This window comes from Pseudorasbora parva, chromosome 11 (assembly GCF_024679245.1).
Source record: "Pseudorasbora parva isolate DD20220531a chromosome 11, ASM2467924v1, whole genome shotgun sequence".
Classification (NCBI taxonomy): Eukaryota; Metazoa; Chordata; class Actinopteri; order Cypriniformes; family Gobionidae; genus Pseudorasbora; species Pseudorasbora parva.
The window spans coordinates 23240285-23360273 of record NC_090182.1 but is presented as its reverse complement, the minus strand read 5'-3'; the positions used below and the strand labels follow the sequence as shown (position 1 = coordinate 23360273).

The 119989-nt window shown below is 37.6% G+C and overlaps 4 protein-coding genes across 6 annotated transcripts in view; 2 read left to right on the top strand and 2 right to left on the bottom strand.

The window, feature by feature from the left end:
* The window catches only part of si:dkey-237h12.3 (teneurin-3), a 174619-nt gene extending 152678 nt beyond the window's left edge, over positions 1-21941 (top strand). For both annotated transcript variants that reach the window (XM_067457431.1, XM_067457432.1), the window contains exons 21-31: positions 1-159; positions 6260-6280; positions 7261-7493; positions 8567-8721; positions 9636-10516; positions 11673-11848; positions 11932-12167; positions 12554-12850; positions 17411-19022; positions 19166-19296; positions 20321-21941. The exon at positions 1-159 is cut by the window's left edge and continues 91 nt beyond it. In XM_067457431.1, coding sequence (XP_067313532.1) covers positions 1-159; positions 6260-6280; positions 7261-7493; positions 8567-8721; positions 9636-10516; positions 11673-11848; positions 11932-12167; positions 12554-12850; positions 17411-19022; positions 19166-19296; positions 20321-21073 — 4654 coding nt within the window. In that variant the 3' untranslated portion in view covers positions 21074-21941. The remainder of the gene's footprint in view (positions 160-6259; positions 6281-7260; positions 7494-8566; positions 8722-9635; positions 10517-11672; positions 11849-11931; positions 12168-12553; positions 12851-17410; positions 19023-19165; positions 19297-20320) is intronic.
* A 6658-nt stretch (positions 21942-28599) lies between these two features.
* tdo2a (tryptophan 2,3-dioxygenase a) lies at positions 28600-35645 on the top strand. Its single transcript, XM_067457429.1, has 12 exons — positions 28600-28731; positions 28879-28981; positions 29286-29376; positions 29783-29853; positions 31912-32039; positions 32346-32532; positions 32770-32877; positions 32958-33069; positions 33148-33205; positions 34637-34716; positions 34888-34978; positions 35203-35645. The coding sequence occupies exons 1-12, from the start codon at positions 28697-28699 to the stop codon at positions 35360-35362; spliced, it is 1224 nt and encodes a 407-aa protein (XP_067313530.1). The 5' UTR covers positions 28600-28696; the 3' UTR covers positions 35363-35645.
* Positions 35646-36124: 479 nt separating this feature from the next.
* ctso (cathepsin O) lies at positions 36125-46877 on the bottom strand. The gene is made up of 8 exons (XM_067457430.1): positions 46613-46877; positions 45853-45961; positions 45633-45772; positions 45000-45167; positions 41812-41933; positions 41073-41236; positions 38526-38618; positions 36125-36868 (listed from the first exon to the last, which is right to left on the bottom strand). The coding sequence occupies exons 1-8, from the start codon at positions 46790-46792 to the stop codon at positions 36834-36836; spliced, it is 1011 nt and encodes a 336-aa protein (XP_067313531.1). The 5' UTR covers positions 46793-46877; the 3' UTR covers positions 36125-36833.
* Positions 46878-48417: 1540 nt separating this feature from the next.
* Positions 48418-113284, bottom strand: rnf130 (ring finger protein 130). Of its 2 annotated transcripts, XM_067457428.1 has the most exons (10): positions 113128-113284; positions 112385-112802; positions 84719-84913; positions 71203-71453; positions 67471-67542; positions 63401-63483; positions 57961-58057; positions 56579-56783; positions 53268-53361; positions 51763-53042 (listed from the first exon to the last, which is right to left on the bottom strand). In XM_067457428.1, exons 2-10 carry the CDS (start codon positions 112656-112658, stop codon positions 53027-53029), a joined length of 1287 nt encoding a protein of 428 aa, XP_067313529.1. In that variant the 5' UTR covers positions 112659-112802; positions 113128-113284; the 3' UTR covers positions 51763-53026. The 2 variants fall into 2 exon arrangements, with proteins under 2 accessions (XP_067313528.1, XP_067313529.1); XM_067457427.1 differs by lacking the exons at positions 51763-53042; positions 53268-53361 and adding an exon at positions 48418-49279.
* Positions 113285-119989: the final 6705 nt, after the last annotated feature.

The window sequence follows — 119989 nt, the reverse complement described above, 5'->3', positions numbered from 1 at the left end:
CATCTCCTGTCCGAGCTGTAATGGGCAGGCGGAGGGAAACAAACTGCTGGCTCCTGTTGCTCTTGCATGGGGCATCGATGGTAGCCTGTACGTTGGTGACTTCAATTACATCAGACGCATCTATCCGTCAGGCAATGTCACCAGTGTCATGGAGCTCAGGTGAGTAAGCCCAACTGGATGTGTGATTAAGCAGAACGCAGCATGGAAAGCTTGCAGAAAACTTGAGATATTTTGTGACAAATCACAGTATCCTGAGAGGAAGCGTCTAGAGATCATCCCTCTACAAAACATTTAATAGCATAACTATTTTTAATTCACAAACTCCATAGTCCTCACAAAAAGGAGACCTTGCATAATAGTGGCAACAATTCTCACAGCAGGCGATTTGAAGCCCGACAGTAATTGTCATGAACGTTATTGGTGAATGCTGTGAATTTGTAAGCAGCGCTTTGATAGCTGTAGCGGCACTGGTTGAAAGGGGTTGAATTTAGTGATGTTTAGACTTTAGAGTGTTGTGCTTTACACTGTTAGAAAGTTGTCTTAAAGCAATTCACTTCCACTATAACATTCAAGCTAATGCACAAATTTAAAGTCCAACTACAAGACTAATTGGCTAGTGAAGTTGGTTCCTTGTTAGAAACATCAACCACAGATTCTCAGTTTGAGGGTGATTTGAATTACCTAGGATCTGAATCCATTTCTGATTTTATTTCAAATCAATATATTCTATAATATTCAAATCTATATATTCTTTGAAATACTCAGTATTTTGGACTAGACAAGTATATTTATTTTAACACATTGTCACACACAGTATGAGGGAATAGTGTAATCAAATGCTTGGCAGCTAACTAAAATACATTAAGTTAAAATACAAAAATCACTCAAACTAAAACGGGAAGAAAAAAAATCAAGGCTAAACACAAATATATTAAAAATAAACAGGGTACCTTTTGTTTTTACAGTGTCCTTGTTACACGTACCATGCAATTACTAAGAAAATGCACAATTACATGCAATTAACCCGAAACCACACCTTAAATGTAATACACTGCAACACGGACAACAAAACATTAACACAATAAGGTCTCATTAGTTAACATTAGTTAATTCATTATCTAACATTAACTTTATTAAAATCAGCAATACATTATGTTGTGGTATTAATTCATCTTTGAATACACCGCTCCCGGCAAGAAACAACCAATCGGAGGCAGGATGAGTGTCTTAGCAGTGTAAATCAAGCTTGTGTGTGCACTGATCACAACTCCCTCTCATGCACAGCCCATACACGTAGACGTGCTTGCTCTAGTAGTGACAACAATGAGGACAAAATCATATGTGGATACCGGAAGCTGTATGATACATCTTCATACTTCATAGTGTGTCGGCTGCGTGATTTGACAGAAGGTACAGCGTACCATAGGCATAGATACGGCGTACCTTTCACCGTACACTGACGCGCGCGGTATGATTGGTCTGCCAGAACTCCTCCCTCAGGTCTATAAATAAATAAATCTGCGATAGGAGTGCGTGCCCAGAAATTATAGTTTCATCCTACAGTGGGGATCGAAAGTTTGGGCACCCCAAGTAAAAATTTGTATTAATGTGCATAAAGAAGCCAAGAAAAAATGGAACAATCTCCAAAAGGCATAAAATGACAGATTAGACATTCTTATAATATGTATAAAAAAAGTTAGATTTTATTTCCATCATTTACACTTTCAAAATAAGAGAAAACAAAAAAATGGTCTCTGCAAAAGTTTGGGCACCCTGCAGAGTTAATACTTTGTACTGCCCCCTTTGGCAAGTATCACAGCTTGTAAACGCTTTTTGTAGCTAGCCAAGAGTCTTTCAATTCTTGTTTGAGGTATCTTTGCCCATTCTTCCTTACAAAAGTCTTCCAGTTCTTTGAGATTTCTGGGCTGTCTGACACGCACTGCTCTATTGAGGTCTATCCGTTGTTTTTCAGAATTCAGATTTTCATAGATTTCATAGATTGCCATTTGTGAAGGCCATGGCAAAACCTTTAGTTTATGCCTCTTGATGTAATCCAGCGTGGATTTTGAGGTGTGTTTGGGATCATTATCCATTTGTAGAAGCCATCCTCTCTTTAACTTCAGCTTTTTCACAGATGGCATCAAATTAGCATCCAAAATTTGCTGAAATTTTATTGAATCCATTTTTCCTTCTACTCGTGAAATGTTCCCTGTGCCACTGGCTGCAATACAACCCCAAAGCATGATCAATCCACCCCCATGCTTAACAGCTGGACAGAGGTTCTTTTCATTAAATTCAGTGGCCTTTCTTCTCCAAACATACCTTTGCTCATTCCGGCCAACAAGTTAAATTTTAACCTCATCGGTCCACAGAACTTGTTTCCAAAATGCAGACTTGTCTATATGTTCATTTGCAAACTTCAAACGTTGATTTTTGTGTTGAGGACGTAGAAGAGGTTTTCTTCTGATGACTCTTCCATGAAGAACATATTTGTACAAGTATCTCTTTATAGTGGAATAGTGTACCACAACTCCAGTGTCTGCCAGATCTTTCTGGAGGGATCGTGCAGTCAAACGTGGGTTTTGACTTGCTTTTCTCACAATCCTGTGAGCCGTTCTGTCTGATATTTTTCTTGGTCTTTAAATTTCCACTGTTCCTGATGACTGCCATTTCTTAATTACATTCCGAACAGAGGATATTGGCATCTGAATACGCTTTGGTATATTTGTATAGCCTTCTCCTGCTTTATGAGCGTCAACTATTTTCAGTTTCAGTTTTCTAGATAACTGCTTAGAAGAACCCACGGTGCTGATTGTTGGGGCAGGGTCAGATAAGTCTGGGCATTTAAAACCTTTGAGTTTGACATCACCTGGCCTATCCAGACGATGATTGAGATCAATCCTTGACACTGTCAGGTCTCTGCTTGCCAAAGGGGGCAGTACAAGGTATTAACTCCGCAGGGTGCCCAAACTTTTGCAGACACCATTTTTTTTTGTTTTTTGTTTTCGGTTATTTTGAAAGTGTAAATGATGGAAACAAAATCTAACTTTTTTATATATTATAATAATGTCTACTCTGTCATTTGATGCCTTTTGGAGATTTTTCCATCTTTTCTTGGCTTCTTTATGCACATTAATACAAATTTTTACTTAGGGTGCCCAGACTTTCGATCCCCACTGTATATCTGCTATATAACACAATATTTTGTAGTGCAGACATTCTTTGTTAGTGAATAAATACATAGATCTGCTGTGTATAGTTTATTTATTTTCTCATTGAAACCAAAGATGTTAATCAATGATTGTATATCAAGAACAGGGACACATCACAATGAGTGCATTTCGTTTTGTGATTTCAACGGAATGAATCACCGCAACTGCATGAGCCCCCTGAAAACAGCGGCCACAAGCTCTGCATGATTTCACTAACGCATTCAGTGCCAGATCGCCTCTTATGTTACTCTACTAATCAACTAGAGATGCTTAAAGGGTTAGTTCACCCAAAAATGAAAATTATTTTATTAATTACTCACCCTCATGTCGTTGGACATCCATAAGACCTTCGTTCATCTTTGGAACACAAATGAAGATATTTTTGTTGAAAGCTGATGGCTGAGAAATGCTTCAGATAGGCCTCCATTGGCATTCAGTACATTCCCACTCACAAGACCCATAAAGGCACTAAAGACGTCGTTACAATGTCCATCTCACTACAGTGGCTGTACAATAATTTTACAGTGCGACGAAAATAGTTTTTGTGCGCAAAAAAAATCTAAATAATGACTTTATCCGCCAAGTTATTGTCTTCCATGAAGGTCTCGGACGTGAACTCATGCAATAGCGGCACTCCTCCTTGCTTCCGGGTCATGTATTCGAACGGCGAATCTGCGTCATATTCTCCCACATGCGTCGAGTTCACGTCAATAACTTGATGGATAAAGTCATTTAGATTTTTGTGTGCAAATTGTGTACTGAATGCCAATGGAGGCCTATCTGAAGCCTTTCTCAGCAACAAAAATATCTTCATTTGTGTTCCGAAGATGAATGAAGCTATTACAGGTGTCCAACGACATGAGGGTGAGTAATTAATGAAATCATTTTTGGGTGAACTAACCCTTTAAAGAGGTACTTCAGCGCTGGGAAGATGAATCCGTATTTAAACTGGGTTATTAATGTAGTAGAAATGTGAAATTATTTTTGAATTTGGTGAGAAAAGACAGAATGTTTTCTCACCATGGGGATGAAAGACAACAATTCCCAGGATGCTTCGCTACCCTGTGAGGCCACTCCCAAAGCCACCACTACTGGATTAACTGTGACTGAGTTGGAGAAATGACACTACAATTAAATACTGAACGTGTCTGTTCAATATAACATGATCATTCGAATATACGCCAGGGTTTCTACTTATACAAAGCCATATGCTAATTGCTGAAGTAACCCTTTAATTTGTATTACATACAACAACTCAAGGTGCAAGAAAAGCCGCTGTCTGCCACCCATCACTGCTTCGGGTGCATCTCAAACACATGCAATGACATTTCTTTGGCTTTTGCCTTGTTTTGATGGGGTTACTTGTGTTGATGGAAACATTGTGTTACAGCTTGTGGAAATTGTTAAAACCAATTATATAAACATTATGCTCAACGTTCAGAATAACAGAGACAAAACAGTGCATTTAATTAGACTGACCATGAGAACGTAATGCTAGCACCACAAATGACACAAATTTTATTCAGGTTTTTAAGCTTATACAAATTTATCAACTGTTAAAACAAAACATCACAACTAGTGGAACCTACACACACACACACACGCGCACACACACACACACACACACACACACACACACACACACACACATATATACAAACACAAACTATAAAAGGTTAAAATCTGGTAACCTAACAAGGTACAATTTTTATTGAATTACTTATAAAATAAATAAATGGAAAATAAAAACCACAGATGTCCACAGAGGTTTTTATGTAGTCTAGATAATTAACATATAGCAAAATGAAAATAAATAATAATAAAGAACATTAAATGTACTTAGCAAATGAATTAAATAATGAATCACTTGGCCTAACCTACTGTGGGGGAAAATAATGTTACTGATTGGCTGCAATGAACTTATTTTCTTGTTTGTTTTCACACTGTATTTTTTGACTGCCCACGCAGCAAAGGTAAAACCGCCCGCTGCATACCTTTATGTAGTACTAATGTTAAGATATGGAACCTTGTTGTTAAGGTTTTTTGGTTGGTTTATTGCAATTAGGACAGGTGAGAAATCTTTTCAGCGAAAAGCTGCAAAAATATACATCGCACATAGAATAAACACAGTTGCTAGATATAAAGTAAGAATTATAGGAAAGTATTTTTCCCTTCAGGATTGGACTTTATAACTTGCAAATGTGAGAGGAAAAATTCAGAATTGCGAGTTCATCAATTCAGAAGAGATCTAAACTCACAACTGTGAGATAAAAAGTTACAGTTATCTTTTAAAATTATGCATTCTTTGGTGGAAACAAGCTTCCATAAATACATAGCTACAAGGATACTTCTAACCCTAGAAAAATTAATAAATGTAAATATTTGTACAGCTCTGGTTTGGTTTAAACCAGCGCTTAACCAGCATTGTAAAAAATTTTTATGTCGTACTATTTTGATTTCAATTGTCAGTATGCTCCAGAACATGAACCAGTGGTGCCTCACTATGCAAACATTTAAAATAATTGTGTATATATAACATTTATACAATTTGTAAAAACTAAAAAAACAATTTATATGACAGTAGTGCCAACGAATTTTACCTTTAAAAAAAAATAAAATATCTATAATTTTTTAGAGCCTGATCATACAACACCTTATTTTTCTAATAAAAATGACAAAAGCACAATACAAAATTACAAAATCTTAAAATTAAAATAAACTGACTCTCTTTTAAAAAAGCTCAAAATATTACACAAAAATGAATTATTCAAAAGCCATAAACATAACACATAATATTAATTAAATAAATATTACTAAATACTGTAATTGTATATAAATAATACTATAATTGCACTGTTAAGGATTCAATTTAATGGTATCCTCAACTGGATTGAGGAGAATAAATACAGTGGTCACCAGTGGGGTCCTGAACTAGATAGGCAAGGGGGTGATGTGAAGTAAATAGAATGTGTCAACTATTTAACTTAAACTTGTCTCACTATATTTTCTTTCTATATGTTTTCCTTATTTTTGCAAACTAACCAAAGAAATAAGGATTTCAGGCACAGGTAAGTTACATTACAGCAATGCTACAGAATACATGCACGTCTCTTAAAACACAATAGTATTATGTACACATTTTTGATCGGCATACATCACTAGTTTTCCAAAAGGGTGTATGTAGAAGACTAACCCGATTTAGTTACTAATTCCAAAAGATGTCAATGCACATTTTATGAAAGAAGAGATGTACATGCAAGAGGACTTTGGGTTATGATGGGCCCGACGCTCTGAGCCTTTAGCTGAAAGAAGTACCGCCATTTCATATTTTCACACTTGGATTTTACACAAGCCAGTGCCTTTGAGTGTGAATTGGTTTCCAAACAGTCCAAGACATTGATCAAATAGGGCGCACTCAGTGTGCAAGAATAGCCTTTAAATGGCTTTTGATAAAATGTGAAAAGATTTGTCTGATCCCAGAGGAGAATGTCACTGAGCTCCACACCATCTACGGAGTCTCAACTCGACTGGTCATTTAACCACTAATGGCATGTCTGGAGGGGCCACACTACCTCATTCAGAAAGGTGCTGACTGATTGGAAGGCAGATTTAATGAATGCAAATAAGCGTTGTTTTCTGAAAAGCCATCAGTTGTTGACAGTCATTAAGATATGCATATCATCACCGCATCACAGGAGAACCTTTCCCCGCAAGGGAACGGAAATGATTGAAATGATCTGGCAGTCTTGAAGTCGTCATCACAGCCTCCGCAAATGTGTTCCAGTCACATCACATTTACTCCGCTTTCACACATTCTTTTTTATTCTTCCCATCTGTCAGGAGCTCACACCATTTTGATAGATGGAAAAAAACATGCTGCGATTCTTTCAACGTCTTTAATGTTATTAATATTCTAATCAGTCTCTCATTTCATCTGCCATCTCCAATTGCAATGTCAGAACAATAATTTATGAGTCGCACTCTTTCAGCTTGACAGCAGACTAATTTCTTCACTCATAATCCTTCTGTTTATACGCCTCTCCCCAAGTAATAATCCCGCCCACCGCTACTACCTGACTACGGATCCTGTGACGGGCCGGCTATATGTGTCCGACACCAACTCCAGGCGCATCTACAGCCCGCAGACCCTCCTGGCCAGCTCAGAGCCCCAGCAGAACGTGGAGGTGGTGGCAGGAACGGGAGATCACTGTCTGCCTTTTGACGAAGCTCATTGTGGAGATGGAGGTCCAGCCACTGAAGCTCTCCTCACGGGACCCAAAGGTATTGTTAAAGGATCATTCAAACTGATCATCAGAAGGCTCATGCATTCTTTTCACGTCAAATGATCAAATGATATGGGTTCTTCAAATTGCTAAAATGGTTTAGATGAATCTTCTGAGGCATACAACACACTTTGATTGACATGAAAGATCATCCCAAAGCTCTGTGAGCTTTTAACACTGTATTATGTACTGAGGTTTTTGATTGGCGCCTCAGCAAGGGAAATGGGAACTGACAGCCTCGAGATAGGCACTAAATTATTTGACTCAGCCAGACACAACAGATTGATGAAGCTGCTTTGAACGTTTTGTGACTTCACCGACATAAATTATAAAGCGTCACACTTGTCTGGAGAATATAGACAACCTATTTCATATAATCTCATCATGCAGAAAAATAGATGTTTTCATTGTTTTTCAATAAGCTGTCATTCACACATGAATGCACCTACGGAAGGATGGATACATTAGGTTTCATACTTTCTGTGTAGATGTAATGTATTGAATTGATGGGATATGTGCAGAGATCTACATTCAGGATGTTATAACTATAACAAAAAAAAAGTCAGAAGCATTGATGCATACATGCATTTTACTCGGTTGGGACCGAGATTTCTGCCATAACGTCAGCTCACTTCACTGTGTTTTCGTCAGGCACACAAACTCTCCTTGCTATCACTCAGCTAGGCACACATTTACCAAGCGGCAGTTACTATAGCAACCCACGCTTTTATAATTTGGGCTCAAAAGTGGGTTTGATGCTTTCCCATGCCATGCTTTTGTCAAATACCTTGAGCTGACTTACAGACCGACTGAGATGGAGTGAGGGAGAGAGAGCACAGGCAGAAATGCTAGAGGGAGGGAGGGATGTTCTAATACATCCTATTTCACTTTCTCCTTAAGAAATAATTCAGCAGTGGGAGGCAAGATGTGAATAATTGAGGGCGATGCTTTCTGCAGTGACCTGAATAATGGGAAGCCAAACACGACACATGTACCCGCTGCCTGGATCAGGCAAGCAAAGAGCACAGCTGTGTGACCTGCACATTTCGTTCCTTCCTCTCTTCTCTTCAGGGATTGCCGTCGACAAGAACGGACTGATCTACTTCGTTGATGGGACCGTGATCCGGAAGGTGGATCCAAACGGCATCATCTCCACCCTGCTGGGGTCCAATGACCTTGCCTCTGCTCGACCTCTGAGCTGTGACTCAGTAATGGACACCCATCAGGTGAAAAGTGTACAATGCTTAAATCAACACTTTAAAGCCATTTCACCGACCCCAGTGAGTGACCATAATGAGTTTTGGTCTTGGTTAATGTTGCTTGTTTGTTTTTATATACAGTGCGATTTAAGGAAACAATTAAGTGATCAGCTGTTATGGTTGATATGCTTGCATACACATAATACTATGGCAAAGATATACACAAAATTGGTTAAAATGAAATATGTTTTAAAGGTGCCTAGAATAAGTTGAAACAATATGTTAAATTGTTCTCTGATATCTACATAGAGGGTATGTGGCTTATTTAAGGCCAAAAATTGTCCAGATACAGTTTTACAGGTCCATTTACAACCCTATAAATTGTCCCTAGGATGTAAGGCTCTGTTTTTGCCTTATTTGGAAGAGTCATTAATATTAATGTTGAGCTCTGCTTTGATTGGCTTATTTCCGCAGCTCACAGCAAACAGCAGTTCAGTTGTTCAGCAAAGCAGCTCATAAGTCCTGACCGTCCTGACAGAACACAGACCATCTGAATGACACTTTAAGCAGAACATGTCAAATGGAGATTGATAAAATGCAGCCTATTTGTTTATTGGTGTTTTCAGATCATCCCCGCACGCACGAGAGAGCTCACGTGCATATGGTTGCCAGATTTTACGTTTAGGTAAAACACAGGATAGTATACGTGTTTCTTTTCACAGAAAAGCTCTGTTTGGGAGCTTGTACTTACTATGTAACTTACTAAAAATTGGTAACAAATTATCTATCGACAGTTCTGTCATTAGATGTGGCTTTGAAATGGAAAATACCATATTTGTTAATCAGCCAATCATAAAATGGAAGGAAATTTTTATATAAAGACTAACTACTTATCTACTCTTGAACAATGTTTTTTTTCTTTTTCGTTCATCTGCCTTTAGGTGTCTTTAGAATGGCCGACAGATCTGGCTGTTAGTCCGATGGATAACTCATTGTTTGTGCTGGATGGCAGCGTGGTTTTGCGGATCACTGAGGAGGGGCAGGTCAGCGTGGCAGCAGGCAGACCCCTTCACTGCCCCATGCCTTCTACAGACATCTTGGTGACAGAAACACAGCGAGCCACGCATACCCATCTGGAATCCCCGAGCGCCATTGCTGTCTCCTTCAATGGAGTGCTGCACATCGCAGAGACAGACGAGAGGAAGATGAGCCGCATACGCAGTGTTGCAGCAGATGGCGAGATCACTCACCTGGCGGGTGCGCCTTCAGACTGCGACTGCAAGACCGAAGTCAACTGTGATTGTTACCTAACAGGAGACGGCTTTGCTAAAGACGCTCGGCTGAATGGGCCGTCTTCGCTTGTGGCGGCTCCTGATGGAACCCTATACGTAGCCGACCTGGGAAACATCCGAATTCGTGTGATTGCAAAAAACAAACCTGCACTTAACAGCATGGGCCTGTACGAAGTGGCATCGTCTGCGGAGCAGGAAGTGTACATGTTTGACAGTAATGGCACGCACCAGCACACGGCCAACCTGATCACTGGAGACTTCAAATATAACTTTAGCTATAGCAATGAGGGAGATCTGACCTCAGTGGCCGACAGTCATGGGAACACGCTACGGATTCGCAGGGATAGCAGCCGCCTTCCTGTCCGCATCGTTGCACCTGACAACCAGGTTATTTGGCTAACTGTAGGCTCAAGTGGTGGGCTAAAGACCCTTGGCACACAGGGGCGTGAACAGGTGCTGCTAACTTACCATGGAAACAGTGGTCTCCTGGCAACCAAGAGCACTGCCAATGGATGGACAACATTCTATGAGTAAGAATGTTTAAGCGTTTCTGCTTGATGCTCTTAATTGCCAGGGCAAATATCTTTATAATTATTGCTTGCATGTATGTCAGCGAGTATTAAACATTGGCCTGTAGTTCAACCAACAACCTTAGAATTGACTTTTATAACAATTGAATTGACTTTTATTAGAATTTACTTTTATAATTAACCAGACTTTTGCCTGGTGAATAATAAAATGGGAAAATGATTGACAAAGCTCTGCTTGAAAGTAAGAAGAAGAAGAAAAAAACACTCTTGGAAGTATAAAGGGTCATGAAACCACGTTTCAACAGCAGTCAGTTCTCACCACAGGTTTGAAAAAATGACAAGGGCAGACTGACAACACCGCAACGGCTTCTGATTCAGAGTTTTATTTCACTGTCAGTCATTAAAAGCATCAAAGCTTCCCACAAATGCACGCTGCAAATTACCATTACATGCAAAACAATATACACATGGTTTTGTAAGCTCACAGTGAATTACACAAATACGTACACATCCTCTGACAACTATAATTTAATGCACTACTAAATGTACAGCCATTCATATTAGCTATCTGTATGAATACGCGGTTACATCTTTGAACAAGACTTATTTTGCTACATTTTTTAAGCTGTGTGATTGGTTAAAGGGTCGTACAGACCCTGGATGAATCCTGTTTGTGTCAACGACTCAAAATCTATTGAAGAGAACTTAAAAAGCAAAAACAAACACTTGGTTTTGATCTGTTAATGCATTTCTCGCTGTATGCAATCTCACTGTTTGAAGCACCTGTCATAGGAATTCAGCGTGCTGTCATGAATAATTAAGCAAGCCGTCTTCTCATAGGATAAGGACACGGAGTCTCATGAATAATTATGAGACGATGAGTCATCAATGTATTATAGTTCAAGAAAACACAAGTTGAAAATGAAGCAATTTTTTTTAAAGTTAACTAGTTTTATCCTACTATCAAAATTAACGGATGGTAACATTGACTTCTATGATGTTTAACACAATGGTTTCATGAACCTTTAAAGTTTATCTTGGCATTACGACAGTACAAACAAACGAAAGGGTTTTCTAAAACCCTTTTCAAATAAGCCATTGCTTATTCATATGGATTACATTAAATGCAGCACATTAATATAATTCTCTCCTTCAGCTATGACACAGAAGGACGACTGACTAATGTAACCTTTCCTACTGGAGTGGTGACCAGTCTGGCCTATGACATGGATACTGTTTCTACAGTAGAGAGAGAAAGTTTTGATCGGGATGAAGCTGCAACAATAACGGCAAACCAGTCAGCAATTCAGAATGTCCTCACATTACACCAAGGTAACTCTTTTGTAAACAGTACTTATTGGATTTCAAGATAATCTAGCCTTTTGGCTAATTTATGTGGGCAATTTTTTTTGCAGATCAGCTGAAGAACAACTATGTGATTGGTTACGACCACTCCTTGTGGATTCTGTATGCCAATGGAATGAACACTCACTACCAGACCGAGCCACATATTCTAGCTGGTGCATCGTCCCCTATGCTGGCACGGAGAAATATGACCCTACCTGATGACAGCGGGCAAAACTTGGTGGAGTGGCGCTTTCGTAAAGAGCAGACGAGGACAAAGATCACAGTGTTTGGCCGCAAGTTACGAGTATGTACCGAAGTTCAATCTCATTCATAATAGGCAATTTGAAAATCGTGCAACATTTCTTAATATTTTTGCAAATTAAATCAATGAAAAGAATATGGCATAAAGATGGCACCCGGCTGATCTAAGAGCTGAACACAAAATGTACAGTTTTACAGTGGTTAAATAAATCTATTCTAAAACTGATGGTGACTACATTGGGAAATGAGTTGCTTATTTTTTTTAAGTTAAATGATTATTTGTGTGACGATGGGTTATGATTAATAAAGTCAAACTTTTTGTAGGAAACCAAGGCAAAAAAAAAAATATCGGCCGATTTTCTAGTTAATTTTCTGCTATTTTACTGTTGCTATACCAATTTTGTGTCTCTTTTCCATCTGCACTTCAAGGTAAATGGACGGAACATTTTATCTGTTGATTATGACCGAGCGCTGAGGATTGAAAAGATCTATGATGATCACCGTAAATTCCTTCTGAAGATTGGTTATGACACAGCTGGCCAGCCCACTCTCTGGATGCCAAGTAGCAAACTGCTTCCTGTCAACCTCACTCGCAATAGCAATGGGCAGTTGAGTGCCATACACTGGGGTTCTGTCTCAGAGAGAGTAGAGTATGATGGACAAGGCCGTCTGCTTTCCAGGACATTCCCTGATGGGAAGACCTGGAGCTACACTTATCTGGAGAAGGTAAAAGCTAGCGGAAATTGCTTTTAGTGACATACAGTACACACATACTGCTCTTCAAAAGTTTTGGGACAGTAAGATTTTTAAAAATGTTTTTGAAAGAGTCTCTTTTGTTTACAGAAACTACATTTATTTGATCAAACACACAGTAAAAATGGTAATATTTTGTAATATTACTACAGTTTACAGAAAATTACATATTTCTTTTTTTCCCCCTGTATGCATACCTTATATACCCGAATATATTGTGTCCTAAAAAATAGGTTGAAAAATGGGGGGGTCGTCTTATATTCACGATATAGACAAAATCACATATCTATTAAACTGATGATAACAAGGTCACACTGTGGACGCTCACGCAGCCTCTCGTGATAAATCACAACACATGAACGCCGCTCACACAGAGAAACAGCGTTAAACATTCAAAAGGTTGTTTTTATGTTTATAACACATGATACAATTAAACAACATCACTCAACCAAGAGTGTGCTTTCCTGAATAGGCCTACCATCACGACTGAAAATGAGACTGATTTCATATGACAGTTCCATAAACAAATTAACATTGTCACTTACATTTTAGATGCAGTATAGAGTGTTTTTGCTTTATTTCAGCAGTGAAAATAGTGAAACAAAGATTCTAAGTAACAAAGTTCCAAACCGCAGAACCATAATGAATCTCACATCAACAGTGTGCGTTACTGAATGATTCAGTGTTTGAATGAATCGGTTGGATCAAAGATTCAATAACCTGTTCGTAAATGACTGCCTCAATCTTAGCCCTATAGCCTAATGTCTTATTTTAATTTAATGTTGCCTATAGATCAAATTTAAGAATATAAAGTAAGATTAGGCTTAAAAAAAAGGCCCTTTAAAAAAGGTAAACATATCACAAATATGCAGATTTCCATATGCCAAAGCTGATTGAACACTGTTGAGAATATTGCTTCAGAATAAATTATATTTACAACACAAAAAAATAAAAAATAAAACTTTTTTCCAGTCAAGCACATTTTTTACTCGGACAAGTGAATGAACGATTTACTTATCCGAAGGACAAGCACATGAACATGCCTAATGTCGAGGCCTGTAATGAATGGTGTTCAAAAAAAATCCAATGAATTATCAGTAGAATTTTCAAATAAAAACTTTGGGGGGGTCGTTTTAAATTCAGGGTCGTCTTATATTTGGGTATATAGGTAATTATCATTGTCTTGTTTTATAACGTCACATCAAAAAAGCATACAATAACAATATAAACTTTTGGAAGCAGACATATCCCGACATAACCATACCCCATACAATATCAATATTCATGCAAAAGACCATTGTTTACAATTTCTTTTCAAGTAAAGACTACATTTCTCTCATCATGATGTTCATATATGGTACCCATATGTATGGTTTTTCCACTTGCCCATAGCAATACAAGTTCTAGTTGTTTTATTTATAAAGCACATTTAAAAACAGTCTGAAGACTGAGCTGTACAAGTGCTGTACAAGTCAGATACACATAATTCAGTACAAGTCAATAATACAAGTTCATCTTTCCAGCCCGATATCTCCCTCATCCACATTTTTAAAAATGGAACATCCATACTCTTCCAATGCTGTGGATTCACACTTATTACACTTATAATCAGTGTTTGTGTGCTTAAATGGCTGTGCTGCTTTTTTGTGGCAACTGTGATAATTTTTTTCCATGATGCTTTGAAGAATAGAAAGTTCAAAAGAACAGCTTTTATTTTAAATAGAAATATTTTGTAACATTATAAACATACCAACTAACAACCTCGCTGCTCTGGGAAAGGTGATAGCCTTGCACTTATTTATCGTGACAGCTATAAAGTCTGCCCGATTTCTGTATCTGAGCCAACTTCTTTTGAAATCTTGGCTATACAACTTAAATGTTCAACCCCCACTGTTGTCGTAATGGTATATAGACCACAAAAGGCATCTGCTTTGAATACAAATTTTTCTGAATGTTCCATTATTTTATAATATCTGTGTACCTTGTCTCCGAATATCATGTTGATGGAAGATTTTAAGATTCTCTTTGACAATACTACCAACACTGAATAAAATGAATTTAAATCCGTTCTGGATAGTGCTGACCTTGTACAATGCGTTAACTTTCCAATACATAACAAGGGACATATCTTAGATCTTGTATGTTGTTCTGGTGTCATGCCTTTTAATTTTATTTCTACTGAATTGCCTATTTCAGATCACAAGCCTATATTTTTTAATATTTCTATCACTTTGGCAAAAGTTAAACCACAACACTCTGTCTTATTTCGTTATATTAAAAAAAATGTAGACCATAATGCTTTAGATGAAATGATTAATTGTTCAGTAAACCAATGCTGTTCTAATTCCTCTACATTCCTCTACAAACCATCATTTTTATAACAACAGTTTTTCTCAAATATTTGATGTTGGCCAATGGACAAGGGAACACAAGGACTTTATTCAGCACTGTTAACAAACTGTTGAAACCTTATGATACTGCTTCACTTTCTCCCCATCATTGTGTATCCTATTCTAATTTTATTAAATCTAAGATTGACAGTATATATCGAGAGTTACTCAGATCAGACTTAATGTTTAGTGATTATCAAAATAAATATAATCATATCTGCCAGTCTACAAGCATTTTATCTGATATTGAGTTGCCTTCAGTTGACTCGATTACTGAGCTGATCATAAAGTCTAAGTCTTCTGCTTGCTCACTGGATCCTTTACCTACTATTTTAGTTAAGTCTTGTGTCCATTCAATCTCTCCTGTTATTACAGCTATAGTATGTTCTTCATTAACTACTGCTACTGTTCCTTCATCATTAAAAACTACCTCAATCACTACAGTTCTTAAAACATCTGGTGCTGATTCTAATGATTTAAACATTTTCGGCTCATATCCAGTCTTCCATTTATTTCTAAAATAATGGAAAGAATAGTAGCAACTCAATTTGAATCACATCTGCAAAGTAATGACCTCTTTGAGCACTTTCAGTCCGGCTTTAGATTCAAACACAGCACAGAAACAGCTCTTGTTAAGGTAACAAACGATTTTCTCTTGGCTGCTGAATCTGGTTTTCTGTCTATTCTTATTTGTTTAGATATTAGTGCTGCCTTTGATTCAATTAATCACTCAGTATTACTGGAACCATTGGCTAGCATTGGTATAGCTGACAATGTGCTACTCTAGTTTATATCTTATTTAAGTGACAGAAACGGTTTGTGCTTATTCAAGCCTGTCTCAGTCATTCATGTTGTTCCTCAGGGGTTAGTGTTGGGTCCGTTTTTATTTATTATATATAATCTACCTCTTGGTCACATTTTTCGTTCCAATGGAATTCATTTCCATGTTTATGTTGATGACAAACAAGTTTATGTCTCTACAAGGCCTAACGATTCCCATCCCTTATCTAATTTTACTAAATGCTTGCAGGATGTGAACATCTGGATGACTAACATTTTTTAAAAGTTAAATACCAACAAAACCGAGGCCCTTCTTGTTGGTTCTAAATCTGTTCTATCCAAAGCCCAATCCCTCAGTCTGGCTATTGATAACTGTCCGGTTAACTTCTCCTCCCAAGTGGAAAGCCTGGGGGTTATACTTGATGGTTTGCTTTCTTTTGGTTCACATATTAATAATATTTCGCGCGTTGCAGTTTTTCATATACGTAACATTGCTAGACTCCGTTCTACACTTTCTCAACACAACACAGAAGTATTTATTCATGCCTTGATTACATCCCGGATGATTATTGTAATTCACTTTTATTTGGTATTCCTGAAAAACATTTTCATAGACTGCAGTTAATTCAGAATTCAGCAGCCAGGATTGTTACCCACTCACATATCTCTGATCATATCACTCCTATTTTTTTTCAATTGCACTGGCTTCCTGTCCGTTTCCGTGTACATTACAAAATTGTACTCCTTACATATCATATAAAGCACTAAATAATTTGGCACCTGATTATCTTTCGGACCTGCTTCATCCGTATACTCCTGTTCGCTCTCCTTGAGTGTCCTGAAAGGCGCCTTTAAACAAAAGGTATTATTATTATTACTTAATGTCACTTTTTATTATTTTTTTAATGCTTACTTGCTAAATAAATGTATTCATCTTTGAAAAAATAAATAAATCTTATGAAGTCAAAACTTTTGAATTGCATATACACAGCTGGAAGGTTTGTTTGAGCTGCATCCTCTACTGTACAAATGTGAATTTGCATTTCCTTCAGCCTGAGGCTTATTATTCCAATTTTGGTGTGAAAGGGTCTTTACAGTTGCCCCAAAATAGAAAAATTATGTTATAAAAAATAAATTAAAAAAACAAGCTCAGCCCAGGAGAAAAAGTAACCTAACACATTACTTTTCTTAAAAAAGTAACTAAGTAACTATGAGTTACTTTTTAAGGGAGTATTGTAATCCTTTTTATATCGCATAAACAATTGCGCCCTTGTAAGATCCAACTTTTGTGAAGATTTACCTAAGAATTAGCTGTTTTTAATTAATCTTGATTTATGCAAGGTATGTTTTCTTTTTGTTCTAGTCCACGGTCCTGATACTGGCAAGTCAGCGACAGTACGTCTTTGAATACGACCCACAGGGAGGCCTTTCTGCAGTCACTATGCCCAGTGTGGCACGCTACGCTATGGAGACCATACGCTCTGTGTCTTACTACCGCAACCTTTACCATATGCCTGAGAGTAATGCCTCTGTTGCCGTGGACTACAGTGAGGACGGAAGGCTCCTGAGAGTGGTGCAACTGGGTACGGGGCGAAGAGTCCTTTACCGGTATCGCTGGCACAACAAACTCTCTGAAGTTCTGTACGACAGCACTCGTGTCAGCTTTACCTTTGATGAGACGGCAGGTGTGCTGAAGACGGTCAATCTGCAGCGTGAGGGTTTTATATGCACCATTAGATACAGGCAGCTTGGCCCACTGGTAGACCGGCAGATCTATCGCTTCAGCGAGGACGGGATGGTAAACGCTCGCTTCGACTATGCTTACGACAGTAGTCTGCGTGTGACGAGTGTTCAGGGAGTTATCAATGAGACCCCGCTGCCCATTGACCTCTATCAGTATGATGACATCTCAGGGAAGGTGGAGCAGTTCGGCAAGTTTGGTGTCATCTATTATGACATCAACCAGATCATCTCTACCTCTGTCATGACTTACACCAAACACTTTGATGGGCACGGCCGGGTCCGAGAAATTCAGTATGAACTCTTCCGTTCTCTGCTTTTCTGGATCACAGTCCAGTATGACGATATGGGCCGAGTCACCAAACGGGAGATTAAAATTGGCCCGTCCGCCAATGCAACCAAGTATAGCTATGAATATGATGTGGACGGGCAGCTGCAGACCGTCTACCTCAATGAGAAAATGACATGGCGTTACAGCTATGACTTAAACGGGAACATACACCTACTGAGTCCAGCGAACAGTGCGCGAATCATGCCTCTACGATATGACCTACGAGACCGTATAACTCGGCTTGGAGACCTGCAGTACGAGTTGGACGAAGATGGGTTTCTCCGCCAGAGAGGACCTGAGGTCTTCCAATACAACTCCAACGGCCACCTAGAGCGTGTCTACAGTAAATCCACCGGGTGGTCGGTCCAGTACCGTTACGATGGTTTGGGAAGAAGAGTCTCCACAAAGTCCAGCACGGGACAACATCTGCAGTTCTTCTATGCTGATCTGAGCTACCCTAGCAGGATAACACATGTCTACAACCATTCAAGCTCACAGATTACCTCTCTATACTATGACCTGCAAGGACACTTGTTTGCAATGGAGATCAGCAGTGGAGCAGAGTTCTACATAGCCTGTGATAACATAGGATCACCTCTGGCTGTCTTTGGCAGTGATGGCATCCTCCTCAAACAGGTTCATTATACGGCCTATGGTGAGGTCTACTCAGATTCCAATCCTGACTTTCAGCTGGTGATTGGGTTTCATGGAGGAATTTATGAGCCTCTAACAAAACTGCTTCATTTCGGAGTGCGGGATTATGACATCATGTCGGGTCGCTGGACTTCACCTGACTTCATGCTGTGGGAGAAAATCAGCAAGAACCCTGGACCTTTCAATCTCTACATGTTCCGAAACAACAACCCAATAAGTAAAGTGCAGAAAGTTAGAGACTACTTAACAGGTATGGCATGGATTCACTGCATTCACAGAATCCACATCTTAAAATATCTTCTGCAAGTAATATATCTGCTATATATTGGACATGTCCCCCCTATTGCAAATTATAACTAGATTTAAAATTTATTCATTGATGTTTTTCTACAGATGTAAACAGCTGGCTGGTCACATTTGGGTTCCATCTCCATAACAGTATCCCTGGTTTCCCCATCCCCATTTCTGAGATGACACAAGCCTCTTATGAGCTGGCCAAAAGTCAAATGTGGGATGACCTGACAGTAAGTTTGTTTTAGATATCTTCAAATAAGTATTATATTATATTACATTTTATATTATATATACTTGTGTATTATATATACACATTATATATCTTGAAAGCTCATTTATTTTGTTCTATTTTACACCAATCAGGCATAATATTATGACTGTGAAGGCTGGCCTGTGTGGTCTAATTAAACAGATGAGCTATTTTAGCTCAGATTGCTCAAGAAGTTAATGTAGGTTCTGATGCATGACAATTTGTTTTGCGTATGGGGCTGCATAGTCGCAGACACGTCAGGGTGCCCATGCTGACCCCTGTCCACTGCCGAAAACGGCAACAGAGAAATGAAATAAGGTCGCCTGGTCGAATGAATCATGTTTTCTTTTACATCACGTGGATGGCCAGGTGCGTGTATGTCACTTACCTGGGATACACATGGCACCAGGATGCACTATGGGAAAAAGGCAAGCAGGCAGAGGTAGTGTTCTGCTGGGAAACCTTGGGCCCTGCCATTCATGTGGATGTTACTCTGACATAACCCACCTACCTAAGCATTGTTGCAGACCATGCACACTCTTTCAAGGGAACAGTATTCCCTGGTGGCTGTGGCTCAGATAAGGTTCAGGAATGGTTTGAGGAGCACAAAAATGTGAAATTGGCCTCCAAATCTCAATATTGAGATTCTCCATATCTCAATCCAATCAAGCAACTGTTGAATGTGCTGAACAAACTAGTCCGATCCATGGAGGGGAGACCAACGCAATATTACGTAATGTTAATAATGTCATGCCTGATATGTGAACACTCAAATAATGGTGGAATTTGTATAATTATTAATAATTAATGAATATTTTATAATAATAAAACAACAACAAAAACAACATTTTGCCACTTTTTTATTTATTTTAAATGTTAAAATCTATAATTTTTAAACACCTAGTCTCCCTTTTTGATCTTATAGAGTCCCTTAAAAAAACATTTTTGGAATGCAACTAGAGCTATGCGTTTCTATAAAACTTGTTTATCATCATCTTTTCTAGGCCAGCTTTGCAGTCCAGCAACATGTCATCAGACAAGCCGAAGCATTTTTAACATTTGGGGATCTGCCACAGGTTGAGTTTGGCCATAGCCAAAGGGCTGATAAACCCTGGCTGTGGTTTGCCTCAAGCGATTCATTGATAGGTCGTGGGATCATGTTGGCCCTATACAAGGGCATTGTGATAACTCGTGCACTAAGCCTGGCTAACGAGGATTGCGTCAAGGTTGCCAACATCCTCAATGGCGCTCTTTACTTGAAAGACTTGCACTTTATTGTGGATGGCAGAGACACACACTTCTTTGTTAAGATGAATTCTCCTGAAGCAGACCTGGCAGCGCTGCGTCTTACTAGCGGACGGAAAGAACTTGAGAATGCAGTGAACGTAACGGTGTCACAGTCCACAGCTGTGCTAGGTGGGCGCACCCGGCGGTTCGCAGATGTGGAGTTTCAGCGAGGGGCTCTCACGCTGCACGTGCGCTATGGGGCATCGCTGGATGAGGAACGAGTGCGTGTTTTAGAGATGGCCCGACAGAGGGCTCTCGCCATCGCATGGGCACGTGAGCAGCAGCGGGTACGAAACGGAGAGGAAGGATCCCGGCTATGGACAGAGGGAGAGAAGAGGCAACTTCTCAGCAGCGGATTGGTGCAAGGCTATGATGGATACTATGTGCTGTCAGTAGAGCAGTATCCTGAGCTAGCCGACAGTGTGAACAACATTCAGTTCCTCAGACAAAATGAGATTGGTAAAAGGTAGTGAACAGAACCATGATTAGCCACAACCACTCTGTGCAATTTGTAATAGAAGAATAAGTTAATCGGACACATTTATTACGCTCTCAGAGTTTGTAAAAACTCTCCTACTCCTAGTCTAATATGAAGAGTAAAACCTGGGGGAAAGGAGCATTAAAACAACGCTGTGCGTTGTGAATCATTGTGTTTTCTCTAAACCTATTAAAGGCCTTAACAAGGTTACTGTTGTGGAGCACAATGAAATTATGAACTTAACAGCATCAAGAGACAGGCCGGATTCATAGAGCTGTTGATATCTTTATTTAACTATTTATTAATGATTCATTTTTACAGGCACTATTCCAATATATCCCTAAAGAGAAAAACAACATACCTTTGGAAAATGAAAATGTTTACATATGCATATCACTGTACCACTGCAAAAATACCACATTTGATGTCAGGTGGTTTATTGTAGCCAGCTATACACTGTAATATTTTTATATTTATTAAAATTTGTCCCTTTCCTGTACATTTCATAAATATCATGATAGGGGAAAAAATGCTAAAAATATGATTCTAGGTGAGTTTTGTGTTTTTATTTTATTTATTTATGTCTGGTTCTTTGTTACAAAAACATGTTTTATAAATGACGTTTGACCATTTGTTTTGCAGCCATTTCACGTCATACATTAACTGAATAAAATGTACATATAATTAATAAAATGGCAGCACAGCACAGAAAATATGTAAATGTCTGTATTTATGTAAATGAGTGTTTACCTGCATATTTTTAAAATTAAAAGCAATTATTTGCTCATTTGGTTACAGGTCCCAAGGGAAATATTTATGAAAATTCTTTGTACTTAAAAGAAAATAAATGATAAAATTACTTATTTTGACAGTTTTTATTTCTATGAGCACAGATCGAATTAAAATTAGGTTTATCAAGAACATGACAGACTTTTACCATGGACATATAAACCCATGTCTTCGCAAAATAATAACGACTAATCTTTGTAAAAAATGTATTCGCTAGTTCTAAATTGCAGTTTACTGCTGAACTAATTGCACTCTGGCACTCTGAAGTTAGATGTGAATTAATTTGACTCAAAGGCAAGACTGAATGAGTCATGAGTAAAACTCACTTTCATCTGCTTAGGAAATAGTGGGTAGATTAATGGTAATCCCTAAATATTAACTTAAATTTATAATTGCTTTCTGTGTAAAATTTGATTAATGAGTGATCAAAGGTAGAAGAGTCAGGACCACAAAGCATGGAAATGTGCTTACTGAGTCACTAAAACCTGTAAAACGTAGTGCTCATGTGATAAGTTCTACAACAAGCCCAGGCTGTTTGTGGTTGATGACCACACAGCTGCATCGTAAATCGTATCTATATATGACGTGGTAATTGCAGTATTTAACCACTGCTAAATCTGAGATCATAAAAAAAGATGCTCTCTCATTTAGATGTCTGTTAGGATGCAGGTAAACATGAAATGGGGTCCTCTCACGAATATTGTTTTTAAAGTCAGCATATTCCTTGGTCAGCTGCACATTTAGGATTTATTCAAGACTAACGTAGAAGCGTCTGATCTGATGTGCAGGTACGCAAGTGCTGTACCGATTAGGACCTATTTGTATTTGTGCTTGGTTCATAATAAACTAGTTATATTTGAGGCTTTAGGGCAATGTGAACATTTTGCAAAGTAAATATATAGTTAAAGCAAACTCAGTAATAAAAATTGAAAGGCACCTCTTAAAAGGCGCCAGCTCTAAAAAGCAAGAAAATGATCTATGACCTTTGAACTGTAAAGAGGGAAGCTCTGCTTATCTAAAGAGAGATCTAGTGTTAACCTTCATTTCTTTACACACTACAGATGGTGTTTGCTTACTTGCCTTATCACACAGATTCTAGTGCACAGAGTTACTGCTAGTAATTATGACTTTTCAACATTCTTAACTGGGAATTACTAAATAGAATGTCAAAAATAATAGTTGTGACCTGTTACGCTCACACTGAACATCCCATTACAATGTGCACTACATTACATGGATGATACACTTGTTTAACACATTTTTTTTTTTTAGATGCTGATCTATGGCAATATATCTTGTTATTGCTTTAAACCCGGTCTTGCTTTAAATATCGAAAATGAGCTCAGAGGACTTCAGTGGTAATCGATTGCTTTGTTCATGTTGTTGGTAGACGCGCAGATTATGGCGAATATTCAGAAATCTTTAGAATGAATGCCGTAAATGCAATATGAAGTTCAAGTTTTCCCAGAGGAATTTGTCATTGATGTTTTTTGTAACTAGTGGTGTAGTAACTACTATTCGTAGTACTCTTAAGTTAAATGTAGGCTATACAATGTGTACTACTTTTTTCTTGTTAAGATTTAAAATATGTAGATACGAATGAAATAATGTTATGGCCATGAAATAGTGCTTGAGTTTAAATTATTTTATTTTTATTTAGACAAGTTGTTCAATGGTCATATTACAGCAAAACAAACCACTTGACACAAAGACAATTTTAGAATAGTACAAACATGCTACTATTTCCTCCATTAAGCAGAAATAGTAAGAGACTAAGAGTAGTATTTTAAAGGCCCATTGAAATCAAAAGTGAAGGCTTTTAGTAAGACTGTTAGCCTTAAAACTGGTGTGATCCAAAACAATGAAAAAATATTGCATTAAGTAGATATAAGCATTCAAAACTTAGTCTCTCACTTTCGTTAAAACGAATTACAGATTTTGATGACATCATCGCAGACTTCAGCTTCTCATCAAATCTTCTGTCCAATCAAAATGCTCTCTAGAACTAAAGGGTGCTTTCACATCTCTAGTTCGGTTCATTTGGTCCGAACCATAGACCGTAAAAAAATATGGACGACTCGACATCATCCGTTTCCGCTTGCCATATTTGAAGCTTTCAGGCAGCCTTGCACGGCGCGGACATCTTGGGACCGAGTCTGCGCAGTAGCGATTTCGGGACCGGAGTTGCGCAGTAGAGCGCAGGAAGTAGAGCAGGGAGTACAGTCGCGATATCAAAAGCCTGCCCACACTCTCGCAGATGCAGAACAATCAATTACGTTGGTGTGAAATAAACAGTTATGGAAATGTAGAAATTAAAGCTAAAGCTCTAATCTGCTCCCAAAAATTTCGAAAAAAGTCCGTTAGTGCCTCAGTGACAACTTCACTCAGAGAAGCCGTCAGTCTCAGCTGTCAATCATGACGTCACACCCCCCGTTTTTATAGCATCAAATAACTAACTCAAACTAAACTTATTTTTAAAACGAACACCTGAAATGAAATCATCGTGATGATAACTGCCGTCAGTGACATAAACTAACTTTGGGGGAAATTTTTTGAAGTGTAATTTTATTATTTAGTTTGCCTCGCGTCCATTAGAAATCACAGAGGGGCGGCTATACTGGGACCGGTCACCGGGGGGCGATCGAGGCGCGAAAGCTTCAGTAAATGAGAGGGAAACTGCAGGCTTGGTCCGAACCAAGGGCAAACAATTATACATTGTTGCATTTTTCAGATTTTTTGGTTCCTTTTCACACCACACTGATTGCTTTGGTCTGAACCAGTTGAAACGAACCAAAACGCAGGCACGTGACAACATCCACATCACTCAATGGCCATGGCGTATTTCCTAAACTGCTTTTCGATTGGTCAGAATTTACAACATCCACATCACTCAATGGCCATGGCGTATTTCCTAAACTGCTTTTCGATTGGTCAGAATTTACATGTGGGAAAATTCCAACAGGAGAGGCAAAGCCAGCAAACTATAATAACACTATGGAGAGACGACTACGCGGGCCAGTTTTGTCCCTGGCCATAATCTACTACACGGTGTGTATTTACCACAGTATGCAAACAAAACATTTCTATAATGAAGCGCGGATGCAACATGAAAACAACGCTCTAATGCACTGCAGACGGCGAGCGCGCATCGCTCGTCACTTCAAGAGGAGGCGTGCATTAATTATTAACTCTTGACATGCTTCCATCTTCCGAAAATATTGCCAACGATCTATCAGGTAATAATATCATGCACACAATGTCAGCGCAGCTAACTATGGCAGCTGGTTCAGTCCAAAAATGATCAGTGCTTTTGCATTTGGTTCTGTTCGAGGTCGGATCACGTTCTCACCACAAACAAACCGCTCCAGAGTTCGTTTGAAATCGTACCGAGACCACCTCTTTAAGGAGGTCTCGGTACGCTTGATTGGTCCGCTTATGGTGCGCACCCGAGTGCGATTGCTGCTTTCAGACCTGACCAAACGAACCGCACCAAAGAGGGAAACGAACTCTAGTACGATTCAACCGAACTAAATGAGGCAGGTGTGAAAGCACCCTAAAGCCTACACTGCTGAAGCGGCAGCTGAAATCGGTCAGTCGTTCACACATTTACTAATTTCTACATGGTGAAAGGCACATAGCACACTATATAGGCGATAGGAAACGATTCAGTGTAAATATGCTTTAATTTGAGGCAAATTAAGTCTGTTTTCACGTTAGTTTCATGCACCGTAGCAGCGCATACACACCAACGACTCTCTAAATTTAGACTACAGACATGAGAGCGCAGCGCGGATCATATGCACGAGTCGGCACAGACAACAAACATATCAAATAATTTAGAATTCGGCACAGAATTAATGCATTTCAAAGTGATATGCGGGAGATTATGATGATAAACAGTTGAAGGAAACCAGCTTTACCAAACAGAAAGGCTCTAGTCAAACTGTATATTAACGAAATACTATTGGCTGTTTCAAAAAAGGGGAGGAGCTGCTAACAGCTGGAGCTTTTTTCGGAGGAAATTAAAACATCAACATATTGAATAATGCGGCACGTTCCAAAGCACTTCAGTGGGCCTTTAAAGGGTTAGTTCACCCAAAAATTAAAATTTCTGTCATTACTTACCCTTGTGTCGTTCGACACCCATAAGGCCTTTGTTGATGTTCAGAACATAAATTAAGATATTTTGTTGAAATTCGATGGTTCAGAAAGGCCTCCATTGACCCGAAGCAGTTTGAATCTGCGTATCGATTCATGATTTGGATTGTGTGTCAAACCCATAGGTCAAACCGCCAAAACTGCTGAAATCACATGACTTTGCGGATCCGAATCGCTGACTTGATACACGATTCATTAAAGGCCCACTGAAGTGCTTTGGAACGTGACGTAATTTCCCCTGAAGCGGCTCCAGCTGTTAGCAATAATATAAAAAACATCTATTTATGTTTTAGCATAAATGATAATGATAAAATGACATTGGTGTCAATGGAGGCCTTTCTGAGCCATCGGATTTCAACTAAAATATCTTCATTCGTGTTCTGAAGATGAACGGAGGTCTTATGGGTGTCGAACGACATTAGGGGAAAGTAATTAATGACAGATTTTTCATTTTTAGGTGAACTAACCCTTTAATATGCAATTCCTACTGAATACAAACAGTGCATTTTTTAACATAAGCATTTAAATCCCCTTCATGATTGTGTGAACAACTACGAATATAAACACAACAGAACATTATCAGTTCTATAGCAAGAGGGTAAAGTGGAACATGAGATTACATAACACAGCTGTACTTTAAAGTGAGGTATTACGTAAAGCGTCTTTTGAGCTGGCGCCTTCTGCGAGTCCCATGACAGCGAAATATATTCCACTGAAAAAGCAAGAGACGCATAACAAACCCCATTCTCAAAAGAATTAATTGAAGTTGGGATGAAAGCCCAAATGATGAAATGCATAATAGCATAAATGATTGCAAACTTATAAATAAATATTTAAAAGACACAGTGGACTTCCTTTAGGAAATTGCCATCACATTTACTAAGAGTGAGTGAGGCAATGTCTGATGATGCCACCAACACCACTGTGTTGTTTTAGTGCAGTGCATGCTAATGATATGCAAATTCACTGAGGAAAAACCTTCCCTGGATCACCCGTATTAGCCATGGTCTCTGTCTTCTAGTTTAATCCACGATGCATGCATGCTGTTCAGTCCCGGCTCTTGATTAACACTACCCTCAAACACAACGTTTATGTACAATCAAGTCCCAGCAAACATTCTTCTTAATTTATTTTACTCCATCCAAGACATTTAGCTTTTTCCATCCAGTTTTACTGAATGCCAAAAATAAAACTGGTTTATGAAGGTCACCCGATTCCATATAGTGTTGTCTCCAAGAGCCATTTTTGTTGCTCATGCCTCAAGTGGCAGATTTGATGGATTAGCCAGCTCTTCTCAAAAGGTGTGAAGACAATGACGCCCAATCCTTGTCACAGACCGCTCAATATCAGCAAACTCCGGTGCCCGAGCGAGCAGTGTGTTTACAAGGACACAAGACACTCTACAAAACAAAGACAAGCCTGCTGTCTGTCTCTGACACACACACACCGGATCCCCTGACTGTCATTCCAAACCCTCTAACCTTTCACAATCTGTTCTGGCTAGGCAGAGTTCACCTATTACCCACAATTCAGCTGAAAATGCACACACAAAACATAGATCATCAAAGATGTTATAAAACAGTTTAAATATATACCAGACTCTCTTAAATATGAGCTTTTCCAAGTATACAGCACAGCATGCACACGACTCCACTATGAAACGATTCAAGTGATAATTCACATGTCATTATTCAAAGCTTCACTTCTGCGTGTGTTACACACAGCCAATATGGGAAAACTGGGTATTGTTTTTGGCATTCATTTTGGCATGCTATTCGTCAAACTCATTTGTTATTTGAGAACAGTTTGACGAATCAACTTTCGTCATTTGCATTCCATACATTTTTGTCCATACATTTTTTTGTCCATACATTCCATACATTTTTGTCTGCATTGTCTAATGAGGGTCTTGTTTAATTTCCATGTAAATCAAACCAACGGCCTGGGAGAAGTTTGAAAAAGTAGCTTTTCCGTCAAATTCAAAATGGTGGATATTTGATGACAGAAATAGGGTGTAATTGAACATTTTTGAGCCAAGGAATCAGATGAATTTTTTTTGTTTCTATCCTTTATGGTTAAAAAGTTATTAACATTAACGTGAGTGCAACTTTGGAACCGAACTCGGAATGGCACTAGAAGGATTGAGTTAGAGACAAATCTACTATGGTTACATTACAGGCTGTCCTCTATCCATGTGTTACATTTCATAAATGAAACAAAAAACTGAAGGACAAAAACAGAAGAACTACCACTTTAAAAATGTAAATGAAAAGTGTAAATGGACTGTTCATTGGCAAACCAATATAAGATTTCACTCAGTCGTTCTTAATGGCAGTAAATATAGATTTTTTTTTTTTTAATTCTACATCTCAGGCCCATCTGAAGAAAAGCCTTTGACATGATCCCAGATTCATTCAAATTAATCCAAATGTCCCTCTCACAAAGTCAACGTTTTGTTTATATTCACCCGTTTCAGTTCGATTTCACCAAAGATAAGAAAAAGACAAAGTGCAACATGTTCCTTGGGGTGAACATGGCCTGAAGGGAGGTGGGATAGATCTAGAGGTGATTGGTCAGTCAGCATGGGGGGAAAGTTATAAAACACATGGACATCCTTAAGAGCTGATGCTCTGAAGTGTCGAGCTCGCCACATTTTATAATTTCAGCCATGAGTGGATGTCCATATTTTCAGAAGAAATTATTGTAAGTATTTTTAGCTTTCGACATTTTAAATATTTGAGATCATTTAATGCTAAACCCAAAGACACATTTCTTCATGGATCTGAATAAACCTATGTTGAATATTGTCCACAAATGTTCCTGTGTTCGATGTTTTTAATGAATATATCGATCAACTAGTAAACAGCATCTGAAAGATGAAGAGAATGACGATTCTCAATCTGGAATTAACAAAGCCAGCAAAGGAGGTCTTATCTATGGTGACTATCTGCAGGTAAACTGCATGTGAACTATTTTTATATATTTTAAATAAGCATAAGGCAGAGCTTCTCCTAAAATAGATCATGATTAATTGGTGAGCAGTCCTCGAATCTAACGTCTATTATAATGGCCTTTGATTCTTCCTAGGTTTCCAAATTAATAAACAATAGAAATGGAATGCATTTCAGACTTTAATGGCAAAAAGTGATGTAGTTAGTTTTTATGCTATCTAGTTAGATGTAGTTAGCTAACTACAAAGTATTTCAATTTAAGATTTCCTTGCTTTTGATGAAACAAAAATGTTCTCTCATCCCCAGCTGGATAAAATAGTGACATCTCAGGTGCTTCAAAGTGAGCTGAAGGGAAACAAGATCCATGACGAACATCTGTTCATCGTCACACATCAAGGTGAGTCACACAAATTCTTAACAGCCTTTTGGCAAATCAGTCTTAGCCTCTCTCCAATGACTGCTCCCAAAACACGACAGGCAAAAAAGCTAATTTCCTTGTTTATAATGCAGAATGTTGACAAGTTTCACTGCCACCAAAAATAGGTGAGACCAAATCAAAAACTCAAAGCTGAATGGAACCCTCATGTGAACAATCATCGACGATCCAGAATCCACCACGCCAGTGAATCCAGAGTTACTCGCCCACACAGAATACATAAATCCTTACTTTCAAACAGTATGCCATAAAGGTTCATTAAAGAAGCCCAGAGACCAATGACACTGCCCTTCTGTACATTTACCTCGAAGCGTAACAACTTTTCATATGCAACATGTAAATGATTAACCTGTTTCTTCTATTGCAGCATATGAACTATGGTTTAAACAAGTTCTGTGGGAGCTGGACTCAGTGAGAGAAATCTTCATCAGTGGACATGTGAGTAGCACACACACACACACACACACACACACACACACACACACACACACACACACACACACACACACACACACACACACACACAAAACAGCAACTCAACACAACAGCTAGTTAACAGCTAGTTATCAGATTTAGCTCAATTTTTCCCCAAACATGAATGGACCTGCTTTTAAATAATGTAATACGGTTAACATTTAATAAGTCACCTGTTTAAAATGTGTTTAATACCCTTTTTAATGAGAAAACTAATGAAGGTTAGGCTGACAGGGTACAAATAAAAGATTTGGAAGACATGATGAATGATTTTCATAAACATCTGCAAATAAAACACCAACTCAGTTAAATAGCTCAGACAAAATCAGGGCAATTTGTTTAATATTATTATTTGATATTTTGTGCTATACTGCATTAAAAAGTTTGGGGGTCGGTGAGATTTTGTAATGTTTTAAAGGGTCTCTTACGCTCACCAAGGCTGCATTTATTTAAACAAACAAACAAACAAACAAACAAACAAAACAGTAATATTGTGAAATATTACAATTTAAAAGAATTTAAGACAAAGCTGATTTTTCAGCATCATTTATCCGGTGTTTACGTTATCCTTCAGAAATCATTCTAATATAATGATTTACTTCTCAAAAAAAATTACCTCATTATAATTACTTCATTTTAATGTACTTTAAGTCTTTAATTCCTCACCTTCCTGTTGTTCCAAGATTTCCGTTCATCTTTGGGGAAAAAAATGAAGATTTCTTTTTATGAAAATTGAGAGATTTCTGTCCCTCTACGGAACTACTACCACTTTGACTCTTCAAAACGTCCATAAAGAGACTCTAAAACCAATCCATACAAATGGTTTACAACAAATTTTCTGAAGATACTCAATCACCAATGAGGTTCGTTCTCGTAAGTTACGCAGCACATGCAAGAACCAATGAGGTTCACTCGTGTTACCAATGTTTTCATGTTACACAACACATGCAAGAACAAATGAGGTTTATTCTTGTGAGTTACACAACACATGGAAAAGCCAATGAGGTTCGTTCTCATGTTACGCAGCACGTGCAAGAACCAATGAGGTTCATTCTTGTGTGTTATGCTACTTCTGAGCTTCTAAAAGAACCAATGAGCTTCATTCTTGTGTTACACAACGCATGAAAGAACCAATGAGGTTCGTTCTTGTGTGTTACACAGTACATCTGAGCCTCTACATGAACCAATGAGGTTCATTCCTGTGTTACTCAGCACGTGCAAGAACCAATGGGGGTTACACAACACATGCAAGAACCAATGAGGTTCGTTCCCATGTTACGCAGCACGTGCAATAACCATTAAGGTTCATTCTTGTGCATTACGCTACTTCTGAGCTTCTACAAGAACCAATGAGCTTCATTCTTTTGTTACACAACACATGAAAGAACCAATGAGGTTCATTCTCATCTGTTACACAACACGTGCAAGAACCAACGAGGTTGATTCTCGTGTTACGCAGTACATTTGAGCTTCTACAAGAACCAATGATGTTCATTCTCGTGCGTTACACAACACATGCAAGAACCAATGAGGTTAGTTCTCATGTGTTACGCAACACGTTTGAGCTTTTGCAAGAACCAGTGAGGTTCGTCCCGAGTGTTACGCAGCACGTTTGACCTTCTACAAGAATCAATGAGGTTCATTCTTCATTTGTGGTTTGGAACAACATTAGGATGAGTAATTAATGACACAATTTTCATTTTCAAGCTTTTTTTGGACGTTCCTATATGTTATGCAGGGTTTTATAAGGATTTTGGGGATACTTGTCAAAGCGGCGCATATGAATGCTTCTAAATCTAATAGAAAATTCAGTTCATTTATTTGTTTGGGGGCCTTTTGGACAATGATGAACAGCCAGAGCCTTCAGTTTTATGATATATAGTTCAGTTGTAAGAAAGAATGTGCATTGCAGCATGAGGCTGCCACCTTCAGTCTAGTTTAAGATACTTCTCTAGTTAAATGCCATGTTTCAGAGACTATAAAGACTGATGAATTCACCTAAATGCTCTGCTATTTCCTCAGGTACGTGACGAGCGAAACATGCTCAAGGTCAACAATCGGATCCACAGGGTTGTGATGATATTCAGACTGTTGCTTGACCAGTTTGCCGTTCTGGAAACCATGACTGCCTTAGATTTCTATGACTTTAGGTAAAGTATATATCATTCTCATTATTTTTATCCTAATACTAGTAATCAAATATTAGGAACAAACATGTGGTTAGAGGTTATGACAATAAAAAGACTCACTGCCAAACAATTACTGAAAACAAGTTTTACATTTCCGAGATAACAGCATCGGTTGAGCAAAATTGCCGTTGGAAATGTACTAACACTCAAGAGACCGAATATAGCTAACTCAGTAAATAAGCATTAGATGGCACTAATTTGTCAAAATCAATGGCAGTTTAGCATAATTGTATTTAGCTCGATTGATCTGAGTGTTTTTGTGCGCAGGGAATATCTCTCACCGGCTTCGGGCTTTCAGAGTCTGCAGTTTCGACTGCTGGAAAACAAGATTGGGGTCCCACACAACCAGAGGGTCCCCTACAACAGAAGGCATTATCGGGACAATTTCCGTGACCAGGAAAATGAGCTGCTCGTGCACTCAGAGAAAGAGCTCACGCTGCTTCAGTTAGTGGAGGTAAACCTAAGGGAAATGACATTATAAGATGAAAAATGCGGGGGGAAGTCATGAATACTGTATTAATCAATGTAATCGGGAAATTCAACACAAGAGCTGTAACTTACCAGACTTATTTGCAGGTTATTGGTATTCAGAGAGTAGGTTACGTGGCCAATTTATATAGAAAGTAAGGATTAATCTGGTGGACAGCAACATGCCCAATAACATTTCTCATAAGCAATCAATACTTCTCAGCAATGGCTGGAGAGAACGCCTGGCTTGGAGGAAGATGGCTTCAATTTTTGGGGGAAACTGGAAACCAATATTTTCGAGAGGCTCAGGAGAGAGAAAGAAAATATAGAGGTTTGTGGAGGATCCCTGGATAATTCTGTGCAGTTATCTAATCTAAGTTGAAAGTGACAACTCATGTTTCTTCTTAATAGCAAAAACCAGCCTCAGATATGAAAGAGGAGATGATGGCCGAGCTCATTAAGCAGAGAGACCTTTTCTTATCGCTCTTTGATGAGAAAAGGCATGATCACTTGCTAAGCACAGGTCAGCAAACCTCTCGTGTATAGTCAAGTGACAGATCCACCGACCGTTCCATCAGAATGTTTTGTTCTGTCTGTGCAGGTCAGAGGAGGCTGTCCTATAAAGCACTGCAGGGAGCCCTGATGATATACTTCTACAGGTATCTGTCTGCAAGATGACCTGCTCATTTAGTAGAAACATGCTGTTCTAGTCAAAAAGACATTCAACTTACCCCCATCTTTTACATATAAATATTATGTTGTAAACAGCATCATTCAAGATTTTGGGGGTGTATAAGATCCCTTATGTTCAGGGACTGCATTTATTTGATAAAACAAAAACAAAAAACATATTACTAATTAAATTAACAGTTTTCTACTTGAATATGTTTGAAATGTAATTCATTGCTGTGATTGCAAATTCTCTAGAAATATTTTTAATAATCTGATTTGGTGCCCAGAAAACACTTTTGTTAAAAAAATAAAAATAAAAAAGGTTTATTTTATTGTAATTGTTACAAATGTAGGCCTAGTATTTGAAACTTAGTTCACTTTAAAATGAAAATCATCCCATGATATACTCACCCTCCAGCCATTCTAGATGTACTTTATAACTTTGTTCTTTCTGATGAACACAACAAGAGTTGTTAATATTAATAATAAATATCTTGACTCTTCCACTCTTTATAATGGCAGTGCCAGGGTACATTTAAAGCTTAAGAAAGTGCATCCATTCATCAAAACCATCAATATTCCTCACACCTGCGGGGATTAACATAGGCCTTCTGAAGTGAAACGATGGGTTTTTGTAAGAAAAAATATACACATATTTAAAACTTAAGTAAAATATCTAGCATATATAGAAACCCATTTCCGCCACTAAATAAAACGAGTAAAGAGAGACATTTCCCTCCTCACAATTGTGAGATATTAACTCACAAATGTGAGATATAGTCAGAATTCTGAGTTATAAAGTTGCAATTGTGTGATACACTCAGAATTCTGACTTTTTTCTCTCACAATTGCGAGTTATAAAGTCACAATTCTGAGATACAAACTCGCAATTGCATGATATAGTCACAGTTCTGACTGAGAAGTCAGAATTGTCGACTATAACTTGCAATTGTGAGAAAAAAATGGCCTTCCATAACTTCCCCTGACCGCCTTCCGTATTCAACAAACAAAATAAAGATAACTGACGCGAGGTATGACTTACTAGGCTTTTGCTGAAGGATGGATGCACTTTTTTGAGCTTCAACCCCGTTTAGTTAAATTTGACTCTCTTGTCTAAAAGTTACTTTGAAACATTACCTTAATATTTAGAAATATTATTTTAAAACCATAAATATAACAATTATATACTTAACATGTTTTAAAAAAAATAAATGTTTACATTGTTTGCTTATTTCTTCTTTATAAAAGAATGTCATGCCAATAAAGCTTAAATGAGACTTTAATATAGAGATGTGATTCTCCATTGGCACTTATAATATAATGGCTTTTCTCCTTAAAACATATTTTTTAATAGCTTGATGAAGTACCAAAAAAAATCGAATTTATTTTTAACTCAACTTCTCACCATCTGCTCTTAGGGAGGAGCCTCGATTTCAGGTTCCATTCCAACTCCTGACATCTTTGATGGACATCGACACCCTCATGACAAAATGGAGATGTACGTAACACCACTGAAGCATAAGAACTGCAAATAAATCTGACCCAAAACACCCTGTAGGGCAAAGCCTCTTAGGAGTGTCAAAACTGAACAAAAGATTTTCTCCTGCATATCAATAATGCATTTATTTTTTTTACTTCCTGCATAATTTATACCTGAATTTCCCCCTAGACAACCATGTGTGTATGGTGCACAGGATGATTGGCAGTAAAGACGGCACAGGTGGCTCATCAGGATATCACTACCTGCGCTCCACTGTCAGGTAGGCCAAATAATCTGGGACAAATCCAGTCGTCATATAAAACATATCAAACATATAAAACATATCTACATCTCTCGGAATGATCCATGTGAAACACAATGCTAAATGAAATGTGAATTGGCAGCAATATCCGAACCATTTCCTGAACACGAACCACAAAAAAAACCCAGAAAAGAATATACCGAGATATGCCTTATACATGAACCTGAGTATGTTTTGTCCAGTGATCGCTACAAGGTGTTTGTGGATCTGTTTAACCTGGCCACCTTCCTGGTTCCGAGGGACTGGGTCCCCAAGCTGGACCCGAGTGAGCACACCTTCCTGTACATGGCCGAATGCTGCGACAGCTCCTACTGCAGCAGCAGCAGCGATGACTCAGACTAAACAGATGGGCGGATGAGGAAAGAATCAACAGCATTTAAAGAGAGTACAGAAGAAAAGCTTCAAAACTAACATGTCTACTACCACAAACATTTGTCACTAAAATCTTTTTAAATGGTAGAATGAGAGGCTACAAAGCTGTACTATTTCACAATGAATTTTTAAGACAGTGTCAAGAAACTATCAGCGACACGAAGCACTTGTGTATATACTGTCAATATAATATAATATTCTAACATGTATAGTTAACTGATTTATATTTTGTAAATAAAGAGATATGATGATACTACTTCTTTATTTGGACAAAATAGACAGTTTTCTGTGAACTTGATGATCCCGTACGAGCCCCCCGTTTATGTTAAGGCCAGCTCGTTCCTAACCATCACATAAAGAGTATTACACATGTTAAATGAATTGTTTGAATTTGTTAAGTATAAAATGATCTATTACAAAAATATAACAACATATATTGGTATTTAAACAATAAAGGGAAAAAAATAATCCAATGGGGTGATGAATTTTGATACATAAAAACAAAAAGAACAGAAAAGAGTGCAAAAGACTTCTGTGGAGAACTAGGTTCCACCAGAGGAAGTACTGATGAGCAGATTACTATGAACATTTATGCTGTCCACCCATAAATTAACAAATTGATAGTGATGCCTACAGCCAATCACAAATCAACAAATGTATTTAATATCAGTAAACATGTCAGATTATTCTTAAAATGCAAATCACAACTGCCAAAACTGATAAAACACAATAAAAAGTTTACACTTTATTGTATGGTTTCCCTGTTACATCTCGCATGTACTATATTAATAGTAAATTATACATAACTACAAGCAGCAACTAACCCTAAGTAATAGTTAATATTTCTCAGTACTTATTTGTATAATTTACAATGTAAAAAGGACACCTTAAAATAGTGTAACCACACTTTGTAATTACAAATGTGTATAAAAGCAAAACAATTCTGAATATATGGTACATAGTGTACTGTAGTAAGCATTTACAGATTGTAAAAACTCTTTTATAACTAAGGCAATAATAGTCACATAAAACAATATACATTTTCACATTTTTCTTCAGGTGAGTTCACTTGTGCGTCCTACATCAGTGCAATGTCACAATACAGTAAGCTTTCAGTTCAGTTGAGCACTTATACTTACTACCAGTGTTTTCTGAAGATTAAAATAGTATTAAAAAGACAAATCTAGCTAGTGTGTGTTTCATAACTAAAAATAAATCCGGCTCTGACTGTTTTGGGCTACAGGGGCTGGGATTAGGAAATGGTATATTAGCTCAAATAGCAGCGTACTTGCTTTGCATTCACGAGGCAACAGGATTTGTTGCGTTATCAATTTTACAGTTCTCATCAGATACACAGAAGGATATCCGTCCAGAGGGATATATTTTTTAAAATGTCAAAAATGCCACGGTCTTATCATGGAAGTAAAAAGATTTTTGACAGTTACACAAAAACAGCAGCAACATTGTCCGCAATGCCTGGGAGAAGAAAAAAGAGTGGCTGTTGATTCTTATCTGACATATACACAAGACAAACAAAATGACAATCTAAAAAAAATCTCATTACACCATTTACAAATGATCCGATATTAATTAAAACTAGGCATTTATGATTGTACTTTTACATTGCAGACAGTATTGAGTTACTGTATCAAGTACTGTACTCAGTATTGAGTACAGACAGCCAATGTCCAACACTTCAGGAATATTTATGAATGCACACAATGGCCCTCATTTATCAATCTTGCGTAGAAACGGGCGTATATGTTGCCGTAAGATTATGCTTACACTCCTCTCACCGCCTGATTTATGAAGCTGTGCGCACCTCTGCAATCCAGGTGTACGCAATAGTATACCTGCCCTTGATAAATGCGGCGGCTGAAACCGATCGTCATTAGAATAACACGCCCCTATATATTCAAGTCTCCGCCTCCCCCACGCCCTCATTTAACACCATGGACACACGAAAGACGGCAAAGAAGCGAAACTTCTCCGACGTGGAGATCGGGCGCGTCTCAATCATTTCACTAGTCCACTAGTCAGGGAACTGATTAGGACATAAGTCAATGGGCTGACTCCCTGATCAGTGCTCTGACTACTGAACTAGTGCGATGATTGAGACGCGCCCATCGTGACCATCAACAGGGAAGTGGAAAAAAGCGATTTTTTTTATTTGGGTGTTTAAAGAGTGGGATTAAAGGCACCTACAAAAACAAAATATGCACCCAAATTACGAGTACTGTTAATAGTGTGGAGGTTGAGAAGCGCACTCCAGCAGTTTAAAGCTGTTTGGATAATAAATTACCATCACAATGCATTATTTTACAGCACGTATTGAAACAATTAGCATTTAATTTCGTATCACGGCACGTATTTGGGTGTATGATATGATGATGATGTGACATGGAATAGCCTACCATTCATTCACATTAATAATTGTATGACAATTTGTAAGATTCTTCTTCTTCTTCTTCTTCTTATTATTATTATTATGATTTTTATTATTAATGACGCTTGTTATTTTGAAGAAGAATGTCGTTATTATTAATTTTATTATTATTATTTAAAAGAAGAAGAATGTCATCATTTTTATTATTTTGTCAGTCTGAATTATTCAGTCCCAGTCCGTGCGCAGCTACCGTAACCCTGAAACGTCAGGTAAAGCGCACAGGCTCACAACTGGAGGAATACATGCCTACAAATCAAATGCTATGGTAAAGTCACACAAATTAAACATTGAAGTCCATGTTGCACAAAAATACACACTGAAGTTTATAATTAATATATTGTTGTTGTTTTTTACAGTGGGTCATAATATAGCATATCTTTGTCAGTGCGTTTTGTGGTGTTAGGAATTGTTTTTCTGCGCATTTTTGCACTAACTCAAACGTGCGTACACCACCTCCTGAGCTGGCGTAGGATTTGAGCATGCCGTACGCCAACGTCCATATTGATAAATCTCAAAGTCACCGTGGGTTTGGGTGTACGCTGGAAATTTGGTGTACGTGCTTTTGATAAATGAGGCCCAATGTCTCCAGCAGCAGGATGCATTGTGCTTATCACTTGTCTGGGAAACTGTCAACAAAGTAAAAAAAACACAACAAAAAACATTAAAATTGGGTCATATGCAACTTACCACACATGTCGTCCCCTATTTTAATGTAAACATATCCATTGTCACCCCATGAGGTCCCCCATGAATTGCGTACAATCCAGTATGGCACTTCCCCTGTGACAAAATATGAAGATGTATCAGATTATAATACACATGAGATGGGAAATGATTAATAACAAGTCATATTATATAGATAGCATGCACTTATAACGGTATAAAAAAAAAAAATCATTTTTTTTAATATCCGAACAAAGCATCTCATTCTCACCGATTTGACAGAATGATTTACTGCAATAACACATTTATTGTTTGCAGTTTTAAGTTACTTTATATGAAGCATCTAGTGTGACAGAATGGGGAAAAAATACAACTTAAGTTTTATGAGTGAACACTCATGAGTAAGTTTTTTCATGCGAGCACAAAATTTTGCGAGAGAACAGAAGCTAGTAAAAGAGAGAGAGAGAGCTTTGCTAGTGAATACAAATGTTTTGCAAGTCTTTTTGAGTATAATACTACAAGCTTGGCACAGTTATTTTTGTGCAGTTTCTCCTATTCTTCTTTGCAGGACCTCCCAAGCTCCACCAGGTCATTTTCAGATCTCTCCAGAGATGTTCGGGTTGACTGGGTTCAAGTCTAGGCTCTGGCTGGGGCACTCAAGGACATTCACAGAGCTGTCCTGTAGCCACTCCTTTGATATCTTGGCTGTGTGCTTAGGGTCGTTGTCCTGTTGGAAGATGAACTTTCACCCCAGAGCGCTCTGGAACATGTTTTCAACAAGGATGTCAACAAGGATGTCTCTGTACATTTCTGCATTCATTTTTCCCTCGATCCTGACTAGTCTCCCAGGTCCTGTTGCTGAAAAACATCCCCACAGCATGATGCTGCCACCACCACGCTTCACTGTAGGGATGGTATTAGCCAGGTGATGAGCAGTGCCAGGTTTCCTTCAGACATAATGCATATCATGGTCTGAGAGTCCTACAGGTGCCCATTGGCAAACTCCAGGTGGGCTATCATGTGTCTTTTACTGAGAAGTGGCTTACGTCTGGCCACTCTACCATACAGGCCTGATTGGTGGAGTGCTGCAGAGATGGTTGTACTTCTGAAAGGTTATCCTCTCTCCAAAGAGAAATGCTTGGAGCTCTGTCAGTGACCATCAGGTTCTTGGTCTTGGTCAGGTTCTGTTTGATCGGACGACACGGGCCAGCTTTCGCTCCACACATGCATCAATGAGCCATGACCCTGTCACCAGTTCACCATTGTTCCTTTCTTGGACCACTTTTGATAGATACGGACCACTGAAGACCTGGAACACCTCACAAGAGCTGCAGTTTTGGCGATGCTCTGACCCAGTCGTCTAGCCATCACAGTTTGGCCCTTGTCTAACTCGCTCAAATCTTTACACTTGTTCATCTTTCCTGCTTCTAACACATCAACTTTGAGGACAAAATGTTCACTTGTTGCCTAATATATCCCACACACTACCAGGGGCTGTGATGAAGAGATAATCAGTGCTATTCACTTCACTTGTCAGTGCTCATAATGTTATGCATGATCGGTGTGTGTTGTTATCTGGTTTATATTTATCTGATTTATATACAGATAAAGATGCATCTGTTTATTTGAAAAATAAATAAATACGTTCAATAGTAGGGATGTGCAATATATCGAAATATCGCAACATGCATATCGCAACGGCATGCAATATTTGAATGATTTTAATAGGCTACGTCAACATTGTGAAAAGTGTCCGTTTTAGGTCGATACATAGCAGAGAATAGACTGGGCACACGACTGTTACGGGACTTGTTTGATGTTAAAAAGAGTTATTAAACGCAATAATTTGCGGGAAAAATAACTTGAAGTCTCATGCCGTCTGACACATACACACACTGAAAAGTGAACGACACTGCTGATAACTTTCAGAAGTTGTAGCGATGCTTTCTTTTCCCAGAAAGAATGTGAAACACAAATGGTTTCATTCTCAGTTTTAATTTTTTTTAAAATAGATTTTATACACTTATTGCAATATCGTATTGCATATTGAATATTGTATTATTTAACAAGATATTGCCTATCGCATTTTTCTTCAAATTGCACAGCCCTATTTAATAGGAAAATCTATTTACCATACATGTTAGATTATTATTATATCCAAACTAATCCAAAAAACATCTCACTAGTATGACAGATTTGACAAACTGATTAATTATAATAACGCTCATGTATTGTTTGCAGTTTTAAGATAATGGTGCGACACTGTGCATCAGTTTCTCTACACTGAAAGTACTTCATTCAAACTAGTAAACAAACAGGAGAAAACAAATCAAAGAAGTGGATAAACGCTGCAGACAGCTTGCTGATTATACCGCAGGCACATCAGGCAGTTTTCTGGGATGTTGGCACACAGCCAGTATTTGCCAGTGTCAGCTCAATTTTGTACCCTTGACAGGACGTAATCCGTGAAGGCCAGCGCTCTGAACCTTTATATGCTCTGAGGCACAAGTAAAGAGAGTTAAACCGCCTGTGTCTCTGTGTGTTTGTGTATGCGTGTATGTGTGTGTGTACCTGTGGTATCGTAACCGGTGATCAGTACGGCATGGTTGGCATTGTGGTTGGAGCAGTGGTGCTGAATGATGCCACCCAGGTAATCCTGCCAGCTGATGGCGTCCACAATAACAACAAGAGGCCCTGACTCCACCAGGACACTCATCATCACTTCCTCATTCCCACTAGAACAACATATCAATCCCAATGGACTCTTTATACAGTACCTAGATCTACTTAGTTCAGATGTCACATTGCAGAATATGGGTAATGATAAATCTGCCTATTGCAGATTTTGTTTTGTCTTTACTGTTACTTTTGATTAATTTAATACATTCATTAGATCTCATTACAGGCAGATATGCCAAGCACAATAATAGAAATGGAAACCACGTAACCAGTAAAACGGTTTTCTGGTTGATCCAGTTGGTTAGGACAGAAAATCCTAACCAGAGTAACATCTGACATAAATGTTCACAACAAAACACAGGTCAAAAGTGCTGCGTTTGGTTTTTGACCAGTGGTACACAAGCTTAGTGAGTGTACAGTCAGTGGCCGTTCAGCATCTGACCCCGAGTTGCAAACAGAGATGACAAGAACAGATGAGTAAACATAAAACATTGGCCCACATCCCAACGAATGCAAATAATTAAAATCATGAAGGAAATAATTGTACACAAGGTCTATACAGCACATAATGCACTGGCAAATCTGACTGTTGATGTAAAGCTCAGGGTATCTCCATTCTGGTATCTATTACCTGAAGTCATAAGCAGAGAAATTCCTCACCACCACTCCATCATAAGACTGAGGGAAGTACTGACAGATTCCAGCCACAGCTTTGAAGGGATATTCCGCCTCATTCACCAACTTCAGTTTGGTCTGAAATAAAAGACATACAAAGTAGGCTATCAGGATGTGTCAACTGAAAATTCTGGGATGATAACAAACCTCTTTAGTTAGCAGCTTGTTGTGGATGATACCGTCAACTTTACTTTTAACCCTCTCGGAACTGGTGTGGCTAGATAATTAATTCAAACCCCATTTAACAAGCTAAGAATGTGGACAACAATACCGCAATTGTACCAACTTAATTACTGCTTTTTTAATCAGCTGTAAAATTATTTTTTGATTTGTTTGCTAAATTTAGGGAATATAATCCAAACGTGACCTTGGACCACAAAACCAGTCATAAGTTGCACCGGTATATTTGTTGCAAAAGCCAACAATACATTGTATAGGTGAAAATTATAAAAAATTGTTTAATGCAAAATTCATTACATTTTGATATTAAGTAAAGATCAGGTCCCATGAAGATATTTTTTACATTTCCTACCATAAATGTATTAAAAAAACGTAAAGGCATTTTAAAGACAATTTTAAATATTTAGATTTTTACACCCTCAGATTCCAGATGTTCAAATAGTCAAATCTCGGCCAGTACTGTCATATCCTAACAAAATATACATCAATGGAAAGTTTAGTTGTTCAGCTTTATTACAAAAATTACCCTTATGACTGGTTTTGTGGTACAGGGTCACAAATGATACTATTATTATAATAACAACCAGTAAAACCTTTGAATAGCCTAGTTGGGGTGAAGACATTTTTATTTTTTTAATTATGCACCCCAAGGCTGCAAAAACATAATTATAAATATTCCTGTGATGGCAAAGCTGAATTTTTTAGCAGCCAGTCTTTAGTGCCACATGAGAAAAATCATTTTAATATATAGGACGCTTTGGTGATCGAGAAACATATTTTTTATGGAAACCGATATACATTTTTTCAGGATTCATTGATGAATAGAAAATGGAAAAGATCAATTTTGATCAATGTAATGTATCCTTGCTGATTAAAACGATTAATTTATGCATTATATTATACTAACCCCAAAGTTTTGAACAATAGTGTACATATTCTCCTCAAAAGAGGAAAACATATGCCATAATAAATTATTGGTTAAAACCAGGGGTGTCTAGTTTTGCAGTCCTGAGTGCCACTCTAACACACCTGCCTGGAAGTTTGCAGTAATTCTGAAGACCCTGATGAGCTGCTTGAGGCGTGTTTAATTAGAAATGGAGCTAAGCTCAGCAGTTTTGAAATTCAAATGAATGGTAGATGATTAAACTATTATCAATTTAGGGTGCGTTCACACTTGTCATGTTTGGTTCGATTAAAACGAACCCTGGTGCGGTTGCTCGGTTAGTGCGGTTCATTTGAACATATGTGAACGCTGCCATCCGAACCCTGGTGCGCACCAAACAAGCGGACCGAGACCGCTAAAAAGATGGGTCCCGGTCCGCTTCCAAACGAACTCTGGTGCGGTTCGATTGATATATGAACGCAATACGGACCAAAGACATGTAAACGGACCAAAAACCGGACGTATAATGTCACAAGATGCCACGCATAATGCAGCTGATTTGACGACGTGGAAAGATCGGTGTATCCAAAATGAGTAACTTTTAAATGTGGAGCAACGAGGAAGTGCCTAATTATTTGGTCAGACGAGCATGTTTTGAAAATGCTAGAAAAAACACAAAAAGCATACCTGGCTCTTCTCATCAAAGTTCCTGTGTTGCCCATTATTAGCAGGTACAGACGACAGAACGGCCGTCTCTTTTCTGCACAACGGAGGAAATCCTGCTGCTGTTTTGAATGTTTTGAACATTTAACACTCAGCGGGTAAAAATAATGCCATATGTACACGCATAAAATGATCGCGTTTAATCCAGCACACAGCGTTGTTTTGAATGTTTTGAACATTTCATGAGCTCTTCATGAGTTCTCTGGTAAAAAAATAATGCCATATGTACACGCATAAAATGCCCGCGCGTGTAATCCGCACACAGCATTGTTTTGAATGTTCGGTAAGCGAGCTCCTACGTCATATAAGCCGACCAATCAGGTTGTGAGTGTCTCCCTATGCCTTTGGTTCGGTAACTTTAGGTTCGCTGTTAAAAATGCCCGTGTGGACGCTAAGCGGACCAGGACTATTATGTTTTGTTTTTGTTTTTTGGTCCGGACCAAACGAACCATACGAACCAAACGAACCGAACTACAAGTGTGAACGCACCTTAAAGGTGGGGCAAGTGTTATTTCAAAACCGTTTCACAAAACGGACTCAGGCCGAGTCCAATAACAAACTTGTAGCCAATCAGCAGGTAAGGGGCGTGTCTACTGATGATGGTGAGAAGAGAGTGCACGTCATTATTCAAAACACACAATGTACATAATACACATTAGCCGAGAACTAATATATGCTGGCATTTGCTTGAATATGCTCGTGTGTCATGTTCACTTGTTTGTCCATTTGCGATCATATTGTCGCTCACTTCAGTGATGATAAAGACCTGTTCAGCTCCACACCGTATGGAGCATCTAAATCTCCTCACTGTCTGTTTCAAGTGTCAGCTCACAAAATGTGTCCAACAAGCAGGATACTATACTCCTAATATATGTTTGTTTCCTCTATTCATGATCTATATAATCCTAATCTGGTCATAATTGTATTATGCCGTTAGCTGGACTGTTGTGCTATCAAATTGTCATGAGAACGGTATGTATTTTTGTTATCGCTATAACTCTAATCTTGTCATAATTGTAATATGTCGTTAGTTGGACTGTTGTGCTTGTGTACTATCGAGTTGTTCATGAGAATGGTTTGTGTTTTTGTGATGGAAGGGGTGACTTTTTCATTGAATATTCGACCTGGATTAGTAACACAAAGATTCCGCCACAGTCATTGCCTAGGTTACGTATGTGTGGGGCGGAGCTATCAAAATAGGGGCGAGACCCTTTTGGGGGTAAGGGCGTGTTTGTTTTGGGGATTTGAAATACCAACAACGGTTACCAGATAGCACTTACCCCACCTTTAAATAATTACATTTTCCCAGTTACATCATCATGAGAAAAAAAGAAAATGCAGATGACAGATGACAGCACCTGCATGAGCCAGAACAGAGTTCCAACAGGCGATCCACCATTACAGCCATGGTTATCATAAGCACAGTCTATAACCTGCTGCACACTGAGCTGATGTAGTTTTCCACCAACTTTAGTTGACACAGATTCAATGGCCTCCACCACACTGAAGGCCCAGCATCCTCCACACTACAAGAAAGAAATGCATTGAAAACACATACATTACACATAGCAACAAAAAGTCATATGTTCTGAGTATATGAATAAAAAAATAAAATAAAATAAAAAGTAAAAAAATAAATAAATCTATTCTAATCTTAAAGTTGGAACAAAAAAAAAGTTGTGATTATCTTTTTTTCCCTATTGTGTCATATAACCAAGTGGAACAGCTTCTGGAAGGAAAAAAAATAAGGTGGGGCATGATTTTGTCCATGAGGATTTGATTGGATGGTCGTGGTTTGCTGACAGACAGTTGTCCCACCCTCCAGCCAGTCAACACATCATCAGAGACGAGATGACATTGCATAAGGGAGGGGAAGATTACGAGGGCACATGGATTAAAAGTTATGGGCACAGATTAATCACTTATAATAAAAACTCCAATATTCCAAAAAAAAACATTATTACATGGTGACTTTAACATCTAAGCCTTACCGCCTTCTGGTTTCTAACTGCTCCGACAACTCCATGGTCCCTCCAATCAAACCTGGGTGGAAGATTTGTCTTAACTTGAATTCCAGGCCTTTCTGGGTCAAACTTTGGAGCCTTCTCAGCCCGAGCTGTGAGATATTGCTCTGAAGATGAAACCAGGCGGGTCAGTTGCCATTTAAAAAGTGAATCCATCTGTAAGCATCCTTACTCTGCATATACTCACCTTTGAATTGTTTTGGAGAAAAGTCAGAGAACTGGTTGATGCCGTAACGTGCAGAATGATTTGAGTTCTTCCCCAATGAGTTCAGAAAGGCTTGTCTCTTGAGTGAACTCTACAATATGACAAAACAAGACATCACCAAAGGTGTCTTGGGCAACAGGTGAGATCTAAATCACATGAGGAACTGTATCACATGACAGAAACTAATGGTATTATTGGTATTTCCTATATGGTTTCAATTTAGTTTAAAGAATAATAAAATATGTACTTTAATAAAGCATATACTTCCAATATCACAGTAATATGATAAAAAGCAACTAGTTGATATTGAGAATTAGACTCTGAAGTGTTGTCAAATTAAATATGTAGGCTACTATAAAACTCATATTCTTCAATCTGTATTGACTCAAATTATACTCGCCTTATTCATTTCAATGCATTTAAAGTATCCCCCCTCTGTATGGATAGGCAACTTTTATATTACAAAATACTATCTATAACCAAAAGTTATTATGTCCTGGGAAAACAGGACGTTTGGTCATATAAATTAGAATAAGCTCAAGTTAGCTGCCTACCTAGACAGGATTTCTGGGCATTCAAGGCGCATTAAGCAGTAGTTGTGAGAGTTTACTCGTCTATGATGGATAAAATACTGTCTAGTAAGGCAGCTCACTAGGTTTTGCGACACACCCTAAACGTTAGCGATTATCGATGAACGAGTTATGATACGGATTTAATGCTAAAATCAATCCACTAAATATACCTGGAAATTAATCAGTCTCTGATAGAGTTCGTTGTTTTCTTTTACTTGCTGAAAAGTAACGTTAACGTTAATCAGTCGTTCTTCGTCCGTCATATCTTTCCTACTTAGTCCAACGCCGATGGATCCTGTGAGCAGTTCATGGTAAATGACGAGAACAACTAATGTTAAAGTAAACGCCATTTAAACGGAATCATAAGCAAACGTTTAGTAAACCCTTCCGTACTCCCTGAGCAACTTTCATTTCTGCTGTAGATTTTCCTGCAGCAGTCAGACCACATCAGAGCGCTCTATCGTCCTCTAGCGGCCGGTGAAAACATTACCTGAGAGCGCCCTATTAAATTAAAAATATAATATACCTATTATAAAGTGATTATGATCGCGGGAAACATAAATTAATTGTTCAGTTTTCATGTAATTAAAGGTCCCTTATGGTTATGGTTATTATAGGCTAACAGGTCGCTCAGTTAGCCTATTATTAAAAACAATTATGATGTAATTAGTTTCCGAGTAACTATATTATTACATTATATTTTTAATATATATTTTTTTTTTCTACCACTGCTACAAATAATAATAATATTTATAACTACTACTAATACTACTACTACTACTAATAATAATAATAATAATAATAACAATAATAATAATTAATAATAAATATTCAATATTTCATTGTAAGTATTCCTAAATAAAATTTTAAAAAATCGACCACACTCTTCTTTCTCTTTTGTTCTGGGTATAACAAATTAACTCCATTGAACTCCAAAGAGGCTGGTGTCACTTTTGTTGGCATGACAGGAAACACAATACAGATTTGAGCTCAAATAGCACCAGTTAAGATATGTATCAATCTATCCATGACATTGTTATTGTTAACTAAAAATAAAACTTGCTTTTCATTAACTGAAAAAGTTGAAATATAAAAAAAATAAATATTAATATAATATATATATATACACACACACTAATATTTATATTTTATTATATACTAATATTTATAAAAATATAATAAAGTATAAAATTAATCAAACTTTAAATGGAATGAAAGGGGTACATTTACATATTTAAAATAAAATGACAATAGCATTAAGCTAAAATTAAAACTAAAGCTGAAAATAGAAATATAAAAGCTAATTCAAAATATTCATAAATACTATAATAGTATATAAATGATACTAAAATAGCACGGATTCATGTTGCATTTATTCTAAACCTCAAGAAAGAGAGCAGTGTAGGCAATTATGACAAGTTTAATGCTGAGGCAGTATGTAACATAGTAGCCCATTACATAAAGCAGAGCCGTTACTCACTGAGTGTTTAGAGTACGGCTTCTGCCCTGTCCTGACTGCAACTACATGACATAAAACAAATCTGATTCAGAGTCAGGATGAAGATTTCTGTGAATGCAGCCCAGTATGGTCACAATGCCATCTCCCGAAACGAGAACACAAAATAGACACTCTTGTGCACGGACAAGATCCAGGAAAGACAAACTGTGCTAAGAGGCCACTTGAGAGAGATATATATATATATATTGTATTAATTATAATATGCAAATACGGTGTGTGTGTGTATGTATGTGTATGTATGTGTGTGTATGTATATATATATATATATATATATATATATATATATATATATATATATATATATACACACACATACATATATATACATATACATATATATATACACATATACATATATATATATATATATATATATATATATATATATATATATATATATATATATATATATATATATATATATATATATATATATATATATATATATATATATATATATATATATATAAGGTCCCCTTCCTTGGAACTGATTAGTATTCGCTGAAGGTATTCCATAGGATTTTCTTTAAATACATGTTTAAAACATTTTCACTCTATGTACACAGAAATACTGTATATTTCTACGAGGAAGTAACGAGGATTTGTCGAGGAGTTTCAAGTGCTAACAGGCCAGCACTAAACGTGAAGCTGCAGCATTTGAGCATATGAAGGACGAGTTTGTTTGCATCTGAGACACTGTTTAGCTACAAAAGCAGAGATGCAAAGCAGACAGCTCTTCTATAAAGGCTCAAAGCCCGTTTCCAAGCCTGCTTTTATGACCGTCCACGAGAATTTTCCCCATCTGGGACAATAGTAAGCACTGGAACGTAAAAACGGTCAGCAAATGACATACAAGAGACAACGGCCGAGATGACGTGTGGCTAACTGAGGATGCCAAAGACATGAACTAAGAGGTACTTCCCACAGCCGTCTGTGAAAAGATGTCTTTTGAAATAGTCTTTCAAAAAGTAAGAGAGAAAAATAAGTGTAAAAGTGTAAGGAGGCTGATGATGGTGCAATAGTCCAATCACATCCGCTTGAGGCGACCGATCGCTATAAGATCATTCTACAGTAGTAGAGTTTATCGCCAGAGTCAGTGTTATCACTGTCAATACTCCATTTCACACTCATAAAGGTTGATCCCCATAGTCTGGGGTCGGGGAGAGGACGATGGAGGAATGGGCTTGAGGTGGAGGAGATGCGTGTCCTCAGGATTTGTTGTCATCATACATGTCCAGTGACGCCTGGATGTCTGGAAGCTCCATCTCACAAACTACGCTGCGTGGAGACACAGAATTACGGTTGAAGAAATGACCACCTGAAAACAGACAAACGACAAAAATGAGGGGGTTAAACCGTGATGCAAGACATTTGAGATAATGTTAAGTTTTTGTGTACAACAGGGGGATAGAAATGAGCAAGATGAAAGAAGAAATGATTCTGCTGAATGTTAATAAAATATGTAGGATTCTGCTCAGACTGAAAAGACTTATTTACCTTCCAGCATAGAGATTGGGCTCAAATCTGACATTTCATCTCAGCACAAAATCAATGGCAGTCTGTTACGTGTAATCAACACTTATTATGTCCTTGACACCAGACCAAATCATTTACATCAACCTCAGTGGAAGCCAGTTCTTTATGGAAGTGTTCGTGTATGTGTTTTGTGATTATACAATTATGTGATTTAAGTGGCATGTACTGTGTGTTCCAGGTCTACATTATTTTATTTTATTGATATTGTCTAGACTGAACTGCAAGAACTGCAGACTACACTAACTCTTTATGTTCAAAACTTCCAAAAATGAAATTCAATACATCAAGCCATGTTTCAAAAACATGTGTTGGTCTTACCCTGATTCACTATTATAACAGTTTATTACTACCTGCCGAGATGGTTTTCATGGGACATTGCGTATATGTTACGTGCCTGTGAGTGTGTGTGCGTCTCCTCATATTTGTAAATAGAGAAACGTTGATCCGGCTACTTTAATGTGTGCAAGGTGTGGAAGTGGCATATGTTAGTTTTTTTTTCAAGACGCTAAATCTTGAACTCCTCTAAGAAGGCACAATAAGATTGGTACAGAGTCCTTAATTAAATGAGAATCATCATAAGCTTGGGTTTTTGGAGATGCACTGAACTGAGGGATCTGAAATGTTGTAAATGCAAAGTACACAGTAAAAACTAAAGGTGGCAAATATCTTATGGGGTACTCAAGGAACTTCAAAATGCATCTGAAGTGCCTCAAAGCTCTTTCTCCTATAGTAGGGTTACTGGTGGAACCACTGACAGTCGTTACGGTTCTTGCAGGAACTTATGGGACCATTTAAGCACTCTGTATTCAGTTCTGAGGTCCTGGAATTACCTTTTCATTACCGTGACACCTGCTTTGGAGTGCTTTGAAGGAGATCATGGTTGAGATCATGATTTATTTATTTATTTTCATTTGTTACACATACACATTTGTTTTTGTGAAATGTGGGGACATTCCATAGGCGTAATGGTTTATACTGTACAAACCATATTTTCTATCCCCTATACTGCCCCTACTCCTAAACCTACCCATCACAACCTACCCATCCGAAACATTCTGCATTTTTACTTTCTCAAAAAAATATCTTGTATGATATAAGCCTTTTGAAAAGTGGGGATATGTGTAATTATGTCCTCATATTTCACCACCCCCTTGTACCTGTGTCATACCAATGTCATTATACACATTTGTGTCCTGATAAAAGTCCCCAAAAACAAGTACATGTATAGAAATAATACAGGCCTAAATAGAAATAAACTGTGCATAATTAGAAGTGAATATTGTTTAGTACCATGAAATATATATACCGTATTGTAGGCTACATTTATTTAATAATATTAATATTAATAATAGCCTAATAAGAATAATAGAAATAACAGAAATAATAAGCCTTTGTCTTCGTCTGTTTTGACATGTTTTGATTTAATTATTGTTATGTTGTTATTGCCAAGATGAAAACTAATATTTTAAAGAGCAGAATCTTTTTTAAAAAGTGTAGCCTATTATCATCATTGTTATTATTATAATAAATTAATAATAATAATAATCTGAAGAAGACGACGACGATGGCGGCATATGAGGGCTCTCTGGCGTCCTGCTTGCGTGTCACACAAGATATTTTACTGAACATAAATTGCCATACTGTATTCATCTTTCTAACAGTTCAATCGAAAGCATTATCTATTGTGAAGGGTCATATTCATCCACAGTCACGCAGAGTTGAAGCACAACTAAAACAATATTCTTCTATAAAATGCATGCATTTTTGTTTTTTAACCACTAGAGGGACAAAAGTTATACAGTGTACCTTTAACGTCTTGTATTCAAATGACTGCAGAAAGAGGACTAATAATGTACATTATACAAAAACTCCAAGTAATCCTTCATTAGCTTATTCAAATGTTTTAAGTAACCAACTAAACTCTGACCTTGAGTTACACAATCTCTACCTGTGTGCATTAAAGGTTAGGCTTATTCAAAACAAAACGCAAAAACTGTCCTCATAGATGTGGTGCTCTTAGCTTGACTTTCTGCAAGGCACTGCTGAAATAAACTTTAGAGTTGGAATATGCTGCAGCAAATCAATACTGTATGTCTAATAAATGTGTGAGAATTTGATTCAGGAGTCTCACCATGGTAAGGGAGCGGGAGACAGAAGCATCAAAACAATATCAAGGAATAAAACTAGAACTAGTAACTACTAACTTTCAGCACAACAAAGTTTGCACAAAGCAATTTTAATACACACACAAATGCCTTTAAAAAATGTTTACATGGCAAAGATGAACCAAAGGATTTGAAAAAAAAAATATATATATATATGTACACATTTAAACACATTTAACATTTCTACTCATTTAACATTTAGCACTATATAAAATTTAAAAAAAACAACAAAAAAGGGCTTATTAAATAAAGCAATCAAGTTAACAGAAGTTAAAGGTGGGGTAAGTGTTATTTCAAAACCGTTTTAGAAAAAGGACTCGGGCGAGTGGAATAACAAACTTGTAGCCAATCAGCAGGTAAGGGCCGTGTCTAATAATGATGGTGAGAAGAGAGTGCACGTCATTATTCAAAACACACAATGTACATAACACACATTAGCCGAGAACTAATATATGCTGGCATTTGCTTGAATATGCTTCTGTGTCATGATTGGTTGTTTGTCCATTTGTGATCATATTGTTGCTCACTTCAGTGATGATAAAGACCTGTTCAGCTCCACACCGTATGGAGCATCTAAATCTCCTCACTGTCTGTTTCAAGCGTCAGCTCACAAAACGTGTCCAACAAGCAAGATACTATACTCCTAATATATGTTTGTTTCCTCTTTTCATGATCTATATAATCCTAATCTTGTCATAATTGAAATATGTCGTTAGCTGGACTGTCATGCTTGTGTACTATAGAGTTGTTCATGAGAAATGTTTGTGTTTTGTAATTGCTATAACTCTAATCTGGTCATAAATGTAATAATGTTCTTTAGTTGGACTGTCATGCCCATGTACTATCGAGTTGTTCATGAGAACGGTTTGTGTTTTTGTGATCGCTATAACTGTAATATTGTCATATTACTCTAATCTGGTCAAAATTGTAATATGTCGTCAGTTGGACTTTCATGCCCGTGTAGCTATCGAGTTGTTCATGAGAATGGTTTGTGTTTTTGTGATGGAAGGGGTGACTTTTTCATTGAATATTTGACCTGGATTAATTACACTCAGATTCCGCCACAGTCGTTGCCTGGGTTACGTATGTGTGGGGCGGAGCTATCAAAATAGGGACGAGACCCCTTTTGGGGGTAGGGGCGTGTTTGTTTTGGTGATTTGAAATACCAACAATGGTTTCCTGATAGCACTTACCCCACCTTTAATCAGCAATATAATCCAGTGAAAGTCTTATAACATCTTCACATCTACAGAGAAGAACGTTAGCTCTATTAACACTATCAATGCATGCGTATGAAGTGGACTTCAACTTTCCTTATCAGGATGCACTTCTATTTTTAGAAATCAGAACTTCAGAAATCATCTTCATTCCAACTTCAGGCTGTAAAAGATACAGATCATTATTAAAAAAAGTTACTTCGATCCAGACATGATATATCTAAATAAATAGAATATAAAATAATGATAAAACTCATATTTGTTACATTTGCATTACACTATGACACTTTGTATTTACTCTTAGAAGCGTATAGTACAACTCATTGGTAATGTATTTTGGGATGCTATGTCATCTTGCAAAAGATAATCTTGACCTATAAATACTCACTCATCGGTGGGGGAGCTGGCGGTGGCTCTGATGATCATGTAACAAAGTGTGAGAGCAGAGAGGACCCCGAAGCTGGCAACAATAAACCACTCTTCTGTTAACAGAGTAAAGGGGGAGGGGTCATTTTCTGTTGGGGGCGGGGCCATGGTATCATCTCGACAGAGAGCCGAAGAGAAGAGGAAACTGGAGACAGATGGAGGCGTGAAGAAAAGAGGAACACTTCTCTAATCCGTGGAACAGGAGAGGAAGCCATAGGCAAGCGTTGATCGCAAACACGGCAGATAAAACGAGAGAGAAACGGAACGTGGCACACAATCAGAGCACATGGCGCTTAGTGCTGGTTTAGCCAGGCATTTACATAGCAGCAAAGATCTGTTAGGAAGACCGAGTCATTAGAAGATGCAGCAGCAGTAGCAGCTTAACATTCCACATGGAAGCTTTTTTGTTTAAGGACTAACGGATATTAAGGGATTTTTTAGATGCATCTGTATAACTGTGTGAACAAATAGAATGTAGTCAAAAGCATCTGTAAAACAGAGACCACTGCAGTTTTAGAAAGAAACCAAAAACACTTTAATAAATTGCAGAGCTGTTCAAGTGTTACACCTGCTTGGGGTTCTTTAACATAATTAATCACTATAATACAAACAGAAGCCAACGGGAGGGGTTACAACTGCTGAACATAATATTTTAAAGACATAGCACCAGGACAAATGGTTGGTAAGTAATAAATTATCTCACAAACCATAATTACCTTACATCTGTTTCTGCAGCAACGGTGTGTAGTCCTGTGAGCATTTACTTATTATGCACTTTTCTGTTCTTTAGTTTAGTTTCACTGCACTTAACATGTGTGGCTCTGTATATTCTGCTTAAAAATGCTGGCACAACCTAAACACTAAGGGTGACTGACTGCTATTTAAACCCAACTTATATTTTGATTTTGATGAAGGTCTAAGGGCTATTACTAGGGGTGGATGCATAGTGCAACAATTAAGCTGTTTTTGTCAAGCAATATCAAGTTAAGCAAAAGGAACTTTCTGTTAAAACGTTTAACCATTTTACCATATAAATGTGTGTATTATGACATATAAACATCAACTAAAATGTAAAATGGGTACTTCACTGCTGGAAAAATGGGCTTTCAATAAAACTTGGCTGACTAGAAAGACTGAAATCGGTTCTACCTAACTACAGAGGAAAAAAGAGAGGAAAAAGTCTGTTGTCATCCTTTTTTGGTAGTAAAATGTCAACACCCATACAGCACGTTGTGCATGATTCATGATTCATGAACCACTCCAGTCTGCTATGGACACACTTTCCAGAATCAAGTAGGAAATACTTTGCAGCAAAGTTTTAGTCATAATGTTGTCGACTTGTATTGTTTTCGGGTTCAAGAATTCAAAGAGTAAAGGTTTATAGAGAGTGAGTTACTTTCGGTTTCCAGTGAATGATCCAGCACGCTGAGCAGTGCCTAAAGCATGGGTGGGGAACGTTGATCCTGGAGGGCCAGTGTCCTGCAGAGTTCAACTCCAACACTAATCAAACACACCTGAAGCTAATCAATGCCTTCAGGATTACTAAAGTTGCAGGCAGGTGAGTTTTCTTTTTGTGCAAGCGCGTGGCCCCCCAGGATCAACGTTCCCCGCCCCTGGCCTAAAGGCTCCATAGAATTGTAAATAGGGAGAGAACACTGCAACGGAAAGTCATTTTTGTATTCAATATTTAGTCTACAATCTAATTTGTATTCAACATTTCAAACTGGATGACCCTGATGACCCGGACCCTGCTGATCTGTCAGCTCCACCTAACCCCCGGAAGGAAAATACTGTCACCCACTGGATGAGAAAGCTTTTGCCATCGTTTTTCAACTAAACGGGCAAATGAGTAAACATTGTTCACTATAGACTACCAACATTGCAAAAATATAAAGTAGATTGAAAATTGGCATAGTTAGACTTTAAGAATATGTAATCAATAAAGTACAGCTTGTTATTAAAAAAATTCAAAACTCAACAAAGTGATCATCCTGAAGTAGATATAAAAACGTGACGATATGAATTATTGATGTGACATGATTCTTGATATAGTTTGTTTTATCCCACATGTCGTTTAGTTTAACTTTCAAACACAAATGAAGATATTTTTATGAAACCTGAGAGATTTCAGTCTCTTCATTCCTCCATTCAATTCCTGATATCAAAAGTGTCATAAAGTCATCGTAAAAATAACTAATCACGTGGTCTTCTGAAGAGACATGATGGCCTGACGGATTTACTGTAGTAAACACGGACCTTCATGTTGCGTGACACGCTAAAACAACATGAGAGTGAGTAAATGCAGAATTACATTTTTTGGATGAGCCAACTACGTATTTACAGTTTGAGTAGTCATTCTGACACGTTTTCTTGAAATTAGAACTGTGATTGATTGCATTGCTCATTTAAAGCACACACACTCCTTGGAAAGTGAAGTGAAAGAGCTAACATAATTTGAATCACCAGATCACATTTTGTGTTAGTAGTATGATTATTCAAAGTGTTTTAGATGGTTTATTCTTATATGTATAGTGCATTAATAGCGGGAGAGGTGGGACATAGCGAGCACCGGGAGAGTCAGTGCTATTGGCTTAGTTAAGAGATGTCTGCATCCAAAGCATGAGTACTGCGTGAGGGGGAAAAAATTAAGTTTATGGAGTTTCAGTGCATCACATATGACTACATAATGGTGAATATAATGTATAATGATCCAAATGGGGGAATATATGTGTGGGTCCTGAAAACATACAATAATATTAATATTTTAATATGAATTGTATTAAATCATTACACAAGTGTATTGTTACATCCCTATTTTTATTTAATGATAATGACTATATAAAAATTATGTATAATTTATAAATTGTTTTTATATGTTAAAGGAGAGACACAGAGTGCTATGACAAACACACAATGACATTTATTGCAGTAAAAGGGCAGGACACACTGTGTTTGAGCACAGACACCTGCTCACATCACTGAGCTCAGCCTCAGCAGCAGGTGGAGAGATGCAGTCAGCACACTGAAGTAAGGAAAGCTAACCTCCCGCTGGGGAGGAAATGAAGACGAACGTGGGAGGGAGGTGAGAAAATAAAGGTGACAGGGAGAAGCTTAAAGGGGAAGTGCATGATCATTTTCCCAATTTTCTAATATTCCCCAAGTCTGTTTTAAAACAACCCTTATTTTTGCAATTCAGTTTAGTGATGCAGAAATGACACACTTCACCTTTAAAAACACCCAGAAAAGACATAAGAGAATAATCCTTGCTCTTACTAGTGACAGCGATGTTGATCTCTCCAGTGCGAGGAATGAGCTCTTCGTCGGAGGTGAGCTGGGAGGAACTGGAGTGGCGCAGGGGCTCCAGACTAATGCTGGTCTCAGAGGACAGGTCCACCAGTGCTGTCCTCTGACTGGAAGTCTGACTGCGGGACATCCGGTCCATGTCAAAAGCCATGTTGTCCACGCAGGGCAGGTTGGGCTACAAGTGCATAAATGTCTAAGTCAAATTGCAATTCTAGACATTATGTGTGACCCTGGACCACAAAAACAGTGACTGGCCTGACTAAAAATCTGGAATCTGAGTGTGCAAAAAAAAGTCTAAATATTGAGAAAATTCCCTTTAAAGTTGTCTAAATAAAGTCCTTAGCAATGCATATTACTATAAATAATACATTTGTGTATAATATATATATATATATATATATATATATATATATATATATATATATATATATATATATATATATATATATATATATATATATATATATATACCCACATTTACAAAATATCTTCATGGAACATGATTTTTTACTTAATATCCTAATGATTTTGGGCATAAAATAAAAATCTATAATTTTCACCTATACAATGTATTGTTGGCTATTGCCACAAATATACAAGTGCGATTTATGACTGGTTTTGTGGTCCAAGGTCACATTTTCACAAATCACATCTCAAGATAAAAAAAGGAGAACGGTTTACAGCACTGAATTTCAGCCATGACATTAAAATTGCACAATGATTAAAGTAACCACCAGAGGGAGCTACTGAATCATAAATCCTTTACTCCTGCAGCAAAGATTATAGCCCAAATGACTTTATAACGTGTGGAGTTGTGCACTGTTGTAACCAGCAACACTTTTTTTAAACAGTAATGTCTTTACACTCTCAGTTCTGTAATAATTCAGGCAATCTATCCCAACCAAACTATGGGGCTTGATGTTATTTTCAAGAGGATAAATCATGATAAAATCATAACAAATCAAATAAGAGCCTTATGAATGTCATAACCTGCTGCCCTCTGAGATCAATGTGTCTGTTGTGTTTACACTTAGTTGTACATTTGGTCCCAGAAGATAACAATAAATTAAAAAAAAACCTTTGTATAGGCCTTAGAAATAATAATAATAATAATAATAATAAAGTAAACAAAGGTCCCCCACCCCCCCTAATTTCTAAAAATGCAGGTTTTCTTTTAGGGGTAAGGTTGAGTAGATATTTTTTTAATTGTGTATTATTTATACAATAAATGTTTATTTATTAAGATAATATAATTACCTTAATCTTTATAGTAAATATAATTATCTTATCAATACATGTCAATTACAGTTGGGTAACTGTGTGTAAGTGTGCGAGTGCGAGTGTGAGCTCACCATAACCCCCAGAGCTTTCAGGATGTTGAGTTTACACATGGGACAGGTGCAGTGCTCATTTAGCCATGGATCCACACACATTTTATGGAAGACATGCCTAAAGAGAAGATGAAAACATTATGATAGCCACACAAAGCACTTCTGCATGGTGTAATCCTCAGTTGACATTATTATACATTTGGATGTGACTGACACGACAAATATTCATGAATAAAACCTTTCTAATCTCTCTTTTGCCATTATAAAAATGCAAGACCATAAAACACAGAATCAAGCCTTTGATTTCACCATAATTATTCGCAGCTACAATAAATGTTTGAAACTGTTCTAAGAACACTGGAGCAAGAAGGACATTACATGTAAAAGCACATTACACATTTATATTACAATCAGAGAGAGGAGAGAGAGAGAGGGGCAGATTAAAAGCAAGAAGCTGGTGGACTTCAAAGGAGCAACATGAGCTTTCAAAGAGAGCTGTTGAGTGTCTTCTCCTCCTCCTAATATCCGGCTGCTGCACAATCTGAGCTGTGTTTACTCCAGGAAAGACCCTGGGCTCTCGACAGCGGAAACCCTCTTCATGAGGGAGATTGTCGGCACAAGCCAGCCATTGAATCTCATGCTAGAGACAAGGCAGTTATTGTGGCTCAAAAGATTGCAGGAATCTTTCTCACTGCATCATAGAGCTGGGCAATTTATATCTAAAATAATGCTTAAAGGTTCTTATATAATCATATTTATCATTTATGCACAGATATAACAATACATGGTAATAAACAGCACTGTTTACTTACGCATATTTTTTACATTTTAATATATGATAAATGAGTTTTGACACAAAAGACATTAAATAAATACACAACTTTTTAAAAGTTTGAGGTCAGTGCAAAAACATGCATCAGCACAACTGCATTGAACACTGATAATAGTAAGACATGTTTCTTTCTAAAGGATGTGACTGAAGACTGGAGTAATGATGCTGGAAATTTCTATTACATAAGTCCCGACAGAAATAAAGCCATATTCCTCAGCCACAAATTGTTTCAAAAAATATTTTAAATGGAATTTGAACAAACCTACTGGACAGGAGAGATAGTGAAATACAGCAGCAGCAACACATTTGAGAGGGGTTATCTAAGGATGTCAAATAATGCTAAGTGTGTCTGACATACTGTTATTAACTGGTGTTGAGAGGATGCATGCTTCTGAAATTATCCTGCAACAAAGCGCTGTGCAAACAAAGCTCCTACAAAGATTCATTTTCTTGGATGGTGAACATGCAAACAAGGGTCAAATGAATTAATAATGAGGGTGCTTACAACACAAAGTATACTAAAGAGATGCATGCCATACGACAGACCAGCTCTACATGTCTGGGCCGATCTTTATGTGCTGTATTCTTTTACAGTTACCGTCTCACATGCATATGCAGTCAGACAGATCCATGAAGGGAAGGGCACACCCCTAAGAAAGTCAGAGGAGAAACAGCGAAGCTAATGCACTAGGACGTAAATTGAATGGCCAAGGCTAGGTCAAGTGTACTGCCATTACTTCTGCTATGAGTTATTGATTGTGGCTGGAGATGCTTATGCTTAAGAGAGCAGATATACTCACGTCAAGAAGGAATAAGATAAGAAAAGATGTTAACTTGTCTCACTACCATTCAATGGTTTGGGGTCAAGTCTGTTATGCTCACCAAGGCTAAAATCCAAAATGTTTTAGTTTAGCTTATATTAATTTTTTTTTCTCAATTCTAATTGAGTTTTTCTAATATTATTTTTTCTAATATGAATCAAATTATAATGGTTAAAAATCAATTCTCAATGGATATTGTTTTATTCTGTAAATTTAAAAATAAACTATATCTTCAAAAGTATGTGGACACCCCTTTATGATTAATGGGTTTGGCTATTCCAGTAATTCCGGTTAAAATCTATAAACCAATCTTCTGGGAAGGCATTCCACAAAAGGTGTAGGAGTGTTTATGGGAATTTTTGAAAAATAATTTTTCGAGAAGCGCATTTGTGAGGTCAGGCACTGATGTTGGATGAGAAGGCCTGTCTTGCAGTCTCTGCTCTAGTTTCAAGCTCAAGTTTCTCCACACCAAACTCGCTCATCCATGTCTTTGTGGACCTTGCGTTATATCATGTTGGAACAGGAAGGGGCCATCTCCAAACTGTTCCCACAAAGTTGGAAGCACAAAATTGTCCAAAATGTCTAGACATGCTGAAGCATTAGAGGTCCTTTCACTGTAACCAAGAGGCCAAGCCCAACCCCTGAAAAACAAACCCATACCATAATCCCCCCTCCATCAAACATTAATCATGGCACAATTAGGCATGTGCCAATATCAATTTTTCATGTTGCGATTAATTGCGAAGCTTTTATCATGGTATACGATATTATCACGATGTTGAAATAAGTTGTAAAAAAAGTGTTGTCATAGCATAACAGCTTTAAGAACTATTTTTGTAATAACAAAAATAACTGAATGTTTAAATACAATAATACAATGCACCACAAATTTATACAGCTCTGGAAAAAATTAAGAGAAATTAATGTTAAGTGGTCTCAATTTTTTCCATAGCTGTAAAAGTACAATTTTAAACAGATTAAACAAATTAAAGAATTAGGCTATAAAGAACAACAGGTAACAAATTAATATAAGGTCTCATTATTTAATGCATTAACTAAGACTAATTTGTTACAGAAAGTATAATGTTTTTGGTCATGTTAGTTAGGAAATACTGATCATTGTTAGTTTTATCTTAGGTCCATTAAAAAGTTATTTTGTTATTAAACAGTAACTAAGAAATTAACATTACTTAGAATAATTCATTCTTTATAAGTATTTTTCATTGTCAGTTTGGTAATAATGAATTAACATGTTAACTAATGAAGTCTTATGTCTTTTATAATCCAAATAATCCAAAAGATTATAATCATTAGGGCATATTGTAATACAGATTAAAACAATGTTTAAATTTGAAAATAAATAGGCTATTAAGTATTTAAGTATTAAGTATTTGGAGCTGTGATGAACAACATTGAGATTACAAAAACGAATGGGTGTTTTAAAAACTCCTTCACTAGCACAGTTGCTTTTGTTTGCGGGTTTACGGGGTAACCGCTGCATTCTGCCGTTCCATCAGCACCCTCTGCCGTCACTGAGCAGCACTACATTCAGCTGTCTCCTTCACCCGTTCAGTCATGCAAACACACATTGGGCTTGTTTACATCTGAGCGCCTGTCCCTTTGATGCAGAATAGCGGTGTTGAGCATTTATACGGTTGATTAGCAAAGTATTCTTGAGTGCATTATGAAAAAATCTATAATTGTTTTTAAATTATTATTTACGATATTTTGAAGTGCCCACGATAATATAGAATATAATATAATAGTGCATATTCATTATCGTGATATATCGCATTACCGAAAATCGGCACATGCCTAGGCACAATGCAGTGAGGCAAGTACCGTTCTCCTGGCAACCGCCAAACCCATACTTGTCCATTGGATTTCCTGACAGAAAAGCGTGATTCGTCACTCCAGAGAACACGTCTCCACTGCTCTAGAGTCCAGTGGCAACCTATCACAGTACCACAATTGAATTCACTGATCTGAGAGTTTGCTTATAAAAACATTTGTGATTTCTTTCACAAATGTTTGTAGAAGCAGTCTGTAAGCCTAGGTGCTTGATGTTATACATGTGGCCGTGAAAGTGATTGAAACATCTGAATTTAATAATTTAAAATGTTTCCCAATACTTATACTTATTAATACACTTACAATATTGTGTATTGCAATCGAAGATTATAATGTTTTGCAGGGAGGCACTGGCATCTCAAAGTCCCAAGAAACGAACAATGAGTTTTTTGTGTTTTCTTTCCTATGTTGAGATATCTATTATCAAAACAGGAATTTAGGGGCAGGGCATTTTTTTTGAATAGTCAATTGGCTTTCCTTTATATATTTTGCCACCTTTTGGGAGTGTGCTAGCTAATGCATGACCTGAAAACCTAAAACGCTGATTTCTTTGGCACTTCAATGCTTGAAAGACCTGGATGGTCATTCAAACCATCCTCATTATGACTAACAGTATAAGACTGGTTTGTTGCTGGATGTCAGCAGCTGTCTGAGGCAGCACATACAGCAGCTCACAAGTGTGTTATTTGATCTGACTGGAGTGAAGCAGTGATTCAGCCGTAAGCAGAGAACAATGCAATTAACCAGGCTCTGGATTAGCGCTTCATTGCTGCTGTACAATTGTAGAGACAGAAAGAGGGAGAGAAAGAAATAGAGTGAGTGGGTGAGGAATGGATGAAAAGAGAAAACTACTAATGCTATGGTACGGTATGGTAGCTTTCACGGAGAGATGACTGATACTGTATTTGAAAAAGATAGTTCATTATAGTGGTTAAAAACCTGTATGACTTTCTAGCATCAAACAAAAAAGTTAATGAGCAGAATGTCCAAGATATTTCATAAAACGGAGAGTAGAAAGTCATATAGGTCTGGAGCAACATCAGGTTGAGTAAATGACAACAAAATCTCAATTTTGGATGAACTGAATGATCTCCTTAAAAACAAGCACCTCAATTTCTAAAACAGTAGCAACAAGGATATGTCTGCCAAAAAGAGGAAGGAATGAACATGAACAGAACAGTAATTTCTGTTCTGTAAAACTTTTCTGTAAAGTTACCGCATGTTTCAACATGCAAGCAGTTATAACATGCAAGCATGTACATTATATGTGTTTGGTGTAAGGGGAAATTTACAGCCAGACTTCCAGCTGTGTGACCTGGTCATACTCAGCAGATGGTGTCTGAAACTGTAGGAAAGGGCATGTTTGTGTATTTGTGTGTGCATACTGTATGTCGCATCCTTTAATAAACTGTGTATGAACAGCGTGCATGTGTTTGTAAGTATAAATGAGTGTCTATGTTTGTGTGTTGGCTGCCTAGAGGTCACTGGAAGCTGAGCTGCTAAAAATAAGCAGAGTGGGCCTGACAGGGGCAGTGATTCACAGCCACAGCAGTGCCATATTTCCTCAACAAAATCACATCTCACAACAGCAAGTGACCCCTGATCTCCCTTTCTCTCTCTCTCCAAATGTCATTGGACCATTATTCAAAGTCTGGGGTGAAAACTAAATTGCACTGGGCAATGCAGAGAGAATTTGCCAGCAGACAACATAAGCTAATGTGTTAAGATAGAAAAATCGTCATCTACATCATAAGGGAAATTTCAGAGCAAATTCTGAATAAAAATGAATATAAATAATTATTATTAATTACTATTACTACTACTACTACTGTCTGCTACCATATTATTATTGTTCATTAACAAACAAAAAGAAAGAAAGAAATCGTGTAACTAGACTATTGCGGAGATTATAATGCCCTTATTACACAAAATAAAACGTAAATAAACACACACTTACTTGCAAGGCAGGATGCGAACCACATCGTTCAGCTGATAACCTTCAATGCATACCGCACAATGATTGAAATCGGGCTCTGTTTCCTGAAAAACATGAACAAGCCAGAAAATAATGAGGAACCTTTTCATAAATCAAAATATAGCTAAAAATGTATTTGTCAATTAGATTTAAAAGTAACATTAGGACACTCCTGTAAGGTACATTAGGGAAGCTATAGGATAATTTGCCAGTCAAACAAGAGAGAGGGCAATCAAACTGCAGAAACTAATGAAAATTATCAGAAAATAAAAATGCAATAAATGACGACTGACAACACTGCGTAATATGACACATTATAAACGCATCATCATGTATGATGATCTTTCATTTTTAAAATACTTATGTGAGCTGCAGTTTGGACCAATGCTACTTGGCAAAACACCACAGACAGATAACCCGAGTGACCACCACAATGTCTGCTGCTCGTCACCTAGTGGATTCATTCAATATGGCTATACCAAAATAGTAATAATTTTAGAAGAATATTTTTATTGTATTATTATTAAAATGATAAAAACTAAACAAATCAATAAAGAAATATAACATACAGAAACAACTCTTAATATAACTCGCTTTAGGACTTCCGAGTCCTGGATCCTCCCTACTATTTCTACTTAAGCATCACTAGTCCATTATTATTAAATATGTATGCCGGCCTTAAGACACATATTTATGAGAAATGGGAATAAAGTAGGTGTGAAATTCTCTTTAACTCTTGGCAATATGCTTTGAGTACCTGCATTTCACTCTGTATTGATCTGATCTCTTGACCTTCTCCTTGAGCTCATCTCACCCAGCTATTCTAACTTAAGCTATTCTTAAATTTTAGATAAGACTCTCATACCGTAGAGAGTGAAACTAAACAAAAATCTCCAGACAGAGGACAGTCCAACTACAACAACCTGTACAGATAAAATAGCAACACATACATACATACATACATACATACATACATACATACATATATATAATATTACACACATTCTGAATGCAATACTGTACAACAAAGCATACTGCACATAATAATCTCTTAACTTCTGGCAATAAAGTCAAGGCATAAAAAAAGACAATTACTTTATGGGTGTCATTTGCTGAATGAATAATGAAGTGGTTGTGTGCTGCACATTTTGGCAAATGAAGTAGGTCATCTGGGTATTCCATGTACACCGTAAATTTGCATACTCTACATTGCACACATACTGCAACTGCATACTGCATATGAGGCATGATAGCATGCCATTCTGAACATTCTGACTGTATTTTATGTCAAATAATTTCCTATCACAGATCCCAAAAATACTGGAATATAAATAGAATAAAATCAGAAAGTAGTGTGGAAAACATGACATCAATGTGGTTCTAGAAATTCACGTCAGCTCTCAGAGAAAACTATGGGAAGCTGTAAGTGTATCCATCTAGTTATTGCAGGGTGGGTGAGCAGGAGAGAGCAGTAGATCGTTCAGCAGATTTAGTAGATACAATGTGTCAAAGATGTTGTATTTCTCTGGCTCTGCTTTCAGCCCATCTGTCATTTGACTGACCTGGGAGGTCAGTCTGAAGCCGATCTTGACACCACAGAGGAAAAGTTGCCTACTCGGAGGAGTGAGTGACAAGTGATCTGTAACTAATGTAGCTTCATCTTTTTACAGCCCTTTAGTATCAATTAAGAAAAGACCGATTGAGAAAAAAATATGACAAAATGATTCATTTTTAGTAATGTTTGTGTGCTGATAACTGCTTACGATTTGATTTGATTAAAATAATATATATATCAGGAGATATTCAATATTCAATGGCTTGGATCGGATCAGGGGCACAAAAACTTGATCGGCACACCCTTACTAAAATCATTAAAATTAAAACTTAAATAAAAATAAATTAAACCCAATTAGAAATAATAAATAAAATAAAAATTATAAAAATGGTCAAATTTAATTATTTAAACGTAGGTAAACTAAAAATATAAAATAAAAGCCAATTAAACATATTAATAAATACTATAAAATATATAAATAATAAAATACATATTATATATTATTATATAATCATAATTGTATAATTTAATCAGCTCATCATTTAATTAATTCAATTGTTTTTAACAGCTCATACTCTATAATCATAAATACAGCAGTAACATTTTCAAATACTATTTACATATTATCAAAGTATAAATATACCTCTAGTAGCAAGCAATGCATCACTCAGCCAGCTAACTCAACCTCCCAGGGCACGGAGTCATTTAGAAAGTGGCAAAAATCCTCCTAGGTTTTATATCGCACTCTGCCCTGTTCTTCCTGGAAGCACCTTCTCTACTCTAGATGCTATTTCCATCATCTGGCAGTGTCCTGTCTACTCTGCATGGTCAAGGTCATGTCGTGGTGAGTGGTGTTCAGTTTCTAATGGGCCCCTCTCAGTGCGAGAGTCATCGACTGTGGTCCGGCCAGTCCCTGCAGAGGGACGTGGCCGACACTCAGAGGCCGGGAGGCTTCCGCCAACGGCAGTGAAGCTGTAAAGATGCTTCATCACTGGAATATGCGTCATAACTGGTCGAAAATGTGTAAGTGATTACTTGAAAAAAAAGAAAAAAATTAGAGAGAGAGCGCGAGCGAGCGAGAGAGGGAGGAAGAAGATAGACAGATGTTCTCTCACTCAATCTACCGAGCATGACCTCTCAGATGAAAGGTTTCAATTTCTTGCAGCACTTCTCCAAGGCCACTGATGTTTTATTCATAGCTGATGTGAGCTGACCTTGACTGGGCTGTGATACACACTGACTGGCACGGCTCCACCCCTTCTCCAAACCGAACAGCTGTGAAGTCTCACGACCCTGCCTCGTTCACCTGACAGTCATTCACCTTTACACAGGTCAATGTCTTTGGACTATTGTACAATCAGCAATATTACTTGCTGAGATGAACCTAACCTGTCTGCCATCAATATTTAACGGACAATTATTGATTAAATTTAGAGCATAGATATAAAACAACCTATTACAAATTAAAGGTTTAGAACGCATTATATTATTACACAAGCAATGCTGCATCTTACCATGCTTTTAGTTTGTTATATCTAGTCACATTACAAAAAGCACAAAAAGCAGTGCAGTGGTGTAAATAGAAACATGGGTTTAAACAGTGTAACCTGTTCTGAGTTTGCCTTTTCTGAAGTAATAATAGTGATCACATGCATATCATCATCCAGCTATTTCCAAAGGCACCGTTTGTTTATACTCTTCAGACGTCTGCTTTAAACAGCATGCACTCTGGACTGTAATTTATGGGTTGTTGCTAGACTCCAAGACTGGTGGGAGAAACTTGGATTAAATGTAAATTAGTTTGTGACTACTTATATTTTTCAGGAGTTCATTTAGTTGAGTTGTTGAATGCAGCTGTAAAATAACCAAGCTGTGTGCATAGAATGACATTACGCACTCGAAAAAGTGACAACCCAATTTAGCTGCGGTGTGTACGTGTCCAGAGAGTCTTTTTTATGGAGTATGGAGATGTATTATGAAAAGAGAATTACACAAATCGTTCCATAACAGGCATGTGCAGTGGCCCAGTAGTGCACAACACAATCAAATTTAAACAACACAACGAAACAGTCACAGAGCGAAAACTGTCCTATGTGTGGAGCTCCTCTTTAATAAACACAGTACATTGTCTTTTTTAATTAACCGCTCATTCAAGTTAGAGTTGAATGAGCAAAAGAGTTTAATGCAGGGTCTACTTATCCTAACGAAATCCAAATCTTGATATTTTTTTATGAACCCTTTAAGTTTTTATGAGGCAAAAAATGATCATTCTATCAGCCCATTTCATGGTGTCGTTTCATCACCATATGTGCATTAAAGTTAGCATGCAGGCTGTGCATGTTTGTGATGATTGCGTTGTGTTGTGACTTGTTTCCGTTGTGTTGTTAACTTGTATTTGCTTTTTTTGATTTTCATTGTGTTGTGCACTACTTGGCCACCGTAGGCATGGACTCGAGCCTAAGAAAAATAAACAAGCAATGACGTCAAAAGACCTCACCTTGTCCCCTCTTTTTACCGTCCTGGTAGTCAGCTTGCTAATGGCTTTTTTGGCAGCATCTCCGAGCCGTCGCTATAGTAACAAAGGACGAGAGGAGAGAGTAAGTCACATCATTTTCGATTCGCAGCTTGATTTAATGAAACAGGAAATTAAAATGACTAAACAAAGTTGGGGAATAAAAGACTGAACAGCAGAAAAAAATTACAAGTCCATTTTGATAAAGCAGGGGTAAATAATAATGAGGAGAATGCATTAGTGATATTAACTGTGATAAAAGCAACATATTAGAGTGTCTATCAGGATTGTATTAAGCAAGACAGAGTTAGTGAAAGGCATGACAGAGATGGCCATAAATAAAAGACTAAGTGCAGCCTGTGATGGGCAGTTCATTGCCTGTGTGTGTTTATGAGTTTATGTTCAGAGATGTCCTCTGTCTTCATTCTGCTAGTTTATCGCTAAATAAACAGCTCAGTGATTTATCGCCAACACTTTACAGAAAAAGCCAAAAGGACAACCAGGGCCCAAAGGATTTGCGCTAGCTAAACTGTTTGCGCTTGTTATATTATCTGCAAAGGGCCTCAAATGTTCTTATAAATACAGACATAAACAAACCTCTTAAAATTGACTCGCAAGTCTTCACAAGCATGGTTCATAAAAATGGCCAAATTATGTTTTAAAGTCTAAAAATACCAAAGTTAGTATCAGTCTGCACTAATTAGAATTAGCTTAATTAAAGAACAATAGAATTCAATGAAAGGTACAGGATGTGTTTGCGGTTACATTTATTTAAGACTCAACATGCTGAAATGGCCTGGTAAAAACAAAATCAGGTAAAAACTACTGCTCATAAGTATGAGGTCATTAAGATTTTTATGTACATTTTTTTTTAAAGAATTTCTGAAAGTATCTGATGCTCAACAAAGCTGCTTTTATTTTATGAAACACAGTAATATTGTGAAATATTTTTACAATTCATAATACCAATTTTCTATTTGAAATATTTTAAAAAATATTATTTATTTCTGTGATAGTAAAGCTGAATTTTCAGTGTCACATGATCCTTCAGAAATGAAGGTCAGGTTTTTCTGAAACCATTTATAACTGTTCCACTATATAAAAATTGCAGTTTAAGTAAAGTAACCGTACACATTGTCAAGTTCTGGACAGTTTTTACCCTCCACAGTATAAAAAAAACACTTTATATTGTAATGTATATTGTGTAAACATCTCTTTATATGTATTGTGTATAACTGTGTCTACTATTTCAAATCTAAATCCATCTGGTGAATAAGAGATTAAGATTTTACATATTTCACCTTCAAAGAGCATATTGCAGGTTAGAGACTTCAGTGAGTCAGTGTATAGAAAAATAATGTAGATTTTCCTAGATTTTCTTTAAAATATACTTGTAAGTATGCTAATTAGGCTTTTTGAGTCGTTTTTGTGAGAAAATTTTACTTCTGCATCTAAAAATGCCCAAACCGGAAGTGACATAACGAGATGGCTAACGAACAGAGGCTGGCGAACGGCGGTCTTTCGATTCAGCTTTGACCACGACTCTGGAAGACTTGGAGTTAAGCTTTTCTCTGAGAAAAGAACAGCACTGAAGTCATTCTTAAAAAGGGAAGATGTGTTTAGAGTTTTGCCGACCGGACACAGCGAAAGTTTAATCTATCAATGAGCTCCGCTTCACGTTGCTCTGTTTGGTTGTAGCTCTATCCAATTGCGTGCAGAGGGAATTTGAAAGACAACCGTTTATCCCGCCCCTCGGATTGAGCCCTGTCAATGGTAAGTTTCCAGACCAAACATCTTGATGTGGGTCTGGCTTGTCAGGCTAATGGCAGACCACAGCCATACAATTATGACACACAATAAGGAACAGGCCAGGATTAGTCAGAACAACGATTAGAGGAGATTAATTGAGTTTTTTGTGAGGAGAAACAGTGGAAAACAGAGCAGGTGAGAGACCAGTGAACAGCTCATGACATAATGCTAGCATATGAACACTGTGCTCTGATTAGAATAATTTACAGATAATTATCATGTAACAGGCTTTTGCAAAGCTGGTATTGGTCATCTAGGAGTATTGATACCAATAACAGAAACTAATAATAAGTTTTGACCAGCTGGCATAAGTCACACTCGTTAATATCCGTCCACACTAAACGTTAAAGCCTGGCATACAAGGTGCGATTTTTGCTGTCATACGAGCTCGCAGACAAATTTTCTCGCGCGTGGACATCGTGGATGCTCGTTTGGTCGTGGCTTGTAGCATGTGAGTGGAAAAACGAGACGAGCGCGTTAAAATAAATACTAAAAATAATAAAGATAATAAAAATAAATACAAATGGTTGTCCCCTAATACCAAATCATGCACAAGCTCAACCATGTCACATAAATATATGAGTAGTATTATGCTAGTAACGGCTGCAACCATACAGTGTGCATACACACCAGATACACACACACACAGGCGCTCCAGCCCTCTCCCACTCTGGTTATTTCTGTTGAACGGAATGGCTGCTGTTTTTAACAAATCATTTGCACACAAATATTTTTTTTCTATCTGAAGCTATAGCAGCAACATTGAAAGCTCCAGTCTCTGTTTAAAGCAAAAGCTTGTTTGACTGCACAGTGTACGCCCGCCTTAGTTACGGTGCACAGTTCACGTTTTCTTCGAGCTGCATCTCTGACAGATCCCTGACGTCACATCTCATGCCAAGGCCAAACCACAGACAGTATAACATTAGTGTTATTGTGTGTTTCATGTTATCCTTTATTCATTCTGTGTTATGGGTTTATTTTGTGACGATTCACTGATAGTGGGAGGATGTATATGACGTTTTGGTATGTATTTGAGTGAACTTGAATGTACATTCAAAACGACAAAACGTCACCATGCAGGCTTTTCTAACTTTTTTTTTATTTTTTAGGAAACCTGTGGACTTGATATCCTGACATGCTGGACACAATGATAAATTGAAATAGAAAAACTACTGAAAATACACTGATTCCTACAGAATACCAACCTATTCTGCACTGAGGCAACGCAGAGCTTGGCACACGATTCCCTCTCATGACGTAGTATGACGCAATGTTAAAAAAAACAGCAGTTTTTACAAACAGCCAACGAAACAGGCCACTTTATCTACTAAATTTGTGCTCTTATGTCTTTTAAAAACATTTTAAATACTGCATTACCATTTTATATGGCATTTTCATACAAGGTTATATATTCGTCTTGAAACATTTTTTACCTGCAAAATGCTCTTTAAAAAAATGAATACCCGCAGCTGCTATTACCACCTGATTATAGCCTATTTATGTCAGTAGTAAATTCAGGTCTGGTAAAAGTGAAAGGGCAGAGTGACATCAATACTATAGTTGAGAAATGAGGTCTGAGTCTGTTTGTGTGGAATCAGACGCTGAAGAGGCAGAGTGTCACCACACACACACACACACACACACACACACACACACACTTCTGCATTAAGATTTCATGAGCTGGGAAGGCTGGGCAATTTACTACTATCTTTGAGCACACAGGAAGTTCTTGAAGGTCAAATAAGCCTGGTAAATATCAGGCGGGTCTTTGAAAGAATAATCTGGCAAGGTTGTTAGCTGCAAGAATTAAGGGTGAGACTCTGTTTGTGTGAGTTTTGTTCAAAAGAACTGCAGGACAATTCAGAAGCAAAAGTACTAGGAAGTGTGTGTGAATATGTTGTATAAGACCTGACTGCGGTCCCGTGCACTGGTGTCTCTGATCTTCTGGATGAAGTAGAATATGAGCCAAGCAGAAGAGATAATCATCAGTACAATAAAGGAGATGGAGACGAACACCAAGGAGCCGCGGTTGATGTTCTTAGGCAGCCCTCGTGACCCCACCATCACGGAGACCAACACAGTCTGGTTCTTTTCCAGGAATCCCAGAATCTCCTTTCCAAAGGGCTCTGTGATCATCACTGCCACTATGTCTCCAGTGCCTTTGGAGAGAGAAGTCATATATTATATAAAATTAGTACTACTACTACTACTAATAAATTCTAATAATGACACAAAAAATTAGGACATTTTACAAGAAAGAAGATACACAATCCATTCCAGGTTGTACCAGATTTTTTATTATCTGTTAACATTCAGGGCATATCAAATCATCTCACACAGATGCACTGATCTTGCCCAATTCAGTTTAATGCTCCTGGTCTGACCTGGTTGTGTGAACGTTCATACAAATGGCACAGTAATAACGCCAAAAGAAAATGAGGACAAACAAACACTTCGTCCCATCCCCCCACCACCACAAACACACACAATTACACCGATCTGGAGCTTAGGCCGTGCCACAGACTCTGATATAATTCAGGCCCTTAGGCTTAGCAATAATAAGGTTAGAATAGTACAGATGGAAACCTATTGCAGACCTGCCCTAGTCAGTGATCTAATCTCACCATATTCTGCACTTGAACTGCCCTATAACGCAATGACAAATAGCATCACATAATACCTATTATGATGGTCAGAATATGTTTAGGCAAACATGACTCAAAACAGCATGTTATTTTGACCATAGCAAAAATATGATCAACCCTTGAGGGCGCAAACTTAAAATACAAATCATTTTGAGATATATATATCCCAGACCGTCTCGGCTGTAACAAATGTTATCATATGTAGCCCTGACATTTTTTTTTATCCAAAGCGACTTACATGATTTATAACATATCGCATTTGTTACACCATCACATATATTTATATTTATGCATTTGGCAGACACTTTTAGCCAAAGCGACTTACATTGCATTCAAGGTACACATTTTACATTATTATCAGTTCTTGCTTTCCCTGGGAATCGAACCCATGACCTTGGCGTTGTTAGCGCCACGCTCTACTGGACATATCACTCTGTGTTTGTGGTTCATAGGATTTTAGACTGCAAGGCTTTGGAAAGACACACTGTTGCAAGATGTTTTTGATGCAAGATGAACAACTGAGATCCCATAACGTTACATTTAACTTTTTCCAATGACAAGTTTTAATTCCTTAAGGGTACACAATACACAGATTTCAAAGCTTTGTAGCAGCAAATAGAATGGTAGGGCTGTGAAAATCACAACGGACAATGGTTATACAAAATCCCATGAAAGGAGCCACATGGAGCTGTTGTTTCTTAAAGCATTACGAAGAAAGCATAGTAAAACAAATCTCATAATTCCTAAAAGCTTGGCACAGCTTGACAACTTTATTACAACTCACTATGAGAATGTGTATGAGAATATTATTCATGGTTTCTGGGTCACAAATTAAATGCAAGCAAATTTGTTGTCATTATACAAACAATATATTTGGACATTATCCTTCGCACGAAGATGCTCTCTAGATCATTCTTGATAATCATAACATTAGGTTTTACACAAAGACGCAGAGCTCATGATAAATCAAATGTTGCTGTAAAAAAAAGTTAGGCCTGTCATGTTAATTAAATAACCGTTTAGTCGCTGTTATTTGATCAAATGAAACAGCTGTGTTTTATAGTGCTATTTTACAGGTCTACAGCACTAGGGAGATTTGGACCAAAATAAATAGACAAGCACCAATTACGGTTTAGTGCAATATATTTTAAGTCATTTAGAGCCATTCCATTTCCATTGTTAAATTAAACTCGTCTCCCCTTCGCTGCGGCTGTCAATCATACTCCATTCAAACCTCATCCTGTTACTACCATGCTTGCAACAGACAGCACTGTAATGTTCTCTCTAACATTCCTGTTATAAGACTTGATCAGTAGATAAAGGGCTGTCGATTTACATAACATAACTTTATTTTGCTGAAGTTTATTGCTGTTTCTAGACAATGTCGTACTGTCTACCGAGTCTCTGTTAGATCACACTACGTAATTAATTTAAAAATGAAGAAGCAAATGATCACTAAACTGTTGGACAGATACTAACGCCCGTTTCACACATACTATTTTTTTCCGTACCCATTTTAACGGATTACAGCTTTCACGCGGATGCATTCCGGCACTCGTCCTTTCTTGGAGGTGGAAAACAGAGTTCTTTATGACCTGCTGGATTTCTTTTGAAAGGGTTTAAAAACGAAAGAAAAGATGAGAGTCGGCTGTTTTTGAATAGCCTATTGTAAGTTTCTAATTTAAAATGTTTGTGATTTTAGGCTATAACCTATGTTAAAATGTTTTGCCACTTGTGTGAGCTAAATCTAAGGTACTAGGCTATACAAATATGAATGAATTAATTGACAAAATGTTGTTTAAATGTAGTACGTTAAAACCCGACATCTATGAAAGAGTAAAAAAAAGAGAACTGCAATTCTTACGAGCCATGTTCAGTAAGAACTTTTGGATTTTAAATAAAAAAAATTATTAATAAATGCTGTGATTGTGTTATGCAACAGCGGATCAGTTGCACATTGCAAACGCAGCATATGTGAAAACACAACAGGGCATGCGGCTCCTGCACCGTATACACACCGCATACGCACTGCAGGCGGAGTATGTGTGAAGCGGCCGTAATTCATCACAATTATTTAATAAAAAAGCACACACCAAAAACAAATTATGACAATGTATGACCTAAAACACACAATTAATCGCCAAAGCCCTAAAATAGACAATTAATCGGCATAACCGCAATAATTTTTTATACAATTAATTATCAGCCAAATTTCATAATCATAACATGCCTAATTAGAGCAAAGGCAGGTTTTTTATGGGTCAAAAATGGTCTTCTGTGATGGCAAATTAACATGGTTATCCATACACAAAGTACAAAGTAAACTGCGAGCCCAGTACTGACATTAAAAAATGTAAACAAAATATTCATTAAAACTAAATTTTATCACAGTCAGGGCAGATCATAAAATAAAGTGCTTAAAACTATTTCATATTTAAAAATCTGGTTATGTATAATGTAAAAAGTAGCTGAGTGACTGATTTGAAAATGTAGTACAATGAACAACAAAGTAACATTACAAAAAGCTGTGGCAGGACTATTATTTAGCATTTAATGTCTTCGCAGTTTTTGCAATTTGGCTCTATTTATTGATTGTATGCAATTTTTTCATTGGATACCACTCATATTGAAACTAAATGAAAACATGCCAATGACTGGTGCACAAATGGCATCAGACTTGGCAGACTCACTTGCTCAACAGATATGGCTTTGTTTGTCTACAAAGCTCAACGCTGCAAAAATACACTGTAAACAGAAACTTTGGAGGTTATTTAAAGGTTTACTTCAGTTATTAGCATATGGCTTTGTATCAGTAGAAACCCTGGAGTATATTGAAATGATTGTGCCCCCCTCCCCCCTCATATCTCCCTGAGACGAGATTTATGCATTTTATTTCTGGAAAAATTCCTCCCATGACGCAAATATCGTCAATTTGCGCCATCGGAGGAATTGTTGGCGAGAGGCTAAAGACTACAGCCAGCAGAGGGAGCCATTTCCGCATGGCTCCCTCTGCTACAGCCAGCAGAGGGAGCCAACTCGCCCGTGCGGGATGGAGATTACACTCACAGCTGCAGCCTCAGGCAATCATGTTTAAATGGTGCGGCCAGCAGAGCAAAGTAAGTCTTTCAACTTCTCAAACTAATTGCTGAAAGTTAAGCTTTCAAAAGCATGAACTGAAAACGCGCCAGACTGAACATGCGCTGTGAATCTATGCCGCGGACACGTTTACCTCAGCTCTCATCACAAGCTCATCCATGACTGTCAATGTGACTCCTGCAGCGTTTTGTGCTGTGAGACTCCCTCAGCGGCTAAATCACATATTGAACAGACACGTTCAGTTCCCTTTCAGTCAGTCACGTTCGACGTACATCGGCCTTAGACTGACGAATTGGGATCTGATCTCAGAGACCTATCTTCTTCGAGTGTATAAAAATGAGCCAATCTGAGATTGGCATGTGATCCGCACATTCCACGCTCCGCCCCGCAGCGCGGGTATAAATAGGAAGTGGAATGGCAGATCAATGCATTCTACTTCGGAGCCGAGCAGTACTACTGTTTCCTATGAAGAGTGTGTAAGTCTCTTGAGAGAAGGAGAACTACCAGTGCGGGTGAAACGGCGCTTCAGCGAGTGATCGACAGTTGCAATTGTTTGCATTCACAAAAATTGCTCAAATATATTGCACACACAGGCTTGCACTGTGGACTGTGTGCTGGCTTCGGTCATCTCCCTGAGTGCTTCAGCACATCTAAAAGAGAGGTTTTCCATTCTAAAAGAGCAACACGGTTTGACCCTGCATCTTTTTCAAGATGTCATTCAAACCTTGTGTTTCTGGGTGCGGTCGCTTCTTGTCCTCGCTTGACGGTCACGTTCGTTGTCTCACGTGTTTGGGCATTCAGCACGCTGAGGCTGCATTCATGAATGAGTCATGTTCCCACTGTGGGAACATGACCATCGCAGTGATGGGTCCAGACTCCAATACCTCAAGGCAGGTGGAGCACCCTCGCGCATCCCCCAGTCTAGCGGTCCTTCTGCGCCTAAGCACTCTGGCTGATGACCTGGGTGGGGACCTGAGGGTGACGGTCAGGGCAAACGGCTCCTCGGGCCCCTCCCCCATCCACTGTGCCGGTGGAGTTTCCGGAAGGGCTTGCTGACCACTTGCGCGGAGTGCCAGTCGTCACTTTTGGGGCTCCGGCGGAAGACAGGATGTCGGTCGCAGCATCAGTGGACGAGCTAATGTGCGCTGAGTTGGACCCAGAGCTTACGGCTATGCTTTCCCGGGCCACCGCAAGCATAGGGCTCGAGTGGAACCCTCCACAGTGTACCAAACCTTCGCGGTTGGACGATTGGTTTCTCAGGAAGGCCTGTGCTGGTTCTCAAGCTCCGCCCCGGTGCCTTTCTTCCCGGAAGTGCATCAGGAGATCTCGAAGTTGTGGGCAGTGCCGTATAACGCTCGCGTGTGATCGACAGACTCCTCTGTCCTCACTGCCATCGATGGCGGTGCGGCGAAGGGCTACGTGGGAATCCGCCAGTCGAGCGCGTCTCCCCTCCTGGGCATGTAAGTTCTCGTCCGGGATAACCGGCAAGGCTTACACAGCCTGCGGAGATGCCGCATCGGCATTGCATGCCATGGCGCTCCTCCAAGGCACTCATGGAATTGCACAAGGGCAGTTCCGACCAGGGTGTTATGCAGGAACTGCGTGCGGCGACGGACCTCGCCCTACGGTCGACGAAAGTCATTGCACGCTCCCGGGGTCGGGCGATTGCCACGCTGGTAGTCGAGGAACGGCACCTGTGGCTGAACTTGGCAGATATGCGAGATGCGGACAAGGTACGATTCCTGAACACCCTGATCTGCCCGGCCGGCCTCTTCAGCGACGCCATCGAGGACATTGCCCAGCAATTCTTGGTGGCCCAGAAGCAGACGGAGGCCATTAAAAACATCCTGCTCCGGCGACCCGCTGCTGCCTCCACCTCCTCACCGCCGCCTGCTTGTCACCGAGGGCGTACCCTGGCGTCCGCCTCCACCCCTGCCAAGCCAAAGCAGCAACCTCCGGCTCAAGGCGCCTCGCTGAAAGACATTTGTAGAGCTGCGGGCTGGGCGACACCTAACACGTTCACTAGATTCTATAACCTCCGCGTAGAGCCGGTATCTTCCCGCATTCTCGCCCCTAGTGGCCAGTATCGCTAAGTGCCCGTTCTAAGTGTCGGCTTGCAAAGCCACTCTCGCCCTCTGGGACGGATGCGTGCGTCTATTGTCTCCAGTTGTGTTCCCCGGTAAAACGGTTAACCCTGTCGAGCTCCTCCATCACCCCTACGGTGTCAGACGTTGCGGACCGTCTGACGCTAGGCCTGCACCCGTATGCTTGTGGAACGTGGCTGTAGCGGTTCTCTCATGGCCACTGCATATGTGTATTCTCCACGGTACCAGCTACCCTAACGGTTAGCTCTGTGTCTTTCCCTTGACAGAGCCCGCTCTGTCGTCTCTGGGCATTTTTCCCCCCTACAATTAGGTTGGAACCACCCCAGAGACTGCCATATATTGCACTACCCTGCCAGGTTAGTCCTTATGTGTATTCCGCCACCAGGCCTTCGCTGAAGGACGTGGCTCCGCAGCGTACCTTCTCCCGAGACAGGCATGCTTCCCAGCATTCAGTAGTCACTCTGAGTGGGTCTCGCAGAAACAGCAGTGACTGACCTCCCTGCTTGGAGCCCTGACTTCCGTACCATATACCATACTAGACGGTCCAGTGCGCTCAAGCAGGATTTTCAATAGGGATCCCAATTCGTCGGTCTATGTCCGACGTACGTCAAATGTGACCGACTGAAAGGGAACGTCTCGGTTACGTATGTAACCCTCATTCCTTGAAGAAGGGAACGGAGACGTATGTCCCGTCGCCAGGTGCTGTGCTTCTGCTAGGAGCCCAGTCACTAAGTCGGCTCCTCAGCAGAAAAAAGCATTGATCTGCCATTCCACTTCCTATTTATACACGCGCTGCGTGGCGGAGCGTGGAATGTGCGGATCACATGCCAATCTCCGATTGGCTCGTTTTTATACACTCGAAGTAGATAGGTCTCTGAGATCAGATCCCAATTCGCCGGTCTAAGTCTGACGTACATCTCGGTTCCCTTCTTCAGGGAACGAGGGTTACATACTTAACAGAGACGTTTTTAATTGTAGTGTCTGTTCTCTAACTGAACTGATTTTATGAAAATGAAACAGTGGGAAAGTGATCAGTGATTCAGTAATCTAGTAGGTGGCTTTGGGAGTGGCGACGCATTCTGGGAATTGTTTTCTTTCATCCCCATGAGACAAAAATAAGTTTTCTGTCTTTTCTCAGTCTAGAAAGCACTAAATAAAAAAAATAATAATTTCACATTTCTACTACATGAATGACTCCGTTTAAATACAGATTCATCGTCCCAGCGCTGGGTACCGGTAGTGCAAAACAGCATAGGCTATATCATCAAATAAATTAACAAATAACTCTTTGGCCAGGCAAAGATTCATTTTGGCAGCCGGCAAAATATTTTCAATGTAGGAAAAAACCTGTAAAGGGGATCATTAAAGCAAATTCTAGTAAAATGATAGTATAATTTTTATATAAAAAAAACCTTGATTTTTGCCATCTTATTTGAATGCTCTGTTTTATGGGCTACAAAACTCTGGCGTGAGACTTCAGTGTAAACACCCACTGCTATGGCTTACATCTTTGTATATGAAATGGCAAAGTATTACATGGAACTCTCTCAAAACTTCACATTTTACTAGGTTAGAAAAGTGCTGATTATAGCATTGTAAAAGTCTGTTTGCATTTTTATGTGCGTTTAGTCATGATTAAACAAGAGTTTAATTGTGCAGTCTAGTCTACCTGCTGCCGTGATTTTGTATCAATTTTCATGCATTGGTGTATTTGAGTATTTATGCGTGTATGCAGGTATGAATGAGACGTGACTGTTTAGCATGCTGCCTGGCTCAGAAGGCAGTTTGTCAGTAGTAAAGATGATGTCTAAGGCAGGACAGGAACAATTTTCTCCAGCGGTGACTGATAGAAAGGCTCTGATCCACTCCAAGGCCGTTTTTCTCCATAAGAGAAATGAAAAACAAAAGATGCATGTAATGATATGTATACATCTTGGTACTAAACTCACTTCCACAGGCACAGTGTGCTAGACATGGTGCGTACAGTCCTGTCAAACTAAATATTATTAGCTAAATATTATCCCATAGGAAGATTATGATATTGCGCTATTCCTGGTTGTGGAAGAACACAGTCGCTGCATAAGCTTCCTTCTGATCCTAATATTAGGAATGAGTGGTTGAATTTTATTTTTAATAAAGTTCCAGCTCACATGGGGAAGACATATTCACTTCAGTTCACCGCGGGATTGTTTGTAAACAAATCTCCAGTCGATGCTGGATTTTGATCCGACAGCAATGGTGCAACACATAGATGTGATTAAAACGCATTTTTATATGTAATTGTACTGTCATAGATCGTTTTGCTTATGTGTATGTGTCTAACAGAACATACCTCAGCACGCTGGACTCAGACACATATGGGCCGGGGCTCGCAAAGCCCGGCAGGCTGATGAATCTTATTATATTCCGTTCTTGTTCTGCTATTCTCTCTCTCTCTCTCTCTCTCGTTGTTGACATCTGAAGGGCACATGTATGTGTGTGCGCGGGGTTCGCGCTTATATTGTCCGATCTTGCGGGTTATGTGTTATATAAAAATAATAGCCCAATCAATCGCGTGTCGTTGAGAAATAAAACATTGTGTTTGTTCGATAAAGACGTTTATGAGCCCGGTGAACGAGAAAATCATTCTAGTTGTCGATTCTCCCTCACTCTCTCCTCTCCCATGTGAACTGAACTGACAGGGGAGCTTAAGCTCATTAAATATGCAAATCTTATCCAATCCTAGCCATGGGCGTTTACTTCCAAGTCTCCAGTGCTGCACGCCCTTCAAAACCCAGCGTTTTGGAGAGAGCCTCAAAACAAGTGTAGAAAATAGCCTATAAATTATTAGTTGTGATGTTTTTGAATGTAAAAACCAACCGAACGCCATTAGTTGACCTCAAACAACAGTATAAAAAATGAAAAAAGCCAGTTCATGACACCTTTAATAACTTGTCCTTCATGCATGTAGAACCTCTGAAATAAAAATAAAAAATAAAATAAAAATTGTGTGAATGGCCTTACATTATAATGGTGTTAGAAATCTGTTTATTCATTATTGACTTGTTCCTGCTGTAAAGGTAAACGCATGCAAATATTGATCTTTGTTAAAAGGGAAACTCCCTCAAAGGTGGTCTTAAGCCCTGCACATGCTGACTAACTCTGACAGTGAAGGTGGTGTGATCCTTCAAAACACTCAAGAGAGCATAAGGCATTATGAATTTAAATGCACTCTGTAAAATATTGGTTTTAGCTCATGTCACAGTCTTTAAACCGTACTTGAAAAGATATTTAAAGGCATTTATGCTACTGTACAATCAATTCTCAGAGGAATTAATTCCTCCCCATTAAATACATTCAAAATAATTATTTACAATAATATGGAAATTGCCAGTAAATGCAGAGCTACAAAATTTGTTTGATATTAGCACAATTTGCAGCTTCACACAAAAGTTAACCTTCTGCAGAAAATCACATCAGTACATGATATAAATACATATGATAACTGCACACCCTGTTACATTCTCTTTAAAAGAGTGTCAGTTTGCTTGCATCTTTCGTGTTAAAAACCTTTCTCCACCCACACACAAGCACATGCACAAACAAAAACCCCAAACTTCCTGTAGATACACAAGATATACTCATCTAAATGCAGATATATTTATGCGACTGAAACCTACATCTAAGTCATGTCTCAAGACCATATAAGCACATTTTGCCATGTAGTGCAAGAACAATGATCTCTCTAGATGAAATTGATGAATTGTGATTCTTTTTTGAATAATGTTCTGAATCAATCCCAAAAAATACTGTACGCATAATACTGTATTATTGTATTTATTAATAATTTAAATTAGCTTATTTTTTTGTTTGTTGGTTTTATTAATTTTGTAATCTGCTTGTAATTTTTAATTCAGTTTTATTAATTATTTAGTTTTATTTTTTTGTGCTCTGATGTGGCATTTCATTCACATTATAAAAGCCACCCTATAAATTATCTTAAAGATTTGCTTCCCTACATTACAGAACTGTTGCACAATTGTCTCAGTCATGGCTTTATATGAATCAAAATTTAAATGAATAGTGAGGCACCTCAAGATTCCATCCTTTACAGCTTGTATGTAGAGGTTTGAATCCCATGTGGCAGGGGAAAAGGACCTTCTGAATAAATCATGCAGTCCTGCTATATTTAAACATCTCATCGATCCCATTCTGATAGCGCTGCCGTGACTCACCATCACCCTTTCTCATGTTCCTTCGTCGGCCCACCCCTTCATACATCCTAATAAGCTGCTGAGAAGTTTTAGGTTGAATCCTATGTGCTCTGTGCATCCAAAGCTGTCGCATATATGCCAAACTAGACATGTATGTGTGTGGGCAGAGTGCACCTGCAGAAAAGTGACTGCTCTGGCAGATAGATTCCAGTACGCACAGTCCTGCATCGTGTCCAAATGTCCTCAAAAACCAAAAAAAACAGTCTGTGTCACACTTTTACAGCATTTTTACAACCTCAAGACAAATAATGAAACACAAATTTGCTTGTGATGTACAAAAAATGATGAATTAAAGAAAATGAATAGCTTATGTACCAAGAAATTTGTGTTATGGTGACCTGACAACCATATTGGGGATATTAATTGAATATGTAAACAATATACAGTAAATGAATGCCTTATATGTAAAATTAAATGTTCCTACCATGGGAGCAAATTAAGCTTGAAATTCCACCTTTTTTTGAGTCCCTTCTGTTACTACAGGTAACACACCTCGACACACCACACTTACTCATTCTATGCTGCCTGCTGTCTGTGAGCGAACACAGGATGTGTTCTTGCACTCAAAAACAACTTAAAGGGACAACCACATGAATGGAACAGAACACGGGTTTAGCAATAAGATTTCTACACATTTTGAATAGACTAGATAACATACTAAAAGCACCACTAATGAAATTAATGTTATAAATTGCAATACTGAAAATAAACTCTAATATTAAACTACATATAATATTACAATAGCGAGATTTGATCTACTATCTATCAGGACTACAATAAATTAAAAAAATATGATTAAAGCCTCATGCAAGTATTATAAACAATTGCATAATTCATAATAAACAATCCATAATGTATTAGCTTGATATATTGTGGTGTGGTTGTATCATGCCCGGTTAGCATCTGTGTGGTCTGCTTTGTAAACACTTAATGGAATGGTGTTTGAATGTAATGGAACTGAAATTACCGTGTCAGCTATTGCTTTCACCAAAATCCTCTTTTTTAAAAGTAAATAAATAAATAAATAATTTTGCTGAGCACAGCAACATTTTCCCCCCAGACTGTCTGCTGTCCACTGCACAAAAGTTGTGTGAGTGACAGCTTCCTTACACACAAAAGTGTTTTAACAAGTTACTTTGGCAAGTTTCATTTTACAGTTATCTTTACTGTGCAAAAATTTAGATCTGCAGTCAGAATAAAACCCTGTTTCTATTGCACTGACACACACACACACACACACACACACACACACACACACACACAAACACAACACACAGAGGTTCTCTTTCACTCTCCCATTTAGTCCTCACTTAGACAATGATTTTTCCAGATAATGTATCTAACAGCATTAAAACCTGCTGCAAGCATTGCAAAGACCTTAATCTAACTAGTCAGAGGAGTCTGTAAAAGCACCAAGTCCTGTCAAAAAAATAATTACCACTTCCCCTTCCCTTACCGAGAACAAAAAATTGTAGTCCCATATAAATATCAATTTACATACATTTTAAACAACATTTCTGCATGTTAACTGGTATGTAGTCAAAATGATTGAGTTAAAGTGAGGAAAATAAGTATTTGAACACCCTGCTATTTTTCAAGTTCTCCCACTTAGAAATCATGGAGGGGTCTGAAATCGTCATCGTAGGTGCATGTCCACTGTGAGAGACATAATCTAAAAAATAAATAATAATCCAGAAATCACAATGTAGGATTTGTTAACTATTTATTTTTATGATACAACTGCAAAAAAGTATTTGAACACCTGTGAAAATCAAGGTTAATATTTGGTACAGTAGCCTTTGTTTACAATTACAGAGGTCAAACGTTTCCTGTAGTTTTTTTTCATCAGGTTTTCACACACTGCAGGAGGGATTTTGGCCCACTCCTCCACACACATCTTCTCTAGATCAGTCAGGTTTCTGGGCTGTCGCTGAGAAACACAGAGTTTGAGCTCCCCCAAAAATTCTCTATTGGGTTTAGGTCTGGAGACTGGCTAGGCCACGCCAGAACCATGATATGCTTCTTACAGAGCCACTCCTTGGTTATCCTGGCTGTGTGCTTTGGGTCATTGTCATGTTGGAAGACCCAGCCTCAACACATCTTCAATGATCTAACTGAGGGAAGGAGGTTGTTCCCCAAAATCTCAAAATACATGGCCCTGGCCATCTTCTTCTTAATACAGTGCAGTCGCCCTGTCCCATGAGCAGAAACCCATCCCCAAAGCATGATGCTACCACCCCTATGCTCCACAGTAGGGATGGTGTTCTTGGGATGGTACTCATCATTCTTCTTCCTCCAAACACATTTAGTGGAATTATGACCAAAAAGTTATATTTTGGTCTCATCTGACACCATGACTTTCTCCCATGACTTCTCTGGATCATACAAATGGTTATTGGCAAACTTAAGACGGGCCTGGAAATGTGCTGATTTAAGCAGGGGAACCTTCCCCTGCTTAATTTCATGATTTCATGAAATTAAGCATGATTGCAAACCATGACGTCTTAGTGTATTACCAACAGTAACCTTGAAAACGGTGGTCCCAGCTCTTTTCAGGTCATTGACCAGCACCTCCTGTGCAGTTCTGGGCTGAATTCTCACCTTTTTTAGGATCATTGAGACCCCACAAGGTGAGATCTTGCATGGAGACGCAGTCCGAGGGAGAATGACAGTCATGTTTAGCTTCTTCCATTTTCTAATGATTGCTCCAACAGTGAACCTTTTTTCACCAAGCTGCTTGGCAATTTCCCCGTTGCCCTTTCCAGCCTTGTTGAGGTGTACAATTTTGTCTCTAGTGTCTTTGGATAGCTCTTTGGTCTTGGTCATGTTAGTAGTGTAATCTTACTGAGAGCATGGGGTAGACGGGTGTCTTTATGCAGCTAACAACCTCAAAAAGGTGCATCTAATTTAGGATAATAAATGGAGTGGAGGTGGACATTTTAAAGGCAGACTAACAGGTCTTTGAGGGTCAGAATTCTAGCTGATAGACAGGTGTTAAAATACTTATTTGCAGCTGTATCATACAAATAAATAGTTAAAACAAATCATATATTGTGATATTGTGATTGAGATCTTTTGTAAAAAATGTTTAGATTATGTCTCTCACAGTGGATATGCACCTATGATGACAATTTCAGACCCCCTCCATGATTTCCAAGTGGGAGAACTTGCAAAATAACAGGGTGTTCAAATACTTATTTTCCTCACTGTATGTCAGAAAAAAACTTTGAGTCAGGTGACTGAAGTTGGAAGACAAATGCATGCATAACACCAAAGTGCATGGCTGTGTTACTTTTAATGAGAATACAGCAATTAAGCAGCTCACCTTCATGAGCCATCGTGACTGTGTCCTCTTTGGTGCTGTTATTGTAGATAATGACGGCCGAGGCATTGAAAGCAGCTGCCTTAAGTATCTTCTCCTTGAAGGTGCACTTTCCTCTCTGCATAATGGCCACCCAGTGTGTGGTCTTTGGAGGCACTACAAACCGGGTGTGTGGACAGCAGCCTTGCAAATCAACCGCTAAAAAGAAAGAAAGAAAGAAAGAAAGTTAGAGGGGAATGACTCCTGTCTTCATTTAACTTTGCACAGAACAAATGCTCCAACATAAGTTATTGTTTGGAGTTTGCTATTTTCTAAACTTTTTGCATCAACCTAAAATATATTAAAGTCTTTTTTACGTTTACTCATTTTTCACATCAAAAACTGGTATCAATAATCATGAATTTTCACTGGTGTTGATTTGGAATTTGGATGGCATCCCAAGAACTGTTGTACATCCTTTTGTAAAAATACACAATTTCATTTTATATACTAAACCTTAAAGTTCAGTAAGATACACAAATAACATTTAATTGTTCAAAGTGACTGTAAAGACATTTAAAATTAGGGATGCACCAATACCATTTTTTCAGAACTGATCCGATCTGATATAAAAAATTCTGAGTATCGGCCGATACCGAAACTAAACCGATACAATGCAGTTTTGTTTAAAAATTATATGTAGAATTTCTATACCTCTGTTGAAATAATAATCATTTAGTGTTACACGATATACCAGTACTAGAAAAGTATTGCGATACCCTGCTATTACAAACGGTACGATATGGACTTTTATTAGTACTGGTACTTTAAAGAGGACAGCGCCTATATGAGCTGTATTTCTTAATTTGCGTCGATACATGGCAGCAGGTGACGTATGCAGAGCTCTTCTTTCTCCATTCACTAAAGATTGTAAGTAGAAGAGTTAAATATATGCGCAGCGCATGACAGAGAAAGCAAAATAAATATGCATGCATGAGAAGAAAAAGGCAAGTGCGCGCACACTAGAGGATGGATACCCGACCCGAGCCCGACGGGTCGGGCCAGGTTCGGACAGATATTTAGAAATGACGTTCGGGTTCGGGTTGGGCTCGGCCACTTCAGCGCGATAAGGCATTGAACCTTTTAAATTTAAAACTGCTTAATATGCAAGTAGCCAATGGGCCTGTTTAACTTGATGCAATGGTTTGTTTTTGTGATTAAAATAAATGTAAAATATTACCCTAACATCCGTCTTCCTGCATGCAGAAATTTGTTTATGTCGCCGTGACAACAACGCGCAACACGTGCGTGCATATTGGCGGCATCCTTGTCAATGAGCGCAACTTCAGCACTGCTGGCAGCAGGACAGCTTTGAAGCCATCCACAGTTGATGCAATCCTTTTTTCTGCATAAAAACTCAATTAGCCTAAACTTTGGTGGAAAGATTATGTAAATAGATCCCATGTTGCAGTTTAGGAACCATACAGTTTGAGGAAATTGGTAAGATGACTTTCATTTCAATAAGCATTTCAATTGTGTTACGTTAATGTTTTGTTCTGTTAGCTTGGGCCATTTTTAGCAGACCTTTGTTCATTTAATTTCAGTTGGCTATTTGATTGGGTAACTTCAAATACACATACATATGCACACACATATATATATTATATATATATATATATATATATATATATATATATATATATATATATATATATATATATATATATATATATATATATACACACACACATATACATATATATATAACACATATTCATACATATATATATATATACATATAAATAAATAACAATCGATGACAAATATACTGCTATACACTAGATGGTGAATAAATTAGATTAGTTAATAATTTAGCAGCAAAAGTTACAAAATCACAAGTGCACAATAAAATCAAAACATTTAGTAGGGAAAAAATTAAGAAAACCATGAGATTATTAAGGTTACAGTAATATGAAGCAGAGCAGGGTGCTGTGGGAGCTGAACGAGGTAGCTGGAGCTATTTCTAATGAGAGACGAGCACGACACACAGCTTGACAGCAGCTGAACTTTCCGTTATGCCAAAATTGCCGCTGCCAATTCTTCCGGTAAAGCGTATGTGGGGTGTGTAACAGCGCTGTTTTATTATATTAGATATGAATCTTTTGAAAACAAATGTTATAATGTTACTCTGTGCGTTCGCCTGCGGCTGCTATGAGACACTTTCACAGTGAGTGCAGTAAGCTAGATCGATATTAGAATATCATATTAATGAATTCTGAATGCTTGTATTGCTAAATGGCATGCAATTAATTTGAAAATATATTGTATAATGGAGAAAATAATAAATTAATAATAATAAAGCTGCATCTGATTATGCTATGTTTGCCACTTGAAATAGTTTTTCTCAGAGGCAAAGTGAAAACATGTAGTCGTGGAAAAGTCAAGAAAACGAAGACTAAACATGTTAAGCTATATAGCAATAATTAGTTTTCTGCCTATAAATGTATCCAAACAGTTGTTCCCTTGTCTAATAAAACATATAATATATTGAAGCGTCTTTGGTCTCTTCATGGAAATAGAGGGTAAGGCAGGCATGACGCCACTGATAGGCAACGCACAGACACAGTCCGTGACCTGGTAAAAATGGCTCATTTTTCTGGATTTAAACATTCTTGGAAAAATCTGGGATAATGTACTCAAGTCAACAAAATACTTAACACTGTTCTAGTGGCTTTTGGATATTTGAATCCAAAAATCTTACATATTGTGCCTTTAAAGAAAATACTATTACTATTACTAGAAAACACTTTTAAGAAAAACATTTTTTTTTAATAATAGTTTATAATGTTTAACTGTACTTTTATAAAATAAAAGAGGCTTCTTTCAAAAACATTACAAAAATCTTACCAACCTTACATTTTTTGACAGATTTTGTAACACATAACATCGAAACAAACAAACATAGGCTATACCCTTGAACTCATTTGCAAACAAAAATATAACGCATAATATATCCCAATAATATCTGACTATAAATACTCCTAGAGGAATGTAAAATAAATCACAATTTTGAATCCTAAAGATACAAAGAATCCACAACAAATCCAACTGGATGAACTGTAATGTCAGTAGGTTATGCTTAAATACGCAAGATCCCCTTGCGCTTTTGACTTGAATTTCTAATGAAATGCATACTCACCACCATGACATCTGTGGACTGAAAGCATACCACCACTAAACTCATTAGTAATGTAATAGTGTATGTGGGGGCCACCTGCCTCCCCATTTCTTATGTGATTGCTCCATTGACACTGGAGGTTATGGAGGCGCTCTTATGAGATGGGCTATGCAAACTAATGCCCTGTCACTTCCAAACACGGACTCATATGTCGAAGCAGCTCGGCCAGCTCTCTAGGAGAGCTGGAACCCCCACAGGGAGGCAGAGCGGGTCACGATAATTGATTGTCTTTAAAAGGTAATACGAAGGCTTTTGCTTGTTTTAGCACCCACACCCCCTCCCCAGCAAAACCCACCATCCTTCCCTCAAGGCATTCCAGCAAGACTTGTGCACTAAACGAAAAAAATCCAAGAAGAGAGGCTGCAGAAAGAAATCTCTTTACCATTAGGATCCCACACACATTCACATACTGTATGCATACACGTATCTGGGCACGCTCACACAAACAGCAAAGATGAAGCAGAATCAAATATTCACCAGTTTGCAGCACCAACACTAAGATAATGTTGGTGTTTGGGAGTGTGTGTTTATTGGGGTGGAGAAGCGACCAATAAGGAGTCCAGAAGCTAATAATGTTGGTCCACAAGCTAATATTGTAGGCCCTATGATTACCATAATATTATCAGCATGAATGATTTATGCAACTGACCTGAGATACTGAGTACAGCTGAGATACAGTCGTAATATGAATCCAAACATCACCTGATATTAAACCATAAAAAAAGCTTGATGATGCATCATAGATGAACTAAGAGAAAATAAATGTTCACAGGTTAAATGAATTCACAGTGGTATATTTCTACAAAATAACTGTTAACAATACAAAAAAGTATTTGATTTTGGCATTCCATATACCAATTTCACGCTTGTATTTATCAAAATGTGTTTATTAGCTAAAAATGTTAAAATAATAATTAAGTGCAGTAATTGCAGTTAGTATTGAAAGTCTTTTAAGGTCGAGGCTGGTGTTGCATAGTGCATCTCTTTGCAGCGTTATCAGTGCTGAGAGGGCATATTTGGGTTCGTATAAAGCTGGTGAAATCTGGTTTTCTATTTGAACTTTCTCCAAATAGTTATGTAAGGTTATATAATGAACAACTCCAGGACATCCCAAAAACGTAGTGATAAAGCAAGAACGTGAAACTATCGGGACTGTTTTGTTCAACTTTGACATGGAAATATTCAAACTGTAATTGTGTGTGACCTGACTCAGTATAAGAGTTTGAGCAATGAGCATTGAGGTCCATTTCAATTATTGTGAACACCTTTCCATGGTAAATAATTAGGACACCAACTCATTTTAATACATTTAAATAGACGATGCTGATTGTCAACTGTCAAGGAGGTCAAAGGACATGCCTAACTACAATTGAAAACCCTGATTTGCATGACAATTATTTTCTAAAAATAAACATTAAATAAACATCAAAAACACCAAAATAAAATGTATACAATTGATAAAATGGACCATATGTAAAGGTTTAGCTAACTTGGAACCATACAATGGTTTATAAATACTTATAATTCCAATAAAATAATTACTTGTTTAAACATTTTATCTTTCAATAACTAATATGGTGGAAAGGTTGAGCTTGATTAAGACAGACAATCCACATGTCAAGGTAGAACAAGCCTGACAAGCCAGACCCACATCAAGATGTTTGGTCTGGAAACTCACCATAGACAGGGCTCAATCCGAGGGGCGGGATAAACGGTTGTCTTTCAAACTCCCTCTGCATGCGATAGGATAGCGCTACCACCAACCAGAGCAACAAAGGTGAAACAGAGCTTGTTGATAGATTAAACTTTCGCCGTATCCAGTCAGCAAAACTCCGAACACATCTTCCCTTTTTAAGAATGACTTCAGTGCCGTTCTTTGTTCTTTTCTCAGAGAAAACCTTAACTCCAAGTCTTCCAGAGTCGCGGTCAAAGCTGATTCGAAAGACCGCCGCCATTCGCCAGTTTCTGTGTTTACTAGAAGCACGCAAGCGCAACTCGGCCGTCGTCATTATGGCCCCGCCCACCGACCTATACACGATGTGATTGGCCCGGCAAGAGTTAGGTGAATACAGCTCAGAAGGGTATAGAGAGTTGCTATACTACACTCGCGGGCAGATTAAATTTGCTGCCGCTAGGGTGCGTCTAGATTTCTAAGCTAGTAGGAAGCATCAAAATATAAAATTTTGTGCATTACATTTTGTTAAAATTTTTTTTCTAAAAATAGAATATCAATTAGTTTATGGCAGAACTATGATATATTATTGTTGGATACAGTCAAACAGATCAAAACCTCTGATGTGAAAAAGAAAAAAAAAACATTTCAAAGAGGACTTTGACAGATGGAGAGTTTTGGCATTTTGCACAAACTTGACGATTTAAAAAGAGAACCATGTGAGAAAAAATAAGCATCAAAGCCATAAATTTGGCTGATCATCATATGGTAATTCAGTTATTCCCACAGAACACACAATCCAATCCAATATTTAGGGCCAGAGCACCGAAGGGTGTGAGGACCCTATTGGAATTGCTCAGACTATTAATATTCTTCTCCGAAACAGGCTTGAAAACTCATGAAACTTTGCACACACATCAGAAGTGGTGAAAATGTGCGTCTGAAAAAATGGCTTGATATCACCACCTACACAATTTTAATTAAGCACCCTCCGAGCTATGTATGGCACACAAAAATTCAGTAGCTACCTTTAACAGTTCATTACCTACAAAAAAACAATGGAAGTGAGATATACATTTTGAATTTTCTCTGCAAATTGTTTGCAGTTTTTGCCATTTCCAGACGTTAGCAAACTCCTCCTAGAGATTTTATCAGATCAACATTTGGTCAGTCTAACTCTAATCTAAAGGCCTTGGCAAAGTTAAATTGAGTCTTGAGATCTTGAGTTTTCCCTGGAGTGCGTCTTGTCTGTGGTGGCCTCACAAAGTCTGATGTTTCGCCATGAAACAGGAAGTTGTAACTCGGGCATAAAATGTCTAACCTGCCCCAAAATTCATGCTTGATAAGAGTCCTGGCTTGAAGACATCTACATGCCAAAATTTAGATAGTCATAGCGCCACCAGCTGGTAGCAGGAAGTGTGGAAAATACAAATGACTGATGTAATCCTCCTATTTTTATATACTTAAATGCCACGTGCTTCCTAAAGCCACCGGGTGGCAATGGCACGGGTGCAAGGGCCCTTTCGGTGCTTGCAGCTTTAATTATATTCGTATCTTTATATTAATCTCCTTTCCTATTTCTTCAAAAGTGAGTCATCTCCATAAAGGAAAATCTGATGTAATTTGTGACTTATCCTTCAGACTAATTCAAGATCTAGTTAGGGCAAAAGTGCAGGAATGTGCACACAGACGTAAATGTAATCTTAATAAGATGTCATGCTGAAGAATTTAGATGGATTAAGTTCCATGTCATATGCCATCTAAAGCAGTGAGAATTCCTTGTTAAAATGCTCTTTTCAGTAATGCTGTACTTAATACACAACCGGAAATTATTAACTTAAATGACGCAGAGCATTAGTTCTCCCTATAGGTTCAGGCTTGAAAAAGCTACCATCTTTCTTAAAAGCTGGTAAAATGTATTATCTTTTAGAAAATATGCTGTTTTCTTTTTAAATAGCATTGCATCATTTAAATTGACTAAATGCAAACACTGCAAAGACGACAAATGCAAAACAAATTTAAAAAATATTCAAATGCATGTTCTCACGTGTCCACTCTGCTCTCTCGTAAAAAGGAGAGATACAAATGGAGAACATGAGGCAAAAGTTAAAGGTGCACAATGTAACTTTTTTCAGTAAAATATCCAAAAACCAGGCTAGTGTTATATTTTGTTCAATTGATTACTTACGATATCGCAAATGTTTCCAACTATTTTGTAAATCTAAGAAAAAAAGCTATTTTAACCAAGAAACCGGGAAGTGTGAGGGAGTCGCCGGTCAATTGCGTCATATCTGCATTAGGGCTGTGTATTGGCAAGAATCTGGCGATACAATACGTATCACGATACATGGTTTACGATACGATATATTGCAATATATTGCAATATTGTAAGAGAGGCAATATATTGCGATATTTCTTCTTTGTGTGTTTTTGTTTTTTATAATTTAAAAGAATAAAGAACACAACCATAAGCCTAAAACACGAGACAAAGTATTTTATTTAATTAATACAGTATAATTTATATCAATAATCATATGCAATGTGCAATCTAAATTAAGGGAAATGTAAAGTTACTGCAGGATTCTTTATGTGTATATGTTTTAAAGGTTCACAGTATAGCAGTGGCTATTTAACAACAGAAAGTGCAGTCCATTTCATGACTGAATGACTGTTTGTTTTATATTTAACACAGTAGCCCCGATCACACTGAACGCGTTTTTGCAGCGAGAAGCCTTTTTTGAATGGATTTCGGTTGGCAGAGAGCGTTATGCGCGCTGCTTATGCGCCCTGGGCGCCTCGCATTTTTGAAGGAGCGCTCCGAGCGCATGAAGTTGAAAAAAAGTCAACTCTGAGCGGAAAAGCGTGCAACATCATCACGCTTATGTTCTGTTGTCCAATCGAATGAATGAAGAGGCGGGCCTTCCGTTGTGTTGACCGTTACATTGATTTGACTGACAGTACAGGTGATTCGGGGGTTGCCTAGAAACATTAAAGCGCACTGCTCATTTCTGAATGAAAAAACGCCGACCAAAAAAGGGAGTGCAGTGCGCCTCGCGTTTTCGAACCTGAAAAACGCGTTCTGTGTAATTGGACCCTAAAGCTGTTTTCTATAAAGCAGTCTATTGTATAAAGTGCTATTTCAAGTAACGTTACTGAGCTGCAGAGCTGGTGCATCCATATCCACATCGCAATTATCTTTCGTTCTCCTGCCACCGCTGTCAGTTTTGGAGTGTTTTTATTTTGTTACTGAGAGGAAAATGTGCAGGACATTCTATCGAAACGCTTCTCAGCAGCGCGGGTGACGTCAGGATGTTAAGCGAGCTCTCTGTTTCAATGTGTTTCCCGAGTATTAGATTATAACTTGGCCTATTTTGCAAACAAAATGATTCTTGTCGATTTCCTTAGTGGCTTCTTTATAGCTGAAGCCAACATGAGTCCACACTTCAGCTCTGTATACTGCAAGAGCGGAATAATTCTATCGTCTTGAGAGCTGGGTTTGCTAATGTAAACACTAGCACTTTCACCTTGCGCTTCTCCGGCTCCGCGTCAGTTATACGTTCTGAGATAACACTGCCATCTAGCGGTTGGGTGTTATACAGTCTGTGGTTTAAACCGAACACAAAGCCACGAATCTTGGATGTAAATAAATAAATATATAAATATCGATACAGCGTTTTTGAGAATCGATACAATATCGCCAAACATAATATCACGATATTCACGTGTATCGATATTTTCTTACACCCCTAATCTGCATTATATCATGAGGTGGTCATCTTATTAACAATCGCTCCAGCTGCTTTGCTCAGCTCCACAACACTCCTGCTCTGCTTCATACTACAGTAACGTTAATAATCACTTCCAGGAACATGATTCTACCCCAAATCCATTTTTTTAAGTTAGGCATCAACCTTATTAGTATTCCTCAATCAATCTATTATAAACAACATAAGAAAACAAATAATAAAATTATAATTGAATGCCTGTTTTTCCACTAGATTTGATAAAAATTGTATAGGGTCGCTAACGACCTGAGGTGTGTAAGATTGTATGTATATTTTTTGCATGTATATTTACAACAAAAAATAAATCTAAAATGACAAAATAAGTGCAATTCATATTTATTCCACCAGGTGAGGTTATACCATATGAGTGTCATCACTGTCATCTATCCATGTTAGATGTAGATCCGGGTCGCTAATGACCTGAATATGTAAGAATGATTGGCGAAACAGTTATGCATTTAAGGGTTAATACAGTCTAAACTGTCCAAATTGGATCCTGTTATGGAGCTTTATTGGTATACATCAGAACTCTACCATTAAGCACAACAATAAACTAATGCAGTTTATAATAAAAAAAGAAAAAGAAAAATATTATTACCAACATCAGAACACAACACACATCTAATACACATAATAATGGCCAACATTTTCAGAGCCAATAGCATTGGTTCAGAGTAGGGATGGCACAATACCAAAATTCCAGCAGCTACCAATACCATTTAAATTGTACAGTTCTCTGTACAAATTTTAAAATCACAGCAAAATCTGTTTGAACTACTTTACCTTTTTTTAGTTTTAATTAAATTCAATGAGTTTATTATTTATGATGGTAATTATTATAAGTACGTAATACATATAATACATATATTTTAGCACTTTGAGATTTTTTATATATAAAGCGCATTACAAATAAAATGTATCATTATTATTATTATTATAAACATTTAAAGGCAACATGTTTAAAAGTAAACATTGTTTATAATAAAGATCCTTGCAAAAAATAAGCAGATTACCTAATAATAATAATAATTATCATTATTATTAGTGTTAGTGTTAGTATTATTACATTTAGACACAACTAAATCCACTGACTAACCGTAGCCTAATATATTTCTTTCAGATTAAACCAAATTTTTATTTTGACGTGGGATGCTGTGAAGACCTTTGAGTTTCTGCGAGCTTGGACAAATAACTAGGCAGAGCATTATGGTTTTCGCAAATTAAATGCAGTGCTGGAGGAAATGTGCTTCCTAGAAATCCCTGTCTCTATAAATTCTAATCAGACAACGAGAGCATGAGAGTTGATCAGTGCAAGTTTTAAAATCAAATTGATCCAGTGTATCTGGGGCATGTCTGTCATCACCAAGCAGAGGAGACATATCAGTCTCAATTAATATGGGTAGATATATTTATAAAGCTTTTTAACATACAAATAAGTAAAAAAAACAACAACAACAACAACAAAAACAAACAAACACATAAAACCATAAAAAACTGAATAATTATTAAATGCTTGTTAAAAAAACAAATGCAAAGTTGCCATTTGCACTGCCTTATTTAACAATGAAATTAACATGACGTATCGTGTCGTCATCTAAGCACAGGGGTCTTCAACAAGGGGTTTGCCATTTTAAAGGGTTAATAATAGGAATTAAACAAAAATAAAATAGTATTATTTCAAAACCGTTTTACAAAACAGAATCGGGCCAAGTCCAATAACAAACGTGTAGCCAATCAGCAGGTAAGGGGCGTGTCTACTGATGACAGTGAGAAGAGCTCAGTGCACGTCATTATTCAAAACACACAACACACATAACAGACATTAGCCAACTAATATATGCTGGCATTTGCTTGAATATGCTCGTGTGTCATGTTCGCTTGTTTGTCTATATGTGATCGTATTGTGGCTCACTTCAGCGATGATAAAAAGACCCGCTCATTTCCATACCGTATGGAGCATCTAAATCTCCTCACTGTCTGCTTCAAGCGTCAGCTCACAGAATGTGTCCGACAAGTAAGATACTATACTCCTAATATATGTTTGTTTCCTCTTTTCATGATCTATAACCCTAATCTGTTCATAATTGTAAAATGTCGTAAGTTGGACTATCATGCTTGTGTACTATTGAGTTGTTCATGAGAACAGTTTGTTTTTGTGATCATTATAACTCTAATCTTGTCATAATGGCAATATGTTCATTATTTGGACTGTCATGCTTGTGTACTATCGAGTTGTTCATGAGAACGCTCTGTGTTTTTTGTGATGGAAGGGGTGACTTTTTCATTGAATATTCGACCTGGATTAGTAACACAGATTCTGCCATTGTCGTTACCTGGGTTACGCATGTGATATGTGTGGAAAATAGGGACGAGACCCTTTTGGGTGTAGGGGCGCGTTTGTTTTGGTGATTTTAAATATCAACAATGGTTACCAGAAAGCACTTACCCCACCTTTAACTTGCATCAAATTACTATTTTTATACTATTATTATTTCTGTGTTTCATCATTTCATTGCTCCACCCACAATAAATTGTATACAAGTATACATATTTGTGTCACACTAATATTAAATATATAACTATTCAATAATAATTAAACAATGATGATTAAAATAATAAATATAGCTGCATCAGTTGTAAGACAGCAACAACAGAGAAGAGGCAGAAGAGCAAAAACAGCAGAAAAAAAGGAAAAAAAGACTTCTGTTTAAAAAGTTCAGATAAGAATGAACTTAATGAAAATTAATACTACTACTACTAATAATAATAATAATAATAATAATAAACATTTTAATCCAACACTAAAAAATTCTGGGTAAAAAACGACCAAAGTTGGGTTGAAAATGGACAAACCCAGAAATTGGGTTGATTGAATGGGTCCATTTACTGGGTTCAAACAACCCAATTTCTGGGGTTGTCCATTTTCAACCCAACTTTGGTTGTTTTTAACACAGCATTTTTTAAAGTGAAGAGGACGAATGATTAGTATAATGCTTACCTAGATAATAAAGAAATAAAGTGACAAAATGTGTTGAACCAGGCAGGAAACAAAACCCACAAACTCACATGCTTGTTTGCTTATCGCTGTGTGCCACTCGGACGACCAGATGCTAGGGTTCAGTAGCTCAACTGAGTGTGAACTCAAAATGAAGATTCTGCACCACTTAAGGCCACAGTACCTATTGCAGTCAGACAGGTGCCACACATTATTCCAACTCATGATCTGAAAGGTCTGGGGTAGGTGGCTCAACAGTGCGCTCTATATAGTTGATGCGCATTCACCAGGCTGCCAAGCAGAGCCTTCAGTGTGAGAATGAGCACACAAAACCATTGATTAGCAAGTTAACCAGATTAGCATGCTAAGATAACTAAATGCTAATATAGTTTATGGTTAGTCTCAGCCTCAGGCGTCACACCCACAGACTGTTGGCTGAACATCTGATGCATATGGCACAGTTATCTGGAAACACTTCAGGAGTTTCAAAGTCATTATCTTGAATTCTACAGGATGTCCACGAGACGCGTGTTGCGTTCTTTAACGGTCCGCATGAAAACAAATGCTGTGAACTTTCTTGTTAAAGAAGAACACTGTATTGTTTACAACTGTGATAATGAGCATTCCATGGTCAGCATCATAGAGGAATTTTTCAGGAATGGTAGCGAATATAAAAAAATCTGTTAATTTCTGTGTGGCTTAATCTGTTCATTTCTGTGCATCTTGGTCAAAAGATCATCAGAGCTAATTTTCATAAGAATTGGGATTGCATAAATGAGCAAAATGCACACTACTTTAATCAAGGCTTGAAAAAATGCTAGCCCGATGTCCTGGGCTAATGTGTTTTCCGGTCAGGCAACCAAAATGTATCACTGGCCTGCCCGATGGGCTATCTTAACCCTTAAAGACGAGATAGCCGCTGGCAGCTAAAAATAACTATCGTTCTAAAATGTTTAATAACTTTTAAAGTTATTATCCAATTTAGATGTTGTAAACTGCACCGTAAAGAGGAGAATCTCAGCTTTTCGGAAGTATTAGATTTCTCTCGATTGATCATTCAGAGGCTTCATGGTCAGCGCGGATGCGTCATCAAAATATGCAGCAATGCGTCAACGAAACGCACGTGGGTTGTTCCCCTGAGCCAAACAGAAATTATTTTTTATCATTAGTTCCACCCCCCGTGCCCAGATTCGTTGAAACTGTCATCAACTCAAACAATAAACACAGTGTTTGGTCTTTTGAACCACCAATCACATGTTTCTCTGAATAATTAATGTGAAAGTGGTTGTGAATTTGAAACATGCATGAAAACAAAAAAATAAACATGTGCAGAGCACTCTCTCACAGAGCACAGCACACAAAAGTCAGCATATTTCTCTATTTGTATGTAATTGTCCGTTTTTACTCAGTATATTTTCCTCAATTTGTGTTTGAGAAGATTATTTGCACCGTTTGTTAATTTACTCAGTATATTTTATTGCGTGGTTTGTTGTCAATGTGTTGTATTGTTTGCATTTGTTTTCCCATTTTCAAATTATAATGTATTTCTCTTAAGAAAAGTGTTTTTTTGTGTTGTTATTATATAAGATTAGAGATAGCGATCAAACTGTTCTCATGAACAACTCTATAGTACACAAGCACGACAGTCCAGCCAACAACATATTACAATTATGACTGGATAAGGGTTATATAGATCATGAAAAGAGTAAGCAAACATATATTAGGAGTATAGTATCTTACTTGTCAGAGACATTGTGTGAGCTGATGCTTGAAGCACACAGTGAGGAGATTTAGATGCTCCATACGGTGAGGAAATGAGCGGGTCTTTATCATCGCAAATGGACAAACAAGTTAACATGACACACGAGCATAGTCAAGCAGCATATATTAGGCTAGTTCTCGGCTAATGTCCTTTATGTGTGACTTGTGTGTTTTGAATAATGACGTGCACAGAGAGAGAGAGAGCGCTCTTCTCACCATCAATGGTAGACACGCCCCTTACCTATTGATTGGCTACAAGTTTGTTATTCCACTCGGCCGGTGCCCTTTTTCTAAAAACGGTTTTGAAATAAGACTTACCCCACCTTTAAGGAAATGTAATTTTGCCAAAGTACTTTTACTTCACGTTTAAAAAAAAAATAATTGTTGCTGAAGGAAAGAGATTGCATGCACAGTGGGGAAAATTGTCGATGACAGTTCTACTCATTAAAAAAAAAAAAAAAACAGAAAATTAATAGAAATTTCAGTCCAGTAAGAACCAAACACGTGTGTTTTTGTTTTTGGTTGATATTTTGACTCTAGTCCAATTTCCTACATTAAAAAAAAAATGTCTGGCTAGTTAAATTCTTAGTGCCTGTGAAAAGCTACCAGGCATTTAGAAATGTTGCGAGCCGTGATAATGTCTTAATGTAATGTGATGATGTCTTGATGTTGTACATGATCAGTATGAAGTAAGAAATCTGGTGTACTGAGTGAGTATCATTTTTCTAGACCAAAGGATTCAAAAGTTATAAGTTTGAAAACTGCATTTTTTTAACTGGTGGTGGTGCTATACAGCTGGTCTGAGAGACCTCAAAGTTGGTCAGATTTCTATTCACTACACTACAAATGTGCTGATTTGAGTAATTTTCCTTTGTTCCATGCATAGGGTTGCCAATAATAAGAAATAGAATACAATAATTATTTTTATTTAAATACGATTCAATTATGTAGGGATGCACCGATACCATTTTTTCAGAACCAATCCGATATTAAAAATTCTGAGTATCTGTCGATACCGATACGAAACCTGTCCGATACCAATGCAGTTTTGTTTAAAAATTCTATGTAGAATTTCTAAACTTTAGTGTGTTTAATTGAAAATCACTCTTTTGTGAGTTAAACACAATCAACTAAATACAGACTTCATTACAAAGAAAAACAACAAATAAAAAATATATATATAAAATCACAATCTATGACAAAAATAGCCTACTTCTATAGATGGTGAATAAATTAGATTAGTGAATAATTCAGCAGCAAAGGTTACAAAATGACAAGTGCACAACAATTGTATAAAATCTAAACATTTAGTGGGGGAAAAATAAAGGAAACCACATACAGGGAGTGCAGAATTATTATGCAAGTTGTATTTTTGAGGATTAATTTTATTATTGAAAAACAACCATGTTCTCAATGTACACAAAAAACTCATTAATGTCAAAGCTGAATATTTTTGGGAGTTTTAGTTTTTAGTTTTAGCTATTTTAGGGGGATATCTGTGTGTGCAGGTGACTATTACTGTGCATAATTATTAGGCAACTTAACAAAAAACAAATTTATACCCATTTCAATTATTTATTTTTACTAGTGAAACCAATATAACATCTCAACATTCACAAATATACATTTCTGACATTCAAAAACCAAACAAAAACAAATCAGTGACCAATATAGCCACATTTCTTTGCAAGGACACTCAAAAGCCTGCCATCCATGGATTCTGTCAGTGTTTTGATCTGTTCACCATCAACATTGCGTGCAGCAGCAACCACAGCCTCCCAGACACTGTTCAGAGAGGTGTACTGTTTTCCCTCCTTGTAAATCGCACATTTGATGATGGACCACAGGTTCTCAATGGGGTTCAGATCAGGTGAACAAGGAGGCCATATCATTAGATTTTCTTCCTTTATACCCATTCTTGCCAGCCACGCTGTGGAGTACTTGGACGCGTGTGATGGAGCATTGTCCTGCATGAAAATCATGTTTTTCTTGAAGGATGCAGAATTATTCCTGTACCACTGCTTGAAGAAGGTGTCTTCCAGAAACTGGCAGAAGGACTGAGAGTTGAGCTTGACTCCATCCTCAACCCGAAAAGGCCCCACAAGCTCATCTTGGATGATACCAGCCCAAACCAGTACTCCACCTCCACCTTGCTGGCGTCTGAGTCGGACTGGAGCTCTCTGCCCTTTACCAATCCAGCCACGGGCCCATCCATCTGGCCCATCAAGACTCACTCTCATTTCATCAGTCCATAAAACCTTAGAAAAATCAGTCTTGAGATATTTCTTGGCCCAGTCTTGACGTTTCAGCTTGTGTGTCTTGTTCAGTGGTGGTCGACTTTCTGCCTTTCTTACCTTGGCCATGTCTCTGAGTATTGCACACCTTGTGCTTTTGGGCACTCCAGTGTTGTTGCAGCTCTGAAATATGGCCAAACTGGTGGCAAGTGGCATCTTGGCAGCTGCACGCTTGACTTTTCTCAGTTCACGAGCAGTTATTTTGCACCTTGGTTTTTCCACACGCTTCTTGCGACCCTGTTGACTATTTTGAATGAAACACTTGATTGTTGGATGGTCACGCTTCAGAAGCTTTGCTATTTTAAGACTGCTGCATCCCTCTGCAATATATCTCACTATTTTTGACTTTTCTGAGCCTGTCAAGTCCTTCTTTTGACCCATTTTGCCAAAGGAAAGGAAGTTCCCTTATAATTATGCACACCTGATATAGGGTGTTGATGTCATTAGACCACACCCCTTCTCATTACATAGATGCACATCACCTAATATGCTTAATTGGTAGTAGGCTTTCCAGCCTATACAGCTTGGAGTAAGACAACATGCATAACGAGGATGATGTGGTCAAAATACTCATTTGCCTAATAATTCTGCACTCCCTGTAAGTGAATAAGTGTAGCTGTAAATCTGGTAAAATGTTACACAAAATACATTCATACTAAGAAATTACATTTATTTTAAATGTATAGTGCATTTTTTAATGATACAGGAACATATAGAAAGGGCAGAACAAGAAAGGCTGTTAATAAGGCTCTCATAGCGCAAAAGTATTATAATATAGAGTGGCACAAAGCGCGTATGCGCATCCCGATGATCCGCGTGAAGCAACACGGAGTCAGATGCTCGCAGCCATAGACGCTTACAGTGCGCCGCACTCAGTCCGCATTGAGAAGTTCAAAACAAGATATATCGACGCTTAGTGTATCTATGCAGTATTCTTATAAGCCGTTTATTTTAACAGTTTAACATTTCAGTTACTGTGTGTGAAGAACAATACAATAACTAGTCCAGTGTTGTGATCTAACAGACACCTGGTAGAAAGTAAAACGATTTACAGCAATAAACGCAAGCAGGTAGTCATTTTTTTGAGAAACCAAACCATAGAGTGTTATCTACAGATCAAGCATAAAAATAGAAACAATAAATAATCTTGAAAAGAGTTTCATCGTGTTGACTGCGTAACCGAACGCGACACACAGTTTGAAAGCTCAATGGGAAGTGACTGACAGCAGCAGTGGAGGGAAGCATTGACGTGAATTTCAATTTAATGACTCAAATATTCATCTGTACTTTACATTAAACTATGGAATGGCTTCAGAACACTTATAATATAGTGCACAAATCATTGATGATGCTTTATAATGTTTCTGTGCCTTTTGTGGTGCACTGGGGCTTAATAATAACACAGAATATTATGCGCACAGTATCGAATTTGGATCGGTCCTGTCTGTCCGATACCCAATCTGGCAAATAATGGCGGATCGGAGCCGATACCGATCCTGAGTATCGGATCGGTGCATCCCTACAAATATGGTAATGATATTTTCAGTTATCATATATTATCGTGGTTTTATTGCAGTATCATGACCATAGTTAATTTCTATGTGAACTGCTTTGCTTGAAGACTTGAACTTATGTAAACCTTACAACATGTGAAATGTCAGTTTCATATTATTAATTTACTGTAATGGCAAAATAAACCAAAGAAATAAAGCCGACAGCAATTACAAAGAGTCGATATAATTTGTAAAACTAAAATACTGTACATAACATTGTTTAATTCCTGTAAAAGGTGCATACTTCACCTTTGCCTGTACTGATATTCAGAAAAAAGACTCTGAAAACTGACACCTAGCCTATAATCAAGTCTTACCCAGAAAGAAAACAGTTGCAAGCATAAAATTAAATTCAAGTATATGCAGAACACATCTGCCTTCTTACACTCATTTTTTAGCTTTGTTTTAACATTGTTGACAAAACCACGACAGGCATGTGCAAGCTTAGGAATGCTAGATACCATCAGCAGAAGCAACAAAATCCTGCCAGCAGACCACCTGAATTGCAACCACATAAACGTCACATATAACACATACCTTAATGAGGTATCTCGTATCTCTCCCTGTGGGAGCAAGAAACATACAACTTGGTTTGTGCAAACCTAAACAGCTGGCAAACTGTTCTTTTGCTTGATCTGAAGAACAATTTTCAGCTTGTTAATCTACAATGAATACTTTAAATCATCATTACATAAAACACACAGCTTTCATTCATTCACAGCAGAACTCCACAATAGAAAACTCTGTTAGACTGATATGTAGGTCAATCCTGACAGAGGTGCACATGAGAACTCTTGATGACAAAGCACATCACATCATCTAGCCTAGTGTATTTTGTTCTGGCTATGTGGGTGCAGAGAGGTCAGACATGCCAGAGATGAGAGAAAAAAAGGAAGATACCTCTTAATGTCCTTAATGTATTAAAACTCACAATTTCTATAATGAAGTCACATTAGATAGAATATAACAGTAAAGTAAACATGGTGTGAAAATTTGGCAATTAGAAAATGTTATATTATTGGGGAAAAAATATGAATTGAATATAATTTTCGACATTTTACTTGACTCATTTTGGTAAACCAATATTGATTCTTAAATCCCAAGGATCAATATTTTAGTCTAGACTGTTTAACATTTTAAACTGTACAATTTTAACATTTTAGACAGGCTTCCCTGTTTACAGCATTAGTTGAGAGAGATGTTTTTCCTTGAGAGGAATTGAAATTCTGTACCTGAAATAAATCAATATCACATCAAATTTAACTGAATCAAGCTTGTGAAATCAAAATGGAACCAAATCATGAAATGTGTCAATGTCCAGCACTATATATTATAAATAATATAATATGAATAACAATCAAATTATTTAGAATACAATTTATATTCATGTTACAAAAAACATGTTTTCTTCAGAATATTGTTTCAATTATAGTAAAGCCAGCTCCTTAATAAAAATCATCAACATAGAATGTTTCGTGGTTTTATTCAGATTTGTCTCACTTGAAGACATTGCATCTTGTTTATTAAAATTACAGAACTGTATATAATAAACATTTCAAAAGATAATTTTACAATTGTATTACAAGAAAGTAATACAATTACTTTCAAGTTAACATTACATTTTAGCACCTTATTTCCATCCTGGTCACTTGCCATTGTGTAAATGATAGCATATTTCTGAAATATCAGGATATTTTTAAAATAATACAAACTCGAATGAAAACAGGCATGTTAAAAAGTTCAAAAGGTAATTTGCCACCGTTGATGCCAAATAATTGGGCTGTTATAGTATATTTAACTGCTGCTCATCAGCAGAAATTGTGTTTGATGAGCAGTTCACTTCATAAAGTAAATCCAATGAAGACACACGTAAGTGCTGCTCAGTGCATGAGAAGCTGTGGTAATAAAACCCAAGGGACAAAAACAAGGAAGTAAAATATATGCAACGTGTGCCTTCTCCAAGAGAAGCACTTGCAAAAGAAAATGTCCTGTTACTTAGAGCTGAAAAGAGGTGAAAAGGATTCTGGTTCAGCTCAACCAATCATTGAGACTTTAATGGATGATTTAAAGTGCTTCTATAAAAACAAACAAAATCTACAGTGCTATTTCAGACAGATTCAGAAGCGGCACAAAACCCATTAAGTATCTGTGTGAATATAAACCAAGTTTAGAGTAAATCTTTACCAAATCACTACAAACTACATTCAGACACGACACTAATTTGATTCTCAGCAGCTTGTCTCCAAGCATCGTGTTCATCTCAAATGAGAAAACATTAAGAACTCGCATGGACAACACAGAGGAACATCATAGGTATTAAGAAAAACACAGGCCGGCAATTTGCATCCTCAACCATGCTGACCATCTCCAACCCCACTTCATATGGCAACACCACCACTGCAATCAATGTACCAACATTACTCCAGCTCACATTTCCTGCCTGGATCAATTAGAAGCATATGGCACGTCACATGGTTTCTGTCCGTTTCTTTTTTTTAAATTGATTTTTTTTCTTCCTTGGGTTGTAGCAAATCATTGGGCTGTTTACATGTCACATAATACTCAAGGAACCTTTCACACACTTAAAAAAGTATTCAAGTCCTTCTTAGATTTGACACATTGATATTGTATTCATTGTACACGCATACATCTAATTAGGATGAATACTAATATATATATAATAAGTCTAACATAATATAAATAAACAGCTTTATCTATGAGATTTATTTAAATATGATTAACTGAAATTAATTTGGCTTTGGAGCGCGCCATTTAAGTATGCGCAAAACAATCTCAGAGAACAGATTGTGCTCACGGTGTGGACACCATTTTCTGGTGCTGCGACGACTGTTACGGCATATTCCTTATTGGTCAGTATTAGTTTTTTTATAGTTAAGATTTACCTCACTGTCAAATAATGTGTATTTCATAATTTTGAGTGAAATATGCTACAGCTGTGAAAGTTATGCGAGGTGGATTGTTCAAAGTGTCCTTTAGAATATAAAGAGAATAAAATGTAATGGGTAGAAATGTGTTGGAAAATAACGATTTTAGTATTAATGTAGTAGCATTAAAAGGGTATTTTGAACGCCTAATCCTACACCATAACCATTTATTAAAACTGCGTACAGTTTTACGCATACAGTTTTAATAAATAAAAGCATAACGGACAGCAGTGTAATCACAATAATTTTTTTATTGCAGACATGTCAAAAGCTGTACCAAAGGTAGTTCGAATAGCGATGTGTTGCAATCTTAGTCCTCTCTGCTGGTATTTAATAGTTTTGTATGAGACACAGAGCAGAATATAAATTATTAATAATTGAAAATATTAATCCGGTTTCACTCTGTAAAGGTGCGCGTTTTTCCTTTTTTTCAAATACAAATCGACTGAAACACGCAATATCACAATCTGTGACGAAGCAGGCGAGAGCCAATGAGCGTTCAATGTTACTGCCGTAAATGTCGTGATGCTTCACCAGGGTATGATTTTGAATTTGAAATTTGAATTTATCACAATAAGCACGGGATTTGACGTTTGCAGTCGCTGCTGAGAATGGAGATGAAGATCACTGGACAAATGGCTAAATTTGTATCTGTTCCTCGCAAACTTATGGGTTATAAAGATTTGGATCACAGCGAACAAATAAAATGACTGTGTTTTGTGAATTTATGTTGTTTTGGTGTATTTTATTATTGTCTGGGACTGAATGGGAGAACGCTTTCTTTTTTCCGGGGACAGAGAACACCAAAAACTGGGACTGTCCCCGTTTTACATCTCGTTCAAAACAACCCGCAGATGAAACAACCCCTGCTGGTTATAGGAGCAACCGTGGCTATTTTCACCAGCACTCTGAGATACGCTGCTACATCTTTGATGGCCAGGTCATCACTTTCCATCCCCAGTCAAAAATCTAGGGGTTCGATTTGACCCACAGCTGACCTTCAAAGACCACATTAAGCACATTTGTAAAACTTCCTTCCACCACCTTCGAAACATCTCCAAACTCTGTCCCCTTTTAACCTTTCCAGATGCAGAGAAACTTGTCCATGCCTTTGTCTCCACCAGGCTGGACTACTGCAATGGACTTTTCAGTGGGATTTCTGGTAGAAATATCCAGATGCTTCAATACATCCAGAACAGTACTGCCAGAGTCCTTATGAGAGTCCGTAAATATGATCACATAACTCCCATCCTACACTCATTGCACTGGCTTCCATGTTCATCCCGGATCGACTACAAAATCCTCCTGCTCACACATAAATGCATCACCGAAAAATGCACCGCCATATCTACAGGAACTCATCACTCTGAAATCCTCCACCTGCACCCTCAGATCATCAGGCCACCTGCTTCTTCAAGTCCCCATCACCAGGCTTCGTACCATGGGAGATCGAGCTTTCTGCTCAGCTGCACCGCGGCTTTGGAACCACATTCCCAGTGAGTTGAGAGCTGTACAGAGCATGGACCAGTTTAAAGCTGAACTGAAGACTTTTCTGTTCAGAAAGGCTTTTGTGTGTTGATTGTTTGCATTTTTCTTTATTTTTACTTTTTATTCATTTTTGTTATTTTTTTCCATTTTTCAAAAATAAACAATTTGTCATTAATTACTTACCCTCATGTCGTTCGACACCTATAAGACCTCCGTTCATCTTCAGAACACAAATTAAGATATTTTTGTTGAAATCTGATAGCTCAGAAAGGACTCGATTGACACCAATGACATTTCCTCACTCAAGACCCATAAAAGGCACTAAAGAAATCATTACAAGTACATTCCATCTTACTACAGTGGCTCTACCATCATTTTATGAAGCGATGAGAATAGTTTTTGTGCGCAAAAATAAATAAATAACGACATATAGTGATGGGCCGATTTCAAAACACTTCTTCCTGTTGCCTCGAAGCTTAATGAATCAGCGCATCATATTCATGATTCCGATCGCGTGTCAAACTGCTGAAATCACAGGACTTTGGCGATCCGAACTGCTGATTCGAAACACTGATTCATAACGCTCCGAGGCTTTACCAAGCAATGTTTTGAAATCGCCCTTCACTATACAAGTCGTGATGCAACTTCCTATCTTTAATTGGATTTCAACATACAGTCTAGTTTTTTGATGGTTTTTGATGGACACCACATTATATTTCATTAAACGGACATCGAATCATCGAATAATGCAAGTGGAATTTTGTAATTGCAGCTATGAACGATTACGTAACCGTGGCATGGTAACCATAATCGCAATTACAAATTTGATTTATTGTGCAGACCTACTTACTAAACAATATAATTTCTATGGAATACCACTTAATCCACTAAATCTTTCTCCTATTACAGAAAAAACTTGAGAATTAAACAAGTAACAGAAAGTGACTGCTCAAGGTTATATCACTAGCTAACCCTAACCCGAGTATTTAAATTAATTCGATTAGGCTAATCGATAAAGATGGACAAATGAGTTACATGCCCATTGGCCTACTCGTCATGTACAGGACCTGGAGTGAATCTAATTAGCCCTAATGTTAGGTTCATTTACTACCATTTGGGCTTGTTCAAGCATCATAAATTGCTAGACACTGCGAATAATGCTACAGGATGCTTATCACCACAAATTATGTATCACCGCACTAGCCTTAGTCTTGGTTTAAGCTGCTATATTCTTTGGCTTGATGGTAAATTACCTCTGCATATTGGCAGGTGATTTTCTGTCTCACTACTCAATAGCTAAGTGTGGTTTGTTTTGTTGCCAGACCCCTAATGATGGCAGCAGCTGGTGGGGAAAAAGAATTGTGTAAAAAAAGAAAAGAAAATGGTGAGTCACAAGACCCTGTACACTGTCTGTTTCTCCTGTTCACTATGACCAAAAAGTGGTGTGCTCACTACCTTTTAGACTACCGTTTAGACTTGAGCCACTGGTAAGCTATCTGAGAAGCAGGAGAAGAGATAAACAGAGGTCAGACGAATACATCAAGGTCTCCTGGGGAAATATAATCTTGAAGCAGTCAAACAGGAAGCAATGAACTGCTTGTTTTGTTCTGTGTGAGACAGGCTTACTGAGGCATATGATGACTTAGTCATTTTTCAAAGACAAATATACTGCAAAATCTTATGTTCTGTTTAGTGCTGAAGCTCAAAGGTTGATGGTGATTGGTTTGACATTTATCAAGCTTCAGTAACTGCTTTCAACAGCCTGTTCTTGTATGGCTTATAATGATAGTTAATAGAGATGGATTAATCAACAATATTTGCCTTAAACCTTTGATCTGCTAAACGTTCTTAAAATCAGAGCCAGTATTGTTTTTTATTACAGCATCTAGAAATTTGCAACAATCACAATTATAGAGGTTTGTATTTAGAAATATAAAATTGTATCATGATGTGCACATGGTCATTCTGCTTAACCAATGACAAAATGGTGACAAAAGAAAGAAAAAAGGCAAATAAAAGTTAAAATTACTTTTAAAAAGCAAAAACAACACTAAACTGAAGCCTCCATTAGACTGTCAAACCCATCTTAAGATAATAGCAGTTTATGCTGCAACAACGGCACTGAGACGTCTTCTCACGAATGCTTAGTTATTGATTTGGGACTCTTTACAAAATGCATACAGGCAATTTTAATGTCAGCATAAATTAGAAAATGTGACTTTTCTTCCATATTTTGATCAGAGTGAAACTGCTTCTAGAACAAGTAAAAGTAGGACAGGCCTTTATTCTGACCAGCGGGAATTAACTGGATTAATTGTTTGCTAATTGTTGTGAATGTTTTTTTGTTAATGATTACAAGGGCACATGAATACAAAAAAATAATAATCCGTAAAAAAAAAAAAATACTACAATTTTCTACTACATTTTCTATTATCACTGTACAGCTGCTTTGAAACAATCTGTAAAAAGCACTATATAAAGGTCACTTACTATTATCACAGTGCCCACAGTAGAGAATCAAGATCAGTTTAATCAGTGTTAACATTGCCGTCACTCCAAAAGACGATATGACAAGACAAGACAGACAAACCACCCCCTTCATCTTTGAATGTATGCAGCTGAGAGCAGTAACATCCCAAACATGACTGCCTTTGAAAAAATATTCTTGGTCAGCTAATGTAGTGAATCACTCAGGAATGATTAATTACTAACCCTCATGCCATTCCAAACCTGTAAGAACTCTGTTCATATTCAGAACACAAACAAATATATTTTTTATGAAATCCAAGATCTCTCTGACCCCTCCATAGACAGCAATGGAATAAACACTTTCAAGGTCCAGAAAGACATTGTTAAAATACCATAACTTTACTCAACAATTTCTTCTAGCCTGTGTCAGACTCTTACGCTGTTGATATAATGTAAACAGTACAGCACTTCCAGAACGCCGGCTTGACTGAGGCGGTTTACTTGAGCACCACAACACATGCACACAAGTCGTTCTGTTGTTCTGTTGATTTGATCACTCAGATCGACAGGTCTCGATTTATCATGCACCATAGAATAGGAATGCACAGCTAAAACAGTGCTGAAAGATCATCACTCATCATTTAGGATCTTATTACTTGTTTGTACATTTTTTGTGGTGTTTACTACATGATAGAATATGAAACTATAGCATGCTCGCTTCATTTTTTACATCTGTCTCTGCTGCACTTTTTGCACGAGCCGCACACACCTCTAAACTAAGCACTAGTCTAACGATGACCTTGCTTAATGGACCATTGTTAAGATTTATCAATTAGTTTATCGTCAATTAATCATTCTACGGTTAATCATTCGAATCCCTAATCCTGACAGTGAAGAGAGTAACAGAGGAAGTGGGTGTTACGGTTTTATGTCAGTACTCTGCTCTCTTTATCCACAATCTTCTACTAAGAATCATTACCTTGCCTCAGATCCAATTGAGATGGCAATAAAAGCAGAATAGCTTGTGGAAGTTTAGCTCGAGATTTACTGTGCAAACTTACTCTTAAATGATAGAATGTCTCTTTTAGCTATTGTCTTTCTTCCCTCATTGCAAACAAGGGAATGGATGTGGAAATGTCCTTGAGAATATATTTCATATTAAATATAGAGTCTGGTGTCCCTTTTCCAGCTCCTGAATGGATCAGGATTAATGACCTCAACTGGGTTTACTGGCATAATGACCAGCAGGTCAGACAACTGCCTCGGGTCAATCCAACACACTAGGTTAAATAGAACAGCATGCAAGCTGAAAATTAGAACAATGAGGGATGGACACGTGATTTAGAAAACTGCCCTGCTGAAATCGTCAAAAACAAGGCTTGAAAATAGAAATGTGATCAGCAGTAAAGATCCATTGTCTGCAATGATTGGCATTGACATATTAATCTTCTTTAGTCTTACCACAATGGCACTAAACCAAGTCAAAGTGCCCTGCACCTCAATAAGCATTCTAATGGTGCTATAAATATTGATTAATAATTGATTTACAGAGAATCTCAGTCTCAAGGATTTCTGGTGATTTCTGAGCATCCTGTAACCTGAACAAGCAGAGTATAAGAGAACAACTGGGTTAGACGGAGAGAGAATAATATACATCCGAAAACTGGAAGAAGACACCAACCAGCCTAAGGAGGATTATAGATACTGCGCTTCCCTCAAGCCATTCAATACAGGAGGATCGAGCAAAAACCAAATGATTCAGCAAAATTTTGAACAAGGCTCCGAACCAGTTTAAGGGACAAAAACCAGAAACGAGCGAAATTTTAACAAGCATAAACAAAAACTGAAACACTTTTTAAATTACTATAAACCGGTTAATAATGTGACTAAAGGGTCATGAATCATGGATTGATTCATGATTCGGATCGATTTGGTCAAACTGCCAAACTGCTGAAATTACGTGACATTGGCGATCCGAATCATGAATCAATCCGCTGATTCATGACCGCTTGAATCTTTATTTGAGGTTTAAAAACAAACACGGAAGAGAAGACAATGCTGAATAACTAACTGATGTCACATATGAACTACTTTGATTATGTTTTTATTACCTTTCTGGACATGGACAGTAAAGTGTGCACACACTTGGATACGCTTTCGGACTAAATTTAAAAAATATGAGTGTGGAACAACATTAGGGTTTGTCTTTAATTACATACTATTCATTTTTGGGTGAACTAACCCTTTAACATTTACAAACATTGTGTTCTTTTGAATAATGAAAACCGATTTATTTATCCCGTGTGATGGAGATTAATTTACCTAAATATATCAGCTGAAAAAGAAATGGGAGATTGATGAGACAATGAGCCATGGCACTGCAAAAAGCAACTTTAGGGCTTCGTAAAGATGCATGAGACTGTGATTAAATAAGTTTGCAAAGCAATTGAGCAACAACGGTTGGCATCAAGCAGGCCACCTAACATATGCTCTGAAACAAAAGAGCTGCTAACTTAGTGCAGTGGAGGGCAAGGTATGGTATTACTGACTGTTATTTCAAAAAAAGCAACACACTTGTATCCCTTATCCCCTACGTCACTGAATTTTCAGAACAGTGCACACAGCGGTGCAGGGCCTCTTCACAGGAGGTTATGCAAGTATATCGTACGCAGGGTGTAGTTCAGCTACGAAGTTATTGTAGCAAGAGAATCAGCCAAAGCAGGGCAACTGAATAACCACAAAGTATGCTGCTACACAAGTAGCTGAAAAGGGCATATACCTCAATCAAGTTTATTAAAGCAAAATTAAAGTAAACACTCAACATCTAGATTTCTCTGTTGTGCACAGCATAGAGGAAATGACTTGACAGTCATGTGATGGGGGGATGTCAAATATCACAGGCAGTTTCTGATCTGCAAGCCCACAAAATATCTTCTAAAATTGTCATCTTTCATTAAGCATGATGGATTTAAAAATAATTGAAAAGGTGATGAAATAAAGCAAAAGCATAAAATGTATTAGGTTCTCAATATTATTATTACTGTGAAGACAAATCACAATTTATGAATAAAGTGAAGATTTCTAGCTAGTATTTGAAAGCCTACACTAGTTTTAATTGCCTCTTGGCCTTTGATTTAATAAGGGTTTTCGGGCATTCAAGCCAGTCAAGCTAGGAGTCCAGTACTATCCAGCTAAGCCAAAGGATGAACAGTATAGCAGAGACCAGCTTAAACCAGCAAAGACCTGTACCATCTTAACCCTGATAAGTGAAGAGCTGTACGTAGCGCATCTGTTCTTGGTGGAATATTTTTTGAACACCTGCGTAAAATATCACATCATCTTAGACTAAGTTGTTTTCACCCCAAAAGGGTTCATATTTAACAGGAGACCGTTATTCATAACTTTGTTTAGTAACGTGCATCTTTTCTGTTGAAATGTTTTTGAACACCTGTTTAAAATAGCAATGCAGTCAATGTCCATGTACACTCACCCCCATTAACAGCAGCAGGTGCGACCACGATCCCTTTCGCCTCTGTTTTGGGAGAATTCTGCCCGTACCGCCCGTCATTCTTCGTCACCATCTGTTGAGGATTGCCTCTATGGTCCAAAACGGTGGCGTTGACCGTGGCACTATAATAATCCTCCTTGTTCACCATAGTTTTGTCGGCACCGATAGACAGCGTACACCTGGGCGAGACGAAGGCAAGGAGGAAGGCGAGAAGGCAGCTGCTGCATGACGCCGGCGCGGCCAATCTCTTCAGCATCTTCGGCAATGTCTTCACCGATCAACGCAACCCGACTCTGCGATTCTTTCAACGGTCAGCGCTCTGTCTCAAGAGCCCTCATGTAAACATACTGTCCTCCTCTCAAGCCACAACGTCCATATGGTGAGCCATGCGTGGCTTCCCCTTACAGAAGGAAAGGGTAAATTAGTCGACGGTACTGACTTTGCAATGACAACAAAACGCGTGGATTACACAAGAGGGCTTGAGTCCGTATAATAAACTCAGTATGCATTTATTTAAAACGGTTAATTAGGCTTGTCTACAGGCCCTATAACTAGTCCACTGGCTTTTAATGACTATTAAAGGGCAACAAATGTGTCTCTTATGGTGTCAGGACTGCTTTGTTCGTGCAACCAGCCCTGACAACCAGCTGCTATGCAACAAAAACACCTTTCCCTAAGCGCAGAGATTTTAATTTATTAAAAAGGGTTATGACGAGATATCTTACCTTTTTGGTCGCGTCCACCTGTATTATTTACAGTTAAACTCTCTCTTTGGTGTGATATTTCAGAGCCGTGGCTCGTTCGGCCATAGGCAGACCAATGTGTTGCTGTTCTGCTTTTCCCTCTTTCTAGCCAACACTGAGTCGCACGCGTATGCGCATGCGCGAAGCAGCACGTCTCTCTCGCATGGTGAGATCAGATCAGTGGAGGGAGGGACGGGGCCACATCACCATCATCTCAAAATGCGTATGCTGGGCCTTAATCACTTTAATACCAGTGGTAGCATTCGAGGCCGTATTCTTTTCAATTGGAAGGTCTATTGTTTAGACCTATTGTTTACAAAGGTCTATTGTTTACAAAGAGTGGTTTATGTATTTTATGTTTGTAGCCTATTTTAACATGACCAGAGCTGTTTTGTTTCAGTTTTCTACTCTGAAATATGTGGTGGGTAACATGTTGTAACATGTGAGTGGCAGATTGTTCACTCACTTAAATGATCATTAGGAACACCATAATACTGTGTTTGACCCCCTTTCGCCTTCAGAACTGCCTTAACTTTACCTGATCTTACACCACATCCCAAAATACTCTATTGGGTTGAGATCTGGTGACTGTGGGGGCCATTTTAGTACAGTGAACTCATTATCATGTTCAAGAAACCAAATTGAAATTACTCGAGCTTTGTGACATGGTGCATTATCCTGCTGGAAGTAGCCATGATTAGAGAATGGGTACCATGGTGCTCATAAAGGGATGGACATGGTCAGAAACAATGTTTAGGTAGGCTGTGGCATTTAAACGATGCCCAAATGGCACTTAGGGGCCTAAAGTGTGCGAAGAAAACATCCCCCACACCATTACACCACCACCAGCCTGCACAATGGTAACAAGGCTGGAAACATGATGGATCCATGTTCACATTCTTTTAACACCAAATTCTGACTCTACCATCTGAATGTCTCAACAGAAATCAAGACTCATCAAACCAAAACAGTCTTCAACTGTTCAATTTTGGTGAGCTTGTGCAAATTGTAGCCTCTTTTTCCTATTTGTAGTGGAGATGAGTGGTACCCGGCGGGGTCTTCTGCTGCTGTAGCCCATCTGCCTCAAAGTTGTTTGTGTTGTGGCTTCACAAACGTTTTGCTGCATACCTCAGTTGTAACGAGTGGTTATTTCAGTCAAAGTTGCTCTTCTATCAGCTTGAATCAAGCCCACATGACTGCTGCATACTGGATGTTTTTCCCTTTTTACACCATTCTTTGTAAACCCTAGAAATGGTTGTGCGTGAAAATCCCAGTAACTGAGCAGATTGTGAAATACTCAGACTGGGCCGTCTGGCACCAACAACCATGCCACGCTCAAAATTTCTTGACCAGGACCACACCCCTAAATGGATTGAAGCAACTGCCATGTGATTGGTTGATTAGATAATTGCATTAATGAGAAATTGAACAGGTGTTCCTAATAATCCTTTATTTGAGTGTATTTTGTCAGTAAAATACAATTATTAATCTTTTCTCATGGTTTCTCGATAGAGTTAAAGGGTTCGTTTACCCAAAAATGAAAATTCTGTCAATAATTACTTACCCAGTTTAAGATATTTTATATTTAATCCGGGAGCGTTCCTCCATTGAATGCAGGCCTGTTTAGGCCTACTGTCCCTTTCCAGAAAGGTAATAAAAACATCATAAAATTAGTCCATATGTGACATCAGTGGGTTAGTTAGAATCTCTTGAAGCATCGAAAAGAAATTTTGGTCCAAAAATAAATTCATTTTCTTCTTTATTTTCTTCTGTGTTTTCAATCCGCAAACAAAGATTTAAATGGTTATGAATCAGTATCGATACATGATTCGGATCGTGTGTCAAACTGCAAAACCATAGATATGTATACATGATAGATATGTATAAATATCTATGTGCCAATCTGCTCAAATCACGTGACATTGGAGTGGCGATCCGAATTCTGAATCGATGCGCTGATTCATAACCGTTTGATCCGTTGTTCGCGGATTGAAAAAACACGGAAGAGAAGACAATGCTGAATAAAGTCGTAGTTTTTGTTATTTTTGGACCAAAATGTATTTTCGATGTTTCAAGAGATTCTAATTAACTAACTGATGTCACATATGGACTACTTTGATTATGTTTTTATTACCTTTCTGGAAAGGGACAGTATACCGTACATACATTCAATGAAGGAACAGAAAGCTCTCGGATTAAATATAAAATATCTAAAACTGTTCCGAAAATGAACTTTTGTCTTACAGATGTCGAAAGACATTAAGGTAAGTAATTATTGACAGAATTTTCATTTTTGGGTGAACTTTAATAAATGTAGCCTTATAGCATAGTTCTAATAGAGACTCATTGTAACACAGTGTGAAGTTTTAACCCATTTTAAATAAACACAAAAAATAGAGAGGAAAAAAATTAAATTACATTAACATAAGAAATGTACTTTTGCTGGTTAAATAAATGTTCAGTGATATCTTCCAAAGAGTTTGTTTTTTTATTTTGTCACAATTTTTTTTTTTTTTTACTGATATTGCAACTAGTAAATACACTAAGTTTCATTATGCTGGTATTACCCTGCGTTAGGTTGTGCCTCGCTCACCCCTGTAAGCATGTAAGCGCGCATGTAAAGCATAATACAATTCTGATGGTCATAACACAGAGACAACTTCCATATTTGGTAGCATCATATACAGTGTTACCCCTAATTATCACCTATTAGATCTCTGGCTCTCTCTAGTGGAGGCCTTATAATACTACATTACAATAAATTATACAAACAAACATTGTTGTTCAGTAGTATACTCCAATAGCCTACATTTAAATCAAACAGCATTTCCTACTAAATTTCCCCCATGCATTTTATAGATCTGAAATGTGAACTCTGACATAATTTTTTTATTCCCATTAATAAGGAAAGTCTTCTGTACGTACATATTTTGTATAATTACAAAAACTGAATTATTTTTAATAGGCCTACTCAGTTTTCTGCTTTACTTATGAAATTAGTGGAAATGAAAATGATGAAGAAGGAAGTTTCATGTTTCTTCAGCTTCAGTGAATGCATGGTTCAGCATTTGGTTGCTGTAAGACTGAGATAGTGAACAAAGCTGATGCGTCTAGACATGATAGGGGTGAGCGGGCACATAGTTTAAAACTCCCCCCATGCCAGGATGTCGAAACTTGGTGTATTTGCCATACATCAACACTATTTAGAAAAAAAATGCTCCAAAATTAATATTTTTTGTAAATATTTGTAAGATATCACTGAAGATGTATTTAACCATAGCAAAAGTAATTTTTTCATCTCTGTTTTTTGTGTTTATTTAAAATAAGACATCTGATATTATTTGAATCTTATATCTGTTATTTAAAAGTTGAGCTCGTTCTTTAATGCTGATCTAACCAGCAGAAGACACAAGCCAGGATTAAATCCAGGTGGTGTACCTTGTAACACCACATTACAATGAGCCCATATTAGAAATATGCTATTATATTCTATTCCTTTATGAATTATATTGAGAAACCACAAGAAAAGAGAGTCAATGTTCAGAAGTTATGTATCATTATCATGTTGTGAACCATGCTGTATAGCTGTGTTTTGCAATGTCATTATTATTATTTTTTTTTAATGCCATTATTTTATTTGAAAAAGTTAATAATTGTGTTTTATTTACATTTTTTTTCTGTGGATTATAACAGATAACATTTTCAGCTGTCATTTGGTCATGTTACAATGTGTCATACTGAACGACAACCTGCAGAAATAAATGAATTAACAAAAATAAATAAATATACAAATAAATTAATAGATAAATAAATGTAATAATAGGAAAATAAATAATAGAATAATCAAATTGATAAAATAAATATTATACATTTTTAATCAAATTTAATTTTGTATTATTTCTCCCTTCATTTATTATTTTCTGCTTTTATACATTTTATTTTCTTATTTTCACACACACACACACACACACACACACACACACACACACACACACACACACACACACACACACACACACACACACACACACACACACACACACACACACACACACACACACGATGTATAATGCATTATAAGGAAAATAATACAAAATTTAATTTGATTAAAAAAATATTTTATTTTATTTTATCACGTTATTTATCTTCCTATTATCGCATTTATTTATCTATTTTTATATCTGTATACAAATTTATTTAGGTCATTCATATATTTTTAATTCCTGCAGGTTTGGTCCTCCATACCTCTCACATGTTGGAGCATGTTGTCACCGGTTGTCACATGTCCAGTTTTTTTACGGTCTATGGGTGCAACCCATGCGCCCTCTAGCGTTCACGGACTACATTTACACTCTTAAAGGTTCTTTATTGGCATCGTTGGTTCATGCATAGGTCTACATATCAACATAAAACTGCTGTTATTGTAATTTTTGAGATAAAAACGACTAATACCTAATACCAAACTAATACCTTATGTGTAGTGATAGTGAATTTAAATATTTCAAGAATTCGAGATTTAATTTAATTTTAATTATTTAAATGACTTTGAATGTACAACCTTTTACCATTACTTAATGCAACAACATTTTCTACTGTTATTAGCAGTTGTTATAAAATAAACTTTAAATGTTTTAATGGAACAAAGTGTTATTATTTTACTTCTCAGTCTTTCTCTCTTTTTAAAGGAACTAAGAAAAGTCATTAGATGTAGTCGGTAAATTCTTTTGACCAACAACCCACATTTTCCCATAGCATACTCTTTCATTTCCTCCCAGTAAGATCCAATCTCTTCCTGTTTAGCACAAAAATGCTTTCATGGGTATAGAAGACATTTCAGAATGTTTTTACTGAGTAGGCTAGCCTATAGGGTGGGAAGATTACTTTTAAAATGTATTTCACTACAGATAGCCTACTTTGAAAAGTTAATTGTTTTGTTATGTATTTCGTTATTTTACAACTCTTTAACTCTTTAGCCTAAACAAAATAACAAAAATGTACACATGCAATTCTGAGAAAAAAACGTTATTGTGGGCACAAATACATCAAAAACTACTTTGTTACAAACTAAAAATACTGGCTCATGAAATGTAACAAAATAAAATACTAGCCTACACACTGATGTGAAAAATGTATTTAAATAAAATGTCTTTTTTCTTTTTCTTTTTTATATGATTAATCATACATTCATGCATTTGGCAGACGCTTTTATCCAAATAAGCGACTTACATTGTATTCAAGGTAGGCCTACACATTTTACATAAAAGATAGAACATTGTAAAAAAACATTTTACAAGGTAGCCTACACATTAATCTACACATAATGCAGGGATGTGTGTAGACTGTAGGCTAGGCTACTGTAAGAGCTGCACGATGGGTGTATCTTGTAGCACAGGGTGAAATCAGTATACATTGACGATTTGAGGGAAATATAATACAAATTTAATATGAAATGGCGCTCTGTGGCGCAGCAGAATTTCAAACAACTTCCTGAGTCGCTGCGGACAGGCACCGAATGCCGCAACCGGTGTGTGTATACTCAATGAATGTGTTCGAATTTTAAAGGTCCACTGAAGTTGTTTAGACTGTCAGCCTTAAAGTTATGAATAAGCTGGTATGTTCCAAAACTATAACAAAATTTGCATTTAGGAAATATGAGCATTCAAAATTTACAGTCTCTCACTTCCGCTAAAACGAATCTCAGATTTTAGTGACATCATCGCAGACTTTACTTTGTCAAATCTTCTGTCCAATCAAAATGCTCTCTAGAATCTAAAGCCCGCCCCCTACGCTGCTTAAGCGGTGGCTTCATGGTATGATAAATGGTACGTCAACACATTGAATAATGTGGCGCGTTTCAAAGCACTTCAGTGGGCCTTTAAAGGCGTGGCGCTAAGCTTCGCACTGGCCTTAAAGGGGTCGCACACCGGACATAAAGCTCTGCTTAACACCCGCGAAGATTCGACTGTGAGATCGATGGTAGAATCCGGCTCTGCATATTGATGCATCGAATCTTCGACTATTCAGGGTCACCCCTAGTTTAAAGACATAAAAGTGCATGCAAAAGAGACAGTGTTATATTACACTGAGAACTACGCCCACTGGAGGGGAAAGTAATCAGTGACAGGATATATAATCGGGCATAATCACTCCTCTATGGATCAGTCCAGACCAAATGCCCGAGCTCAAATGTTGTGGGCGGGGCTGACCCAGCTAACAGGGACGTTCTCTTAAAGTTATCTCAAAGTTATCAAAAAAAGATTCTTGCAGTAACATTATTAGAACGTTGTGCCAACATTATTTGCTATTGATTAACATAATAAAAATGTTAGCTATAAAATGTTATTCTTACATTGTTAGTGGAACGTTTTAAAAACATTACTACATTAAAAAAGTATTAGTCATTACAAAGTAGTCATACAGCTTTTTTCTTAAACTTCAGATACATAATTTGTATATCCAGTGACAACTTAATGACACTTAAATGCTATTTTTGTTAATATATATATATATATATATAGTGTAAAGAAAAATTCAAAAAAAGTTACCTGGTTGCCTTAAAAAAATTTGAGTTCATTGAAATACATTTTTTTAGTTTTTTGAGATTCGACAACTTTTATTAAAATATTATTGAAAGATTTTGTAAGCATATTGGGTGTGTGTTTTATTTCTGATGACGCAGTGAAACATGCCAAATAGTGCTATTTTCATGATTTATCAAATTTGTTATGTAGTTCAGATACAATAATATTTAAAGTTTCTATTTATTAAACAAATTTCCTTCATTGTATCAACTCAATTTTTTTTTATTTCAATAAACTCAAAATTTTAAGGCAACCAGGTTACT

What these genes read in the sequence shown, in the direction of transcription:
- ctso (XM_067457430.1), bottom strand. Translation starts at nt 46,792, where the DNA reads ATGGCGTTTACTTTAACATTAGTTGTTCTCGTCATTTACCATGAACTG. An exon ending in CTCTGTTCTGGCTCATGCAG is followed by an intron (nt 41,934 to 44,999) that starts GTGCTGTCATCT and finishes CTTTTATTTCAG; the next exon opens with ACCAAACTGAAGTTGGTGAA. An exon ending in CACCGGTTACGATACCACAG is followed by an intron (nt 38,619 to 41,072) that starts GTACACACACAC and finishes ATTTTGTCACAG; the next exon opens with GGGAAGTGCCATACTGGATT.
- tdo2a (XM_067457429.1), top strand. Translation starts at nt 28,697, where the DNA reads ATGAGTGGATGTCCATATTTTCAGAAGAAATTATT. An exon ending in CGCTGCTTCAGTTAGTGGAG is followed by an intron (nt 32,533 to 32,769) that starts GTAAACCTAAGG and finishes AATACTTCTCAG; the next exon opens with CAATGGCTGGAGAGAACGCC. An exon ending in TGATCACTTGCTAAGCACAG is followed by an intron (nt 33,070 to 33,147) that starts GTCAGCAAACCT and finishes CTGTCTGTGCAG; the next exon opens with GTCAGAGGAGGCTGTCCTAT.
- rnf130 (XM_067457427.1), bottom strand. Translation starts at nt 112,658, where the DNA reads ATGCTGAAGAGATTGGCCGCGCCGGCGTCATGCAGCAGCTGCCTTCTC. An exon ending in GTGCACGGGACCGCAGTCAG is followed by an intron (nt 67,543 to 71,202) that starts GTCTTATACAAC and finishes TTGTTACTATAG; the next exon opens with CGACGGCTCGGAGATGCTGC. An exon ending in GATCAACATCGCTGTCACTA is followed by an intron (nt 49,280 to 56,578) that starts GTAAGAGCAAGG and finishes GTCTGTTTTCAG; the next exon opens with GTGGTCATTTCTTCAACCGT.